At 40.7% G+C, this 144,179-nt stretch overlaps 1 pseudogene; it reads right to left on the bottom strand.

The window, feature by feature from the left end:
* Nucleotides 1–67,575: 67,575 nt before the first annotated feature.
* LOC125457212 (large ribosomal subunit protein uL10-like) lies at nucleotides 67,576–68,482 on the bottom strand (annotated as a pseudogene).
* Between the last annotated feature and the right edge of the window lie 75,697 nt (nucleotides 68,483–144,179).

Here is a 144,179-nt window from a genome sequence, read left to right as displayed (position 1 = left end):
GCTAGGTTTCGATTCCAACCTCAGGTGACTGTCTGTGTGGGGTTTGCACATTCTCTCCATGTCAGCGTGGGTTTCCTCCCACAGTTCAAAGGTGTGTGCAGGTTAGGTGCATTGACCATGCTAAATTGTCCATTGTGTTCAGGGATGTGCAGATTAGGGAGTGAGAGGGGGAATGAGTCTGGGTGGGATGCCCTGAGGTCCAGTTTGGGCTTGTTGGGCCTGGGGGTCTGAATCCGCACTGTAGGGATTTTATAAAAAAAAACTCCAACAGGTCAAATTTCTTTCAGCCTTATCCTATAACTATGAGAACAGGTGAGTTCCCACTTAAAATCCACTATCCAAATCTAACTATATTGTATTTGCGGGTATGGGGAGTGTATTAGATTGGTGTTTTACTTTGTGGCATTATATGCCAGCAGATTATAACTATTTACCTGTAGCTAGAATCTAATTACTTTCCCAATTATTATCCTTTCCAGGGATAACAATGTAATTTATGTGGGAAGCAATTTTGGGTTATGAGCAATGCAATCAAGAGCAATCAAAGTTGTAACTTTTTATGATTCACTGTTGCACACGAGAAATCATCTCACCATTCCTTGAGTTGTCACATAATTTGAAGATTTCATAAAGTAAAAAGTTCCCCAGTTTATTGAATATTCTGACCCAGGTTGATCGATGGTACTGACCAGCTTTCTGTACTGAATAAGAATCACTATTTACTAGACACACTCTAGTTACAGGTTAACTGTTGTATCACTAATTAAAATTCCAATCCCCTATAAACTCACCCTTACACATACTTAGGCAGGCAGACAAACAGAGCACGTAGGTTATGTATAGAGGTGAAAAACTGGACAAATGATTCAGTAGTCTTTGTTCCAAGGTACTGCTGTTGAGTGATTCTTTTGATTTTTCTGCTGGCCAAAGCATTTCTTTAATTCACTTTCTCCAGTTGACTGGCGACATTGGCTGATTCCGTTGAAAAAGGACTCTGACTTATCAGTTATAAAAACTGTTGCTGGAAAGATAACTTACTTCAAATCTATAATGAGTTTTGACTGCAGAGAATGGATACCACTAATAAGCAAGGGAAGAATTTAAAATTTCTCTCTTTGTATGTAAATTGTTCCCAGCTCCAAGCTGCACAGTTACCTGAGAACCAATTCTTTAGTTGCCAGGCAAAAAGGACTCTGTTATCGATAACTACTCATTAGTCCATTGACCAATCAACTTTTAGTTGTCAGCAAAAATTGTACAGCCCTGGGCTCCAAATAGCCTCCAACTCGAGCTTTAATTGCTACTTATTCAAACACTTGTTTAAATGATGCTTGCCCTGACTGTCAGGTTACTCGCTTCTTATAACTGCTGCCACCCTTTCAAGCACTGCTGTTTAAGACAGCTCTTTTTTGTAATCTCATTCTCCAGTTTTAAAAATCACAAAAATAAAAAGACATAGCCCTAGTAGCATTCAATAGCTGGATGAGTATGAACCCAGTTTGAGGTGACAGAACATAACATTTCTGCTCTCACCCAATTCATGAATTTGTATTTACAATGGCAATATTCTATATATTTTGGAATAATATGTTTAGCATACTACTCAAGGTAAATCTAGCTTAGGAAAAAGAAAATTGTTCTTGTGGGAGTGAAGCATTCACTCTAGAAAAGAATAAGACTTCGCACTGCAGCATAGAATAATTTTTTTGAAAAAATGAGGACATTAACAAAATGATACTTAGTTAACCTTTGAAGAACATGATGTCAGGGCAGTTGTGTAAGATATAGGAGGTTAATGATGGGCTGTATCCCTCCTGAGGTTCAGGCAGACCTCTAATTTATTTAAAGGTGCCTAAACATTAGCTCATGGGACACAGGCCCACTAATCAAACAAATAATATTATTTACAATATGCACTTTTTCATTGGGGAGGTGTAGTCCATAAGTCATTCTGTTCTTGTTTCTGTTCTGTAATCCACTTGGTAACTGCTGATCAAAATATAACAAACCTTTAGAAACGTCAGCAACCACCTTTATTTCTGTTCTCAAAGGAGTATTACTATTCACATTAAATGACGTTGCCACGACAAAACTTGAGAAAAGGGAAATTTTTACTTGGTCTTCTGTGACAATATTTATTCACAAGCCATCCTACTATCCTTTCTGTGAAGATTTATTGAAAAGTCTGATTACAGCAGTGAGTCACATATATTCATTTTGTTAGAGTTTGAGAACTGAGAAATTCAAAATTTTACAAAACTAAAGACAATTCCTATTCAAGCGAGTTAACTATGAAAGCTGTGAGGATTGCTGAAGTATACAAAAAATGGCACAATTTAGGTTGAATGAGCAAGCAGAACCAGTTTGAGCTGATCATTGTTTCGAGCAGGTAAAGAGTTAATATCCAGTTGAAATAAATGATGTGAAACATGTCTATCACTTTGTAATTTGAACCACACCAAAGTGCATTTTGGTGAGAGTATGTGCATGATGTGGTCTCTGTGTTAAAAGGAGAGGTATAATGTTTCACTAAGTATTATAAATTCCTAATACTCAAGATGAAAAGTAGACAAATGTTTTTGTAAAAAAAAATTATCTCTATGATTAATAGTTATATGTCTGGAGTCAATGTCATGAGCTTTAGTATTTGTTAGGAAAATTTATCAGTTTTCATTGTCCTTATTGGTTAAGTATGCACTGTCGCTGTATTTTTCTGCTTCCTAACTGGCTGTTTTCTATTTTGCTCTTTTGTCAGTTATATTGTGTTAAGTGTTTCTCTCTGTTTCCAAAAAAAACCTTCCTCCAATGTATTAAAGAGGAGAGCTTTCACACAATCACATTACAACAAAAATATTTCTCTAAGATATTCTTGCCACAAATTTCTTAAGCATCTACTGTAGCTTTGTAAAATAATTGCCTGGGGTTTTCACGGAGAGTCATGGTCAAAAAATTGGCAAAACAATGACACTCACTATCCAAGTAATCTTTGATGCGTTCCTCTAGAATTTCTGTCAATATTCCATCAAGTTCCAGCAGAAAATAGGAAACATACTGTAGAAATTTAGGACAAAGCCATATATATATAAACAATAAAAAAGAACAACTTTGAAAATAATCATTAATGCACCAAGGCTAATTTCCAATCTATCTAACTTGGTTCAGTGATCTAACTAAGTCTTCTGGGGTCATAAAAATCTCAGACCTTGGATATTTAGCGGCAGTTTCATGGGGGCAGGCACACATCAGAAAAATTGGAAGACTTATGCAAAGTGTTGCCAACTGCTAACAAAACATTGTGGCGATGAATTGCTGAAGGAATTCTTCCACTTGCCTGGAGTAACATCTTTTGAAAAGCCTTGGAAAAATCATGTAAATGGTGGATAATCTGGAGAACCAGTGTGGAAATTATTTTCTCAAAGGAATGTGAGGAAGTCTGTAACCTATTTTCCTGGTGGGCTGCAGGAATGCTCTGTGAATGGGAAGAGTTGTACAAAGTCTTTAAATTATAATCAACATGCTATACATCTGGATAGGATGAAGGAAGAAGTTTAAAGACCTGACAAAAGTATCCAAGCAGGAGAAAATGCAATTCCTTCCACTAGTGCAATAGAAAAAACGTGTATGAAGTTGTGTACATTCAATTACCTTTTGTCAGGAAGCAGGAATGTGATACTTGTGAGCTGTCTGCAAAATTTAAGATTCTTGCGAAGATTTGTAACTCAGGTTTTGAGTGAAGATGTCGATTTGCTCACTGAGCTGGCTGGTTATAGTTCAGACGTTTCATCACCCTACTAGGTAACATCATCAGTGCTGTCTCTGATGAAATGATGTTGTTCTACTCGCTTAGTCTTTATATTATCCGGTCTGTTGAGATGGTTTATAACACTTCCAGTTCTTTTCTGCAATGGTGTGTATGTGGGGTCTAATTCCATGTTTATTGATTGCATTATGCATAGAGAACCAGGCCTCTACAAATTCCCAAGTGTATCTATAGTTGGTTTGGGCTAGGATGTGAAATACACCCCTCCATTCAACAACCCACAGGCATATAAAACAGCTGAACAAAACAGAATGGGTAATGATTAATCAGGCCTGTAACCGGCTCCACAAGTAAGGGTGAGAAATGTCGTGTCAAAAACCATCATACTAAAACACCAGCAACCAGTAATGGACTACAATCCTAGAACAGGAGATACTGACCAAACTGATTGGCCACAAAGACAAGGACAACAACAAACCAGACCCATGGTTAAGAAACCTATCCAACAGATCACTTACAAAAATTGAGAAAGCTGTCCTAATACGTGGACTAAGCTATATACATAGATGTGAACAGAACAGATTCCATGGCCACACTGGAAGCTATGCTAAAAACAATAGACTCACAGACAAAACTCAACAGGCCATTTGATAGACTAAAGTTCCCGCATTGAACTGGACGAATGATTGCGACACTCGAAACATATCAGAGAGTAAAGTACTCAAAGGACTCAAGAAGGACCAGAACATTATAAGCCTGCCAGTGGACAAAAGGTACATGACAGTCATTATGAACAAACTGGACTACATTGAGAAAGCACAGGCACTGCTAACAGATATAGATACTTACCAATAGGTGGAGATAGACCCAATGCAGCAGCTTGGAAATAGGATCACGCAAACACTGAAGAAACTAAAGAATGCAGGACAAATAGCCAATACAGACTACATAAAAATGAAACCAGAAGGCTCGAACATCCCTTGCTTCTATGGGCTCCCCAAAGTACACAAGTCAGATATCTCTCCCAGACCATTTGTCTCCCTACCAGGCACACCTACATACCAGCAGGCTAAGGACCTGCAACACAGACTGAAACACCTGGTCAACAGATTATCCCCTCCATCCACTCAGCCCAGGAATTCCTTAATAACCTCAAGAACATCAAAATCAATAACAACGAGATGATGGTATCCTTTGACATTACAGCACTATTCACATCCATTGACATCCTACTAGTCAAAGAAACACTGGTCACATTATCAGAAGGAGCAGGAACACCGACTCCATCAGCAAGGACAACATACTCAGACTGCTGGACCTATGTCTCATCACACACTTCACCGTTAACAGTCAAGTACACAAACACATTAATGGCACACCTATGGAGCTACCCATCTCAGGGCGTATTACAGAGGCAGTCATGCAGAGATTGGAACACATGACCTTCCCCCACATACAGCCAATCCTCAATTTCCACAGCCATCACCCCAGTTTTGACAAACAAAGCTGTGTAAGGACACTATTAAAACCACTGAGCCACAAACCACTGCAACACACCTGAACTTCACAAGAAGGAGGAAGAGCACCTATAAGACCATAAGACATAGGAGTGTAAGTAAGGCCATTCGGCCCATCAAGCCCACTCCGCCATTTAAATCACGGCTGATGGGCATTGCAACTCCACTTCCCTGCACTCTCCCTGTAGCCCTTGATTCCTTGTGAGATCAAGAATTTGTCGATCTCTGCCTTGAAGGCATCTAACGTCCTGGCCTCCACTGCATTCCATGGCAATGAATTCCACAAGCCCACCACTCTTTGGCTGAAGAAATGTCGCCTCATTTCCGTTTTAAATTTACCCCCTCTAATTTTAAAGCTGTGCCCATGGGTCCTAGTCTCTCCGCCTAACGGAAACAACTTCCCAGCATCCACCCCTTCTCAGCCTATACAAGGCCTTCATGATCAAGGGACAAAGAAAGTGATAAATGCTGATAGGCCAGAGGCCTGAGATCTGCTTAACAGTCACTTTCTAAGTAAATGTAAAGACAGACTAAAGGAATTAGGAGAAAGTGAAAGTGAAGCTTTACTGAGAGGAAAAGCCACAGGTAAGGCAGAAGCTCACCATCTACCCAATGGAGGAATGCTCCAGGGAAAGAGGAAGAGATTAGAACAAAACTCATTTCCTAAACAATGGGAAAAGGGAAGGGAATATATTCATAGTGGGCATCATTAGTGAAAATCACAACTGAGTTAAATACTCAGTTGCCCATCACAGAATCCAAAGAGCAGAACAAAGACTCCAACCTCAACCAGTTAAATCAGGCTGATGTAAATTTTAACAAGAGTAAGTCACGAAATGCAAGTCCAGACACTTCACAGAAAACAAACCTCAAATTATCACCTTACAACCATGTAGCGATCAAAGTGATAAAATGTTTAAACCCAGTACACAGTTTACATAAGTGGGCAGAGAAGAGTTAAATCTTGGAAAGATGGCACAGTCTGTTTGACAAATGTGGCTACTTACCCCAAAGAAGGTTTTGAACTGAGGTTAGGGCAAAGAGAATTAATCTGGAATACAAGATAATAAAATGTGAGTCTGGATGAACACAGCAGGCCAAGCGGCATTATCTCCCATATCCCATTATCTCTAATCTAGAATACATGCATGTTGTCATCCCAGTGCTCATGCTATTACTTCAGATGGACCTTAGAAAATGTTTGCATTCATTTTTCATGGTGGGGAGCTGTTATCATAGTGCTAACTATGAACTATGGAATTTTAACTTCCATCATCTGATTGTTATAACTGGGCTGAAAAATTCTACGAGGCACTTAGTGACTCAAGGACAGATACAATATCACACAAAGGAAGATACACGACAAAGTGAGTCATGAAGTTTCAAATAACGTGCTGCTTCACCTTGTGCAAGTGAAAAGAATTAATGCTAAAGCTGATATTTTGATTTATTTCAACTGATGCTCCCAACCTGGAAAGTCAGGTCTGCAATAGTAAGTCCTCATTTAGTGGAAAATAATTGAGAACGAGTGACTGCAGGAAATGGATTTCAGACAGAATTAGGCCTGGATTCTTGTGACTCTGCGTGAGTCAGGATGGAGGCCAAAGGGTTTTAGAAATAAAGGCTGGAGCAGATTCAGGACTTGAATATATGAACATATCAACAAAAAACAAGAATAGGCCATACTGTCCTTGAAACCTTCTCTGCCATCCAATAAGATCATGGCTGACCTGATGTCATCCTCAGCTCTATATTCATGCATTCCCTTGATACTCTTTCATTTCCTTGGAAATCAAAAATCTGTCTGCTTGTGTCCTGTGTTCCTGCCCATATTTCTTCCAGATTGGGATAAGGCGGTATGTGATGAGCTTCCTTAAAGCAGTCCCAATCTTGCCAGCTCCATTGTGTGGGTTACAAATATATTTTCCTTGCTACTTTCAAGGACTTGGGCTCTATTTCATTATTAATGGTGCCTCAGAGGATCATTAACCATGGGGCATACTTGGACTCAAGTCAAGAACCAAAAATTGAAATAGAGTGCCTCTCCTTCCTTCTTTCAGGGCTGTCAATAAAATAATTTAAAGGTTTTTTTTAATCATGAACACTTTGAATGGCTGTGTGTTCATGATTAAAAAAAACTTTAAATTATTTTAAACCTCTTAATCTCATGAAATGTGTAGCCATGTACTTAAAAGAAATCTCTTCAAACAAAGATTGGGTTATGACAAGATGATAAAGGTGTTGATGAAACCAAATTTGTACTCCCATCCAAACAATGTAAACTGCCTACTGCTAAGTTGAGTCAATTAACCATGCTTAAAAATCAGCCAAGCAATTGTGTCGAAGGCCATCTGGGAAAACAGGTTCCCAGACATCTTCTGCACAGCTTCTGTTGATAAAGTTGCCAGATGGCCTCATTATGAATAGTTGGCTGAGCTCCAAAAAAGAAGAATGGACAGAGCCCTGTAGGCAACATTGATATAGCCATTTTCGGTATTAAGCACGTCAATGATGCTTTCCAATTTTATTCTATGCCCAAGCAGGACTTGAACTTCTAGCAAGAGTTTGGGTGCACAATATATTCAAAAAATTTGTTATATTCATTTTTCTCTCAGTTCTCTGAATTTTCCACTTTAAGGTTTTGAAAGCAGTCTTGTATCAGAAAACGATACTTTTCATAGTATTAGCGCTACATTTATCTACGAACATGTATATTGTGCATTATCAGCCCATGTTTTGTTTTTATGACAAGTTTGTAACTCAAGAATTAAGCATGGTGGCAAAAGTATACAGAGTCACAAGAACATTAGTATATTACAAGTATCTATACTTGGTTACAATATATTATAACTCAAGAGATTGAAAATGCTGAACTCAATAGAATGCCGGTGAACTGATCTGTAAACTCCTTAGGGGCTAATAAAGTCAGAATAGCATCATGACTGCTATCTATCATGTGTTCCCAAAGACAGTTGTTATCCATCATGGCAGACCAATTGTCTTTCAGTCATGTGCTCATACAATTTCTGGGAGAGAGACATGTTAAATGAGATAAGCATCATACAATCAGAAGAGTATAATAAATTGCATTTGGAATTTAAGAAAATAGCAAAGGATATTGATCTTTAAAAGCAAGAAAATGCAATCCTAATCTCAGTCAAATCCAGGAAACAGATTAATGTAGTTTACTTTTTATATTATTGATCCAGGGAAACTTAATATCTTTTTTCCCTTATTACAACATAGGCTGTTACAAAGAAATCGCTATCTGGGAGAACGGAAAATCAATGCAAAGTTTACCAGACATCAGAAACAGTTTCCAGGATCTAAACAGCGCAGCAAGCATATGGAACTAGTATCCTGGAAAGAAAGACATCCACAGGGAATTTTCCAAAAGAATTTTTATTTTCATGAAATCTTTTCTTTGTACCCTAGTTTTGGAATTGCCATGAGTAAATAGTTGGGATGAGCTGCCGCTTTATTTTCTTTAAATGCTTTGATCCAAGATGTTTGATCTGAAAATACTCTTTTCCAAAATAGCTAACCCTTTGAGAGAATGTTAGTGGAAGCTGATGCCTGCTGTGGATTGTGGCAATCATTCAGGTATTGCCTCCTGCTGCTCTACTCAAGCACAATTTTATATTTATGGCAGGGATGGAAAACAGCTTAGAGAAAAGTCCTGTGGTAACTCCATACAGGCTGGTATCCTGCCACCAAGTCACACTTTATTTATAGGTGGAGAGTCCTCCACACTGATCCAGCTCCCTTAGAGCCAGCAGTCAGGGAGAACAGAACCTCTGACACTGCTGTTTATATCTGTCAGCCAGGCTTTCCTGATTGGGCCAGATTAATAGCCCCAGTCAGGGAACTCATATTCTATGAGGTCCACCTGGCTGACCTTGTTACAATCACTACAGCCAAACAGAAATGATACAACTCCTTTGATTCCAGGATGGATTAATAGTATGAGCTGGCATCCTCGATTTCCTCACTAAACTTTACTTCAGTACATTGACATAGTCGATTACTTCATACAGTATGAAACTGCTATATGTTGTTCTTCACACAAACCTACTGTTAATTAGCCTGATTATTAGTACAATATGTTCAGATAATTACAGGGCTATATTAAATTGGAATTGACACATATCAAAAGAACAATGCTTTCTTTCTGTCCCTTTCAATATTTATCTTGACTCAGTTTAAATGGGTAGTCACTTGCACCTCTTGTATAAACAGTATGTCTTGAGTTAATAGAGTGTTACTTAATGCCTTGAAAGAGACAGATAAAAATACGATTTTAAATGAAACTAAATTGACCGTTATGCAGACCAATGCAGAAAATTCGTGATGGTTTCTGTACTGTTGCAACACATTCAACGGAGGAAAGTGGAAAATCAGAGATTGGGTGAAATCACTACACATGGGCCAGTATCCCATCATCAAGACAAGCTTTATTTATACATGAACGGTCTTTCACTCTAGCACTGCCTCTTCAGAATCAGATCTCAGAGTGTCAGCATCTCTGGCACTCCCGCTTTTTTATCTATTGACCAGTGCTCCCTGATGAGACCAGATTAAAAGCCCCAATCAGGGAACTCATAATCTATGAGGTCCAGCTGGCTGACCTCCTTACAATCACAACATCAGATGGCCACTATTTCAGGCCTAGGGCCTCTCAGGATGACTCTTTCTGACTGAAATATCAACTGACTGGCTTCTGTTTCTCCACTGACACTGCCTTGCCCTCTATTTACAGCTTTTCTTATGGTTATTTTAAGATTGTTAGAAACTCTAGTATACTAGTCTTTGCAGTTTAAAATAAATGCACTCAGCAGCAGTGATGTGGTGAATGAGTCAGTGCACGATACCTGTCACAGGCAGGGAAATAATGTAATAAGGTTGTTCAACTGTCTCTCAAAAGATTAACTGTATTTAAAAAAAATTTGAATTCACATCGCACATTATTACATCAGTCAGCCACATCTCAAAATGCTGGGAAGTTTGTTTAATTTTACAATAGAATAATATTATATTGGGATGTTTATGTTCAAGTACACTCCATATGGTCAGTGAAAGAAAGGAGTATGATGGTCTGACTGACGTTTCCTTCCTTCTTCATTATGTTCGGTAACAGAGAAACCTCATGAAAATAAATCAGGCATTATTAGATATTATAGTTAGTTTTGTACAAGAGATGAGAGGAACACTTTTCAGTCACTGGAGTGATTATGTTATTATTAATTTGTATTTATAGACGCATGCTATTCTCAAATGATTCTTTCCAGCAGGATTTTGTAATGAATGTTGTTGCATAGGTTAATGAGTGAGGTTAGGCATTTTAATAAATGTGTTTGTAGTTGGAATTTTCTCATTAGCAGGTGCCTCTTTAAATACCTGTTAGAAACTACCTGCTGCCTGTTCTGTTTCTGCACCTTCGAGCGACAGTGGTATTGTTGCTCGGTTCGCAATCAGACACCCAGATAGTGTTTTAGGTAACCTGACTTTAAATCCCACCATGAGTGAGGGCAGAATTTGAATTTTAAAAGTTTGGAGTTAAAAGTCTAATGATGACAATGAAACTATGATTGATTGTCACAAAAACTCATCTAGTTTACCATGCCCTTCAGGAAAGGAAACCTGCCATCCTTACCTGGTTTTGCCTACATATTAATGCAGACAGACAATGATGTGGTTTTGGCCTTTGAAATAGTCTAGTTGTGTCAAGTTGCAAATGAACTCTTTGTAAATGCTAATACATCTCAAAGGAATGCAGCTGGACAGGCCAGGTGGCATCAGCCTGGGTTGCAGAAATGACAATGGCACAGTCACCCGATTAACTCCGCAATGTCCTCCTTACTAACACCTGCAGTTTAGAGTCAAAATTGGGAGAACCATCTCACCAATTAATCAAGTACAGCCCTGATGTAGTCATATTCACAGAACCCTACCTTGGAGATAATGTCCTAGACACCGTCATCGGAATTATTAGGTGTGTCAGGTCCCACTAGCCGACATGGAGTTTCCCTGCAAGACCTCAATGTTGATTTTGGAGACTGACAAAGCCTTCATGGCATAAGCCTTCATGATCAAATATAGACAAGAAAGCCTATTTATATAACGTCCATCTCCAGACCTCAACTAACGAATTAGCACTCTTCCATGTGAAGCGTCATGAAGATGTATGGATCCCCAAAGTACTTTTGGACATATTGAACTGTTAATTCCAACAGATGATTTACATTAAAGAGGACTGCGACTGTCAAAAAAATGACTGGATGTAAATTCAATGACATTCTAGTAGAGTCCTGTGTGGATACATGGAATATGGAAAATTCAAATTGAAAATCTAACCAGGAGGAAATATTGTTAAAAATATGTTGAATCTTTTTAATCTTGCATGTTGTTATGCAGGAATACAAACTTGAAGGAGAACCAACATTTGCATGAGAAGAGGGTGCTAATTGACAAGTGCACTTGGATTGTCAATGGATGTCCTGTTGAATTTAGGTTTGATAGAAGTGACATGTGTTACTACTCTCTCAGATCAAATTTCATGGTTGAAGAAGAGAGCTTACAGATCAGCTATGAGCCTGCATGCAGAGGAGGAGCAGCTTCTACTTTTTAAGAAGGCAGTTGGTTATTGCTGGGACTCACATCAGGAGCAAACTTTCCAAAAAGCCAAGGTAATGCTGATGTCCATAAATGCCCTGGCCCACTCAATCCATACTTTTCAACTTTCATAACTACAGATACCTCAGTCACCTGATTAGCAGTAGTGGTGTCTCAGGAGAACCAAATGGATGATGCAATACACTTTCAAGGCATCGTGACACCAAGTTCTAGGGAAGGAGACTCTCTTCTACAGATTTTCAATCTGTATCTCTCAGTACTTGTACAGATGGACTATAAACTCCTGGTCCCCCCAATTAGATGATAAGGAGTTGGCAATGATATTTGCACAGATACCGTGGAGGTTTGCCCAAGAATAAAAATATGTGTGGAAAATGTTGCAACCAATGGTGGATATGCCCACCAAAGTGAGAGTAGATAGTCTTCCAATGGATGACAAGTAATTTGTTGGTGAAATTGAATATTATACTCAGACTAGCATAGCCAGCAACCTAAAATAGACTCATCCAAATAAGACAGGAGTAAAAGAAAGACTGAGAATGTGTTCCCTTGTATTGTGTCAACAATTTGCCAGAACAAAGACCCACTGGATTGGTCATGAAGAACAATTTTGGCCATTTCACCATTGCAGATGACTTTTAAAAATTAATTTATGGGACGTGAGCATTGATGGCTGGCCTAACATTTATTGCCCATCCCTAGCTGACTTTGAGAATGTGATGGTGTCGCTGGAGCTGGATGAATTCCAGCATCACTACAACTGGACGACTAGGGATACCTATGGATTTCTAAGTGTAGAGTCAGGACCCAGTTATCACTGCAGTGACCAGAGATCATAAAGGAGATAGAGGACTTAATTGCTTCCTGTAAAAATTGTGCTATTCCCAAGCCTAAACAATGTCAGCTACTGGTCCCAACTATTTTTATCTACAGACCATTGGAACAGGCCTATTTATGTTTGATGGGTGCTCTAATATTATTGCTGCTGACTATTTTTCCTTGTGGATAGAGGTGGAAAAGTTGATACCATCACCACAGAGATAATTGGCAGTGCCTTGCATGAAATGTTCACTGCGCATGAGGACATAAATGGTCACATGGGAGTGTGATGTCATAGTTATGACAAAACTTGGCTGGATGGTGAACAGGATTGGTGGATGTACATTTCTGGTTATAGGTGAGATAAGGGGGTGAGATATAAGAGGAGGAGTATTGCAATGATGACCAAGGAACCAATCATAGCAGTGAGGAGAGATGACATCTTGGAAGCATCATCAAATAAGGCCCCAAGGACAGAAGTATCTAACACAAACAGGGCAAACTTGCTGTTGGGCATGTAGTACAGGAGTCAGTGATATATAATCAAATTTAAGAGAAGTGTAAGAATAATAAAGTGGTGTTAGGAAGGGACTTTAACTAACTAAGTATTAACTTGGGGACCTTTAGTGTGCAAAATAAGGATGGAACAAAATTCTTAAATTGCATCCAGAACTTTTTTTTAGCCAGTATGTAGAAAGTCCACAGGGAGGGTGTGGTTCTAGACCTAATATTCAGGAAGGTGATAACTTAGTGGCATTGTTGCTGGGCTTTTAGTCCAGAAATCCAGGTAATGTTCTGGGGAGCAGGGTTCAAATCCTGCCATAGCAAATAGTGGAGTTTGACTACAATAAAATGAGGCTGCTATTAGGAATCTACTGAAACCAGTGTTTACAGAGATGTGATTACAGAAAAATGGAATCTGGCTCACTAATGCCCTTTAGAGAAGGAAACTGCAGTTCATACCTGATCTAGCCTACATGTGACTCCAGTCCCACAGCATGTGGTTGACTCTTAACTGTCCCCTGGGCAATTTGGGATGGGGAATAGCCATCAAAATCCACATTCTGTGAATGAATAGATAAAGATGATCTTGCACAGATGGAAGGTGTATCAGAAGAGGAGTTTTTATTTGGAAATAGTAACTATAACTCAGTATATTTGGAACAGTTATGGAAAAGGATAAGGTTGGACCAGAAATGCAAGCTCTAAATTGGGGAAAGGCTATCGTTAATAACTGAGATAGGATTTGACCTAAGTGGACTGAGAACAGCAACTTACAGATTGAACTATACCAGAAAAGTGGGAGATATTCAAGGAGGAAATAGCAAAAGTACAAGCAGAAATATGTTCCTGTAACAGCAAAGGGTTGGACCATACCTGGAGAACCTTAGATGACAAGGTACATAAAAGTTAAGATTAAGAAAATGAGAGAACTCATTTCTAACTCATTTCCGGTACTTCTGCTCTCAATCCTTTTCAGAAAAATGATAGGGTTCCCCTTGCCTTGACTTTCCATCTCACCAATCTTTGCATTCAAACTATCACCTGACAGTATTTTGGCACCTCCAGCAGGATGCCACCAGGAACTGGATGTTCCCCTCCTCCCCACCCTCAAAATTCCGTTGTGACCATTACCTCTACGATACCCTCGTCCACTTCTCCAGCACTCCTATCACTTCCTCACCCTCCATGGCATCTTCCTGCAATTACAGGTTTAACAATTGCGCATTCACCTCCTCCACTGTCCAATTCCCCAAACACAACTTCCAGGTGAAGCAGAGTTTTTCCTGGGTTCCTTTTGAACCAGCCTACTGCTTACAATGTAGTCTTTTACATTTTGGAAGATTGGGTGAGCACTTTGAGGAACTGAAGGCAGGACGCTCTGCATGGACCATTAATGATCTCCTAAATGTACTACAGTCGCATATCATCCACCTCATCCCCCTCCACAGTTCTAGGAGATCACCATCAGTCATCCAGGTTTTACCCAGTAGTCACACAGCAGCTGGTAAAATGCCAAATGAAGTGGAAAAGGCCTTCATTTGACTATACAAGTGGCTTAATTGGATTCCTAGCAGACAGGCCACCTGCCATTTTAACCACTATTGACAACCTGGCATTGGGCTTTCTTTATTTGTTCATGGGTTTCAGGTATTGCTATTTAGGCCAGGATTTAATACCCATTTCTAATTTCCCAGTCAGGATTCAACTGCAATGCTCTGGAACCACATGTAGGGCAGAGCAGGTAAGGATGGAAGATTTTCTTTTCTAAAGGACGTTACTAAATCAAGTGGAAGTTTACAACAGTTGGCAGTAAGTACATGGCTGCCAATAGTCTATTTTTTTATTCTAGGGTACCCAACCTTTGACACCAACCCGTTCCATTTTGCTGGGCTCTGAGCCTGTCCCAGAGCCCCTTACAATTCAGCTCGTGATTTGTAATAGATACCAGTTTAATGGTTACAGTACTGAACTGACAAACAGGTGTTGTGAGATAAAATCTCATTACTAACAAATATTCAATAAATCTAGCCATTTGTGGACCAGTGTCAGGAAAAATTCCACTGAGTTGGTAAAGGTTCAACTGGTTCACCGATGCACTTGCTGTCGGCAGCTTGGCCTGAGCTGTTTGATTCATTAGGATCAATTTGGAAATGAAAGCAAATAAAAATTGGAAGAGATGTACAATAGTTGGCTGATTTGCTATCACCTGTTTTAATCTACTAACAGGTATGCCCATGCCTCTGAAATAACCTGCAATTCATTCATTTGCCACTATAGTACATGGAAACAGAGTTTTTTTTTAAAAAAATCATCTTTGCACAGCTATTCTCTTTCAGAACGTAGATAAATACCCATAGTATTACAGAATACGATGAAGTTTACTTGGTGTGTAATTTTTTGATAATGCTCTGTTCGCCATCAATCATGCAGTCAATAGATTGCTTGCCTTCTGCATTCTATGGATCTGCCATTCTTGCCTGACATTTCACATAAACCGTAAGCCTCTGCGGCTTTGGACTCCAGTGGTTTCCAAACCGTAAGTGGGTGGCAGAGCTTCGGATGCTTGACAGTGATCAATACTGATTGGATCCCGTCAATGTTGGGGCTTATTTTGCCATCAATCATGGCCCTGCCGGTGGCAGCCAGTCTGCTTTCTGCTGGTCAGCTGATTCTGCGGCCTCTCCCCTTCCCCCCCCCGCAAACCCCCCCCAAGCCCTCCCCCAAGCTCTCCAGCATGATCACCACTGCCAGTGATAACCTGATTTTCCCGAGATCAATAGGAGCGGTCAGTAAGCAAAGCTAGACAATCTGCACACAGCCACTGACCACAAACAAACAAATAGCATGGATGAGACTTTGAAACCAAATCCTTTGACCGCAGCAGTAGGCAGTCTGGTGAACTGACTTAGCTGAGATTTGCTTGTACTGTTTTTCTTCTGAATACTTGTTTTTCATTTATAAAATATGCATTTTTTTTCATAATCAAAGAAATTACAGAACTGTGCAGATAATTTATTCCTTTGACTTGTTCAATATGCTTGTAAAGAAATTAATTAAATCATGTCATTGCAGTGACAGAAATTGATGGCTTTTTAATCATCTTGTGATGACTGAATATGCAAGCATTTTCTCTGCTTCCAAAAACTCAAAGGAGGAGCATTGATTTCCGCATTTATTACTGAATGTACATTTTAAATCTTTGCTACTTTTTTTTTAGCTTCAGAGAATCAAAGCTGTCGGGCTGAATTTGCAACTTGATTACAACTGTCATGATTGCATTGAATGCAGACGCTATAAAATAGAACCATGTTCCAAGGTTCTGTATACAGAAGTGATCACACAAAAATAGAATCGAAGATGAGATATCAGGAGGGGAGTTTTCAAAAGGGTCTCAAAGCCTGAGATAGAAATAAAGGTTTGAGAAGAGAATTCTAGAGAAAAAGGCCTTAAGTGTTGGAGACAAAACTGTCAAAGAGAGATGAAGATGTGCAAGAGACTGGAGTCAATCGAATTAAAAGCTCTGCAAGCGTGTATTAAGAGTGATGTGCTAGGTTGCAGTGATAGCGTAGGTCAACCTGAGCTAGTATAAACACAAGACTGGGGGAATTGTGGGCCATTGTAGATTGGTGTGGTTCATGGACACAATGGCAGAGAGATCAGCTGATAACAGCAACTGGGAAGGTATTGTATAGGTTTGACATGGAGGTAGCAGAGTCATGATGGGAAATCCATCAGCACCTGTGAGCTAGGATAGGGCTGAGATGGATGCCATTACGAATGTGGAAGTCAGTGGTCTTTGTGATCACAAGGTTGTGAGGTCAGAAGGTTAACTAGGACGTAAATAATTTACTGAGATTATGAGCAGTCTCAGTAGACCTGAGACATTGGCAAACATGCGACTGAAACTGATAGTTGGATGGCATTGTGGTCCCTAGTCTTTAACCAGACATAATTTCAGCTCATGCAACTTGATAGGTGTGCAAGGTGATGTGCTGCACAGCTAATAAAGGGCCTGTGAGGTTTTGTGGCAATGTAAAACTTGGTATATGAGCTGACCGGTGTATACGAGCTGACCTGTGTGCAAGGGTTGAACTGAGTACAAGAGCTGACCTGTGCACAGGAGTTGACCTGGTTGTCTTTGGATGTTTCCTGTCGTAGACAGAGTGCAGGATAGTATAGAAACAGAATGTCCTGTAGAAAGTCAGCACATCGGTGGAGAGAGAAACAGAGGTAATATTTCAAGTGTGACATGACTATTCAAAGGATAAGGAGCCAAGGATAAATCCTTATGACAAAGAGTAAAATACCATATATGCTGGACATTTGAAATATAAAGAAAAATGCTCAAAATGTTTGACTTAATTCATGGAGAAAGAAGCAGAGTTAATCACAGTATCATTGTGGTGCAGTAGAAGCCAATCGGCCCATCATTTTTTTTGGCTAATGGGTGGAATTTTCTGCCTACCTCATGTTGAGCTTGCTATTGGGTCTTCTGGCCTTCAGCTCAATTAAGTCTGTAACAGAATGTCTGGCCTTTTGTCCTGTGGCCAATTATGACCCTTAAGTAGATAGTTAACAGCAGATCTGCTCCTGCTGCTGGGCATGTTAACTGAGCAGTGACAGAGTGCTTTCCATGTGAGAGCATGACCAGCAAACACGGGCAGGATTATTGTAGTCTCCTGGTGAGAGGGGACCCCCTCATTGGAAGGTATTCAGTGCCTGATCGAGGGACCCAACATCAGGAGGAAGGAAGGCTAGATGCACTCCATTGCACTTGCTGCTGAGTTCTACCCACTTTGAGGACTCTCCCTCCAGCCATCATTCATCACCGGCCAGGGAACTAGTGATATTCTGAGCATCAGGTTGGGTGTTGAACCAGCAGAAGCCACTTCCTTCCCAGCACCGCTGCTATTGAATAGAGCTGACAACCTCAGATTGTGAGGCAACTCTTGGCAGACAGAGCCTTTGCGTCCCTTATAACCTCCTCCCCCCTGGCATTCTTTATCCTGAGGGGAAGGCCTGCCACTAGCCTGTTAAATGCCTGAGTGGAAGAGGATGCAGTGGGCCAACTCTAAAAGAGGCAATACAGGGAGGTCCAGCCACTGATTGAAGGCTCAGTTACCTCTGCAAGATTCCGCTCAACGTTTTGGATTGACAACATTTTACCAAATTCTCTTTTTTTGTTTATGTTCAGGTCCTTAGGGAATGTAAGGAGAGAACTGTGTAGGGGCAGGACAAGAAGATGATGCTGGATTTGCTTTGGCCATGATGAGATATTTAAGAATGCAACGAATTGAGGGCAGTTCCACGAGGCTGGATAATAGAGATGAATTGGAGGAGGATGATATGATTTACTGTCCTGTTCTGGGTCAGGAGTCACATGTAGGGCAGACCAGGTAAGAGTTGATTTCTTAGTTAAATTTTTCCAGTGAACCAGATGGGCTTTTACCAATAAGCAATGATAGTTTCATGGCCACCTTTCTTGAGATGAGCTTTCAATTTCAGATCTTATTAAGTGAATTTAAACTCCTCCAGCTGCTGTTGTGTGATTTGAATGAAATCTCAAGAGCATTCATCTGGGCCTCTGGAATATCAGTCCAGTGATACTGTTAATGAGCCACTATCTCTCCACTAGGTTAAAATATACTTGTTAGTTTTAGGCTTTCAATAAGAAAAGCAGAATTCTTGACTGCTTGAAACAAATTGGTGAGGCCGCTCCTGGATTTCTGTGTTGAGTTCTGTTCGCCCTGTTATAGGAAGGATATTATCAAGCTAGAAAGTGTTTGGAAGAGATTAACCAGGATGTTGCTGGGTATGGAAGGTTTGAGTTAGAAAGAAAGGTTGCATAGGCTGGTACTCACCAGAGTGTAGGAGGTTGAGAGGCGACTTTATAGAGGTTTATAAAATTATGAGAGGTACAGATTGGGTTAATGGGAAGTGTCTTTTCCCTATGATGGGGGATTTCAAGATTAGGGGGCATATTTTTAAGTTGAGAAGAGAGAGATTTAAAAAAGACATGATGAGCACATTTTTTACACAGAGGATGGTTTGCATGGGTAGTGAACTTCCTGAGGAAGTGGTAGATGTGTAAACAGTTACAACATTTAAAATACACTTAGGTAAGTACATGGATAGGAAAAAAAATGGGGGAATATGAGCCAGGAGCAGGCAGGTGGGACTAGATTAATTTGGGATTATGTTTGGCATGGACTGGGTGGACCAAAAGTCTGTTTCTGTGCAGTATGACTCTATGCCTCAATAAGTGGCTGCAACATGACATATGCACCATTAATCTTACATAACCAGCTACTACACTGTTGATAACAAAGTGTGAAGCTGGATGAACACAGCAGGCCAAGCAGAATCTCAGGAGTGCAAAAGCTGACGTTTCGGGCCTAGACCCTTCGCCCATTTCCCACCTACTAACCTCATCCCGCCTCCTTGACCTGCCCGTCCTCCCCAGACTGACCTATCCCCTCCCCACCTCCCCACCTATACTCTCCTCTCCACCTATCTTCTCCTCTATACATCTTCGGTCCGCCTCCCCCTCTCTCCCTATTTATTCCAGAACCCTCTCCCCACCCCCTCTTTGACGAAGGGTCTAGGCCCGAAACATCAGCTTTTGTGCTCCTGAGATGCTGCTTGGCCTGCTGTGTTCATCCAGCTTCACACTTTTTTATCTTGGATTCTCCAGCATCTGCAGTTCCCATTATCTCTGACCACACTGTTGATATGTTACTGGTCAATTTCTCATTGGTGTGGCAATCTAAAACAAGTGTGGTAATCCTGTGCAGAAATATTAACAGGAGAGTGATAACTAGATCCTGATCAAAAATTCGATACCAGACCGATCTTATTTTGCAACAGTATGAAACAGGTAATAGTGATTCAATTACCCATTTATGTCTCTCCCGATTCTCAAAATAAGTGGAAATAAAATGTCTGGAGGGATATATAATGAGCTGCTGACTTATTATCAAATCAAAATCCAAGTATCTAGCTTTCCTTTCCGATAAATATTATAAAATTCTATGTTTGTATTTATGTTATAATTTTTTAATTTCAACCTCCCACAGATGGGGGCAGTGGTGATGGGTGTAATTGCAACATAACAGGCTTAAAGAGGTCAATAGAAATTAGAAAAAATTGGGAGGAAATGTACACAATCGTGTGGTTTTTAGCCTGTTTATAGTTGGATCTTACAAGGGAAACATCTTAGTGTTTTATGAAGTGACTGTTGTTAGTTTGCATGTGAGTTGAGTGGAGTGACTTGGATGCACATGGTCTGATGTCTAGTTCAGTTATTTTGGCCCAACTGTGCTGTTTCATAGGAGAGTGACAGGAATTAAACTTTATGAAGTGATTCTTAATAATACCCTGGTAGTGAAAATGGCCTAGGAATGAACCTTTTGCATGGATGAATGAGCCAAAAATCCCAAAACTCCTTCCCAGAAATTTTTTTCTTCACTCACGGGATGTGGATGTTTGTGGCTTGGTCAGCATTTATTGCCCATCCCTAGTTGCCTTCAAAAAGATAGTGGTGAGCTGTCTCCATGAATTCTGCTGTCCAGTCAGTGTAGGTAGACCCACAACTGAGTGACTTGATGGATCATTTCAGAGGGCGGCTAAGAGCCAACCACAATGCTGTGAATCTGAAGTCATATGGAGTCCAGACCAGGGAAGGACACTGACTTCCCTCCTTGAAGGATATTAGTGAATTAAATGAAGTTTTACAGCAATTGACAATTACATGGTTACATGAACATAAGTTAGACCAGAGTTTTATTGGATTCAAATTTCACCAAATGCCATGCTCTAGGTGTAAGTCTTTATCTGGATGATGGACCAAATACCTATCATGTGAAAGACTTTCATACTATGAGGAAGATACTTTCCTCTGAATGTTAGGCTTATATTGTGTCAGTACTCTTTCCTCTCAGTTTGAAGTTATGAATTCAAGTCCTCCTCGAGGTACCTTCATTCGCATGAAACATTACAGAATCACAGAATTGCTATGGAGCAGAAGGAGACCATTCAGCCCATCTTGTGTACCATTTCTATTACCTAATGCCAATCCTCTACGTTATCCCTGCACACAGTTTTATCAAAGTAATCACCTAGTGTCTAATTAAACCAAAATTCTGTCTGCCCTTTCATGTGGATACATGCTCCAAGGTATGATTTGGAAAAATAGCTATCTGCAGTGGCCGGGCCAATATCTAGCTCTCAAACAAGAGCACAAAATTGAATAATATGAGTATTATCACGTTACAATTTGCGGGAGCTTGCTGTGTGAAAATTTGCTTTCATTTTTCCTTAGTTGCTATAATGACTGTACTTGAAAAGTACTCAGTAGCTGTAGAGTGCTGTGAAATGTCCAGAAGTTGTGCAGGTCAAAGGCACTATATAAATGTAAGTCTTTTTTTTCTTTCATAATGGAGGTCACCAGCAAGGTTGCAAAGTGTAGGTGAGAAAATGAGAAAAATCAGATTGTGGCTAGTTGATATCAAGCTTGGGTTATCGAAAGCTGTAGATTGTAGGATTATGTCGAGCACCACAACTTTTATTAACAAAGCCATGAGATTAAAAGAACAGGACATTGTCAAAAGCAATTTCTTTTCTCTAAAATCAAAAGTTACTAGTCTCCACAGATTTATAAATGGTACTGGATGGTTGTCAGTGAAGGACAAGATAGTAATCAAATCTTTAGCATCATCTGACAGGCACAAACATGGGTTTTGCTCTTGTGGTTTCTGTCATCTGCGCACCTTGCATTCCCTGCATTGGTTTACTGTCGCGTAAAGCTCTGAAGGGCTTCTAATGCCCTCTGTAACACTCTGTTTTGGAAAAAATGGAAAGGCAGTTGATAAGGGGAATTTTCACTGACGAGCCAACAGATTTGCTGTGATCTTTTAGTAATTTACTGAACTCCCTGTAGACGATAGATGATAAATATTGGTTGGACAAGCACTGTACCATGGTTGTGATGGCATGATAAGAGACAGATGTGTCAGAGCAATTAACAAGAATCATTTCAAGTGTGACACTCACCATATTAGTTCTCCCAAAGAATCCAGCCTGTGGGTTGTATCAGTCACTCAACAAATGATAAATCTTGCTCCTCTTACTAAAACCACCCAAGAATTGAATAGTCACATAAATCTAAATGTGCAAATAAGACTCAAATTGCTTCCCTGTAGCTGAAGCAAAAATGTCATCATCACGGATTGGTCTTTGGTTGGAGTTTGCTCAATATTATTTTGATAACTGAAATCTTTCTCCACCAATATCTCTAACTATGAAAACTGCCAACCTTTGTTTGCTAGTAGATATTTGTTGAAGTCATTCATAATAATAGTACCCCTATTGATGCATTAATGTATCACAAATAGATAATAACTGATTTTCTTGTTGGTGTTACCCACTGCAGACAAAGTAGTACCTGCAATCAACAAGAGTGCTCTTCCTGATTCCACTGTAAATGCAAGGAATCTAGTCAATTTTGTGCCCCCAATCTATTATCCTCACCATTGCTGTCTGGAACTGCATGGGGCTTCTGACGGGAAGGAAGGTGGTCTATAAGCTGGTACTGACAATAGGCAGATCAAACAGCGTGACCATTTCAGATTGTTCCCGAATTTGCAATAATGTCCCACATCTCAAACATGGTCTTTCTGGAGTGCCAGTTGTCCCTGGATCCTCTGGTTGGTGACTGAAGAGACTGCTAAAGGTCTCTTCTCACTGCTATCCAAGCATCTTTGGTGGCTGGGCAGATGCATTGTGTTGTTGGGCATGTGTATTCCAGTGACAGCACAATGTTCGTGCTCTGACACTCATTAGTGATCAGACACTCTGTGTTGTGAGTGGAGGTGGTAGATAGAAGCCAAAAGTGGCACTAGGTCACAGTTTTTAAGTGGTGTGGGTGGGCCCTTGGCAAACACATGCTTGTAGATGGGTTTTCCCAGCAAGGCCATAGGATGGGTGAAGGCATGTGGTACCCAGTAGGACAGCGGGGGAAAGGTTTGTGCTTTAGCATGTTCAGAGGGTGGAACTCAAGGGAAAGGGACTTTTGAGTATGTCTGTCTGCGGAGAGTGTCAATCAGAGATGTGTTTGTGTGTCAGGGACCAACATGGTGAATTTGGGAGCTGATCATCTCTTTGAGGGAGCAGTATGCAAGGTGTTGACAGGACTAAGAAGATGAATAAATATTTTTCATATTTGGTATGTTGTGATTGACTATGTCTATTATTTGAGTGGCTCATTTGTGCCTGTCAATTCTGTGCATGTTGTCCCTTGAAGTATCTATCCTCCACTGCATTGTTTGATCTCCTCTATTGATCTGGCTCATGTGTTCCATCCTGTACCCCCCAAACCCTTACCCCAAAAAGATTTTCCTTTTCTTTTCTCCCTAGGTTTGGTTGCTCTGATGACAAACACCAAAAGTTGGTCCATTGTCATGAAGACTAAAGTCCAAATTTGGGTTGGTTTTATGATTTCCATTTCCTGCATGCCATCAATCATGTTCCAAAAACAGGACAAAATCATATTTTACATGAAGAACTATTACTACTAGCTATCTTAATTTGCTTTGTTGTATCAGGGTATTCAACTAATAAGTAGAAAGTTGGACAAAGGGAGCATGTTTAGTAATATCTGTACTCTCATTAAATACCTGCCATGATCATATTCATTAGTACTTTTTAGTGATAGGTGTCATGTTGACTGATCAGAACCCCAGGTACTTATGGACCTGTTAAACTTTCAATTCCAATGTGTGTATTTTAAGAGTCCAAAAGGTGACCATGATGCATGTTTAGTGATGATCTGGCAGAGCTCTATATGGATCCATGGAATATCACAGCTGTATTGAGCCAGGGAAACTTCAGATGGAAAGTCACAAACTGAAGAGATAATGAGAGGCTAACTATCCATCCCATTTCATCAGGAAGCCATCTCTAGTAAACATGTTTTTGTTTTACCCTTCTAAACAAAAAAAGGGTTAAGAACTAATTTAAACCCTGATCTGTGTATGCTGGTTGCCTCATGTGCTAGCCTATCAAATAGTGTGCTGTGAAGATCACAGAATGAGGACAGAAATTAAATACCCCTGCACTGCAGGTAAGAAAAAGAGCAAAACTATTGTTTTGAGTGCCGCCAGCAAGCCACTGTTGACAGAGACTAGGGCAAAGGAATTTCAATCTACTTATAAATAAGTCAAGGATTCTGCAATCACCTGCTCAAATACCAACATCAATGCTACGGGCAGTAACCGATGCAACAGCTGTAATGTTCTACTATATTTCACAAATGACTCAGAGTTTCATCCGTACATTATCAAACCTTTTACTTTTTTTATTTGTAATCTGTGGAGTCTGTGAAGTGTTATTATTTCTTTTTGCATTTAGTAAATAATAAACTCACCCTATTAAGCTTAAGAAAACCTTAGTTTTAATTGGCTCCTTTAAAGCATAAATCTGTTTGGTCTGGCATTCACAAAGGAATGAATTTTTCTTTAAAAATTAATCTTATTGTAACCAATCAATAAGGATAGTTCATAGAGAAGAGAATCCTACCCGGTTTTCAGGCCAAGAATATATCAGCAGGGATAAGGTGTGCTTATTTTACCAGTATATTCCCTTGTCAAATTGATAAAGCAAGTATGGTCTTTCCAGACAATGCAATATCATTAAGGAAAAAAAGGAGTAAGTCTGCCAATTTAACTGTATGCTTATTCAATGATAATCCTGACAACTCCATTCTACACTACGCATATGAAAGTTGGACTGTGTACAAAAATCCTTGCAAGCTGCTCCATTTCGCTTTCGCTTGAGTTGCCTTCAGATTGTAGAAAGGAGATAAATTCAACATCCAAGGGTATCCTGGATCAGCATTTACATTCTCTTGAGAGTGGTCATTCACAATGTTAAATATAAATACTACTGGCAAGATCTGCAATCATTGGCAGTATACTGCAAAGCTTAAAAATGGGAGAACGAGTTTCCATTTCATCCAACAATCTTCCTATGCAGATAAAAAATGTGTTTTAAATTAGATTCACTTTAAGTTCTTTTTCAAGATCTTCATTAATCTATGCTCTTCAAATCTTCAACTAATTACTTTCGCTTTAAATGAGCAACTCATAGGCCTTCCTTTGAGCTATTAATATTCATTAAATGCATAACAGGTTAAAAGGCTGTTTTGAACAGATTTTTCATGTCTTTGCAAATCAATAGAATACTAGAACTATGCCCTCATATGTTAACTTTATGAATATATTAACAACATTTCTCTTAAACTATCACAGGTTTGTTCAACCTTCCAAGAGCACAGAATCTTCAGTGGCATTGTATAAACTGCTCATATTTCTCTCTAGTATACAGCAGAATAGATCTGTCCAGACTCATTGCCTTTTCAGTTCACACATTCTTGACAGTATTTGATAGATTTCATTTTTAATTCCCTCTCCCCCTTGGAAATTACATCTTTTCTCTTCACCTTTACTGCACTACAGTTCTGCAGGCATGTGTAGCCTTTCAAAATCTTTCTGAGCAACTATTCTTCGTCTGTATATCCCAATTTAACATTCCCTTGTAAGTGGTGTGACCATTTTTATTTGGTTTTCTATTTGGCATGCTGATAAAAGTTATTCTTGTCTCGTAAGTGGCTTTGCAGTAGTCTAGGTACGTTTAACAACAAGATTTTTATTCACGTATGATTACTACATACAGATATTGATGTATACAAGCTCCTCCAGGCAATTAATCTCCCAGCTCTCTCTTAATCATGTGATATGATATCATCGTTTCATCATGATGCTTTAGGTTCATACTGTTAAACTATTACTCTACATTGTACGTATTTACTAAGGTGTTCATTCCACCAGACTGCCAACCAGACAGTGAAATTAAAAATGTCCCTCAAGGCCTCAGGCTCACAGGTCCAATCCTACAAGCTCAATCTCTGGATATAAACTTGGAAGGGGAAATTTTATGATTTTGGAGAAAACAGCAAAGGCAAATTGCACAGCTCTTGCAAGGAACCAACCAGGCTCAAAGTGTCAAATGGCCTCCTCTTATGCTGTATATTTCTGATTCCATTGTCACTGAGCCACCATGCTCTGATGCTATGGACATTTTGGCCATGCAGCCATGAACTATAGCGCTGTACTTCCTTTAGAGGAATATTTCCCATCGATAAATAGCATAGTATTTATGAATGCTATCTGTGTATCATAAAGCTAGAATCCACAGCTGAATTCTCAAAACTGTCAAACTCCTGTTGTTCAAATGCTACTTGTCTTTTCAAACCTGTACCACCATTTGATATGATCATGGCTGATACCCTGTGTCATCACCATAATTGTGCTTTGTTTCCATATCCCTTGTTGCTTTTATTGTCAAAACATATATCAGTCATTATCTTTGCAGCCTTCTGTGATCGCCAACAACATGTCTTTCCAAACAGGACAGCCAAGTTGAGAAGAGGGAACCCTGTTTGGTAACAGTGGGTTCAAACTCATACTTCTAAAGAGACCAGTATCTTAATCTGGCACCGTAGACCACACTACCACATTGGTTGCAAAGAGTCAATATTTTTTGTTTGAGGATGGCCAGCTCTTTACCAGCTTCAGGAGAAGTGGACTGGGCAGATGGTAAAATTGAAGAGAAGTTTGTTGGAAAGGCTTAATGATGCAATCCAACTGCGGGGACATTTTACCAACAGTGAAGAGTCTGTGCACCTACAAGTTGGTTAGTTGTCCACTTTCACAATTAAAGGTCCAATCAATGATTATTACCAAAGAACATGGTAGATGAATGATTGTAGTACAACATTGGTGAGGCCACATTTGGAGTACTGTGTACAATTCTGATTGCCCTGTTATAGGAAAGATGTTATTAAACTGCAAAGGGTGCAAAATTAATTTACAGGGATATTATCAAGACTGGAAGGTTTAGGTATAAGGAGAGGTGGGATAGGGGTGTACTTTATTCCTGAAACATAGGAGGCTGAGCACTGACATTATGGGAGTTTATAAAATCATGAGAGGCATAGTTAGAGTGAATAGCCAAAGTCTTTTCCCTCGGGAAGTGAGTCAAAACATGAGGGCATAGATTTAAGATGAGAAGGGAAAGATTTAAAAGGGACCTGAGGGGCATCACAAAGGGTGGTGAGTAAATGGAATGAGCTGCTGGAGAAAGTGGTAGAGGAGGGTATAATTATAACGTTTTAGAAGACATTTTAACAGGTACATGGATAGGAAAGGTTTAGAGAGATATGGGCCAAGTGCAGGAAAGTTGTATTAATTCATTTAGGAAACCTGGTTGGCATGGATGAGTTGGACTGAAGGGCCTGTTTCCAAGCTGTATAACTCCATGACACTAAATATACAGCAAAAGAGGATGCCATTTGGTTCTCCATGCTTGTCTCTGCAAGAGCTCTGGCTGGGAAATTAAGCTGGGTTGATGACATTTTCATTTTGTGCTATATCTCTAAAATCTGTTGTGACTTTTATTCTTCCCTTCTTTTAACATTAGAGTGTACAATTTTACAATACTTGATAGCAGCGTGTTGTTTGGATTCCGCTGTTAATTTGAGGTAAATGTGGCTACAAAGTACGGAGGCCCCGATGATTTAAGAAGACAACTTTCTCGTGTGTGCTGTCTCACCACTGAGAGAATGGTTGGTAACTGTGAAAATGACCTGCCACTGCCCTGCGGCCCAGAGTGCATATGCAAACATATCAGCATTTAGAGATGTGTACCTGAGTGACACACTTACTACAAATACAGCCAGAGAAAGGTGCGAAGAAGAACCAGCTCATAGCAGATGTTATCAGCGTAGCAAGTGGCTTTGTGACACTCCGGGGAACTCCAATAGGAAAACAGGCAGAGATATACCAGTTTGTCAGTTAATTGCTTCTGATCGACTTTGCCCCTTGTTTACAAGTGTACAATGGAGGTTCTGGACACTCAGGTTTGCCTTGTTGGATATGAAACCAGAATCATTTTTATTAACACTTTTCCACAATAAGAAGAGGTAATGTAATTCTATACCAATTGCACTGAAAGCTGGAATCATTCAGTATACATTACAATAGATTAAAACAATTGGGCCCACTCTGTAGGAGTCTATAAATCAATATTAAGCATTTTAGTTCAAGGAGGATACTTGGTGCCTATTTTCTGACTATATGACCCACATGCTCTGGCAGAGCTTGGAGAATGTGGAGAGATACATACATTCTCCAGACTGTGGCCTATAAGCTGATTGAATGTACCTTCTGCAGCCAGGGTTTCACAAGGCAAAGAGGGAAGGATGCTAAGTATGATTGAGAATAGGGTTATCAGAAGCTACTAAGGCAGATAACAGAATATTAATTCTGAATAAGGTATCTCATCTTCCAGTGCTAGGACAATTACCAGTAGTAATTTGCTAAATTAATTTGCAAAATTTGTTCTAAGACATTAATGCAAGGTTGTCAAATTTGCAAATGATGCAAAATTGAACCAGACTGTAAACTAAAGAAACAGCCAATAAATTAAAGACGTTTTCACAAAATATTTGAGGTGCAAATAAAGATAGTAATCAAAATTCAAGGTAGCCTAGTGTTGGTGCTACAGATAGCGTAAATGCGTCATGAAGATTTTCCAGCACAGAAAGCGAGCCTTTGGCCCATTGTGTCTGTGCTGGTCATCAAGCATCTATCTATTCTAAACCTATTTTCTAACACTGGTCTGTAGCCTTGAATACTATGGTGTTTCAAATGTTCATGTGAAAAGGTGAAAAAACATGGCACTTGTACTCTGTCAGCTGTGTTGAAATACTTAGGAAGATGAAAGGGACCTGGAAATCTCAATAGAATCAATGTTGATCCTGTCTAACCAATACACAATAATAACTTACTACAATACTAATAGACTCTGAAACTGGCACAGTAAAATGTCAGCTGGGAATGAAATGGTTAAATTTTATCATACTGTCCTGATGCTACACCAGAAATACTATGCCCATTTCAGACTATCAAGAAATGAGACACTTTCAGACATTGAAGACAGTACAGAACAGAGTTGTGAGGCAGATCACCAGTGTCAGAATTTGACAAAGAAACATAAACATAAAAACATGAGAACTAGGAGCAGGAGTAGGCATTCTGGCCCCTCGAGCCTGCCCCACCATTTAATAAGATCATGGCTGATCTTTGAGATCCAGCTCCAGGTACCCACCCACTCACCATAATCCTACTAGGCAAAAAATTATCTCGCCTTGCCTTAAAGACATTCAGTGAGGTAGCTTTAACCACTTCACTGGGCAGGGAATTCCACAGATTCACAACCCTTTGGGTGAAGAAGTTCCTCCTAACCTCAGTCCGACATCTGCTTCCATTTATTTTGAGGCAATGCCCTCTAGTCCGAGTTGCTCCTGCTAGCGGAAACAACCTCCTTGCCTCCACTTTATCTATTCCCTTCATAATCTTATATGTTTCTGTAAGATCTCCCCTCAGTCTTCTGGATTCCAATGAGTATAAGCAGGGTCTACTGAGGTCCTCCTCATAATCCAACCCTCTCAACTCTGGAATCAACCGAGTGAATCTCCTTTGCACCCCCTCCAGTGCTAGTATATCTCTTCTCAAGTAAGGAGACCAAAACTGCACACAGTACTCCAGGTGTGGCCTCACCAGGATCCCATACAGCTGCAGCATAGTTTCCCTGTTTATAAACTCCATCCCGCTAGCAATGGCAGACAAAATTCCATTTGCCATTTTAATTACCTGCTGCGCCTGCAATCCTACTTTTAGCGATTCATGCACAAGGACACCTAAGTGCCTCTGAACAGCAGCGTACTGCAATTTTTTTTACCATTTAAAACATAGCTCATAAACTACCTTACTTAGAAAGATGCAAACTGAAAAGTGATCATAAACATCGATAAAAGTACCAAAGAATTAGTCTGGACTACTCCTTTATATTTAAAATGTGAAAAAGGAGCTAGTAGATTACGGGTTAAAATTTGATCTGGCTTCAGATGAGTACGTGGTCACTGCAAGGCTGATATCGGGAAATTCTCTGCTGTATGGGCAGTAGTCAATTTTCTGTAAAAAATATTTGGAACTATTTCAGGAGCGCTCGGATATTAACATGTGGCAGGTGTTAAGATGTCCATGGATAGATGTGTGAAGATAAGATGCATGGCGTTCTCATCCATAACTATTCTGTGAATAGTCATTAAAACAACAACAAGCATCATTTGGGCTTTCAACAGCAGCACCATCTGAAGCATCAAGTTTTACCGCAAAAAGAGTCTTTGCTCAATACCAACTCTGTGTTTAACAGCTACAGTTTCAGAATTTCATGCTAAATCAATATTGAGTAATAGGCATTTGTTCTCAGATTTAAATCTCAGATATATGTGAAACTGTCATTCTTGCACCACCTAGATCAGTAAAGGTACTGGCCAGTGCAGATTTAGATTATGCAAAAGGAAAATTCATGATGCCTCATGTTAAATTAACAGATCCTAGATAGATAGTAGTGATGATTCTTAAAATTATTCTCAGTTCCATTGAATCAACTTAGATATCCTCTCGAGACTGGTACTGCTGATGGAAAGGGAGCCTAAGTGGGGATTGACTGCAGTGTGAAAGGACACTGGGCTGGGGCTAATTGTGGGAAGTGACTCTTCTGAAAAGCTGGCTTGGGCTTGGTGGGCTGAACGACCTCATTCTCCACTGTGGAATTCATCAAGGATTATGAAATTAGCAATGCAAGGCCTGTCATGTAGCTGTCCAATTTCATAAGCACCAGCTGGGTGCATGTATGTACTTTTAATGTGCACATCATTTATTTTTTGTCTTGAATGTCATTGCTGTGAGTTGTTCCAGGTTATATTATTTTATTCCAGATGTTTCCTCACCCAATCTGCTGGAGTTTTTGAATCTTGCTTATTTGAATAAATCACATGCTCAAACTTTCCATGTTTTCATAGAAGGTGTGCAAATATTTTAATCAACCTATTCAGGCATGTTGCGACACATCTCTGGAGCTGGTAGGATTGGAAACCAGGACTTCTAGTCCATACCAATGGAAATTACTACTGGACCAAAAGAATTCTGATGCCAGGCATCTATATTGTGACCCCCAGACTGGTGGACTGTGTGAAACAATATATCCCTTTGGCTGTTCACAAGTTCACTCCACAACGTCTGACGTCAGATGTGATTCTACAGTTTTCTGAATAAGCCTGAATGTGTGAAGAACTCTACTGAGAATCAATGTCAGTCATATTTGTTGTGTAGCTCACTTGCGAGTCGTGGAAGCTGAATATATTAGAACACAGGTACTTAACTCTTTGCACTCAGAAAGAACATGTACGCACTGTGCCTGTTTCAGATCAACACAAAAAGGTTTCTCAGGGCAATGCCTTGACTATCAGAGTAAATCTGACTGCTTTAAGTTGAAACAAGTTTGTTTGTTGACTGTCATTCAGCAAGAATGGGTGCATTCTCCAATGAAACACCTTGATTGATTGGAGTTCACTTACCAAGCTGCCAGCATTCTACTCTCATGCACTAGAAATATTTGTTTTCCACTTAGATTTGTATTCTTGCAAAATTTCTTGGTGCATGCAGGATAAAAAGCTTTGACAAAGTCTTTTTTTCAGCAATACTTCAGTTCTGTTGGACAAAGCAGTATTTCCATACAAGTATATGAGGTAGAAATAGCAGTAAGCCACACAGCCTGTTTAGCCTACTCTGCCATTTATGAAGATTTTGACTGATTAGATTGTAACATCGGACCTACTCCAATACTTTTCGCCCTCTTTGTTTACAAAGTAATATATCCATCATTGCCTTAAGAAATAGGAATTATTTGCTTCCACAAAGAGATTCCCAAAGACTTATGACCCCCTGAGATGAACAATTTTGTCTTTCTCTGTCTTAAGTGAAAGCCTTCTTATTTTTAAACCATGACCTTTAGTTCTAGATATCCTCACGATTTGAAAGATTGTCACCATATCTACTTCACCAAGACCCCTCAAGATCTTACCAGTTTCAATCAAATTGACATAGAAAGATACAAAATAGGAGCATGAGTCAGCCATTTGGACTTTCATACCTGCTACACCATTCAATATAAGTATGGCTGGTTAATCAACTCAGGACTCTATTCTTGCTTTCTCCCCATTCCTAACCTCCTTCTTGAAAACATCTAATCTTTTGGCCTTGATTAGCTTCTATGACAGAGAATTCCATAGACTCACCACTCTCTGGGAGAAGAAATTTCTCCTCATCTCAGTCCTAAGTAGCCTACTCTGTATCCTTCGACTGCGACCTCTGCCAGATCATTGGGAATATCCTTCCTGAGTTTACCCAGCCAAATTCTATGGGAATTTTAGAGGTTTCTATGAAACTCACCACCACCCCCCTCATTTTTCAAAACTGCAGTGAATATAGTCCTAACTGACCTAATCCATATTTGTGGTTCAGATCTGCTGTTACAGGAATCAGTCTGTGAGCCTTTGTCATGCACCCCCAACAGCCAGAATATCCCCAGGTAAAGACACATTGTTCATTATTTAAATATTCCAATGTATAAAAGCGTTGGAACGAATATGCAGCTTAGTAACGGGGTAGCTAAGACTAACATTAAAACAATGTTGTGTTTTAGCAGATAGTGTCCATAATATCACATCTAGTTCATTTCTGAAGAAGATTGAACCATGTCCCTTACACAAATTTGACAAGTCAAGTGTCTGGGAGCCCTGATCTTGGCTCTTAGTTGCCTGCATTTGATATAACTCTTCTACTCTCTCTATTTCATCTGTACTTACAGCTCAGCTCATCCCCACCTCCCTAACCTGTCCTTCCTCCCACCTATCCCCTCCTCCCACCTCAAGCCCCACGCCCATCTCCTACCTACTAACCTCATCCCACCCCCTTGACCTGTCCTTCCTCCCTAGATTGACCTATCTTGTCCCTAACTCCCCACCTAACTCACCTTTAAAGGATCCATCCCTGCCTCTTTGACTTGTCTGCCTCCTCTCCAGCTATCTTCTCCTTTATCCATCTTCTTTCCACCTCCCCATCTCTCCCTATTTATTTTGGAAGCCCCTTCCCCTGCCCCATTTCTGAAGAAGGTTCTAGGCCTGAAACATCAGCCTTCCTGCTCCCCTGATGCTGCTTGGTCAGCTGTGTTCATCCAGCTCTACATCTTCTTATCTTAGACCATGAGTGGGTACCAATGACCACAGAATCCTTGGTTCCCTTCTCTTTTCAGCCATACTGCAGGCATGTATCTGATCAGCCAAACACCACTGATGTAAACCAAATAGCAGCTAATGTCAGTGGAAAAAACACAGAAAATCTGTCATGGCTTGAAACTGTCTTTGCACAGAATCTGGAAAAGAGTCCACAACATAGCCTAAAATCAGCCAAGCAGTAAGCTGCATCATGCATGTGATTGACTTTCTTTTGGCCACTTGTTTACAATATAACCTACCCTCTACATTGTAATATATCTCTTCTATGTGCCTGTGCAAGTCTCCCAGATGCAAGTGTGAGTGCATGTTGGAGTAGTATTATTATTTTTAATCTATGGGACCATGAACATTATTTCCTCCTCTTTTAAAACTTACAAGTAAACCTGTCTGTGTCTTTTATGTTCATTGTCCATTCACAGTCAAATATTCACTAAATCGTCAACAAAGTTCTTTTAAACTACTTGCTGCAGTGAACTAAGACGTAGAAAGAGATGAGAATCCTTCTACAATCACTTGCCTAGCTGTAACACTAGAACGCAGTGAGATAAAATAAAGAAGTGGGTGCTATGTGATGTAGTTTCTTGGGTAAAAGACCATTCCTAGTAATACATGGTCTGAGTGACTCCCAAACTGTTAGCCCATGTGGTTCTTGTTGAGACAGATATCCTGATCTATATTAATAACATTAACTATTTACACTGTTACAAATCCCAGACTTATAATTTGGGCTCTATGCTTAGTACATGAAGCAACCATGCAGTAACCACAACAATAATAATTATTGAATATAGGTGGGTATCTCTCTAGCTGAATATTATGTCTTAATGATCTCCAACTATCTTAATGGTAGACTGCCTGTTTGGCCCGGAATATTCACAATAACAAAACTCCATTGTTCAGTTCTTTGCGGCCTCAACTCTTCCTCCAGCATTCCATGCAGGTCTTTTTTTTTGAAATTCATTCACGGGATGAGGGTGTTTCTGGCTAGGCTGCAATTATTGCCCATCCCTAATTGCCCAGAGGGTAGTTAAGAGTCAACCACATTGCTGTGGGTCTGGAGTATCATTTAAGCCAGAACAGGTAAGGATGGCAGTTTCCTTCCCTAAAGGACATTAATCAACCAGATGGGCTTTTCCCAACTATCAACAATGGATTTGTGGTCATTATTGGACTCCTAATTCTGGATATTTAATGCAAATTCCACCATCTGCCATGGCTGGATTCAAAGCCAGGTCCCTAGAACGTTATTTCAGAGATAGTAGGAACTGCAAATGCTGGAGAATTTGAGATAACAAGGTGTAGAGCTGGATGAACACAACAAGCCAAGCAGCATCAGAAGAGCAGGAAGGCTGACGTTTTGGGTCTAGACCCTTCCTCAGAAAAAAAAATTCTGAAGAATGGTCTAGGCCTGAAAAGTCAGCCTTCCTCCTCCTCTGATGCTACTTGACCTGCTGTGTTCATTCAGCTCCACACCTTTTTATCTGAGATTCTCCAGCATCTGCAGTTCCTACTATCTCTGAAACAATTTTAACCCCACTCGTGGTCTGTCTGAATGTCTGGGAAAGCTGTGCTTTCATAAAACATTAGCTCACCTTGTAACACATGACCTTCATTCAGGAAATAATCCAGTCATATGCTCATGTCTCCAAAATTATTCAACCTGTGAACAGACTTGATTAGCAGGACTCCTAACTGTTTCCCATCTGAATCTGAAATCAGGTCTGAAGATCTTCCATAAATCTATGCTGTGTGTTGAGTGGCTCTTCGTCAGAATATTCTGAGGAAGTGTCACTCGATCTGAAGCATTAACTCTGATTTCTCTCCACAGAGGCTAACAAACCTGTTGAGCTTTTCCAGAAATTTCTATTTTTGTTTCTGATTTACAGCACCTGCAGGTCTTTTAGCTTTTATTCCATAATTCTACGATCATCCCAAATGAGATCCTATCAACATGAATCAAAGGAACTGTGCTAGGTCAACCCACTCAGTCTAATGCACTTAAAACCATGACCCACAGTGTGTTTCCTTTTTTGCTTATTTTTCCAATCTACTATATCACTGCAGAGCTATGTTGTCTTGTCTTCTTTAGGCATAGGTTTGGCATTGGGGGATATTGTTAAATTCTGCATAACAATTTAATTAATAGCCTATTTTGCCACATGTTTAAATAATATGTTTGTTCATAACAAACTTCCCATTCGGGTCTCATCAACGGAACAAATATTCACTGAATTAGTCATACTTCCAAGAGTAGTAACTGAAAGCACAAACAAAACAAACATATATAATGTTGACGATACAGTGTGACTTGCAGAATTAAAAGAGGTACCTCGAGATATCATGAATCAAGTAAAATCTGGAAACAGGAAGGAAGGTTGACCTATGAGTAATTCGATGATAAATGTCACAGAGCAATTACAGACGGGGAACAGTAGATATATAAGGATGATAGAAGAAAAACAAATGTGTCATACCATGACAGCAGGTCTCCTGGCAGGAGTTATTATTTGCAGCAACAAACTGGGGGACCCTCAATCTAGATCCATTGTTTAAAGTGATTAAATTGAATAGTTGGTGGGGCCTCTTTTCAGCTGGGTTCCATTGTCCAAAATAAATAGGTTTAATGGCTTGGCCATTATAATACCCACCAGAATAAACAGATTAAGTCTGAATATTTGTGAGGAGCTCAGGGAGCTTAAACACTTGTTAAAGCTGTCTTTATTGCACTACTTCCAGGAAGCCGAATCCCTTTCTGAAAGCTTTGCAAAGTGAAGTTATGTAAACTTGTGGCCTAACCAATGTCTGTACAGCTGCAACGTAACTTCCCAACTCCTTTAGTCAGTGCAGTGACCAATGAAGACAAGCAAAGCAAACATCTTCTTCACTATCCTATTGACCTGTGACTCCACTTTCAAGAAACTATGACCCTGCACTTCAAGGTGACTTTGTACAACAACACGCTTCGGGACCTTACCATTAAGTGTACAAGTCCAGCCCTGATTTGTCTTTGCAAAATGCAGCACCTTACATTTATCTAAATTAAACGCTATCTGCCACTCCTCAGGCCATTGGCCCTTTTGATCAAGATCCTGTTGTACTCTGAGGTAACCCTCTTCGCTGTCTGCTACACCCCCCCCAATTTTGGTGTCATCTGCAATCTTACTGAGCACCCCTCCTATGTTCACATTCAAATCATTTATATAAATTATGAAAAACAGTGGACCCAGTATCGATCCTTGTGGCACATTGTTGGCCACAAACCTTCAGTCTGAAAAGTAACACTCTACCACCAGACTCTGTCTTCTATCTTTAAGCCCGTTCCATATCCAAATGGCAAGTTCTCCCTGTATTCCATGTGATCTAACCTTGCTAACCAATTTACCATGAGGAATCTTGTTGAATGACTAAAATACACTGATATCAGTTTTTTTTTAAATGTTTATTTTATGGTATCAGCCCATAGAGGAAATTAAAACAGTTTTTTTTATTTTAATCAAAAATTAGTTATTGACACCATGCTTCATCTCAAAACAAATCTGAGATTTGTTGGTCAGTAGCTCATCGCTGCTTCAAGGCAGTGACTGATGCAATGGACCAGAGTGTGGAGCAATTAATCAGATATCGCTACAACCAATCAAGCTGAGGGTGCAATTGGATTCTAGAGCATGGCTGGGTTCACGTGATAACTGACGTCGCTCATGTGGGCAGCAAAACTTCCTCTGAGTGTCCAGGTGCATTGTGAAGCGGTTCCACTTGCTTCAGTGAGTATGTGACTACCACAAATGGGCCCCCCATCAGTGCTTAAGGTTCCCAGGAAGCTGTCAGAACTCCTACAAGATGAAAGTATTCCAGATGTTCCAGATATTCAGACCACCTGTAAGTCTTTATGAATAGATTCTGAGTGATCCATTGAGGCATAGCCACTAAAAATATGGTTTCTTACAACTTTGTAGAACCCCATCACAGTGACACAGTGCCCACATGTTTACAAGTATGATGGTTGAACAATCCATTCGCCTTTAACAAATGAGGTTCAGATGCGTCATGAAGGGCCTGTGGAACCATGCTGGTGTGCTCCACCCTGGCATTCCAGAGGATGAAGGTGCTTCCAGACCAGGCTGCCAATGGAAACACGTCCATCCATCTGAAGTCAATGGTAAATAGTATGTGTTTATGGGAACTTTGTAACTTCCTTCTAAACACATGATAAACTCCATTAAATGCCTCTTGAAATAATCAGCCTTCTTCTCAACACAGCTTTCATAACCCTTCTTTAAATGTCTTACCATTCAACCGTTCAATTATTGTACCATTTCAAGGGCTACATTCACCACTCATTTAGCGGTCACTTTTTCACACCTTACATCAAGTGTTTGCTAACTGGTAAGAGTTTGCTGCTACAGAAATGAAGAAACTATTTTTTTTTACTCACTCATGGGATGTGAACATTGCTGGCGGTGCCAGGATTTATTACCTGTCCCTGGTTACCCTTGAGAAAGTGGTAGTGAGCTATTTCTTTAAAGGATGCATTTCCAGAATCTTAATGTGATACAAAATTCCAATGCTGTGCCATTCAGCACATAATTCTCACCTAATATTGCACCCAAACCTGGGGCTGGGTTCACCAATTTTAACAGTTCCACAAGGAGTACCCTAAGTTATTAGACTCCTGGGTGAGGAGGGCTTAACTGACTCCCCTTCTTTATTCACCCAACCCTTGGTTAATGTATAAACCATCACCTCCCTTGTGGACATCTTTCCCCCCAATCAAATGAACGGAACCAATTTCACCAGGCCTTTTGTTAAGGAGTGACCCCAGAACTTTATACAGTCATGAGGGTCAAGGATAGGGGTAGAGGTTACATAGACCTTAGGCTTAGGTTAAAAGTTCAGCATAACATCATGGGCTGAAGGGCCTGTACTGTGCTGTACTGTTCAATGTTCTATGATAAGGTGAATAGGGAAGTCTTTTTCCCAGGGTTGGGGAGTCAAAAACTAGAGGCCACAAGTTTAGGGAGAGAGGGGAAAAATTTTAAAAGGACTTGAGGGGCAACGTTATCACACTGAGGGTGGTGCGTGCATTGAATAAGTTGCCAGAGGAAGCAGTGGAGGCTGGTACAAATACAACATTTAAAAGGCACCTGGATATGTACATGAATAGGAAGGGTTTAGAGGGATATGTTCTAAATGCTGACTAGTGGGACTAGGTCAGATTGGGATGCCTGGTCGGTGTGGAGGCGTTGGATTGAAAGGTCTGTTCTGTGTTGTATGACTCTTTGTTACTATAAGTGCTTAGTAATTACTACAGGTGAGAATAAGTAAGAACACACACAGTCAGATTAAAAATGAGATGAGAGTCCCAAATAAGACAACAGTTTAACAAAAAGACATGCAGCTCAGTTTCTGAATCATTTATAAACTGTAGAAAGTCGACATTACGGCCATTTACAGTGAATGTTACCAGTAAGTCGACATTGATTGTTGAACAATCAATTTTGAGATTCTCGACTTTGCAGGTTATGAAATTACTTTGTTCTAGTTTCTTTTGATTGTAGTAGACTGACAATCTTAGGATTGATTTGACACAGAACCAATCCTTTCAGTGTGGAAGCAGGCCATTCAGCCTATTGAGTTTGCACTGACCCTCTGAAAAGCATCCCACTCTATCCTCATAATCTTGCATTTCCCATGGATAATGCATCTAACTTGCATATCCATGGATGCTATGGGCAATTTAGCATGGTCATGCCACCTAACCTGCACATCTTTGGACTGTGGGAGAAAACTGGAGCACCCAGAGGAAACCCATGCAGACAGAAGGAGAATGTGCAAACTCCACACAGACAGTTGCCTGGGAATGGAATCAAACCTGGGTCCCTGGTGCTGTGAGCAGCAATGCTAACCACTGAGCCACCGTGCCACCCAACATGGAATTGAAAGGTCAGCACAGGGTTGAACAGAGCACGTGATTGTGAATTGTCTGATTCACCCGAAGAAAGGGAGAGGGGAATTCTTAAAGTGCTTTCCCTTTCAAGTTTCTGAACAGTGAACTGTTACTCACACCTATGTGCTTACTCTTCATTTTCTCATGTTTACATTCTCATGTAATCGCTCACAATCTTCATCAGTTTGGCATCCTTCTCCCAACTTGGTGTCATCAGCAAATTTTGGTTTTGTACTTTCAGCTTCGTTATGCATCCAGTGAATAGGAGCACTGACCTCCCTGAAACATCATTCATCACATCTTTTTCATCCCAGGAACATCCTTTAAGCCTCAGACTTCGCATTTTTACTGTAAAACCAGCTGTCAACGCATTTGGCCCTCAATCCCCTTAATTCCATGTGTCATTACCATTGCCATAAGTCTCTTTGAATGCTTTTTGAAAATCAATATAAACAGCATTCAGTGCATTTTTAAAAAAATCTATTCTTTTTGCTACTTCTTCAATGACCTCTCTAAGGTTGTTCAAATACGAGCTGCTTTTTCGAAATCTGTGCTGACTTGCCATATTAAGCATTTTTCCTCCAAACATTTATTAATTTAATTCCCTATTATAGACTCTAGAGGGCTGATATGCCTGAGGCGAACTTTTAAGAGCATGTGTGGGTCAAGGGGTTACTTCTGTCTGCTTTTGCATGTAACACTGACAGCAATGCAAAATTCAGGATCATGTTTATTTGCATGCTACTGATAGGGAACCTTACAATTCACGAAGCTGACAAGGTGTTTAACTCAGATGAAAGTGGTATTTACTGTGCTATTGAGTCCCATCATAAAAAGATCATTTGAGCTGTTTGAAGTTTCTTAAACAATTTAAATTGCTTTCAAGATTTCAATTCAGCAGAGAATTCTTGAAAGCGAAGCATGTTTTATACAAAAAAACATGTTTTGTAACAAAAATGACTTTACTTATTGAGAGGGCTAAAACCAAAGGAAAGCGTTTTTCAAAAACCTGACAGCATTATTTTTCATGCCATCTAAACAGCACTTCTCAAAATGGCTGAATATTTATATCGCTACCAGAAGGAGATTCTTGCTGTATTGAAGTAACACAAAGGAACAATCAGTTCAAACAAATGTGAATGGCACATTCCTTGAACTCCTCATAGACATTTAGACATAATGAATTTGGTTTTCCAATGTTACTCCATTAAAAATTTTTGGCGGGGTATTTTCATCATGGCTCCTTCCTAAATGCAGAGCATGTACAGAGTACATCTAATACATTCCCTGTAATGTAAAATAGTTAGAGGAAGACATGGCAACATGTCTTTTGCATGGCAACAATTGCGGTAATTTAGACATTTAAATATCCAACAGCAGGTTCTTTGACAGCTCCTGTGAAAAGGTAAGCACTAGGTGTGAGGTTAGAGCACCTAAGTGATGGAGTGTGTTATGGGTATCATGTCCGGCTGGAATGGAAGGGGTGTTGTGTCTAGCAAGCCATGGTTCGGGGTGATGTTGTGTCTGAGGTGGGAGGTGGTTGTTGGATCTGGATAGTAGAATATACTGTGTCCCAGGATATTGGGTCTGGTGGTAGGCAGTTGTGTTGTTCAGTAATTCCCTCGGAATCTGTTACATCAGCAGGATTGTGACACAAACACATATCTATGCTGCAAAAATAGCAATTGGAAACCCATGCAAATCTGTTTATTTGGGCAAGAGTGAACCAAGATGCTAAGTTCAATCACTTTGGACGATGGATCCTGATCAAGGAGAGAACTCTGCTAACCAGTTAATCTAATCAATTGATTTGGAATGTAAGTGCCCCAAGTTAATATGACCACATTTAATAAGTGGCTAGTTTGTGAATAGATGTCACAGAGGAATGGAAACAAACTTTACCTCTTTGTGTTAAAAAAACAGACTGCCACTCCAGAGTCAGATTCAGACACTCCATGAATAGGTAATAACAAGAACTCACAGGGACTCTCTCTCTCTCGCATTCTGGCTAAATTCACAGACAATACAAAGATAAGTAGAGGGACAGGTAGTATTGAGGATGCATGGAGGCTGCAGAAGGATTTGGACAGGTTAGGAGAGTGGGCAAAGAAGTGGCAGATGGAATACAACGTGGGAAAGTGTGAGGTCATGAACTTTAGTAAGAAAAATAGAAACATGGACTATTTTCTAAATTGGGAGAAAATTCAGAAGTCTGGAGTGCAAAGAGTTGTACTTCTGAGGCTTTATAAGGCTCTGGTCAGGCCACATTTGGAGTATTGTGCGCAGTTTTTGGCCCCATAACTCTGGAAAGATATATTGGCCCTGGAGTGGGTTCAGAAGATGTTCAGCAGAATGAGGCCAGGACTGAAAAGCTTAACATACAAGGAATGTTTGAGGACTCTGGCCCTATACTCACTGGAGTTTAGAAGGGTGAGGGGGGAGTCCAATTGAAACTTACAGAATACTGAATGGCCTGGACAGATTGGATGTTGGTAAGATGTTTTCATTGGTAGGAGAGACTAGGACCTGTGGGCACAGCCTTAGAGTATAGAGAAAACTTTTAGAACAGGGATAAGGAGAAACTTCTTCAGCCAGAGTGGTGAATATATGGAATTCACTGCCACAGAAGGCTGTGGAGGACAGGTCATTAAGTATAGTTAAGACAGAGATAGATAGGTTCTTGATTGTCAAGGAGATCAATGGCTATGGGGAGAAAGTGGGAGAATGGGGTTGAGAAACTTATTAGCCATGATTGAATGGCGGGGCAGACTCAATGGGCTGAATGGTCTAATTTCTTCTCCTTTGTTTTATGGTCTTATGGTAATTTGCACATAAAATTTCTCATTGTAAACAAAACTCCAAGAGTTCTTGGAAGCTATTTCTCTCTTGCTGTTTTAAAATACATTGCACGTCTACAGAATTACTGGCAAGTTAAAAGTTAAACCCTTTCAGACCGACAGAAAACCTCATATGCTGTTCGTTCAAGTGTTAAAAATTCAACTCAAAAATAAACAATCTTTCTTTCATTCCCTCTTCCTTTCCCTTTTAGCTTTTTCTTTCTTTCTTTCTCAGTGTTCCTTCCTCTCTCTCTCTATCCATACAAAATAATAAATCACATAACCTGCTTCACAGTCTGTAAAGGCTTAAGCTGTATTTCCACATAAGCTGGATGGCCTAAAAGCATCCCATCTATAAAACTATGGGAACTTACATGATTGACTTTCTTAATAACCTGCTAAATAACTTAGACTAACCTCCCTCCTTATAATGTATATCTGTGTGCATGTGAGTATCTTCGGTGCATGTGAGTGAGAATTGGAATGTTTTGCCTATCAGGTGTTCAGGTCAATACACGCTACAGATCAGGTAATGTTTATCTGCATATCCAAAAGCTGAACGTCTTTTTGTAAGCAAATCTGAATGGATCTCAATAGACTTGTAGACATGCTGAATTTGGGCCCTTGGGAACAAAACTTCATTTGGACTGAATGGACATAAAAACAATTTTTTTCCAAAGGCACAAACTCAGTATCGACAGATCCATTCAGATCTGCAAGGGCCAAGTGGAGAATGTTTCTAAAGGCCTTGAAGTGACCTGAACAAATCTAAATGCATCCGTATCCAAAAACTGAAAACATCCTTTACCTGAAAAAGAGATGGTCTCAAGGCTTTCGGATAAAAGAATCTTGATGTATTTCCTTTTCTGTTAAAACTCACAAGAAAACCTGTCCATGCATGTCTTTTTCAGTTACAGCTAAATGATTCAATACTCATTGGCTTGACGAGCAAACTCTTTAAAAACTTTTTGTACTTTTTCTAACCTGTCCTTAACACTTGTTTTTTACACATTGTGACAACCATAGGTTTAGTAATCTGGAGGTCTTGCTAATGGTCTGTGAGCATGAATTCATATACCAATATGTCAGCAAGTATAATTTAAACTGAGTTAATAAAATCTGAAACATAAAACTGGTAATTCAATGCATTGGTAACCATTGCACATGCCGAATTTCTAAAAGCCCATTCTGTCCACTAATGTTCTTTTGGGAAGGAAATCTGCCTACAGGACTGGCCTATATGTGACTCCAGATCAAGGTCGATGTGGCTGTTGTCTTAACTGCTCTCTGTCATTGCCGAACAGTCAAGAAGAGTTAGGGGTGGGCAATGCTCAAATCACATTAAAAAAAGGAACTAAAAAAGCTACAGGACTTTGCAAATGCTTTACAGCCAATAAAATAGGTCTTAAGCAACGTCACTATTGTAATGTAGGAAATGAAACGCTCAATTTGCACACTGCAATTTCCCATAAACAGCACCATGATAATGAGCAGACAACCTGTGGTACTGATGTTTTTTGAGAGCACTGGGGAAAATACCCCACTTCTGAAATTGTGCCATAAGTTTTTTTTATCCACCTGAACAGATAGGTGGAGCCTCACTTAAATGTTTCATTGAAATGCTGCATTCCTGACAGTGCAATATTCCCATAGTGCTGCATTGATGTGTTCCCTAGATTTCATCAATGAATTGCAACTTCAGGCTGTTGGCTCCTATTAGAGGGAATGGCCGTGGATGTTCCTTTGAATGACAAAAGGCCCAATGGCAAATCATACTGTAATGGCTGAAAATTAAACACAGGTTTAAGTGCTCCTCTCATATCTGCATGTGGTGGCCATATGGTTTGTTCTGAACAGTGCTAGTTAGCAGTAAATAGGCATCTTTAAGCCAATATGGATGTAAGTCATTCAGAATGTCAGAAGCATGTAGTCTCAGTGTACTCAGAAGTCAATCCAAGGGCTTTAAATAGAAACCAGTGGATATCAGATATTTTTGCTCGGTCTTTGTAAACAGCACCTTGCAGTTTCAGTAAAGCCAGGCTTATCATTTGGAAAAGAATATTGTCATTTAATGGATCCTTTTCAGTTGGCATGTTTCCATGGACAAGGGTTGAATTGAGTTGAATGAACATCTGTTTTGGCTACAGACCACTTAAAAAAAAACTACAAACACATAGACTCAAGATTGAAGCTGGAAAAGCAATTTTTCTTTATTTTCTCCAAACAAAACAAGCATGCTATTTGTTAATGACTACCAGGAAATCTGAGGGTTTGTTTTTGTCAATGACAAAAGATTTTTATTTGAAGAAGAAATATGTTCTTCATTATAAGAACAGTTTCAGAGACGTCTTCAGCTCTCTGAATCTCCTGGGTGATGCGAGTGCGTGCTGTGTAGCAGATGCAGGATTTTGGGTGGTCAATAGTTTCAGATTGAAAGTTGTGCTGTGCATAGATGCACAAAGGTTGTGAGACTTGTGTCTATTATACAGATCTTATTACTCCACCTGCAGCTTCTGTCTTGGCCCAAGCCCCACATTCAATGCAATTGCCCTCATTGTTTATTTCCAGCCCGTTAGCTGCCTGTTCCATTTCAAGGCTGTATTTATGAAGCTCATAATGGGACATTCTTATGAATGACAGAACTTGAATATCACTACGGCATAATCCCTCTCAAGGATGGTGAGAAGAGCCAGATATTGGAGATAAGATCTTTAGATGTTTAGAAAGATAAAAACCGTAGAATTGATTAAAAAGAGAGAAAATAAAAGAAATCTGAAGATTGCTTAGAAAGTACAGAAAAAGGGAATATTTTAGATCTCAGAAATTCATGTTGTACGATAAAACATAGAAAGTGGGTGCTCAGGACACTAAATTAATATGTGCAAACTTTACATGTGCATTACTATGGTAATGACAGAAATAAGGTCGATTGCGCATGGAGTTATATAAAGGGTATGCAGCACAGGGGTCCTGCAATAATATGCAGAGATGTTAGCGGTACAAATAATCCTTCATGTATAAGAAAGAAAATAACAGGCACTTTGTATAATTCTCAATTTGTTAAGAGTTATTAATTACTTGGAAAGTGTATGAAACTGACAAGCCCAATTTTAACATATATTGTGATTATAGTAAATCAGTCAGCTGCTATTTTAATTGAAACATTAAGCTCTTCATTTGATTGCTTCTTATATGTTATGAAACTTTATACATTAAATGGTTGAAAATTAATATTAATTGTTAAGTGTATAAAATCCCAATTTCTTCTTTCTGCCTTCCTTACTCTAGCTTTATTGTTTTATGCAAGTTGGATTATACGCATAGGGGTAAATCCCATATTCTTGGCATCTTGTGAAAATTTTCCTTAATTCTGATATTTTTAGGAGTGTTTCGCAAGGTACCCACAGCTGTACCTTTAGGCTACCCACATTAATACGGAATTAACACATTTTTCCAACAGGATCCTCTTTCAGCAATCAACAGGGAATCACAGTAAGCAGATTAGTCTTCTGTTTGATGTCTTAACTTGTAGCTAGCACTTTCAGCACAGCTCGGTACTTTACTGAAGGGTTACATTGTGGAATAGAATTAGGTCTGTGGTGGGACCAATGGGCAGCCAATAGCCACAGGTTCTACAATCTTTTTTTCAGGTTACTTTCCAGGTGGCAAAGTTGAACACTATCCCATGACATCTCAACAGCATGACCTGCTTTATCAAACTCATTGTTGAAATGAGTCACTGCTTTCATATTGGCAAATCCAGTACCAATTTGCACCCAAGACTCTAATAATGGCAATAAGAAAAATGATCACATTAATCTCTTCTGATTATATTGATTGAGAGATTAGATTTTGGCCAGTGTATCTTCTGTGCTCTTCTCCAAATTGTGCCTTAGGATCTTCTACCTCCAAACAATTGAGAATGCAGTCGAACTGAAAAACAACACCTCTGACACTCCCACAATACAGCCCTGAAGTATTAATGTATAATTGTCTGGCTCTAGAGAAGGTGCTACCACTAGGTCAAACTGACACTGAAATGGCCAGGATTAATCTAGGCTGATGCAATCATATTATTAACTGTTCCAAAGTGGCCATTTGGACTTAGCTACATATTTTTCCTTGCTGTTCACAAATGTTTGCTGGGTATATGTTAACTGCTGCATTTATAAGTGCAATAATAGTTACTACACTTCAGAAATAATCTATTGCCTGTGAAGCAGTTTGGACATTCTGGCAATGTGAAAGATGATAAATAAATATAACTTCACAAAAATATTCAAATACTATCAAAAGTACATCATTGGAGAATCAATGTGCCAACATAAATATGACATTGGTGCTGAATCAGCAATCTGTTTAATGTAATTTAGGAAACTAGAAAATGCTGGGGTTCAATTTAATATATTATTAACAGAATAGAGTAACCACAGGTCTTATGATATCTACTAGGAACTTTTTCGAGGAATCTGTTGAAACAAATCTGATACAATAACTCTAGACTGTTAACAAAGGTTCAAGACTTCAATATTACAATTTTTTCAAGATGGCAAAGGAGAACTGCAATCAATACATAGACTTGGACACAAACTGAAGGCAGAAGAAAGAAATAGAAAGAAGAGGACAGAATTCCTATGAGTAAAAGCCAACAAAATTCTCTACAAATGATCAGGTACTTTTGGCGTTAAGAAGAACAATGAAGTATTTCTGAGCGAAGAGCTATGCTGTTGAAACATATAATTCTGCTGTTATACTAACACATAATTTAAGATTATCAGTTGGACTTGTGCGGCTCACTTAATCAGAGGCCATATATATTCACATATAAGGGCCTGTCCTTTGCCAATAGGAAGAACATGTCCATGCATTACACCTCATTCAACAGAACTAAGGCTTAGGGAAATCGGCATTCCCTGATTCATTTTCCAAGGCAATGCCTTAATAACAGAATAAACAAGCATGGTTTGCATTTAAACAGAAGCTAGGTAGCTAGCTATTCCTTAGTACATCTTCGATTACAATACCTTGAACAATCAAAGTTCATTTGCCAACCACTTGGCACGATTTTTCATGCAGTATATATTTTTGTACTCAATAAGATTTGATATTCTTGCAGTCCTGTCCTGACAAGTGCAAGATGAAAGCCTCAGCAAGATATCTCTTTCTTTTGGGAAAGGGCTGAGGGTTTGTAACAGGGGAACACATTGTCAAAGGGGTATCACAGTTTGAATTGTTGAAAAACAGCTCTGGAAAGTGACCCATCAAGTTTGATAGGATCTGAGTGGAAGAGGGTTCATGGCATTTAGTTTACCAGTGTTGACTGCATTCTGGGACTTTATATGGAATACCCCTTCTGATTAATGCTATTTATTGTTTGAAAGTACAAGAGGTGCCACATTTGAGTGGAGATAATAGGGTTCTAGCCGTTGTGTAACATGTACCTTTATTGTATTGACCATTTAAAATGTAATTTATCTTTTTTATTTTAAGCATCATTTATTTTTCAATTTATGTTTAACTTACATTGTTTCTAATTTATGAAAAGTCATTAAAGGTGAACACTAGTTGATAATTCTTTTCATTTATAGATTATTCAGTTAATTTGGTATTTTAGACCATATCTTTGCTGTGAGGTTCAGAACAATGCAAACACTATGATGCTAGAAGATGAGTTAGATACACCTTGCCAGTTTTACTGTAATATCTAATTTAATAATTCCTATATTTCCATTTTCATATGGAGGATTGATCATTTGGATGAGATACAGAAGATAATCACTCACTGGATCAAAACCTCCAGTTTTCAGGATATGGAGATGCCAGTGTTGGACTGGAGAGGACAAAGTCAGAATGTAATAGTCCAACAGATTTATTTAAAATCACAAGCTTTTGGAGTGTTGCTCCTTCACCTGACAAGGGAGCAGCACTTTGAAAGCTTGTGGTTTTTAAATAAATCCATTGGGCTACAACCTAGTGTCATGTGACTTCTGACTTTGCCAGTTTTCATGAAAGATGGGGGATGAAGTGGATGAAAGAATGGACATGGAAGTAGGGGTGAGAAGGTTGTTCAGCCTGCTCTGTTTAGGTTCCAGTCTTATCTCCATCCTGCCTTGATTCTATCTTGGTAAAATCAAGCCATAATGTAGCAATTATTATTGAAGTTTGTTGATTATGGTCCAAGTGAAATGGTATTACATTATTTTTGAAAGAACAGATGTTTACCTCAGTTCTGTCAACAAGGAAGGAACATGACCAAACTGATCATAACCAATATGAATTGTCGTAGCAGAAAAAAGCCTGGAGGGATAGAATATGGATTAAGGCTTGTGATTCCTTACACATTGATTTCCTATTCCAAAGCATGGTAAATGGAAGGCAGTAACTGGACACAGTTAAGTAGAGAGGAGAGAACAATCAGCAGGGTCATTTTAAATGTCCTTGGTGTTTTTCTTTAATAACAACTACAATTTATTTTTAACGTTTCAATGAAGAAATTAAATTCAGATGATAAGCAGAAAAGAAAATTGAATGTAAAAGTTGGAGAGCACATTGAAGTTTTGCCATAATTGTGCAGAGTTGAACATATTGTTTAAGCAGTATGCCAAACAAAGAAAAGTTAACAATTTATTGTTGGTCAAACAGTGAGAGGAACTGAAAAGTTCATCAATACAACTTTTTGATTAGAAATGAATATGATGTTAATTGTACAAATTGTAACATAACAAATGTTTAGAAATGTTGATGATATAATAATGTATTTTGCATGTATGTGCCCAGCTTTTCCTTGATTTGCAACAAACTCTCAAGCAGCTTACTTCAAGCCTATTAATTTTTCTTCATTGCATTTATCACAAGTTAATGGTTTACATAAGGGATGTATTGTTTTAAATCACTAGGGCTGACAGGTGCAGGTGGAAGAAAAACACAGACCTAAACATGGACGATGGGCAAGACAACCCATAGAAATGCATGCAGACACACAAATGTATATACACACATGTGTGTACACCTTCACATAGACAAGTTAGCCACACAAATAATCTGTGGAATGTGTGGTTGAGCATGCATCAATACTAGCATGATCCAACAGGAGGTATACTGAGTTTTAAGGAATGCAAGAGAGAAAGCACAGGCAATGGAGAGAACTGCGCCATGCCAGAATTACTCCCACGTGTGAATTGACAAGGGGCTGGCAATCTTAAAATCAAACTAGTTGGTACACATAACAGAGATAACAAAGTGTGGAGCTGGATGAACACAGCAGGCCAAGCAGCATCTTAGGAGCACAAAAGCTGATGTTTCGGGCCTACTAAGATGCTGCTTAGCCTGCTGTGTTCATCCAGCTCCACACTTTGTTGTCTCGGATTCTCCAGCATCTGCAGCTCCCATTATCTCTGATGCACATAACAGTTTATTTCTGGTGTAAATGGTGGATCAGAGCATGGTGTACTGATAATGTCACTGCACTAGTGGTCGAGAAGCTCTGTTAATGTGAGTGCAGATCCCCCCACAACGGGACGATTTAAATTCAATTAATTAAAGTCAGGAATTGAAAACTGCTTTAACGATGATAACCATGAAGCTATTGTTGATTGTTTTAAAAAAATGTGGTTCACTAATGTCCTTTAGGGAAGTAAATCTGCCATCCTTACCTGGCCTGGCCTCTCGACCCACGTCTGTGTGCTTTACTCTTAACTGCCCTTTGAAATGGCTGAGTCACCCATTCAGTTTAAGGGTATTTAGGGATGGGCAACAAATGTTGGCCCTGCCTGTGATACCTGTGCCGCATGAAAGAATAGATTAATTGACAAAATAACATATTTTAAGAATAATTTAAAAATCCATGGATAAGTTTGCAACTTTTGTACCTGGAGTATCAGAGTGAATAGCCACTGAGTTGAACTGGATTGGCTTCAATTTCACTTGCTGTTTGTTCTTATGGTATCAGATGAAAGGATTAACATCTTTCCAGTGAGTATCTGCTATTCTAGCCTTTGGCCTGTTGGTGTCATGTAGCGAGAGGAAAGCCCTCACTACACATGTGGAAGTAAGATATTAAAGTGTGAAGCTGGATGAACACAGCAGGCCAAGCAGCATCTCAGGAGCACAAAAGCTGACGTTTCGGGCTTAGACCCTTCATCAGAGAGGGGGATGGGGTGAGGGTTCTGGAATAAATAGGGAGGGGGGGGCGGATCGAAGATGGAGAGAAAAGAAGATAGGTGGAGAGGAGAGTATAGGTGGGGAGGTAGGGAGGGGATAGGTCAGTCCAGGGAAGACGGACAGGTCAAGGAGGTGGGATGAGGTTAGTAGATAGGAAATAGAGGTGCGGCTTAGGGTGGGAGGAAGGGATGGGTGAGAGGAAGAACAGGTTAGGGAGGCAGAGACAGGCTGGGCTGGTTTTGGGATGCAGTGGGGGGAGGGGAAGAGCTGGGCTGGTTGTGTGGTGCAGTGGGGGGACGGGACGAACTGGGCTGGTTTTGGGATGCGGTGGGGGAAGGGGAGATTTTGAAGCTGGTGAAGTCCACATTGATACCATTGGGCTGCAGGGTTCCCAAGCAGAATATGAGCTGCTGTTCCAGCAACCTTCAGGTGGCATCATTGTGGCACTGCAGGAGGCCCACGATGGACATGTCATCTAAAGAATGGGAGGGGGAGTTGAAATGGTTCGTGACTGGGAGGTGCAGTTGTTTATTGCGAATCGAGTGGAGGTGTTCTGCAAAGCCGTCCCCAAGCCTCCGCTTGGTTTCTCCAATGTAGAGGAAGCCACACCGGGTACAATGGATACAGTATACCACATTGGCAGATGTGCAGGTGAACCTCTGCTTAATATGGAAAGTCATCTTGGGGCCTGGGATAGGGGTGAGGGAGGAGGTGTGGGGGCAAGTGTAGCACTTCCTGCGGTTGCAGGGGAAGGTGCCGGGTGTGGTGGGGTTGGAGGGCAGTGTGGAGCGAACAAGGGAGTCACGGAGAGAGTGGTCTCTCCGGAAAGCAGACAAGGGTGGGGATGGAAAAATGTCTTGGGTGGTGGGGTCGGATTGTAGATGGTGGAAGTATCGGAGGATGATGCGTTGTATCCGGAGGTTGGTGGGGTGGTGTGTGAGAACGAGGGGGATCCTCTTGGGGTGGTTGTGGCACGGGCGGGGTGTGAGGGATGTGTTGCGGGAAATGCGGGAGACGCGGTCAAGGGCGTTCTCGACAACTGTGGGGGGAAAGTTGTGGTCCTTGAAGAACTTGGACATCTCCAGCATCTGCAGATCCCATTATCACCAAACCACAGTAACACTTGGCAATTTCAAGCATAGAACGTGAGGCAGATCCTGCCTCTCAAGGACTGGGCTCCTCAATCATCAGCAATGGGCTGCCATTTGAAGACACTTCTGCTGAAATGGCTTGTTTGCTGCATGCCTATAGCCTTTTATAGATGTACGGTTGTTAGAAATGCTGTTTACATTGATTAAGTCACATAGTCTGAATGCTTATGTCGGAGGACATTTTCAGCATGACAAGAGAGCATGCACTTTATCCCCCTTATATGTTCCTTAAAGAACCCTGCAAAAACCACACAGTGTGATAGTATTTCTCGGACATTGTGTGTTTTGTGCTATACATCTACTTGGGCCTTTATTAATTTTGGAACAGTACATTTCTTTGAATTGTTTATTGTTTAGATCACAAACCTCATAATTCGCTTATCAAATGCATTTCACACCTATGCACCACAACCAAGTGCAATCTTGTTACCTTCAGCCGAGGTGATTACAAGTCAATGTGGGTTAAATTGCTGGATGGCATATAAAAGTCAGACTTTTAATGCTGTGGAGAGATGGCACAGAAGAAGTCCTCAGAGCTGTTTCACAAATCCTATTACAGCATTTAACACAACTCATGATCTTCATTCGCAAAGATATTTTGTTATCACTTCATAGACTTCTACATCAGGGACTATGCAAAAAACATAGCAGATAAAGAGGGCTGGAATTTTCTGAGATCAAAACAAAGCCAAATACATGATAAATAAGATACCTATAGAATGTCACTAGACTTGGGACAGTTTTATATCTAAGAACCATAAGAACTTATAAATAAAGGGAATGGATAGAAAGTCATAAAGTCATCCCTAATTTAGTAATATGTTCATCTGATTTGATTCAACAGGCTTCTTACTGTGAACAGTGTGCCCTCAAATTCAAATACTGAATGCTCTACAAGGTGAAATTTTCTATTGTCAGCAGAATAATGTTTGTACTTGTAGCAAATTTGACTTTTATTAACAGAACATGTAGTAAATGGCTGACATTGACAAAGTTAGCTTTTGACGTATCTTACCAAATAGCGACATTGGTGGATATGTCAGAACATGACTCGAGAGAAAATAGAATGATTAACTGCCAGGTGTCTGCTGGAGTAACTAAGCTGAAGCTGAGAAAACCAGGGGCCCTAGTGAAGGCAGTTGGAACATCCTGCTTCTAATGCTTAGGCTAACAGTGGGCACAGAATACAGTAACTGCAAGAGAAGGGATAACTCACTTGTCCGAAGAGAGTACATGGAGAAACATGCCGAACTAAACTGACTTATTCTGGTATATATATACATATATATATAAATGACAACAAAGCGGAGCTTTTACAGTGAAAGGCACTATATAAATGTAAGCCATTTTGTTCTTTCCTGCTCCCTCGTGTACCCATGAAAATCTAATACTAAAAGATTTTACATCCTGCTTGTGTTTGTCATTTCCAGTATCTGCAGCACTTTATATTTCAGCAGCTTGAGTTGTTTCATGAAACAAAAAGGGCTAAGGAGGATCCAAGATAATAAAGTGTGAGGCTGGATGAACACAGCAGGCCCAGCAGCATCTCAGGATCATAAAAGCTGACGTTTCGGGCCTAGACCCTTCATCAGAGAGGGGGATGGGGTGAGGGTTCTGGAATAAATAGGGAGAGAGGGTGAGGCGGACCGAAGATGGAGAGAAAAGAAGATGGGTGGAGAGGAGAGTATAGGTGGGGAGGTAGGGAGGGGATAGATCAGCCCAGGGAAGACGGACAGGTCAAGGAGGTGGTATGAGGTTAATAGGTAGGAGATGGAGGTGCGGCTTGGGGTGGGAGGAAGGGATGGGTGAGAGGAAGAACAGGTTAGGGAGGCAGAGACAGGTTGGACTGGTTTTGGGATGCAATGGGTGGAGGGGAAGAGCTGGGCTGGTTGTGTGGTGCAGTGGGGGGAGGGGACAAACTGGGCTGGTTTTGGGATGCGGTGGGGGAAGGGGAGATTTTGAAGCTGGTGAAGTCCACATTGATACCATATGGCTGCAGGGTTCCCAGGCGGAATATAGTTGCTGTTCCTGCAACCTTCGGGTGGCATCATTGTGGCAGTGCAGGAGGCCCATGATGGACATGTCATCAAGAGAATGGGAGGGGGAGTGGAAATGGTTTGCGACTGGGAGGTGCAGTTGTTTGTTGCGAACCGAGCGGAGGTGTTCTGCAAAGCGGTCCCCAAGCCTCCGCTTGGTTTCTCCTGTGGTTTGATGTTTTCTGCGATAGGTGCCTGTTCTGAAGCCATTGTAGACTCTGGTTATTGTGGTGGGGCACACCATTCTGCAAGAGGTGATACTATGTTTGTCTGTTGTCAACTCGTGCTTCCCAGGTGTGATAATCGATGTTTGGAACCTTCATGTCACACCTGCAAACATCGTTATTGTGGTGATTTGCACATTCTATTGATTATCTGGCTCTGGCAATTCCAACAAAAGGCTTTCGCTATGAGACAGTCTTCCATTCTGTGCCTGGGCCATCTCTGCTGGGTGAATGCTCACAAACTGAAAGATAGACAAAAATATTGCGTATTAATTAGAGAACTCCTCTCCGCTGATGATGCTATACTTATCACCCATACAGAAACTCAATTACAAAGACTCAAGGATATCCTTGTTCATGCCTGTAACTTGTTTTCCTTAATTATAAGAGTGAAGATGTCACTATCATGGAACAAGGGCATATCTATTACTGAAAACCTCATTATCAGAATTAAATAAACTGTTTGACGGACATGATTTTGGCAACAATTGAGTTTCTAAGCCTCTTTCTTTCTATGTCCTGCCAGATCATAAATGCTGAAGGAATAAAATGCACAAACCTCTATCTCCACAGGTACAGAATTCCATACTCTGGAACCTTCGAGGCCAAATGTGGAGTTTGTCCATCTTCCCATTATTTTGAACAAATGTCAAGTTTCTGATTTGAAAAGTCTTTGGTGCTTTGTTTCGCGATTCGATTATCAGTGAGGCAACACCATTTAAAATTTACAGTTACATTGGATCTGCAGGCCTTTACAATACAAAGATGAGAGTCTGACAACAAGATTATGATTATGTTGCCAGAGTTGTAGGTCATAGGTGATAGTTTCTTGTCTAAGTATAACTATTGTCACATCTAGTCTTTGACAATAGTTGACCTAGAATAATCCATAGTGAAGGTCCATATTTGAATAGCCCCCTATTCCACAAAGAAGGCAGTTGACTGGTTAAATGTAATGAAATCAAAGCACTAAGGGTTAAAATGTAAGGGTTCAGTCTGGAGCACAGCTCTCCAAATCCTTCCAGTACTGAATATCCTCAGGATTTCTTGAAATAGCACAAAGTTTCCATTGTATCTCATCATGAGAAGCACTTTCTCTGCATTCCTCATCCTGAGCAGTTTTGAAAAAGGGTTGCATGTGAGAAGATAACTAATTTGTTTTGCTTAAAACTAAATAAAAACTGCATATTGTAACTAACCCTACGAATACATCAATCTTCCAAATATGAATATTTAACTTCGCTAGACATTTGTTCAAGCTTCTACATTTTATTATAAGTTTCATCTTTTAGCCAAAGTCTGAAGACTGATATGCTACAAATACTCATGTGTCAACAAAGAGAAAACAATTGTTTTCTCCTTCTGGCTATTTTTAGAACTATGAAATGGTTTCATTACATTTTCCACATCTTGTAAGGTTTCTGGGGCAGGGGCAAAACGATTTTCTTTTCAAATGCTGGTATCTCTCAATTTAGAGTCAAGCCAAGCCTGACCCATTGCTCAAGTGTGAAATAGGCTGCAGCTGACTTTCAGACTTGGCCACATAGAGGTGCAGACTTAGCTATGTTGTCTGTGTTGGATATTTACCAGTTCTTGGCTAGGCTGCTAGATGGAGCACTTTGCTACTGTGTACAGCTATCAGGAAGGAAAACTGGCAGCCACAGTCCTACAATGAGGAAATACACTTCTCCTTGACTTTTTTTTTCCTTTCATGGAATGTGGGCATTCCTGGAAAGGTCAGCATTTGTTTCCCATATAACAGCCTTTGGGAAAGTGGTTGTCAGCTAGCTTTTTGAAGCAGTGCAGACCATGTGTTGTAGAAGCATTCATTGCAGGACGGTTCAGAAGGGAGCTCTCATTACAGTTGAGTAACAGTGAGATAGTCTCAAGTCAAGATGGTGTGGGATTTTGAGGTTAGAGAACATCATATCACCTGAAAACATCATACTTTCAGGTGGGGATGTTCTCATGTGTCTGCTGTCCATTTTTTTCTGGATGATGGAACTTGCAAGTTTGGAAAGTACAGTTGAAGGAGGCTTAGTGAGTTGCTTCAGTACATCTTATGTATGGCGCACACCACCGTTACTATGGATATATTTGGGTCAATACTTGTCCAACTCAGAGCAAACACACATTGTGGTCATTCGTAATTAGGACTAACAATATGTGCTAAATCCACACTTTCATAGAGGCCTAATCTCACATTCTGCCTGATTTTGCCCTTTGGTCAAACTAACCCTGATGCATCCTACCATCATTACTGAATCTTTTAAGAAAAAGGGCTCTGGGCTAAACTATAAAGTCCAGAGATTGTATAGGGAAATGCATAAAATAAAACTGATTCTGACTTTTAACTGTATCCAAAACCTTACTATTCAATTTAACATTTTGCATCAGGAAGGAATGAAGAAGCCTTTCAAATTTAAGGTTGCCTCCACATTGCTGCAGCAACGTATTGAACAAAAGCACACTGCATTAAAGGTTTACTTCTGAATTCTGCAAACCAGACCATTTGCTTTGGAGGTGCACATCTGTATAACTTCAGGGCTGGCCTAAGCTTAATTTTATTTCCATGAACTGATTTGATTTTCTATGTTCTTAAGCAAGCTTTCTTCTGTGAAATGCTGAATGTATACTAACAAATCCTCAGGGTCAGGTCTAATAAGAATAGGAGAGTGAACAGAGGAAATGATAGAGCAAAAGTAAATTTGAAAGTTTACACCATCGCTGACAGTGACTGAAAATAAAAGGGGGAATAGTGAAAGGGTATCTTGGAAGCTGAGAAAGGAGTTTGCACTTTTTCATTCAAACACAAGAGGTAACAATGGATAGGGACGGGGTTTTGGGGCTGTTTGAGGAGTGGAGCCAGAGTATCACACAAGGAAAGAATCAGTTGTAATGCTGAGTCAGAAGGGTGTATGTGATGGTAACATCAAATCAATGGTTGCTGAAATAGCAGAAAATATTTTTTTGAATACGAAGGCTGGTTAGGTGCACGGCAAGGGCAAAGGAAACAGCAAATGCTGGAGATCAAGGCAAGTCCAGCAGCACCCATGGAGAGAGAGCATGCTAATGTTTTGAGTCCAGATGATTCTTCATCAGAGCTGAAGTGAAATATGGAGGGGACAACATTATGTAATAGTGGGGGGTTTGAGTGCTGGGGGAGAACGGGTGCTGATAGTGCAGATTAAGTGGTTGGATTGTGAGAATGGCAAAATAATGGAGTATCCAACTGACAAAATGGAAAGAACAGATGGTCCAAATAGAGTGCAGGTAGGGGAGAGAGGACATGGTGACAGAGAATTAACAAGCAAAGTTAAAAGAAAAGGAAGAAATGGGAGTGAGTTCATAATCTGAAGGTGTTGGACTCTATATTAAGTCCAGAAGGTTGTAAAGTGCCTAGTCTGAAGATGAGGTGTTGTACTTCCAGTTTACATAGAACTCCAGTTCCTGCAGTCTTACATAGAAATATAAAAACTCAGAACAAGTGTTTGGCTCTTCAAATCTGCTCAGTCATTCAGTGTGATCATGGGCTGATCCTTTATCTCAATGCCATATTCCCACTTTCTCCCCATACCCTTTATGTCTCTATTATGTTACTGAAAGGAAAGGAAAGGGGTAAGAGGTGGTCGACATGGTCAAGTGTTCTGGCTACAATGGCGTTGAAGATTCCTCAGTTGAAGCAAAAAGTAAACATTTCAGAAATACTATAGTGTTTATGAATTTTTTTTTCTTTGCAGTGAGAGCAAATACAGGTTGAATGACTGATTCTACAACACTCCCAATCAGTCCACATGACCCCGAGTTTCCAAGTTGCCTGTTGTTTTAATTTTCCAGTTGGATCTCATGCTAACGTCTATGTCCTTTACCTGTTGCACTGTTCAGTGAAGCTCAATGTAAACTTGACGACCAGTACCTTATTTGCAGCCTTCCAAACTCTAAATTGTGTTCAACAACCCCCACCCTCCGATTCCCTGTGGTCCTGTGCCTCTAACTTGACTGTCATCCATTCTTTGATGAATTCCACCCAGCAACAGACCTTCCTTTGACATTGCCCCAACAATTCCTTCCTCAAAATCTATTACATCATTCTAGTTCCGAGGTAAGGTCATCAACCGACAATGTTAACTCTATTTCTCTTTCCACAGGCACTGCCTCAACTCATCCAAGTATTTCAAGCATTTTCTGCCTTGATTTCAGATTTCCAGCATCTGCTCCATTTGCCTTCTTGTTTATGCAGAGTTCTGGTGGGCACTTGGGTTATGCTCAAGTACATTGATATAGAATGTGGGTAAAGAGATGGGTGAGATGAAATCTTTACAAAATGGCCAACTCTGGGACATTGCTGTTGGCAGTCTGAGGCTGCAGCCAGTAACTAAAATCCTTCCTTTTTGTCTTTTGGAGTGTGGAAGTTTTATTAGCAGTCACCACAGTGTCAGGTCACAGAGGAATGATAATGTTGTTATCCATGCACATGGATATACAAGGTACTAATAAATTTCTTAACAATCTCTGAACTTGCAGATTACTAAAATGTACATTTGTGGTTTCAGAAGAAAATTATTTAGTCTAGTGAAGTTTGACTCACTGCCATATCGCTCTATCATGTCTTTGCTAATAAAAGCATTTTTATATAAAATTGTTATATATTCCTTTGTGTAGACAAATCAGAATAGATATGGGACATGCTAACTTCCTGCTGTTTGGTTCACTGCTGATGAATCACACATCATGGTAAACACATCTAGATTCAACTGAGCTGATATGAGTTACTACAATTTGACTGTTTCCCTTAAAGGGCTGAAGGTTTGGCACAGCTTCACAATTTAAGAGCATCACCTCTTCCAAACGACTGTTTGGAAAACCACACAGGGCCAGAGTTAAGCACTTTTAGGTTCAACATGATCTTTGATGCCAAAACTACTTACTGCTTGGATCCAAAGTAGCTCACACTTCCACTGAGTGATCAAAGGTGAGGAGTTCATAAATATCTAAGCATAGGGTTTGTTATTTATGATGGTGAAAGCTTCACTTAATGAGGCCACACAGCCAAATGCTGGATTTATGAAAGAGCTCTCCATTTAGTCCCACTTCCCTCTTTCCATAACCTTGTAAATATTTTCTTTCCTAAACCCTTTCTGACGTTTACTATTGAATCGGTTTATACCACTCTTTCTGGCAGTGTGTTGCAGCTCAATGAATTGGCACCACATCCACAAACATTCACTCTTTCCACCACTGAAGCACAGTAGTAAGTGTGTGTACCATCTATAAGATGCATAGAAATTCACCAAGGCACCTCAGACAGCATCTTCTAAGTCCATGATAACAACATCTCAAAGAAGAAAGCAGGAAATACACAGGGAGACCACCAAATGTAAGTTCCCCTCCAAGCCATTAACCATCCTGAGTTAGAAATATTCCTTCAGTGTTATTCGGTCAAAATCCTGGAAATCTCTTCCTGCCGGCAATGTGGGTATCCCTACATCCTAAAGTTCAAGAAGGCAGCTTATCTCTCCCTTCTCTCAGATAATTAGGGACTGGCAATAAATTTTAGCCTAGCCTTGTCCCACAGAAGAATTAAAAACAAATCTTATATCTAAGCCATCTGATGACATTTGCCTATTCTTTTCCACTGTAATAGATATTGGTCTATTAGACATACGTGGTTTAAGGCCTATTTAGGGAAGAGGAAGTAAGCTGCATGCAGTTAAATGACCGTGGATCAATGCAAAAATTCTCTGTGGATACTGGTCCAATAAAAATATTCATGATAACAACACTGACTCCTTGGTTTTAAGTTCCTCCTTCAGGCTTTTGCTGACATTACTACAAAGTGAAGATGATAAAGCTGCAGACATGATGGGTGTGAAACCAAAGTAAACAACAAAGCTTAGGCAATCAGGTTTTTGCTTGTTAACCTTATCTGATAAAGAGAATATAAAAAAATGCTTCTAAGTGAAAGCAAAGAAATCAAATTGGCCTCTCTTTTTAATCTGTTGTCATTTTGTAAAGATATCTTCTATACTGAGGACTCTGCATGTTATGCACAGGGGAAGTGGATCATTCACGTTTTGCATTTAGAAAAGATTTTATCAAGCACAGAGATGAAATGTAGACATCTCCATTTGCTGCAGGGAACAAAGAAACTTTCAACCAGAGAAATCATAATATCATGTGGCAAAGAAAGCAGTAAGTGGCAGATAATTATGATGAGTGATTGATTTGGGAGGCTGCTGCTTTCATTGTGATTAAGGGTTCTAATCATCTCAAACTCATTTCAGTTGCCACGCAATGACAACCTCTCTCATGACCAGGCCATACTCTATGAAACGAGACAAGTTTGAGGCATATTATGATGGAGCCGTGCCCTAGTTGTGTAGGAGGCTCTGAGTAATGATAAGTATTTGCAGATGATACGTGAATTAAAATTGCCCTTAAGGTAAAATGCTTTGTTTTTAAAGAAAACAGCTTGGTGTTAAAGCACAGACATTTGTAATTTTTTTGCATTGAGAGTAGTTTTGATCCCTGAGTCCCAGAGATTTTCAATATTGAGAAAGGTACAGCAGTGCTCATGAATGGGTCAAGCCAAAATGCCTCACCAAAGTCATTTTATGCACTTGTTGGGACCCTCCACTAGCACGTGTACACAAGCCCAGTGTTCTTTGCGGACTAGTGACATGGTATTATTATCTTGGTAATTCTGTTTGTGATGGAGGCAGATGAGTCTTCCCCTTTCTCTGCCAACAGCAGTCAAAAAGAGAAAACTGGCATGGGTGACTTTAACTGCACAAAACTTCACCATTCTTGTCTGTATTAGTCCCAACATAATGCATGCCTGGTTGAAGCATAATTCACTGCAGTACCAAGAAGTGGATGTGGAAGAAGTGGGGATCCGTTTTTTTTTAAAAATAAAGCACTTTTACCAAAACCAAGCACTCAATTGGCGTGAACAAACTGCAGCATTCGAAATGAAGATACAGTTTTTAAATTGTTATCCCAAAAACTAGCCTTTTGGTTTGCATGGCCATTTTCTTATTCAGCAGCAGTGTGCCTTAAGGGCTGTTGGAAAGATGTGTATACCCTAGAGGGAGCGCAACAATGGTTCCTGGGATGAGGGGATTGGCCTATCCATGGAGTTTGTGCAGACTAGGTCAGTATTCACTAGAATTTAAAACGATGAGATGTGAATACACTGAAATTATGGACTTCACAGAGTATAAGATGGTACGACATTTTCTCTGCAGCTACTAATCTCAGGAAAATGGAGCATTTAGAACTGAGTCAACAGAAATTCCTTTCTGCTGAGTGTTGGGGACCTTTGAAATTCCCAATCCCAGAGAGTTTTGGATGTTTAGTCTTTGAGTATATTTAACTCAGAGACTCATAGACTTGTGGTGACTAAGGAAATGAAAAGATAGTGTGAGAGGGTGTTGTGAGATAGATCATCAGTTGTGATCTTGTTTAATGGTGGAACTAGCTTGAGAGGCCAAATGGCCTACTCCTGCTCCTTCTATCTTTTGTGTCCTGCCCCATCAAAAATTGTACTTGAGCAGGAATTTGTTTCCTACCACATCAGTGTTTTGCACAAGACAGTAAACCACAAACATTATCTCAAATGACATTAACTACTGTGTTGAAAAACAAAATGTGCTTGAAATCACAGTGGGTCAGGCAGCATGAGTAGGGGCAGCAAGCTAAAGTTTAGAATCTAGATGACTCTTCAAGAGAGCTGCTTCATCAAACTACAGTGTTGGATGCTTTAGGGTAAAGGTTTGTCTTGGGTGCTGGAGCAAAATTAGTGATTACAAGTTAGGCGCCATTGGACACACTATGTCTGATTCTTATTTCTATTGATTGCATTGGATACTCTTGATTTCAAAGTTCATTCAGGTTTCCAAATTCCAAATTCTGTAATCTACTCCAGTTTCGCAAACGTTCAAGACATCTATCCTCCAATACTGACCTTTTGAGTATCTCCAGTTTTAATTGCTCTGTCACTGGTGGGGATGTCTACTGTTATCCAGGTATTAAGCTGTATAAGACACTACTGTTATCTCTCTGCCTCTCTACCTCTTTTTCCTCCTTCAAGACATTACTTCAAACCTACCTTTTTGATCAAGCTCTTGGTCATTTTGTCCCTAATAACTCCTTATGTGGCTGCCTGTCACATTTTATTTTAAAATGCGACTTCGAAATGCCTTGGGATATTTTACTACAGGAACTATAGTTTGTAAATAAAAGTTCTTGTTGTTATGTACACTATACAAACTCATGCATCATCAGAATTGGATTATTAATAAATAAATAAAGAATAAATGAAAAGTCAGAAAGTCCATGTCATTGATATTATTGATTGCTTATGCTTTAACAACCTTGGAGCTTCATGAGATTAAGAGCTTGCTTCAACACTGCACACAAGCAAAGGTCTGTATGGTAGCAATTAATGCAGATAAGTCATAGTCATAAAGCCATATAGCATGTTATCAGACCCCTCACCCAGCCCATCCATGCTGACAAAGTTTCCCAAACTAGACTAGTCCCATTTGTCTGCATTTGTCCCATATCCAACTAAACCTTTCTGATTCATGTACTTGTTCAAATGTCTTTTCAATGTTGTAACTGTATCTGCATCCAGTGATTCCTCTGGCAGCTCATTCCATGTATGAAACACCTTCTGTGTAAAAAAGTTGCCCCTCAAGTCCTTTTTAAATCATTCTTCTTGTTACACAGTTACCTTGTACTGGGCTTTTTGGATTTATTTTAATAATACGTAAAGAATGAAGCAATCCAAACTCCGGTTGTGGTGTTCACATTTAGTTCTGTTTGTACATCAGTTGTTATTGTTTGAATTCTATCCAAAACCCTTTTCCCGTGATCTCATGTTTTTCAATGAGTCTTTACAACATGTGAATTATCTCAACATGTGTGAGACTTGAAAAAAAATGTCTGTAATATGTATCTTCTATCTAGAAAGACAGTTCTCAGAAATTCAATAATCAAATGACCATAAGACCACCACAGCTATAAAAGCCAACAGATAAGAGATGAACCACCAAGTTATATATGTGTAAGCTTCATTTCCATTGTTGGGAAAGTGTTTTGAATGAATTGTAATGGACATTATGAGTTTATGACATGAACTTGTCTGTGACAGTTGGACATGCTTTTGAAATGATACCTGCCTAATTTATTAGATTTTTTTGCAGGGATAACAGATAATACAGCAGAGATAGTGAATGGTGTGTATGGGATAGCAAGAACTGCAGAGGCTGGTGATTTCTATGTTTTGGCCATTGGGCTGTAAGCTCCTGAGGTGGAATATAAGGAGTTATTTCTTTAATTTTTGTGTGGTCTCATTGTGACATTAGAGGAGGACAGACATGTCCATAAGGGAGTGGGAAGGGGAATTGAAATGCCTGGTAACCAGAAGGTGGATGTTGATTGGAAAGTACAGAGCATAGATGCTCCATGAATTTGTCACTGAGTCTGCGCTTCGTCTTTCTGATGTGGAGGAGACAATATCGGGAACAATGGATGCAATCTACACTCCAATGTGGTCTCCTCTATATTGGAGAGACCAAATGCAGACTTGGTGACAAATTCGCAGAGCATCTGCACTCTGTACACTCCAATCAGCACCATCTTCCTGTTGTCTGCCATTTCCTCTCCCCTTCCCATTCCCTTGGGGACATGTCCATCCTGGGCCTCCTCCACTATCACAATGAGGCCACGTATAAACTGGAGGAACAACACGTTATACCCCACCTCAATGGCCTCAACATGGAATTCACCAACTTCAAAATCTCCCCACCCCTGACCTCATCCTATGATCAATCCTCCCTTGGCCTGACACAACCTGTCCATCTTCCTTCTCACCGATCTGCCCCACCCTTCGCACTGAACAATCTCCATGACCTCCTGCGTGCATTCACTTGTCACCAACCCACCTATCTTCGCCCAGCCCCACCTCTGCTCTATTGACTTCTGAGCTCCCTTCCCCCTCCCCAGTCCTAATAAAGGGTCCTGACTGGAAATGTTGACTTTCCTGCTCCTCTGGTGCTGCCTGGCCTGTTGTGTTCCTCCAGCTCCACACAGTTTTGACAGTGAATGGTGTGTACCTGGGTTTTGACATGGCATTTCTTTGATGATCCCTTAAGGCCTGAGCTCCTGAAATGCATAGGAATGCATTAAAACAGACTGAGAAGTGAAGAACAATGGAGTTATTTACCCATTTAATGCGCTATTAAATGTTTACACCATTTTATATATTAACCAGCAGAATCTCACAAGTGGATGAGCCAATTTTAAGCAAGTGGAGTCCTGAGGGGAAGTCATTGTGATTTGCATACTAACCTGAAACAGGCCTGAAGGCATTCCCCAGGGTGAGGGTAAAGCTTTCAATTATAGTTCCGTAAGAAACAAGTAAAGTATTGCTCCTTCCCAGAGATCGAACCTCCTCTCTCCAAGACCAACCCAAAACCCCGTTCCCTTGGCCCCTCCTTCTGTTCTGCTGAACCCAATCCCTTAGCTTCCTTCCTGTCTGCTTCGACAGGCAGCTGACCAGAGGAATGTAGATTGATTGAATCATTTATTGTCACGTGTATTCAATGTAAAAATAAAGAAGATGGAGTGTTAAAATGCCCTAGGAAGACATATATCAATGAGCGTCAGCTGTCTATGTCTCCAAAATTTGTTCTGGTTTGTGTTTTTACTTAAATGTTAACATCTCTGCAGACAATGGCACCATCACCTAAAGTTAGCATTACCACTCTTGAAATCTGACCACTGCTGCTGTATATTGTAACTGTACCAGGCAGGATCTCTCTCTTCACTTTGACTCAGTATGAAGACAGTTTTGAATTTACTTGAAACCACAAGTGAGTATCTTTTCAGCTTCAGCATGAATGCAACCAGTCACTCCTAAAGTTTATCGGTTCCAGGCCGGAAAGTTCTTCAAAATCTGCCTGTGGCATTTCATGGTTAATCACCCTACCGATGTGCTGAGGTGTCTATCATTACCTCCTGCTCATGTGGGTGGGATGCGAAGAGGAGACAAACAGATGGTTGCAGACTCTGGTATTGGGAAGAGAACTGCCTGGAAGCAAATTCTTACAACAAAGACATTGCGGTCCTGATATTGTCTGCAACCGGAGTAATCAAGGCTCAATGGTCCTGACCAGTTACTTCTGTGTTTAGCTTCTACCGTTAACTGTAAGCATGAAAGCAAAGAATCTTTGTAACTGTGGTTTTATTATGGTAAAGGATAAATAAATATATCCAATTAGACAGCTAATATTCATGATGAACACGAATTGAAAAAGACAACCCTTCCAGATCATTGCAGTCCTTTTTGGTTGGACCATTCATGTTGCAAAAGTGACCTGTGACTCGACTAGTCTTAGTGCAGAGGAGGAATTGTTGCTGTGCAGAGCCAATTTCAGTGAGCTCTGGCAGCTGAGAAAGTGATAAAACTGTTCTATCTTAGAGACTTCCCTCCTATTTTAGTTCTTTCCTTAACTTAAAGTATGAAACTTTCTTGGTGTGAGCGTATGATTAGAATGTGGAACCTCTGTAGTGCATTGGAAACCTAAGTGCTTCTTTAGCCTGACCACTGTTTTTGTATTGTAATTTGTTGTTTCCCAGTCAATTAGCATGAAAACGACCCTGCTGAGTCTATTTCAGCAGAAATACTTTCTGCAACACAATGCTGTGCTGACAAATGCCTCCACAGACCAATTGTTGCAATGTCGGAATTTCTCTTTCTTGCCAATTAGAACAGTGTTACCTCAGTGAGCAAGAAGGAAAGGCTAAAGATTAGCAGCAGAAATGATGTCAAATATGGTATAATTACCTGAATATTGTTCATTCATTGGTTCATCTCATGTTCTCACTATAGCCTTCTTATCTTGAAAGTTGAATCCATTTCTTTGATCATCCACAGACTTATCAATTGTCCCACAGGAAATGGAGCATGCACCATCATAGACCTTGCACAATCTCAGGCACTCACACTTTGGTGCAACTGATAAGATAGAGAGCTTTCACCTTGCGCCTCACAAATCTCAAGTCAGCAAGAAGGGTTGATGGAGACAGGGATGACAGTAGCCAATTTGCATAAGAGTGCACAGGATGCTTCAATTCTGCACATGCTGTGTCCTTTGGGGATAGTTCATTAATAAGGTAATTCCAAAGTAGCAACAATGAACCTATAATGTCAACAATGAACATACAATGTGCTGGTGGAATTTCTAGCTGTGTTGTAACTGTTTGCAGAAACATTGAAGAATTTTGTCTCTACCATGAGTGTCATGATACTGCAGTCCTTCATGATAATGTCATCCATACAAAGGCAGCATCAAATTCAGCAAATAAACAAGTGTATGCTGACACTTACCAAGTGATTGCACACCTTGACTATCACCTCATATAGGATTGAAACCTTCGCCTTGATTACTCAGCATGTGTTAGATCTGCAGCAAAAATGCCACTAGCTTATTGCCAGCACGGAAGAATGCATAAGCGAGAAGAGGGGTAATTGTGAAAACATGAGTTGAAGTGGAAATATTATTTGAAGAGCTTCCATTTCTCATTTGTGGTCAATTCTTTAGTCAGCTCCCAACTTACTTATATCTTAACAGTCAAATATAGTCATGCAGAGAGGCAAGTGAAATGTGTGCTCTAAAACTCAGGTAAGCCTGAAGCAAAGACATTCAGGGAGGTGGTCACTTTTCCAAGCTGTGGTTAAACATGGTCGCAGGGTCCATTTTGCAGCAAGTCTCCTTCCATGCAATTGCCTGTATCTCACAACGCAATAGCGTGGCCCTCCTGAAGTATTAGTGTTCCTACAAGTCCAGGGATCTGACGTACATTCCCTATTCTGTGAGTATTGCCTCTTGTGAGCTGAATTTCTGTACTTAGTTGCAGAGTGCTAGCTTTTTGAGGACAAAGTAGTGAAAGGGGTCTTCAACAAAGAGAAATCACACTTGCAATAGTGAAAGCACACTTAGATGAGCTAGTACTGTGTGAAAAAATACCTTCCTATTAGGCAAGGAAGCAGGTGTGAGGTTCTCATACTCATGGGATATTTCTGTTTGTTTAACCTTCCCAGTTGGTGACATGCACTTACCTTGTTTTCACTGGCATTTTCTAAGAAGGCTGGAAAATCTGTGCATACAGATGAAATGGAAAAACCCGATTGAAATAGCTTTGAATGATGCCTAACATTTTAGAGCTCCAAGCCAGACTCTCCCAAGGGTGTTTCTTGCATGCTGAACATGCAGCAATTACTGAAAAATTACTCAAGCAAGTGTCAATGGAGTCTTCACATTATTTTCAGTTCCAGACAGTCACAACATGTGCCTGTGGCAACTGACTTCAATTGGAGAATCTCAGCCTTAGGTTTGAGTCTCCCCATATGATACAGCAATGTAGAGAAATGACCACCTAAAATACCCCATGGGTTGATTTTTTTTCAATCAAACTGCCTACGAGGCTGGAAATCACATGTCCCACGGTGATATTACACTGGGGGCAGCCTTATTTGCTTTAGGGCGGGATGCAAAGGTTTAACAGTGCCTTTGGAATGTACAGAAGATAGTAGAGAATTAGAGCCATTTAGGGAGGGAATTACAGAGGCAGGATTATGGGAGTCAAGTTTAATCCTTTTCTTTTCTATAGATACATGTTTTTGTTTTGGCTTGATTTATCATTTAGCTATGACTAGCTGAGATTTAATCCAACACCTCAAAGCCTAAATCATTATCCTATTCCTCAGACTCTTCAATCTTTACTTCCTCTTTGGTAGCAGCTGGGCGATACTCAAACACCGAGGCCACAAAAGCTGATAGCTCAGCCAGGTAAACTTAAACCTTTTTGGCAAGTGGGAAGATACAGTTTATCTCCACAGCAACAGCCAGCACTCTTTTGTAGCTGCTGCTGTTGGATTATGACTGGAAAGGAATGGTTAGATAACCAACCTGCTGGTACACACTCGCTACATTGCCAGCGATCTTCAGGAAACACATTAGTAGAGTTTCCTTATTGATAATCAGAACCTCAGGATTGTACACACTACCGTTACCATAACATTGCATGTCCACCAAGGCACAGGAGAAGGTAGGGGTGTTCACAATGCTCAGCAGAGTGACTTCATCGGTTCTCTCCTTATCATTGCTCTCTGTCACTTAAAAAGTCAACGGCTCCTCTGGAAATCTCAGTTGTCATTCCCAAAGAGTAAAAGCATGAAGTCTTCTCAGGATCTAATTCTGTGTTTTGACTTAGCACAGCAACCTCATAGGGGTAATTGCAACAGTGTCAGCAGCAGCTAGGACCTTGTTAGTTATCCACAGTAAGTCACAGACTTCGCACAAATTCTTCTCGGTGAATACAAAGCCAATGTTTCCATGGAGCTGACATAGAAACTTTTTCAGAACAGGATTGTTTTCCAGATGGTCTTGGCTGGTTTTATCCATCATGGTATTCTTGAACATCAGCATAACGCTGATATCTGGATATGCAGCATTTGATGGGATACAACATTATCTGCCCAAAAATGAAACATTTTGGACAGTTAGTCAATGGTTGAGTAATTTTCAAAAAGCAGTTGGATTTCCATGTAGTTCTGTCTTCCCTGGACATGTTTATATAATTCGAGGGAGTACACATATTGACTTGGTGGAAGCTAGGCAGGAGTCCAATTAAAGATCAGTAGACAACTTTCGTGATTTTTACTTGATCCTTTTCAGTCTTCTCTTAGATTGCTTGAAGTAGACAAGGACCTCATTAATTTTTACAGATTGGAGTCTTGTGCAGCAGTAAGAGTGCCAGGGCAATTGCCCTGGACCTGAGTGGAAATGTCATGCCTTCAGAGAATCCTCTACCCGCTTAAAAGTGATTATGATGATTTTTTTAGTGCCTTTAGGGCAACCAAAGTAGCACAGTGATGTCCCAATGGTAAATTAGAAAAGAATTCTACACCTTGTTATCTCAATTGGTGTTAGTAGTTTGTGCACAAGAAGATCCTGGTATCAGGGACGAAATAACTGACTGGTTGATTTAGTGTGAGGTGGTTGAGAAAAACTAATGCCAGAAGATCATATTGAATGGCACTACACAATCTAAGACAAGTAAGTTGAACCCAACTATCTGACAATACATTCTCGCAACCTGCAACATCTAGAGGGATAAGGATGATAGAAACATGGAAACGTCAATGTGAGTAAGTCGTCCTGACTTGGAAGTATATTGCTGCTGTTTTCATTATCGCTGATATACAAACCTGCAACTCTCTCCATAACAGCACGAGTGCACCTATGCCATATGGGTGACAGTGGTTCCAGAAGATGCCTTGGCACCTTCCCAGGGTAATTTGAGACGGAACAAAAACAAAATTGCTGGAAAAGTTCAGCAGGTTTGAAGTTAAAAAAACAGAGTTAACATTTCGAGACCGGCGACCATCCCTCAGAACTGCCCAGAAATTTAGTTCCTGATTTACAGATTTCGCACTTCTTTCGGTTTTTATTTGGTAATTTGAGACGGAATTGTTGGCGATGGTCAAATGCCATGAATGAAATGAAAATTCCACCTGAAGAGTCAGTTTAATGTTTAAACTGTTTATATTACAAACTGGCATGCTGCTTGAACACATATTCTTTTCAGGCAGAGGCAAAGGTAGTACTAATTCAACCAAGCTGGGACAGTTTATTTAACCACCATGATTTCTCCACTCTGCGCAGTGTCATTGTGCGCAGCTTTGTGTGTGAACATGTTGATGAACATGAGAGTTTACTAGATTATTTAGCTTGAATGGAAAAATTCCTAATCAGGCATAAAATGTTTGCCTTTTATTCAAAATCCATAGTTACTTCATTACCAGGTTTCAATTCGAAATAACAAGTTTCAGAAATGGGATCTGCTTTGTGTAAATAAATTTTTCTTCAGTGCTTCTGTTTGTTTTGTTTAGCTTGCATGGCTAGCTGTATGAATTAGTGGCTGTGGTATATAGATCAGCTCATAGGCTAGTTTATTTGCCCTTTTCAGAAATCATGATCCAAGCACAAAGATTTAAAACATGAAACTCGATGTTATTCCAAGGATGACTTAACTGTTTAGATGCAAGTACCGATAGAGATAACTGACGCATGGATAGTTACCTTCCATAGAATGGGTGGCTGGATTTCTCACCTAATTATTTAATAAGAGAACTAAAGGTAAACCAGGTAACTACAAAAGGATGAGAATATAGAAGGCATGGTTAGTTGGTGGCATAGTAGACAGTGAAGAAGGCTTTCTAAGATTACAAAGGGATCTTGATCAAATGGGTCAATGGGCTGAAAAATAGCAGATGCAGTTCAATCTGAACAAATGCAAAGTATTATATTTTGGTGCAACAAACTGTATAAGTCATAGTACACAGAAACAGACCCTTCAGTCCAACCAATCTATGCTGAACATAATACCAAACTAAGCTAGTCCCACCTGCTTGCTCTTGGCCAATGTCCCTCCAAAACTTCCCTATTTATTTATTATTATTCATTAACAGGATGAGGGCATCGCTGGCTAGGCAGCATTTATTGCTCATCCCTCATTGCCCCGAGATCAGTTCAGAATTAACCACATTGTTATGGCTCTGGAGTCACATGTATGCCAGACCATGTAAGAATGGCAGTTTCCTTCCCTAATGGACAATAGTAAACCAGATGGGTATTTCCTCATTAAGCAGCAATGGGTTTATGGTCATCAACAGATTCTTAATTCCTGACATTTTAAAAAAAGGAATTCAAATTCCACCATCTGTTGTGGCAGGATTCAAACCTGGGTCCCCAGAACATTATCTGGGTCTCTGAATTAACAGTCCAGCAATAATACCACTAACCCATCACCTCGCCCACACAAATGTCTTTTAAACTTTAGAATTGCACTTGCATCTACCACTTCTTCAGGAAGTCCATTCCACATGTGAACCACCCTCTGTGTAAACCCTTGCTTCTTATGTCATTTTTAAACTTTAAAAATGTTGAAATTCCCTATCTTAGGGAAAAGACAACCATCACCAACTCTATCTATACCTCTCATTATTTTATAAACTTCTGTCAGGTTACCTCTCAACCTTCCATGCTCCAGTGAAAAAAGCCCTGCCCATTCAACCTTTCTTTATAACTCAAACCTTCCACACCTGGCAACGTCCTGGTAGATCTCTCCTGAACACTCTCCAGCTTGATAACATTCTTCCTATAACTATGTGACCAAAACTGGACACAGTATTTCAGTATAGCCCTCACCAATGCGCTGTACAACCTCAACATAACATCCCAAAACCTATACTCAAAGAAACTGAGCAATGAAGGCAAGCACCCCAGACATCTTTTCAACCATCTTGTCTATATGTGATGCAAACTTCAAAGAATGATGTACCTTAGGCCCATTTGTTCTACAATACGAACCAAGACCCTACAATTAATTAGACAAGTCCTACCTTTGTTTTTTTGTACCAAAATGCAATGCCTCGCATTCATCCAGTTTGAACTCCATCTGCCATTTTTCAGCCCATATCAATATTAGGGAAAATATTAGAATCTATTATATTAATTATTACTATCTATTTATTTGATAAATAGACATTTGGATGTTAATGATCTGATTGAGCGTAGTCCGTGTGTGGTGATGGAAGGATCATGGAATGTAATTCTTTATTTCAAGAGATTTTAATACAGGCGTAAAGAAGTGTTGCTCAGTTGTATAGGTGCTTGTTTACACTGCAGTACAGTGTGCAGTTTTGCTGTCAGGCAAGTAATTTGGCTGAATCTTACATCTTTTTGGCCGAGTCTGAATTGCGTTGAATTGTTTTGGAGGGTTATTTGCCATGTGGCCCCAGCAGATTTTCTATCCTATCTTTCAAACTGACTTCATTAATGTTGTACCCCATCCAGTGCCATTTTGCATATCCCAATTTTGCCTCATCTTATCACATTCGCAGAACAATTGGCCAATTAGCCGATGTCCACCAAAACACTAGCATTCTTGTGGCCATAGAAATAATGGGAACTGCAGGTGCTGGAGAATCCAAGATAACAAAGTGTGAAGCTGGATGAACACAGCAGGCCAAGCAGCATTTTAGGAGCACAAAAGCTGACGTTTCGGGCCTAGACCCTTCTAGCCCCGAAACGTCAGCTTTTGTGCTCCTAAGATGCTGCTTGGACTGCTGTTGTTCATCCAGCTTCACACTTTGTTATTCTTGTGGCCATGCTATCTTTAAAAGTCTGCTGTTGTACCGGCCTGAGCTCTGGCATTTTGGAGCTGCCCTGTTCATTCATTCATTAGTGCTGTTATTCTTTGACAGTGATCTGGAAGTTCTGGTGGGTGAGAGAGTCCAGAGGAAAGGTGTCCTCTTCACATAAGACCAGCAGAGGAGGTCATGCCATGAAACACTACCAGCCTGGTCTGAGATCACCGCCCAGGTCAGTGGCATCTCTAGGGAGTGGAGATATGACCAGCAATACAGAAAGAAGGTAAATGACTTTCTCTGCTTCGCTAGGGTAAGTGCCATAGTCTTCACTCTGTCACTCACACTCACTGTTGGCTACTGCACGCATCTCCCACCAAGGCACACACTCTGCCACTCTCACTGCTTTCCTTCCATCCACTAACATCCCACACTACTAACCCTGCATGTCCTCTGTGCTGCTTCCTCAGTCTTTCAATATGCCTCACCACCTTTCAGCTCTCACTGTAACCCTGCCATCATCCTCAGTTGTTGAACAACACTTCTAGCCACTGGCCATGATGTCTCCTCTTTGTTTTCACTTTCATGTTCCGTTAACTTCCTGCTGATGCCTACAGAGAAATGGATGGCTGCCAAGAAACTGTCTCCTGGGCGTCTGAGGATGAGGATGCTGAGGCTTTAGAGGATGCAATGGCAAGGCTGCTCCTGTACCTCTCCCAGCCCAGATCCTGACACCTTGAGGGTAACTGTAGACATAGAGGGTGTGGATACATACCCCGGTGACAACCTCACAGTGACAACTCTGCGGCTCACTGAGGAAGGAAGAGCCGAGATCACATGCATTCAGAGGACCGTCAGAAACCAGGCACCAACTCAGCTCCAGGCAGGAAAGGACCCTGCGGTGACCCCAGTCAGGAGTTTCATCCACCTGCACATAGAGGAACAGCAGCAGCAGACAGCCTTCTGGGAAACAATGGTCTTCATTGCCCAGAGGCTGCAGCAAAGCAGTGAATCCTGTGACAGTCAGACTGCCTCCATGGACAGTCTAGTGGCTGCCATGGAGATCCAGACCCAGTTCCCTAAGGGGTTCCTGGAGAGGAGCACACACTGGCACCTGTATTAGCCCAGCCACTGGTCCTCAGGAATAAAAGCCTGGGATTAGGGTCATGGGAAACCATGACTCCAATCCCAGGTTCTCTCTCTTCATAAGGAGAGAGGGCAGTGCCAGGATGCACCCAGCCAGAGGGTGGAGCCATACCCACAGGTCTTTCTGCACTTTCTACTCAGAATACTGCAGATGTGGCTGAGCCCTCCACCTCCACTGAATCTGTGCCCACTGCCCATCCTTATAAACTCAATCCGAGCAGGGTTGACTTGTCTAGACAGAAGACACTCTGCTACATCTAGAGTCGAGCGCCCTCAGGGCCACCCTACCCAATGTCCATGGCAAACAGGCTCCACATTAGAGCAGGTTCTTTCCATCCACAGCTGAAGAACCAGGGAGTACACAGAGATTAAAGGGAGGGTGAGAAAGAGGAAAATTTATTGAGGGCATTATTGTGGCATGGCTAAAAGAGGCTTGAATATTGCTCCTATTTTCCACAGTAATGCGCCTGATGGTTCACCATTTCATGTGGTTATAAGTCTTTCTGAGCAGACGCTAAATACATCCTCACACCATCCAGTGATACATCACGGTCACGTGGCATTGGAAATGGTAGCATCTATGTTTCTGTTCATTCACTATCACCGATTCTTGGCTCCCTTTGTGCGCTAAGGTGCAGCTGTCTAAGAGTTGTTTACCAGTTGCTTTCATGGAGGAGGGATATGGGCAGCTGCTGCCCTTTGATCATGCCACAGGGTGTAGTTTGGCTATAGGCAACACCCAAACACTGTGGGGCATATCAGATTGAGTGGAACTAATGCAACTTCAACATTAACTCATTCAGAAACAATATCTCCTACAACAATTTTACCCATTTTTTTATCAACAATTACACAAATATATATGTGTGTGTGTATTATATAACCTTCTGACTTTCCAAATGTAGGCAGTCTGGACATTTCACAATTCTTCCAGGCTGTATGTTCTGTGGAGATGGTAGATTGGTAAGTCTTGAGTTTCTGAGGACCTTTGGCTTTGATTCTGATTGTCTGTAAATCAGTTCTCCACTAGAAGAACTTTTATCTCTTGGATATCCTCTGTAGAGACTATTGTTCATGCTGAACCTAATAGTTGGTCTATTACCTTAACTTGATGGGGGTTTATTTGGTGAATTGGATTTTTTTCTGCATTGTGACTGTTTTATGAATAAGCATTGAAGAGCATTAGCTTCCTTTGAGTTAGAAGAATCAGGGATTGATTTTTTGATTTGCTTAGGGCAAAAACCCATGACTTGGAAAACTTTTGATGTTCAGGTCGCAAAAGTCCTGAATTTAGATGTATGAAAAAGTTTTCCCTTGAGAAAGGAATTTGTTCAGAAAAGTTAGAAACTTGGTTACTTCAGTGTAACCGTTTTAGTTTGAAAGTTCCAGATTAGAATTGTTTAGGTGGAAAGTGGAAGGGATTATTCAAATCTGAGAAAGTCTAATTATATTACTAATCATGGGAGAGGCCATCAAACTCTGAGAACCAGAATTTCAAAGGCACAGTGAAGTCAAACCTATAGATGTGATACAGAAGGGTATTCCTGTTATTTGACAACTGTAATACAATTGCATTGAGATAAATAGATGTATTTTAACTTGTGTTTCAAAAAAGTTTTGACTTGTGTTATATGTAAATTGTTAGTTTATTCTATTTTATCATCAATTATTTTGCCTGTCACAATAAAAAGAAGCAGCATTCTGTGCTCTGTTTCTGTGAAAGACAACCTCATTAAATAATAACAAACGTGTTTCCATGCTGTACAGCTCTATGTCTCTCTGACTCTTAGTCAAAATATAATCTATCAAGTCAGATTTCAGTCAAGGATCTAACATGTCTGGTAATAACATCAGCTGAAGTTATAACAACTGTGTGTTTTTGGCCAACTCACTGGACCTTTAGTCTGGCTAATTTTTAACAAACAACTTGCAAATGGTAGCACATTCTTGGCTCCCAATGGTCAAATTATGTGAAGATATTTCCCCTATAAGTACCCAATATCATTCTGTAAATTCACTTAATGAGGTGACAAATCAGAGAAACATGCCTGTTAGAAAGTGAATGCAGAGAAATGGGGAGGAGCTACTCCTCCAAACATAGGCCAGTTCTCTCCTATGCTTGCTAGTGTTAGATTCACTGGTGAACTTTTCAGCAACAACAAAGGAGAGAAGAAATCTATGAATGATGAACATCGAGCAACTGGGCAGATAAGTGATAACAGTGTGGGAGGTATTGGAGGCCATCTTTAGTTGAGATTGGGATCAGGTGCTGCATTCAGCCAAAACAAGAATGGGGGCCACCATCAGCTTTGGTTACGAGCTCCATTGCTTGGTGGGTCATGGGGGAGGTTACTGTAAGACGGTTTTCAGGGTTGAAAGGAGTTGCAAGTATGTTGTGGTGATACAAGGAGGTTGTGGGGGTTGCGGATAGAGAAGAAGGCTGCAAGAGGTTTGTGAGGGGAGAAGGTAACTGTAGCAAGATTGTGGGGATAAGGAGGGGATTTTGTAAGAGTAGGGAGGTTAAAAGGAGTGAGAGAGACTGAAATAGAGACAGAATTGTTTCAAGCTTGTCAACAAAGGAATACTCAGCTAATCAGAATCCAAATAACTTTAAATTACTGTAATAATGAATTTCTTGCAGATAAATGTGGAATCTTGAGTTTAAGTCTGCATATGTTCAGGAACTAATATACTTTGCAAAACGTAGTTGACCTACCACAGTGACCACTGTTTATTCACAAATTTAAGTAAGAAGTCTGAAGTTCTGTAAAAAGGATAGGAACCGAATGGTTAAAATAGTTGCAACTCTAGTGTATAAATGACACAAATGTTTTAGCTATCATCTCACCAATGGGTGGAAGGTATGCTTCAGATGATGGCGTTTTGTTTGTAGATGTGTGGGTCACTTATTTTCAAAAGAGAAATTTGTTTCTAACACTTTACTGAGGTGATCTTGGAAATTTGTGCTTTCCATGTGTATTTCAGTTTGTTTTATTTGCACTTGTGTGATTTAACTTTAATGGAGAGTTGATTGTTATTGATATTTAATGTAACTTTGCTTCTGAGTCACTCTGGATAATCAATTTGTCTACACATATGCAAAAGGTCTTGTTACCACATGACTGTAATAACTAATAACTGAGTTAGTGAAAATAAAAATATAGCCACCAAAAAATAATATGTAACCCTGGAAAATCAAAAGATAGGCCTTTTACAAGATGGGCTCTTGAAAAAGAAATAAGAAACTCCTGTTGGTCACTCCCACGTTTTCTATCAAATTTGCTTGAGCTTCTTTTTGCTTGTTGCTGTTGTTCCCCCTTGGACAGATGTCATACATATTTTATGCCATCATAGACACTATCAAATATTTTTCTTGATGCCTAGGAATTCCAGTTAAATCTTATACTGGTTTTGCCGTGACTAAATGTTCAACAATGGCTTGTTTCTGAAACATTTGTTCTGTTGGAAGTAATGGGACTCCTTCCCCACCTTGGTTCACTGTTTCTCCATTCAAGACTGTTTGACATCATCAGATTGGGTGGTAACTATTGCAACTTCCAGAACTATTACATTGTAAAACATACTTTTAAACCGAGGTCTCGTCTATTTTCTGAGATGGATGTCAAAAGTTCCCATTGTACTTTTTGCAGAAGAGAAGGTGAGTTTATCATGGTCTCTTGGGCAATATTTCCTCTTCCATTGGATTAGAAACTGGCTTTCTGTAAGAAGGCAACGAATGGTGGTTGATGGAAAATATTTAGCCTGGAGTCAGGTCACTAGTGGCGTGCCTCAAGGATCTGTTTTGGGACCACTGCTGTTTGTCATTTTTATAAATGACTTGGACGCAGGCAAAGGTGGATGGGTTAGTAAGTTTGCAGATGACACTAAAGTCGGTGGAGTGGTGGACAGTGTGGAAGAATGTTGCAGGTTGCAGGGAGACTTGGATAAACTGTAGAATTGGGCTGAAAGGTGGCAAATGGAGTTCCATGCAGATAAATGTGAGGTGATTCACTTTGGGAAGAGTAATAGGAAGGCAGAATTCTGGGTCAATGGAAAGATTCTTGGTCGTGGGGATGTGCAGAGGGATCTTGATGTCCATGTACGTAGATCCCTGAAAGTTGCCACCCAGGTTGATAGTGCTGTTAAGAAGGCTTACGGTGTGTTAGGTTTTATTGGTAGAGAGATTGAGTTCCGGAGCCGTGATGTCATGCTGCAACTATACAAAACGCTAGTGCGGCCTCATTTGGAATATTGCTTGCAGTTCTGGTCGCCCCATTACAGGAAGGATGTGGAAACATTGGAGAAGGTGCAGAGGAGATTTACCAGGATGTTGCCTGGTCTGGAGCACAGGCCCTATGAAGAAAGGCTGAGGGACTTGGGTCTGTTCTCATTGGAGAGAAGGAGGATAAGAGGAGATTTAATAGAGACATACAAGATGATCAGAGGATTAGACAGGGTGGACAGTGAGAATCTTTTTCCGAGGATGATGATGTTGGCTTGTACAAGGGGCCATAGCTACAAATTGAGGGGTGATAGATTTAAGACAGATGTCAGAGGCAGGTTCTTTACTAGAGAGTGGTAAGGGCATGGAACGCCCTGCCTGCCAATGTAGTTAACTCAGCCACATTAGGGGCATTTAACGAGTCCTTGGAGAAGCATATGGATGACGATGGGATAGTGTAGGGGGAGGGACTTAGGTTAGTTCACAGGTCGGCACAACATTGAGCGCCGAAGGGCCTGTTCTACGCTGTCTTGTTCTATGTTCTATGTTCTTCAGTGCTACATTGGGATCTTGCTGAGAGTGAATTAGCTGTAGCGTTTCACTGCATTGAAACAGTAACTAGACTTCAAAAGGCATTTCATTGGATGTGAAGCAATTTGGGACATCTTGAAGCCCTCAAAGCTGTTATATAAATATGTAGGTAGGGTCTTCAATAATGATCACCTTGGCTGACAATCACCTCTAATCACAATGTAAACACAACATTAACCCAAGACTGGGTTAGGGTGGCATGGCGGCTCAGTGGTGAACACTGCTGCCTCACCAGAGCAAGGACCCAGTTTTGATTCCATCCCTGCATGATGTCCATGTGGATTTTTCAAGTTCTTCCAGAGTCTGTATGGGTTTCCTTTGGGTGCTCTGGTTTCCTCCCACGGCGCAAAAGATAAGCAGGTTTGGTAGATTGGCCGTGGGAAATTGCCCCATAGTGTCAAGAGATGTGCAGGCTAGGTGGATTAGCCATGGTAGATGAGGGGTTACAGGAATAGGGTCGCTGTGGAGGGATCTGGGTCTCGGTAGAATGCTCTTCAAAGAGTTGGTGCAGAGTTGATGGGCTGAATGGCCTCTTTCTGCACTTCAGAAATTCTATGACAATGGATCTTCTCTTCTATTACTCTAATGAAAGTCTGGTTCATCCATTTACAAATAAGTGAATATTTATCAGACCTGTTTCAGTGAACTGTACTTTGATTATTTTAAAACAAGTAGTTTCTACTCTACAAAAGAGTCACCCATTTTCATAATAACTCTCAGCCAGGAGCCTGGAGCCACACTACAAGTTGACAAAGATGAAAGCAATAAACCTTGTACTGACTGCTTGGCTGAGGTTGAAACTGAAGTTTCAACTGCATATGATTTTATTCATCAAGGCGTCCTGTGGGCTGTCCGTAAAACTAAGAGTGCAATTTAGGGGCAGCACGGTGGCTCAGCGGTTGTCACTCATTGGATGCCTCACATCACCAGGGGCCCAGGTTCAATTCCACACAAGGATAAGCATCAGTGGTGAGTCTGCACATTTTCCCTGTGTCTGTGTGTGTTTCCTCCGCATGTTCTGGTTTCCACCTACAGTCCCAAACATGTGCAGTTTAGGTGGATTGGCCAAGATCAATTGCCCAGAGTTACAGGGTTAGGGTAGGAGTGGGATGGACTTTGGTTCCGAATTAATATGGCCTGTTTCAACACTGTAGGGATTCTATAATCTTTCTGGTCTCATTTTCTTTTTCCCACCCAACCCCTCACACGACCTCTTCCCATACTCGACCCCTAAGTTTGTTTGCGTGACCATAGAAGAGCAGCTCAGAGTATAAAACAATTCTCAGACTTTTGTGCACTGGAACAATATAATGTGATATCGCTAATGTAGCACCAGCTAACCAGCTAACCTAAAGTGCCTACCCAGCTGAGATTATTATTGTGAAAAGTTCGTATGTTTTGCATTCAATACCATAATCTTTTCAATTTTTTTGCAAAACTCAGGTTTTAAGTTTCACATATTGTATGTGCCTCCTCGCTCCAAACTGCTACCTTTACAGCCATTTTTGGGCATATATTATTGTCACAGCACATGTTTTAAATTTGAAGCTCGTAGACTAACAAAAGAGATATTGGAAAAAAGAAAATACAGTTTGAAAAGTTATTAGTATACTTTTGTCTGGAAAGTCTCTCACCTAAAAGAGCAGCTAAGTGGAAGAATAGAATTTTTAAAAAATGTCTAGTTCAGACTTCCTGTCATGTCCAGACACCTACGTTTGTGCCAGAAGATTTTGATCATCATAGGATGAATGTTCCAGACTACACTGCAACAAGAAGTCAGCAGTCTATGCCAGTGGTATAGACACTCCAAGGTAGAGTTATTTGATCTCCTATTGCAATGCTTAGGTCAGAGGAAATAGATGCTGAAAATTGCAGGGCGAACACTGCAACATGTTGAGCCGACCAGAGATGGTGACATTAATCACTTACATGGAACTAGAAGGCATCCATGCATTGACTTGAAAATTGACCATGCCTCCCTGCCCCATGCAGCTAGGGAACCCAGTGCCTGCCATGATTGGGCTTTGCATTGTCCAGCAGTAACCCTGACATACAACCTTCTCTGCTTACATTCAGTTTCCACGATTACAGTCAGTGACTTGTTTTGTTTTCTTAAAAGGGTTTTCCTTTATTTAAGTTTTCAACACCAATTCTTTGGCTGGCCTCTGTCCCAAAGGGAGACTTGCCTTATTTTTATTTATTAATTACCATGAAGAAGGTGATGGTGAATTACCATCTTGAGCCACTGCAGTCCATATGCTGAAGGTAGACTCATGGTGCTGTTATGGAAGAAATTCCAGGACTTTGTCCGAGGAAAGGTCAGTCTGGCCTATTGTAGGAAATTCTAAAATATATGAACATAAGAATTAACAGCAGAATAAGCAATTCTGACCTACTCTGTCATTCAATTCAGCCATGACTAATCTCATTTCAGCCTCAACTCCACTTTCTGCACTGCCCTTCATAATCTTAGCATGCATTGCTAATTAAAAATCTGTCCACCTCCTCTTAAAATTACTCAGTTGTCCTGACATTCACCACAATCTGCTCAGAAATCACACAACACCAGGCTGTAGTCCAACAGATTTATTTGAAATTGCAAGTTTTCAGAGTGCTGCTCCTTTATCAGGTGCACTAATTTCACATTGTCCACCCCAATCCAACACTGGCACCTCTACATCATCACCAGACACTGGGATAGCGAATTTCACAATTTCATGGCCCTTTGAAAGAAATAATTTCTTCTCAACTCTTTTAAATTTGCTACTCCTTATTCCTGAAACTATGACTTTTTGTTCTAGATTTACCCTCAAGAAAATGTATCCTCTCTACATCTACTTTGTCAGTCCAGCTTGTCCCCATCAAGTAAATTTCCTCTCATTCTTCTAAACTCTTGAGAATACAGACTTGTTCAGCCTAACTTCATCTCATCTGTGGAATCAATCTAGTGAATCGCCTCTGTACTACCTCCAATGCAACTATGTCCTTCCTCAGGTTAGGGGTCAAAAACTGTACACAGTACTCCAGGTATAGTCTCACTGATGTCATGTACAGTTACAGCAACACTCCCCTACTTTTAAGCTCTATTCCTTTAGCAATGAATGCCAAAATTCCATTCACCCTCCTTATTACCTGCTATACATACAAACTAGTTTCTGCAATTTATGCAGAAGTATGCTTAGATCCCTCTATATTGAAGTACTGTGCAGCTTCTCTCCATTTAGTCAATGAGGTGCCTTTCTATTCTTCTTATAAAAATGTATGACCTCAAATGTTAAACTCCATTTGCAAAATTTTGATCCATTCACTTAACCTATTCATATCCATTTTGTAAAATTTTATTATAACTTGCTGTTCAACCTATTTTAGTGTCAACTGCATCTCTGGCTATGGGATTTTTTACACCTACATCCAAATCTTTAATTTAGATTCTAGATTGGTGGGGCCTAAGAAGGGATCCCAATGCACCCTACCAGTTACATCTCACCAGCTGGATAGTCTTGGGATGTAAAACCTATTTATTGGCCGAAACTGTTTCATTTAGCAGTGATAACACTCTTCCCTGCATCAGAATAAAGCTTCAAACATTTACTAAGTAGCATAGAATATATTTACTTCAATCATTGTAACTGCAACATAACAGAATTTATTTTGTTAATTCAATGTTGCCATTATCTTACTATTATCAGAAATGGCTCAATTGGTAACACTGTCACTGCTACATCACAAGATCATGAATTCAGAGAGCTTTTGTTGCTTTGAGGCATTGTTAAGGGAACACTGCTCTGTTACAGGAGTCGGCTTTCAGCTGAGATGTCAGATGAAGTGCATTCTGCCCTCTTAGGTAGATGGAAAAGATCCCATGGCACATCAAAGAAGAACAAGTCAGCACTCCCAACATTCCAGGTCTGTGACATTTCGGCAGGACTGGTAAGAGATTACCAACATGAAACAATAGCTTTCAGAGCAAATTCCTGCAGATAATGGAATCTGTACTGAAAACAACAAATACCGGAGATCACAGCAGGTCAGACAGCATCCATGGAGGAAGACCACTGTGATCTCCAACATTTGTTGTTTTCAGGTGAAACATTAATTTTATTTCTCTCTCCACAGATGTTGCCTGACTGGTTATAGAACATAGAACATAGAAAAGTACAGCACAGTACAGGCCCTTCGGCCCACAATGCTGTGCCGTGGAATAATCCTAATCCAAAACTAAAATAACCTAACCTACATTCCCCTCAATTCACTGCTGTCCATGTGCATGTCCAGCAGTCACTTAAATGTCACTAATGACTCTGCTTCCACGACTACCACTAGTAAACTATTCCATGTGCTCACAACTCTCTGGATGAAGAACCTCCCTCTGACGTCTCCTCTATACCTTCCTCCTAACACATTAAAACTATGACCCCTCGTGGCAGTCAATCCTGCCCTGGGGAAAAGTCTCTGGCTATCGACTCTATCCATGCCTCTCATTGCCTTGTACACCTCGATCAGGTCCCCTCTCTTCCTCCTTCTCTCCAGAGAGAAAAGTCTGAGCTCAGTCAACCTCTCCTCATAAGACAAGCCCTCCAGTCCAGGCAGCATCCTGGTAAACCTCCTTTGCACCCTCTCCAAAGCCTCCACATCTTTCCTATAATAGGGTGACCAGAACTGGACACAGTATTCCAAGTGTGGTCTCACCAGGGTTTTGTAGAGCTGCAACATAACCTCCCGGCTCTTAAACTCGATCCCCCTGTTAATGAAAGCCAAAACACCATATGCTTTCTTAACAACCTTATCCACTTGGGTGGCAACTTTGAGGGAGCTGTGCACTTGAACACCAAGATCCCGCTGTTCCTCCACACTGCCGAGAATCCTGCCTTTAATCCTATATTCAGCATTTAAGTTCGACCTTCCAAAATGCATCACCTCACATTTATCCAGGTTGAACTCCATCTGCCATTTCTCAGCCCTGTTATTTACAGTATTTTCTGTTTTAGTTATGTTTTCCCAAGTCTTGACACAACTTTATTGCTTAACATTCATGTGAAAGGGCAGATAAGCTGTTTGTTGCCATGTTGGTGCTTGTTGAATTTGCTGTGCGCAAGTTATTTGCCACTTTTCCCTACATTACAGCAATGACTACACTTCAAGCATACTTCATTTGCTGTAAAACATATTGGGACTCTTTTGAGTTTGCATTATGAACTAAAGATGTGTAAATCCTCTCCTTGTGTAAAAGTTATATGCACTTAGGTTAGGTTAGTTTTGTAACTAGCCGAATACTCATTGGTCATCATCCCAATAAAAATAAAGTAATCCTGTATTCCATTATTGCAAAACAACTGAATTGAGATTAAATGTCACAGCGGGCTCTGTCTTGACTCAGTTGTCACACATAGTGTGCGTGTTCAGAATAAAATGCCACAAATCATTCATTATTACATGTACAATGTATATGGCTTAATCGATATTATCCAGCCCACTGTGACTTGAATATTTGAGGAGTGTGTTCCAGTTGGTTTATGAGTTTTTCACGATCCTATGAATTGCAGATATCAAAATTGGAATTTCTCCAAATGGCAAATAGCAGCAACAAGACTGATTTATATGATGTTATTGGAACACTGGCTGACATTGTTTTGAAAAGTTCCCAGAATTTTACAAAAGGAATTTTCCTTAAACTTCACGTTCTGGAGTATGGAATCTACAGCTGATTTATTTTGATTATCAAGAATGTGCATTCAGATAAACTTGGGCTTCAAAATTCAATACATTTAAATAAATAAGGTCAGCACTAGAAAAGAGAAAACATCTCTGACATATTCCAGCACTTCAGACCCTGAAAGTAAATTGATTATTGAGCCTCCAAGAAAACGGAGCATACTCTGGCTATGTTTGTATCCACAGCCAGATCTACTGGGAGCAGGATGGATGTATAGCTACTCTGCTACCATGGAACATAGACATATACCAACCACAGTTGGAAAGTAAAACATAAGGCTTAGGTTTTTACCCAAATCGTGTAAACTACTAAGGCAGCTTTGAATGTGACAACATAGCCAGGAGTACCACAGAAACAGATGCCGTGGGCAAGAACTGCACACAGTAACAAGTATTTAATCCACATTCCACCTTCTGTGCACAAGAGTTTGACAACATTATCAAAAATGGAGACAGGACCTATTTTGAAGGGGGCTAACCTAGGCATATATTCTTCTCTGGAGCCAAGAAATTCTGTTCCCTTAATCAAACAACTCCCATTCATAGTATTGTTAAATGTACAGAAGGAGGTCATTGGCTGTCTGAAAGTCTGTACTGACTGTTTCAAAGAGCAACCAGGTTAATCAAAGTCCATTCTCTTTAACCTGCAATAGGTCTGAGTCAAGTACTTTTCCAATTCCTTTCTGAAGGCTACTATTGAATCTGAATCTACCGAGAATTTATATCCCCTGCATTTGAGTGTCTGTCAATTTGATTTTGGATTTTAAGCAGACAACTCATCTTTCCGCATGAGCACTGGGACTTAATATGAGATTAAAAAAAAACTTTTGGTTTACCAAGAATAGTAGAAACTGAAGATTGGTAGCATTTTAGAGGCCAGAATGGCCAGGATTTTCTTAAGAAGGGAAACATAGATTTTGAGGAAAAAGTAGATTAGAATAAAAATATAATAGCCTCTAGAAATGCATAAAATGGTGGGGAGTACCTGAGGTAAATGTTGATCTGTACAGTCGGAACAACAACAAAAATATTACAATAGAGCATGAGGAGATGGGAGAGACATTGAACAAATACTTTGCAGTTGTCCTCACAGCAGGAGCACCAGAACTCAAAAGTTAACCACATAGGTAATATGACTGAGAAATTTAAAATAATTAATATCAGTGGAGAAAATATATGGGAGAAACTTTGCAGAGAAAAGGTTAATAAATTTCCAAGGCTTGATGGCCTATATCTGGAAGTAATAGAGGGGGCAACAGGGATAATCAATGATAATGGGAACTGCAGATGCTGGAGAATTCCAAGATGATAAAATGTGAGGCTGGATGAACACAGCAGGCCCAGCAGCATCTCAGGAGCACAAAAGCTGACGTTTCGGGCCTAGACCCTTCATCAGGCACAAAAGCTGATGTTTCAGGCCTAGACCCTTCATCAGGGATAATCAATGTACTGGTTATGATTTTCCAGAATTTCTTTAGATTTTAGAATGATACCGTAGGATGAAAGTTAGAAGATATTGCACTGCTGTTGAAGAAGGAAGCAGAGAGAAACAGGGAATTACACACCAGCTAGCTTGACAGTAATCATTGGGAAATGTTGGAATCTATTATTATGAAAGTTTTAACAATGTACTTAGGAAATTATGACATAATCAGGAAAAATCAATTTGGTTTTTCGAAAGGGCAATCATGTTTAGTGGAATTATTAATGTTTTTTTAAAAGGATATTACTAGTAGCTTAGAAAAACAAGATCCAATAGAGAAAGATCTTCACTCCAGATAGATTTTTGATCACTCAGGGAAGGAATTGATATTGGAATAGGCAGAAAAGTTGAGTGAAGATAGAAGAGCAGCCTTAGTTGCATTGACTGGTGGACAGGCTGTATGGGTCAGATATTCTCTCTAACTCTGCGTCTTATGTCTTAATGGTTCAAGGCACCAAACCATGGAATGGACGTGTGTGGAGTACACCTTGAATATTTTCCAGTAGAAAGCACCCTCTTGTATTCCAGTATTAATCATAGTCGGAGTCATTGTCAGATTATAAATCTTACTCATAAGGCTCACAGCTAACATTAGCGCTCTTGTACCGCTGGCTTGATAGCAGTGTGTGAGTAATGATTTGGCCAAATATTGAGTGAGTGTTGAGATGGAAAACTTGTATAGCCTGCTTGATACAATTGGCTGGGTGCCCTCTCAATATTGGGGATTAGGTCTCATCATCATGGCATTGCGGGCGGCACTGTGGCTCTGTGGTTAGCGTTGCAGCCTCACAGTACCAGGGACCCAGGTTCGATTCCAACCTTGGGCGACTGTCTGTGTGGAGTTTGCACATTCTCCCTGTGTCTGCGTGGGTTTCCTCCGGGTGCTCCGGTTTCCTCCCACAGTCCAAAGATGTGCAGGCTAGGTGGATTGGCCATGCTAAATTGCCGTGGCGTTCAGGGGTGTGTGAGTGGTAGGAGGATGGGTCTGGGTGGGATACATCAGGGGACAGTGTGGACCTGTTGGGCTGAAGGGCCTTTTTCCACACTGTTGGTAATCTAATCTAATCTAAAACCTGCTGGTGCTTGTTTAGAACTGGCAGCTCACCCAATGTGGGGCTTGGGGAATGCAGCTTCTCTTGTATGAAACTGAACTGGAATGGTCACCTTGAAAGAAGGAGGGAAATGACTGCAGAGGGGGAAATATATGAATGAGATGTAGGTCTGGGGAAGCAGGGACAGTGCAGCAGGTAAAATCCCATTTGTTTGGAACGAGATAAACATTCATGCCCTCAGTCCCTACAAGAAAATTAACGCACCTTGAATATATTTGAAGTAATTTCAATGGGCCCCTGAAGGATCATTGTTTATGTGTTTGACATTCAGTTCCACTGCACAGAGCCTCCATCCCACTTATTGGAAGTCTTAAATTAGATTAGTTTCTCAGTTGTTTCATTGGACCTCAATTAAGGAGGAATCCACAATTTCAGGCAGGAGTGCAGGCTGAGGATTTTTAAAACACCTCCAGGATGATACTGGGGGAGAAGACAGCAGGAACTTGGTGATAATGTATTTGAGTGGATTTTCATCCTGCCATTACCCAAAGCCTGACTGAAAATTGAGGCAGTAGTGAGACTCGGTCCAGTTGTTAATAATGTGCAGGTCAATGTAATGTAAGACTTATGCTTATTGCGTGACTGGTGTATGCTAAATTTGTTAGAGGGTCATGCAGCTTTGTTCATTCGCCCCCTAACCCCACATCACAAGGTAGTTTTTCCAATATGGAAGCCATTGGTCACACTCTTGCTAAGCCTGCAAGATCAAATACACATCTGTTGTATGAGATTCACCAAAGAATAAATTGAAAAAATGCAGCACTGCTTTACCTTCAATACCATGGGTAAAGTTACAGGAACTCAAAAACCCTTCCATTTCAATCCACTATTGTATAGAAGGTAAAATAGCTCCAAGATGCTTGGAGGCTCATTCTGACATTACCCTGCAACAAGTAGGTATTTTTACATTAGATTATTCTGCTCAGTTAGGTAACTGTATTAACTAGTTATATTTTTACAATATTTCTTAAGGAAACAACTAGCAACTAGACAAAAGAGTGGCACTCATCCGTCATGTTAGAAAAGTCTCATATTTCCATTTTTTTATTTACTCATAGGTATGAGCATTGCCTATTCCTAGCTCTCCTGAGAAGGTGGTGGTGAGCTGTCTTCTTCACTGCTTCAGCCCATTTGGTGTAAGTATACCCATAGTGCCACTAAGGATTGAATTCCAGGATTTTGACCCAGCATTGCTGAAGGGATGGTGGTCTATTTCCCAGCCTGGATAGTGTTATGGCTTGGAATGGAACTTGTAGATTGTTCCAATGTATATGCTGTCCTTACCCATTTAGATGGTAATGATTGTGAGTTTGTAAGGTGCTGTCTTCGGAGTCTTGGTGAATTTCTGCAGCGTACCTTGTAGATATTGCATGCCGCTGTTACGGATCATTGGTAGTGGACGGAATGAGTGTTTGTGGCTTGTGTGCCAGTCAAGCTGGCTGTTTTGTTTTGGATGGTGTCAAGCTTCTTGACTGTTGTTGGAGTAGCACCCATCCAGGCAAGTGGGGATTATTCCACCACGCTCCTCACTTGTGCCATGCAGTTAGTCATCAGGCTTTGGACAGTTAGAAAATAAATTATTCACTGCGGGGTTCCCAGCCTCTGACATGCTTCGTAGCCACTGAACAGACATGACTCATCCAAGGTTGCAACATGACACTTTACACTTGCCTCATTATCATGGCTTTGAACATTTTGTTGCACAAAACTGAAGGTTCTTCACAGAGGGAGATGGAGTGCCATAAAGACTGATATTAAGATCAACAATAGACCCTTCTGATGTTGAGTGCAGTAGAAGTATCAGAATTATCTGAAATCAGTGATTTGCTAACTGAAGGGACTGTCCAGCAAAATACTCACATTTAATAGACTAGAAAGTCTCTAGTTCTATTCCTATGAACGTCATTAAATAGTTGACCTTCATTGGGACAGCAACAGGGGAGCTGAGGTGAATTTTAAAGAGACACTAGAACGTTGCTAATATCCTACCGTTGACTTTGAAAGGAGGTGAAACACTGGCTGAAAAAGAAGCAAAATTAGCATGGAGTACGTTGGCGGCTGACTTCCATACTACAGAATTGCAAAAAAAGCAGAAGCTTCTACAATTAAGTCATATGTATCCTCCTCCTGGTAGATTGAAAATCAAATTCCCTTTATTGTATTTTATCTTGTCATTAGATTTGCCTCTTTTTATTACACACTCATGGGCAGTGAAGAACAGCATGTCCTCTTTGTGACTAACTTTGTAAAAAGTGAAATGAAATGAACAAATTTCAAGAAACTTCCTTCCCCTTGTGACTCAAATGGCATCAGACTTCCATTCTGCACTAATGCACAGTGACCCTGTTATGGAGCTGTTGCTTGTCCGAGGGTTTTAATAATCATCTCTTTGGTGACTTTGCACCATGTGGTCAAGTAAATGGCTGCTCTTATTTGCTCTGACCATAAGTTGGAATTAAAAACTCCCACCTCTTGACCACATGCTTGGCTTGCTCTGCGAAGTAGGAGATTTACATTAGTCTGCTATGTAAACCTTCAATGCAGATCTACTTGATTTCTGAAGGGAAAAGGAAACACTGCCTGTGCCATGATTTTTAACCTAATACTGCCCATTGGAACTGACTTGTGTCTGCATTAACAAAGTGCTTTTCGTGAAGTCTCTTAGCTCTGGGAATGAAACAAGGAATATATTCAAAACCTGATCTGATTTTAAACAGTTTGAGATGAAATTCAATATAAATGTTTTAGTAATGCAGTTTTCCCTGGATGCCCACTCTATGTCTAAATGCAGTAACCCTCTCCTAGAATTTCTTCAACAATGCACCCTGATCCATCTCTGAAACCTCATTGTATATGCGGCAAAACAATTCTGAATGCTTTTGCCAGTCATTATAAATGAGTTTTCTTTACTAGAGGTGCTCGTGATATTGTGATGTAAACTATGGGATTTATATGTATATCTTTTAACGTTATATGCTGTGAGTTTTGGTTTTCTGGTTTTTGAGTTAATAACCAGTAAGTTTTCCATATGTATGACATTAATTATTACCATGTATGTGTTCCTGTAGCCCCAGTGATTTATTTTAAAATCTTTTTTGAGGCCTGATTTTAGAATGAATGTGTTTTGTACACTGCTAATGGAACTTTGTTTATATAGATTGTTTTGTCACCCAGAATGGTTAATAACGGGTTCTCAAGAGTTCTAGAACTCGATGTTTTTAAACTAACGGTAAATGCCACAGCTCAGAGAGGAAAAGTCTAATTTCACTTTTAACTTTAAGTGAAGTCCTTAGCATAAGGTGGGTTTGTTAAAGGGTATTTCTGAGAAATATTGTAAATTGGGTCATCATGGAGAAAAGAGTTGGTGTTAGTCCCAAGCCAATGTATTGTGATAAAACCCTGAAGAGATGACTTAAAGCTGAGTACATTTAAGCCGGTATACAATAGCTCCAAGAAGGAGCTATTTGCAGTAGTAGTCAAAAAGTTGAAGCCACAAGTGACTTAAACTTACTGAGATGTTAAATGCAGAGATGTTGCTGTGGCTATTGTGTGAGTAGTGTTTTAGAATTGAATCCCTATAGTGTGGACATAGGTCATTCAGCCCATTAAGTCCACACCAACTCCCTGAAGAGCATTCCACCCAGACCCAACCCCCTACTCTATCCCTGTATCCCTGCATTCCCACAAACCTGCACACTATGGGCAATTTAGCATGGCCAATCCACCTAACTTGTACAGCTTTGGACTGTGGGACAAAACCAAAGCCAACCCACACAGACACAGGGAGATTGTGAAAACTCCATACAGCTAGTCGCCCGACAGTGAAATTAAGCCGGGTTCCTGATGCTGTGAGGCAGCAGTGCTAACCACCGAGTCTCCACGTCATTTTGGGTACTGTAGAAGTGCTGTGTTGTGGGTATATTTATATACAAAAATTATTTTGTTACTTTTCAATTTATAAAGAAGTATTTTTGGATTAGTGAGATTTACTTTCACTGTGCATTTAAAAATCTTAAAATTAATGTAGTAAGTCAATAGTTTTGCTTTAATCATTTCTTTGGTAAAATCTACACATTGCATGTGTATTATTCAGCAAGGGGCTACTTCATTAACACCAAAACAAATAACAATATGATCTATCAGGCCTGGTTCCAGTCAGCAATCTGGCTTGTCCGACAACAAGATTAGCTCTCATCATAACCACATCTATTGACAGAGACTGAGCACTGTAGAAGCCTTTATGTTTATTTTTCTGTTCATTTTGGGCACGTTTATTATCACTTGTCCTGTGAGGACCTAAATAATATCTTATTCATTCAGGGATGCAAACATCACTGGCTAGGCCAGCAGTTATTGTCCATCCTAAGTGCTCTTACCAATGTGGAAGTAAACTGCTTTCTTGAACTGCTGCAGTCTACGTGGTGTGGGTATATCCATAGTGCTGTTAGAAAGGGAGTTCCAAGATTTTGATCCTCAATGTGAAGATGGGACATTGTTTCCTTTAGCATTGTGAATTGGGCATTCCTACTGAGACTATCATGGGCTGACACAACGGCTACAATTAGATGCGTGGGGCCAAGTTCAAGTACATTTTCCCTCCTGTTGATGTCTTCACCAGTTGCCACAGCCCCGGTATAGCAGCTATGCCCTTGAATACATCTTGGACGGCAGTGGTGCTACTGAGTCAGTTTGGTGATGGATGTAGAAATTTCACACCGAGTACATTCTGTGCCTTTGCCAACCTCTGTAAATTCTCCAAGTGCTGTTCAACAAGTAGGCAAAGTCACCACAGCCCCATATGGCTGCTCAGTTATTAGAGAGAGACAGCTGGTGGTAGTTGAACTTGATGGCAAATGGAGAAGTTGAGAATGAGAGTCATTCATGGTAACCTCAGCTGATACAGGACTTTAGCCCACACTGGGAGCATCATCCCATACTGCAGATCAGCCATCTAATGAACTGAGCTAACTAGCCCCTAATATAAAGGAGACTTGGTTCATCGGTTTGAAAGTAGGTGGCAATCAGCAGGCAATTTACTTGTTCACGTTGGGCCTGGTACCATGAGATGTCATGGGGTTCAGAGTAAAAATTGAGAATTCTCAAGGGAGCCCAGAATATCACTGTATCACCATCTCTCAGGGATGGTGATGGTGGTGTTTGACACATTGTCAGTAAAGTATGATTCCATGAGAATAATTCTACGATCAGGACATTGCTTGACGAGTGTGCGGGACAATTCTCAATTTTAGCAAAAGCTCTCCGTAAAGAAGGCTTTGCAAAGTCAGTTGGAGAGTGTCTTGTGCTTGCTTGACCGTTTTGGAGGCCAGTTAAAAGAAAAAAAACACACACCTGTGGATCTGTAGTCGCACACAGGCCAGAGCAGGTGTAAATGCCAGATTTTCTTTTCCTAAGCGAGCAAGTATTTTTTGGATGATTGGCAATGGTTTCATGAATACCATTAGAGAAACTATTACAAACAGCTTTATTAATTAAATTGACAGTTCACCATGTTGTAGTGGGATTAGAACAAAGAAGAAAGACAAAAGAACAGTACAGGGCAGAAACAGGCCCTTTGGCCCTCCAAGCCTGCGCTGACACATTTTGTCCTTCCATACTAAAACTGTCTTCACTTACAGGATCTATATCCCTCTATTTTCTTCCCGTTGATGTATTTGTCCAGCTATGTCCTTTAATACATCTTGGAAAGTAGTGGTGCTACTGAATCAGTTTTGGTGATGGGTGTAGAAATTTCACACTGAGTGCATTCTGTCCCTTTGCCACCCTCTGAGAATTCTCTAAGCGTTGATCAACAAAAAGGCAAAGTCACACGATAGTTGCATTCTTGAATGCTATTCTTGTGTCTGCTTCCTCCACCACCATCTCTGGTGGTACATTCCAGGCACTCATCACCCTTTGTGTGAGAAATGTGCCTCACACATGCCTTTTAAATTTCCCCCCTTGCACCTCGAACCCGTGTCACTTAGTAAATGGAACCTCCGCCCTGAGAAAAAGCCTCATACTTTCCACTTTATCCATCCCATTCACAATCTGATAAGTTTCTATCAGATTGCCTCTCAATCTCCTGCATTCCAATGAAAACAAACCTAGACCAGCCAACCTTTCTTCATATTTAACATCCCCCATACCAGGCAACACCCTGGTAATCCTTTTCTGTACCCTCTCCAAAGCATCCATATCCTTCTGGTCATGTGCTGACCAGATCTGTCAAACTCCTGTCTCTGAAACATTATCTTGGGGCTCCAGGTTGCAAACCTAGTGATAGAAACATTTGTTATGACCTCCCTTAATTATGTTTTGGGCCGGCAGAGCAAAATTATCTGTTTCTATGTGTTCCTGGAATGTAGGCATTGATGTGCAGGCCTGAATTTGTTATTCACCTCTAATTATCCTGGACAGGCAAGTGCAGAGCCACTTCCCTGAACCACAGCAGTCAGTGCTATGCAATTCCACCCACAGTGCCGTCAGGGAACGAGTTCCGGGATTATGACCCAGCATCAATGAAGGAATATATTTTAAATTCAGGAGGGTTTGTGGAGGGACCTACTTATTTCCATGTGCCTCATGGCTTTGTTCTACATATAGGCATCACAGGTCTGGAAGATGCTTTTGAAAGCGCCTTGACAAGTTCCTGCAGCTTAATCTGCAGACAGGACACCATTGTTCTTACTGTTTGCTGCCAATGAAGGCAGTGAATGTTTAAAATATGGAATGGGATGTTAACTGCTTTGACCTGGATAACATTGATCTACTAGAGCTTTCTAGCCATACAGATGATGGATAGGCTGCCTTCAATTGTATGTCAACTCTTTATCATTACTACCTTTAATGATACTGTGAGTAAAAGTCCTGTGTAGTAATATGGTCGTACACCCTTTAAAGAACTTTTCCGATTTTCATTATCCCATTGCTGTCCCGACCAATAGTTAGTTAGAACAAAGAACAAAGGAAATTACAGCACAGGAACAGACCTTTCGGCCCTCCAAGCCTGCACCGATCGAGATCCTTTGTCTAAACCTGTCACCTATTTTCTAAGGGTTGTATCCCTTTGCCCCCTGCCCATCCAGGTACCTGTCCAGATACATCTTAAAAGACACTATCGTGTCTGCATCTACCACCTCCACTGGCAACGCATTCCAGGCATCCACCGCCCTCTGCGTAAAGAACTTTCCATGCATATCTCCTTTAAACTTTCCTCCTCTTACTTTGAACTCATGACCCCTAGTATTTGAGTCCCCCACTCTGGGAAAAAGCTTCTTGCTATCCACCTTGTCTATACCCCTCATGATTTTGTAGACCTCAATCAAGCCCCCCCTCAATTGCCGTCTTTCTAATGAAAATAATCCGAATCTCCTCAACCTTTCTTCATAGCTGGCACCCTCCACACGAGGCAACATCCTGGTGAACCTCCTCTGCACCCTCCCAAAGCATCCACATCCTTTTGGTAATGTGGCAACCAGAACTGTACACAGTACTCTAAATGTGGCTGAACCAAAGTCTTATAAAACTGTAACATGACCTGCCAACTCTTGTACTCAATACCCCGTCCGATGAAGGAAAGCATGCCATATGCCTTCTTTATCACTCTATTGACCTACGTTGCCACCTTCACGGAACAATGGACCTGAACACCCAGATCTCTCTGTAGATCAATTTTCCCCAAGGCTTTTCCATTTACTGTATAGTTCGTTCTTGAATTAGATCGTCCAAAACGCGTCATCTCGCATTTGCCCAGATTGAACTCCATCTGCCATTTATCTGCCCAACTCTCCAATGTATCTATATTCTGCTGAAATCTCTGACAGTCCCCTTCACTATCTGCTACTCCAGCAATCTTCGTGTCATCTGGAAACTTGCTAATCAGACCACCTATACCTTCCTCCACATCATTTACATATATCACAAACAACAGTGGCCCCAGCACAGATCCCTATGGAACACCACTGGTCACAGGTCTCCATTTTGAGAAACCCCCTTCCATTACAATCCTCTGCCGCCTGTTGCCTAGCCAGTGTTTTATCCATCGAGCTAGAACACCCTGGACACCATGTGACTTTACTTTCTCCATCAGCCTGCCATGGGGAGCCTTATCAAACACCTTACTGAAGTCCATCTACAGCCTTTCCCTCGTCAATCAACTTTGTCACATCCTCAAAGAATTCTATTAAGTTGGTAAGACATGACCTTCCATGCACAAAACCATGTTGTGATTCCCTGATGAGCCCATTTTCTTCCAAATGGAAATAGGTCCTATCTCTCAGTATCCTCTCCAGTAGCTTCCATACCACTGGTGTCAGGCTCACCGGTTGATAATTACATGGATTATCCTTACCACCCTTCTTAAACAAGGGGACAACATTAGCAATTCTCCAGTCCTCCGGGACCTCACTCGTGTTTAAGGATGCTGCAAAGATATCTGTTAAGGCCCTGGCTATTTCCTCTCTCGCTTCCCTCAAAACCTGGGGTAGATCCCATCTGGATGTGGGGACTTGTCCACCGTAATGCCTTTTAGCATACCCAACACTTCCTCCCTCCTTATGCCAATTTGACCTATCTATCCTGAACCTTAACATTCGTCATGTCCTTCTCCTTGGTGAATACCGATGCAAAGTACTCATTAAGAATATCACCCATTTTCTCTGAACCAACACATAACTCTCCTTCTTTGTCCTTAAGTGGGCCAATCCTTTCTCTAGTTACCCTCTTGCTCTTTATATATGAATAGAAGCCTTTGGGATTTTCCTTAACCATGTTTGCTAAAGATATCTCATGTCCCCTTTTAGCCCTCTTAATTCCTCGTTTCAGATTCGCCCCACATTCCCACTATTCTTCCAAAGCTTCGCCTGTCTTCAGTTGCCTAGACCTTATGTATGCTTCCTTTTTCCTCTTAGCTAGTCTCACAATTTCACCTGTCACCCATGATTCCCTAACCTTGCCATTTCTATCCCTCATTTTCACAGCAACATGTCTCTCCTGCGCGCTAATCAACCTCTCTTTGAAAGCCTCCCCATATCAAATGTGGATTTACCTTCAAACAGTTTCTCCCAATCTACATTCCCCAGACCTTGCCGAATTTTGGTATAGTTGGCCTACCACCAGTTTAGAACTCTTCCTTTAGGACCACTCTCATCTTTATCCATGAGTATTGTAAAACTTACGGAATTATGGTCACTATTTCCAAAGTAGTCCCCGACTGTAATATCAACAGTATTACAGTACTGTAACTGGGCTGGGCTCATTCCCCAACACCAGGTCCAGTATGGCCCCTTCCCGAGTTGGACTGCATACATACTGCTCTAGAAAATCCTCCTGGATGCTCCTTACGAATTCTGCTCCATCTTGACTCCTAACACTAAGTAAATCCCAGTAAATGTTGGGAAAATTAAAATCTCCCATCACCACCACCCTGTTCCTCCTACACCTTTCCATAATCTGTTTACATATTTGTACCTCTATCTCGCACTTGCTGTTGGGAGGCCTGTAGTACAGCCCCAACATTGTTACTGCTCCCTTCCTATTTCTGAGTTCTTCCCAAATTGCCTCACTGCTCGAGTCCTCCATTGTGCCTTCCTTCAGTCCAGCTGTGATATTGTCTTTGACCAGTAGTTCTCAAACAACATTATTAAAACAAGATAACAAAGTGTGTAGCTGGATGAACACAGCAGGCCAAGTAGCATCTCAGGAGCACAAAAGCTGACGTTTCGGGCCTCGGCCCTTCATCAGAGAGGGGGATGGGGAGAGGGCTCTGAAATAAATAATCTGTTTTAATGATGTGTCTCACCTATCCCCTCCTCCCACCTCAAGCCGCACCTCCATTTCCCACCTACTAACCTCATCCCGCCTCCTTGACCTGTCCGTCCTCCCCGGACTGACATATCCCCTCCCTACCTCCCCACCTATACTCTCCTCTTCACCTATCTTCTCCTCTATCCATCTTTGGTCCGCCTCTCCCTCTCTCCTTATTTATTTCAGAACCCGCTCCCCATCCCCCTTTTCTGATGAATGCTCTAGGCCCGAAACATCAGCTTTTGTGCTCCTGAGATGCTGCTTGGCCTACTGTGTTCATCCAGCTTCATACTTGGTTGTCTTGGATTCTCCAGCATCTGCAGTTCTCATTATCTCTGACATCATTAAAACAGATTATTTAGCCATTGCTATTTGTGGGACCATTATATATGCTGTTTGGCCACTAAGCTTCTTATATTATGTCAGCAATTACACAAAAGTAACAAAATAAAATCATAGATTATGTAGAGAGCAAGCGGAGGCCATTCAGCCCATCACGTCCAGACTGACTCTATGAACAGTGTTCCATCCTATCCCATAACCCCACATTTACCATAGTTAACCCACTTAGCCTACACACTATGAGGCAATTTAACGTGGTTAATCCAACTTTAGGAGGATACCAGAGCACACAGAGGAAACCTATGCAGTCATGGAGAAAATGGATAAACTCCACACAGGCAATCATCCAAAGATGGAATCAAATCCGGGTCCATGGAGCTATGAGGTGGCAATGTGAACCACTGTGCCACCTGTACTTGAAGAATTTATAACATTGAGAGTTTATGAAATCCACTTTTCTTTTATTTTCTTTATTGTCAAAGTTACCTTAATGGATATGTAGAAAACCTTTGCTCAGACACAATTCCTTCTTTATTGTCAGCTTTCTTCATTTTATCAAAACAATCTCCCCAGTGTAATGGACATGTTTTACAGGATAGGCAGAAAACTTTTCAACTCAATCAGTTGAAATCCAAGAAGAAAACAATACCAACTCTGCTGGGGAACTTCAATCCATAGATGACAGTGCAATTTCTGCTCTCTTGGAAGAGAGCCTTCAAGCTTCATATGGAAGCATACTGAAGAACTGGTCTCAGCCTCAACCTCAAGAAAACTCAAATTCTTTAGCAACCCTTCCTAGTACTAGTTCTAGGCCATCTCTCCATTAAGGAAATAGACATCCAGGTTGGGTTCTGCCAGGTCCACTCAACTCCTGACCTCATTACAGTCTTGCTTCAAATATGGACAAAAGAGTTGAATTCTAGAGGTGAAGTGACAGTGACAGCCCAGGCCTCACTTGAACAAGTGTAGAATCAAGGAACACTGGAAAATCTGGGATCTATGAATGTCAGGAGTAGATCTTTCCCACTGTTTGAGTCATATCTGGCAAATAGAAAGATGCTTGTGGTTGTTGGAGGTCAATCATCTCTGCTCCAGGTCATATCTGTTGGAATTCCTCAGGCTAGTGTCCTAGGCCCAACCATTTTCATCTGCTTCATCAATGACCTTCCCTACCATCGCAAAGACAGAAATAGGGATGTTTGCCAATGATTAACAATGTTCAGCATCATTCACAACCCCATACAGACTAAAGTAGTCCTTGTCCAAATGCAACAAGATCTGAAGAATATCCAGGCATGAACTGACAAGTGGCAAGTCATATTTGCACCGCACAAATGCCATGCAATGACCATCACCAAGCGACACTCTAATCACCATCTCTTAACTTTCAATAATATTACCATCACTAAGTTTCCCACTGTCAACATCCTCGGGGTTACTATTGACTAGAAACTCAACTGGAAACATTATATAAACACAGGGTTACAAGATCAGGCCAGAGGCTAGGAAGACTGCAGTGAGTAACTCAATTTCTGACTCCCCAAAGCCTGTCCACCATCTACAAGACACGATTCACGAATCTGATTGTATATTCCTCACTTGCCTGGAACTGTGCACCGCCAGCAACACTCAAAAAGCTTGACATCATCCAAGACAAAGCAGCCCGCTTGATTGGCACCATATCCACAAGCATTCACTCCCTCCATCACCAATGGCTTGTATTAGCAATGAGTACTATCTACACAATGCACTGCAGAAATTCACCACAGATCCTCAGACAGCACTTTCTAAACACACGATCTCTTCCATGTAGAAGGACAAGGGCAACAGATACACAGGAATACCACCACCTTTAATTTCCCCTCCAAGCTACTCACTATCCTGACTTTGAAATAGTTCACCACTACTTCACTATCACTGGGTCAAAATCCTGTAATTTCCTTCCTAAGGGTATTGTGCGTTTGCCTATTATATGTGGACCTACAGCAGTTCAAGAAGGCAGCTCACCAACATCTTGTCATTGGGCAATAAAACACATATCCCATGAGTTAATAAAAAATGATGTGGAATTCAACAATACATCCAATCAATGATTGCCCTCTTCAGATGCCTAAGGATGGAAGTCATCGAAGACTGCAACACCCGTGTTGATATCAAGATGTATATAAGGCAATCACCCTCCTAACTCTTTTCTATATGGCTCCAAAACCTGGACTATGTAAAGCCATCACCACAAGATTCTTGGGAAGTGATAGCATCTGAGATGGGTGCTCTGCAGCAGCTGGGAGGATAGGTGTACAAACATCCGTGCCCTCGAAACAATTAATAGCACCAACCTCACAGCCATGGTCACCCGAAACCAACTCTGCTGGGCTAGTGTCAATAAATGTGGAGCTGGAAAAGCACAGCAGGTCAGACAGTATCTGAGGAGCAGTGAAGTCATTTTGGGCTGAAACCCTTCAGGCTGGCCATGTGTTTAGGATTCTTGAGTTTCAAACTGCCAAAGCAAATCATCTTCAGCAACTCAAGGAAGGCAAGCGAATGAGAGGAGGACAAAGGACCTGTTTCAAAGAATCACTGAAGGCTCCCCTCTAGAAATATAGAATAGATGTCACTGCATGGGAAATACTCATTCAGAAGAATCTGACTTGGAGGGACTCATTCTTCGTGAATACCCAGCAGCAAGAGAAAGTTTGGTAAAGGATCCTGAGAAAGGAATGCAAGTAATCTCAAGGTCAAGGATCACTTCCATTTCCAAATCCTAGCATGCCAAATGTGTAGTCGAACATGCAGCTCTATGATTGGGTTCACCAACCACACTAGGACCTGCAGAACCCATGACCATTGACATGGAATTGCTGAAAGGACAATGATACTCACTAGTGAGTGATTGCCAATGATGACCACTACAATCACGGGATTGAGCCAAGATCAATTAGGGCCCGTTCAGCAAACCACGTTTAATCAGTTTGGAGGCTTATACATTATTAATCAGGAATATTTTCATTCATTAGTCAGGGCTATAGCTATTAACCTAAAATTTGCTGGGCTAAACTATGAACTAATGTATTTCTGGTCTGTCATAAGCTCAGCACTATAAGCATTTGCAAACACAAGCAGAAATGGCTGGAAAACTTCAGCAGGTCTAACAGCATCTGCGGAGAGAAATTTAATGTTTTGCCCAACTTCAGAAGTGTGAATATTCCATCCATAAACACTCCAGGTCTCCTGCAATACAGTTCAATGCAATCACATGCTTTCGTGAAATTGATGCACTTTGGTCACTTTTTCAACTGAGTTTCTAGTCTTTCACAGAACAAATCACATCCATCTACCTCTGTTTTAAAATCCGAATTCCAAAATGTAATATGAATTGCACACTTTTGTATCACACTATATCTCCCTTAAAAATAAGCAAACTACTTTATCACAAATTGTCCTTCATATTCCCCTTGTATATTTTTACAGCCCTTTAGGTAAGCATGCTTCCTCTGAATTTACCTGTATTTTAATTTACTAATTTTATTTTGTAGTTATGCTGTCTAGTTTTGGAGTTACTTAAAACTGAAAACAGCTCCTCTGCATTAGCTTGAAAGACTTCTATCTGGTTATCTTTCAATTTGCCCTTTTCTAGTGAAACAGCCTACACTGTTTAGCTTTTACTAAGAAGTTTGGACATTGCTTGAATTGATACTGGTCCGGTAAATATTTTTTGCAATTTTCGATTTACAAGGATGTTGCTGGAGTTGGAAGGTGTGAGTGAGAGGGAGAGGCTCAATAAGCTGGGGCTTTCCTCCTGACAGTGTCAAAGTGATGGCCTTATAGATGTTTATAAAATCATGAGGGGCAATGGATAGGGTGAATAGGCACAGTAAAAACCAAAAGAACTGTGGATGATGTAAATCAGGAACAAAAACAAAGTCGCTGGAAAAGCTCAGCAGGTCTGGCAGTATCTGTGAAGGAAAAAGGAGTTAAACTTTCGGGTCCGGTGACCCTTCCTCAGACCGGACCTGAAACGTTATCTGTTTTTTCCTTCACACATGTTGTGAACATAGAACATAGAACATAGAACAGTACAGCACAGAACAGGCCCTTCAGCCCACAATGTTGTGCCGACCATTGATCCTCATGTATGCACCCTCAAATTTCTGTGACCATATACATGCCCAGCAGTCTCTTAAATGACCCCAATGACCTTGCTTCCACAACTGCTGCTGGCAACGCATTCCATGCTCTCACAACTCTCTGCGTAAAGAACCTGCCTCTGACATCCCCTCTATACTTTCCACCAACCAGCTTAAAACTATGACCCCTCGTGCTAGCCATTTCTGCCCTGGGAAAGAGTCTCTGGCTATCAACTCTATCTATGCCTCTCATTATCTTGTATACCTCAATTAGGTCCCCTCTCCTCCTCCTTTTCTCCAATGAAAAGAGACCGAGCTCAGTCAACCTCTCTTCATAAGATAAGCCCTCCAGTCCAGGCAGCATCCTGGTAAACCTCCTCTGAACCCTCTCCAAAGCATCCACATCTTTCCTATAATAGGGCACCCAGAACTGGACGCAGTATTCCAAGTGCGGTCTAACCAAAGTTTTATAGAGCTGCAACAAGATCTCACGACTCTTAAACTCAATCCCCCTGTTAATGAAAGCCAAAACACCATATGCTTTCTTAACAACCCTGTCCACTTGGGTGGCCATTTTAAGGGATCTATGTATCTGCACACCAAGATCCCTCTGTTCCTCCACGCTGCCAAGAATCCTATCCTTAATCCTGTACTCAGCTTTCAAATTCGACCTTCCAAAATGCATCACCTCGCATTTATCCAGGTTGAACTCCATCTGCCACCTCTCGGCCCATCTCTGCATCCTGTCAATGTCCCGCTGCAGCCTACAACAGCCCTCTACACTGTCAACGACACCTCCGACCTTTGTGTCGTCTGCAAACTTGCTGACCCATCCTTCAATTCCCTCGCCCAAGTCATTAATAAAAATTACAAACAGTAGAGGCCCAAGGACAGAGCCCTGTGGAACTCCACTCACCACTGACTTCCAGGCAGAATATTTTCCTTCTACTACCACTCGCTGTCTTCTGTTGGCCAGCCAATTCTGTATTCTGTGCTGCTGAGTTTTTCCGCCAACTTTGTTTTTGTTCCTGAATAGGCAAGGTCTTTTCCTCAGCTTAGAGGAGTCCAAAAGTAGGGACATAGATTTAAGGTGAGAGGGAAAATATTTAAAAAGGATCTGAGAGGAAATTTTTTCATGCAGAAGGTGGTGCATATGTGAAGCGAGCTGCCAGGGGACATGGTGCAGTTGGGTACAATTACAACACTTAAAAAACACCTGGATGGGTAAATGGAAAAGTTTAGAGGGATATAAGCCAAATGCTGGCAAATGGTCGTGGATTAGTTTAGGTTTCTGGTTGGTTGGAGGAGTTGGACCGAACGGTCTGTCTCAGTGTTGTATAACTCTATGACTCTATTAACAATTTGATTTCAAGTGACTAATGTTTATTCTCCTGCCCTGCTCCAAATTTTAGATCCTTCACTTATATCTATTATCTTTTATAAGTAACAGTGAATGAGCCAAATTTTATTGCAATAGGTTTTCAATTAAACTTGAGGACAGGGGCGGCACGGTGGCTCAGTGGTTAGCACTGCTGCCTCACAGTGCCAGGGACCCAGGTTCAATTTCACCCTTGGGTGACTGTCTGTGTGGATTTTGCATGTCCTCCCCGTGTTTGCATGTGTTTCCGCCGGGTGCTCCGGTTTCCTCCCACAGTCCAAAGATGTGCAGGCTAGGTGGATTGGCCTTGCTAAATTGCCCATAGTGCTCAGTAATGGGTAGATTAGGTGAGTTTGCAGGGGAATGGGTCTGGGTAGGATGCTCTGTGGGTCAGTGTGGATTTGTTGGGCCGAAGGACCTATTTCCACGCCATAGGGATTCAATGATTCTATTCTACGATAATTTCAATAAATTTTGCAATAGATTTTAAAAATAAAATCAATTGTATTCAAAGATATGGTGGGCATATCTAGCAGATATTCCTGCAACATACCCACCTCTCAGTATACATATTAACCCATCATACATTGTGAAATATGTGCCTTGTTATAACTGCATTGTTTTATCACCAATACCTCATGCTCTCATGATGCATATTTAGTCAATAACATCTTACTGTTTAATATATAATTTAATTTGGCCTTTAATAACTATTGAGCACTTGAGTCCGTGTCCATGGTTCTAAATCTACTTTTCAATTACATTTTTTTGATTGTGGTTTCTGGTAGCAGAGGAACAGGCAGGCAGTAATCAGTGAAAATAAAGCTCCCAGTCGTGCGATTCTGTAACATCATAAAACCACAGCTTACCCATTCTGTAATGAAGTGTCTCGATCAATGACAGGTTCCTCTGTACTGAGCAATATTTTCGCTGCTTGTTTTTCCACTTTATGCCTCACACATTGATATCTGGGTCAAAAGGTTTGGCCAGATGTTCATGTTTTTTGGTTAATGTCTTAATGAGCAAAATTTTACAATCTACATGAGACTTATACCAATGAGAGTGCTGTCCATCAAATCTATAACATGTAAAATGACTTGCGTTTTAAGTGCTTTATATGAGAAACGGGATGTCGAAAGTCAGCTGACTGCCAAAGAAGTTTCTTTATGGAGTGCATTTACTGTAAAATGCTGCAACTATGAAAGGTAATTCTGTGCTAATGGATAATTCAGATCCCCTCTTTTAAATGTCCCCTTGGCTGCTCACAACAGATTTTTAAAACTTCTTTTTGCTCTCTCAAATGTCAGCTAAAAATGTAGCTAACAAGAACAAAATGAAAGAGTCAATGACAAAGTTTTCTTGAGCGAAAGAAAGTTGAAACTATTACTTACTAACAAAAAGAAACTAATAATAAAAACACAACATTCATCAAACACACATGCACAGGTAATAAATTTGAAAAGGAGAACATTTCTCATGTAAGGAAAAGGTTATGCTTTTTACAAAAATCTTAGAATCCTTGAGGACTTTGATTTTTAATCTGTGACCATAATTTTTTAATTGTTGACTCATAACCACAACAATGGAGAGATTTGTAGAAACCTCCATGCTGTATGGCTCTATCACTCTTTGAGTTCGCAAGGAATGGTTGCTTTAATCAGGCTGTGTCTTCAGAGATATTGAGCATTAGAGAGAGAGAGAGAGATTTTCTGTGCTTATAAATTCGTTTTTCCATCACTATAATCGGCTGTTCAAATGCAACTACAGAAACACGGTTCACTTCTATATTCCCAAGTCTAGCTTCAATTTCTTTCCAAGTTCATAACTGGCAAGCAAGATTTTAATCTCCCAATATTTGGAGTTATAATCCAAGAATGAATTGAATTAGGATTTGATTACATTAACATCTCAACTGGCAGTAACATAATATTTTTGGCTGCTGTCAAAAGTTCCAAGTCCCACTCTAAGACTATGGCAATATTGAACTGTACTTGTTCTTTTGTCAGGACTGGAAGATGGTAATGGTTGATTAGGGAGGTGGGAAATAATTTGGTGTCCCTTAACTCAGTACCCACACATCTGCTGTCATTTAAATGCTGTTGGTTTGTCAGGGACTGGGTAATCTATCTCCTGCTTATGTGGGGTAGTATGGGGAAGTTTTCAGTGTAGGATTTCGGGATACAATCTATAATCCTACCTGTTCCGTCTTCCTGTTTCCTCAATGATATATTTACCTGCGAAAGAAAATCCAGTTCAAACACTTGATGAGGAGAAATCAGGTTAGTACTCTCATTGAAATAGTTTTTGAACACTTAAAATAATCTGAGAACCTACTCTCTTTAATAGTCACATGTATTTTCCTGAGCAATGATCTATGCTAAGTGAACTATTTCCTTAGCAGAAAGTAATTCCGATTATTCGTTAATAACCTTGATTCACAAGGTTAGGTGATAACACAATTTTAAAATTTATTTATATTCTATTGATTTTCATTTTTCTGGATACCAGCTTCACTGACATGGTATCTATTGTAGTCACAGTCACTAGAAACTGTTTGGTTTCTAATTGGCTTTGGAATGTAATGCACTGTTGGAATGGGATCAATGACAGGTGCAGATATATGCCCAGGTAAAGTAAACAATCCTGGGGTCTGCTCGATTTGCTGAATGGATCAAATATCAAGATTATAGGATGTGTCCAAAAAGGAATCTACCTAATTTTCTGATTAGCATTGGATCTTAATAATCTGGAGTTCTGAGTCTCTGGCCCATGAAATTCTACCCTCAAGTCAACAACGCAAGGAAGAACAATTGCATTATTGCATTTTCTGAAGAAAGGTCTAGACTCAAAATGACAGCCTTCCTGCTCCTCTGATGCTGCTTGGCCTGCTGTGTTCATCCAGCACTACACCTTGTTACCTCAGATTCTCTAACATCAGCAGTTCCCACTGTCTCTGCATTATTGCAGAAAGTATTTTGATTCATTGATAATATATATATTGTCTATGAGAGAAAAATATTAAAAACTTATAGAGGACAAATTAAATTTAACATACCTGGTGACAGGTAGATAGGTTGCAATTCCTAGTTTGAAACTCTATGTTTCTAAATTTCCTGACTACTTCCTGGTACACCAGCCTGACTTTGCTTGAAGATCAGAGAAGCATGCCTCTGCATGTAAAGTGGTTCTCCACTGAAGACTTGCTGACACATACAGACAAACTTTAAGGAGCATTACTCTAGACGTGCTAAAATAAACATGTGCAAGCTCTGCCACTTTACCATTGACAAATCCTTGGACTTTTACACAGTTGCAATGGGAACAAATACTTTTGCTCTCCATGTAAAGATTATAAATCCTTTTCCAGTATTTATAATCTTTTACCTTCTCTTCCAACTGTGGGAAAATGTGAATTTCTGACTTGACAACATTGGTGGAAGTAGCCACCTCCACAAATTTTTTTCATCGTTACATAACATTTATTTCAGAATCTGTTTAATGGAATTGAATTCAGCACTGATGATCGATGTAGCGCTGGATTCCATTTGTCTACATATTTCATCAAGTATGATTTGCTACATCTATTGTCATAAATCTGTGGAGGTTATCTGTCAGATAATCTCTCTCTCACTCTGTCTCTCTGTCTCTCTCTCTCTCTCTCTTTCTCTCTCTCTCTCTGTCTCTCTTGAAATTGTAGGCTGTACCTCCTTCCATGCTGGAGGGAAACTCCTTCTCAACAGCAGGTATCTATGTATTGGCCAATTCAGGGAAAATTGCTGCTAAATTTTTCTTTCTGATGCAGTGCAAAGTTGTAATTAGAGTCTGTGTACTGGCCCAGAACCCAAAATTCTGTCAGTAATCTCCATGCTTGTGAAAAGCTACAGTCAGGAGGAGAGTCAGGAGTCGCACGGTGGCTCAGTGGTAAGCACTGCTGCCTCCCAGTGCCAGGGACCTGGGCTCAATTCCACTCTTGGGTGACTGTCTGAGTGCAGTTTGCACGTTCGCCCTGTGTTTGCATGAGTTTCCTCCAGGTGCTCTGATTTCCTCCCACAGTCTAGAGATGTGCAGGCGAGGTGGACTGGCCATGCTAAATTGTCTGTAGTGTTCAGGGATGTGTAGATTAGGTGGGTTTATAGGGGAATGGGTCTGGTTGGGATGCTCTGAGGTCCAGTGTGGACTTGTTGGGCTGAAGGGCCCATTTCCACACTGTAGGAATTCTATGAGATCTCTCCATTCTTGGAAAAACCATGTTTCACCTGGATCTGTCTATATTGTCAAAACTGTAAGTCGACTGTGAATAAGGGATCTTACAGTAATTGCTTATAATGCTCATTGGGATCAAGATAGATGCCCAACTCTCATGTGTTCCCGAATTTTGCAAGTGATAAAACAATATTAACTGCACAAGGCAATATGAGAAATGATTGAAGAAAGGTATATATGTGTTGTCGGCTGTCAAAGCTTTGACAGGGTCAATGGTTTAAAGAATAAGAGTCCATTTCTCATAGTGCCCATTTTGATATACAAATATCAAAGATAAAGTATGAGATTTGATGGTGAATATCTTAAGTCCTTCAGAAATTGTGCTGGTCAGAAAGTGAAGTTCACTGGAATAATAGGAATAAAATTATCCGGAAATTAGCATTTGGACTAGTTCATTAATTCTACTATGAGATGGAGTTTAGTGCAGACAAGTGTGAGGTGATGCACTTTAGTAGGAGTAACCGGAAGGCAAAGTACTGGGTTAATGGTAAGATTCTTGGTAGTGTAGATGAGCAGAGAGATCTCGGTGTCCATGTACACAGATCCTTGAAAGTTGCCACCCAGGTTGACAGGGCTGTTAAGAAGGCATACAGTGTTTTAGCTTTTATTAATAGAGGGATCGAGCTCCAGAACCAAGAGGTTATGCTGCAGCTGTACAAAATTCTGGTGCGGCCACACTTGGAGTATTGCGTACAGTTCTGGTCACTGCATTATAAGAAGGATGTGGAAGCTTTGGAAAGGGTGCAGAAGAGATTTACTAGGATGTTGCCTGGTATGGAGGGAAGGTCTTACGAGGAAAGGCTGAGGGACTTGAGGCTGTTTTTGTTAGGGAGAAGAAGGTTGAGAGGTGACTTAATTGAAACATATAAAATAATCAGAGGGTTAGATAGGGTGGATAGGGAGAGCCTTTTTCCTAGGATGGTGATGGCGAGCATGAGGGGGCATAGCTTTAAATTGAGGGGTGAAAGATATAGGACAGATGTCAGAGGTAGTTTCTTTACTCAGAGAGCAGTAAGGGAATGGAACGCTTTGCCTGCAACGGTAGTAGATTCGCCAACTTTAGGTACATTTAAGTCGTCATTGGATAAGCATATGGGCGTACATGGAATAGTGTAGGTTAGATGGGCTTGAGATCGGTATGACAGGGCGGCACAACATCGAGGGCGGAAGGGCCTGTACTGTGCTGTAATGTTCTATGTTCTATGTTCTATTGTTAGGTATAGAGGTTTACAGCATGGAAACAGGCCCTTCAGTCCACATTGTTCATGCCACCCAGTTTTACCAATTAATCTAGTCCCATTTGACTGTGTTTGGTCCATATCTCTCCATACCTATCCCATCCATGTACCTGTCCAAATGTTTCTTAAATGATTGTTGATGAAGCATTTCTGGATTTACGGAAATAGAAGAGCACTGAGGGATCTGATTGAGAAGGAAGTCTCCTGACATGCAAACGCAGTTGAATCAATCTACTCCAAGTAGCCACAATAGTTAACCAAGAAAAATAACTTCGCTGCTCCCCTATTTTTTATCACATGCTCAGCTTGAGGCAGGTTAACCATTCCTAAATTTGAATAATTTCCAACCATCCAGACATGGTTAACCAAACTCCACTTGAGTAAATAGTTTACCAACGCTTAAAAATTCTGTTCATTTGTGTGTCAGTTTTCTGACAGTAGCTTTAGTCTCTGGATCAAAAATAATCAGGCTTTGCAGACATTTGACAGAATCTAGATTTTGACTGTCTTTACCTTACAATGGGGGACTCCATAACCAAGATCTGATTTCCAGAATCATTTTTGAACTTATTTTTAATATTAATGACTGTACTTTGAATTTTGAGAAAAGGATATCTGATTTTGTAGAGTTGAGCTATGGATGTGGTATTGGATGTAGGCATCAGTCAACATTTCATGGTGCAGTCACTATAATATACACATAAAATTGTGTCTGATGTAAATGAGATGGAGATAGGACCAGGCCACAGTTTGATTGACCAGTTTGAAAGGCATTGTTTTTGAACACTGCAGCTGAATAATATTAGTTTTCACCAGTGAACAATGAGGAAGCCTTGCAGAAGAAAATAATTCAAGTTGCTACTAGGCAGACGTCATATTTCCAAACAGAAACAAAGTTGGCATTACCAATCACTTTCTGCAGTTTGGAGATTATTTTACATCTAAAGACATTTTTTCTTTATAAATGTACTAAGTGTAGCATTTATATCAATTTACTAGTTTGGATGGTGACCTGCTGATATTTATCCCCCTTCAAACTGGAAAAAAAACCCTCCAAATCATCATGGGAGAATCACTTACCCTTTGGAATAAAGTTATGCATGCTTGCTTTGGTCCTGAAGTTTTGATGAAGTGAAATTTCTATTGCATATGACTTTTTCCATCTTGATTTGCCTGCAGGGAAATAAGACATGTTTTAGGAATAGAGTTAAGGCCAGTTTTTGTGTCAGGGAGATCAGTTTATTCTCTAAGGAGACACTTATAGATATTAAAAATAGTACTCGTTTGGATGCAAGACAGTATCATTTTATGATAATGATAATGTCTGATTAAAATTCTTGCCTTACTTAGTAATATGCTGAGCTTTCTTTGTGTCTTTTGCTTTTTGTATATTCTAGACTGTGGGCCTAGCTTTCTGTGGATGTCCACTGAATATCTGTTATCATATCATTAGCAGGTTTTTAGAAAATAGTGTAAATAACCTTATTTTAATGCATATGCTATTTCTCCAGGACTCTGTTGATCACCTAGCTAAGTTCAACAGAAAGCAGGAGACTATCTACAAAAATTTATGGTCCTTTGGTCTAATGCTACTTGCTGGCCTTTCATCTGCCACTTTCCATTAACTTTGATTCAAAATGCCATTAAACCAGATTTGGCTTATTTAACATCACCATCCCTACTGGCATACACTTGGAATATAAGAACATAAGGAGTCTTTCAGCCTGGGAGCCTGCCTCACCATTTAATGTAATCATGGTTGATTGAACACTTCAGTGCCTTTTACCCACATAACCCCCATAACTCTTTGTACCATTGATAATCAAAAATCTGCTTATTTCAGTTGTCACAATGTTTTAAATCTTTTATCCCACCCCTAATAGCCAGAGGGATTCTGTAAAGGCTAAGGGTCAATGATAACTAGATAAGAAACATAATAGCTGTGGTCTAATCAAACAGTAGGAAATATGAGATAATTCGAAACCCAACTCTGCTGCTATGTTTCTCACCTTGTTTTTATAACACTTGCATATGAGGGGATTGCTAATTATTAATACAAGATAAATTATATTATTAAAATTAAAGATACACATGAGAAGGATACACATTTTATTTACTAATGCCCTTTAGGGAAGAAATCTGCTGTCCTGACACAGTGAATCTAATCCCACAGCGACGTGGTTGACTCTTAGCTGTCCTTCGGGCAAACTATGGATGGGTAATAAATGGTTGCCCAGCCATCGATTTCCACATCCCACAAACAATTAAACAAAAACCATGCGGCATTGCAACCTTTGGTCAGCCGTGGTAAAGACTGAAGATGAGGACCACAAAACCAGCACCAAGCTCATGGTCTGCAGAGTAGCAGTGATAGCCACCCTTCTATGTGGCTCAAAAAGCTGGACTGTGTGACGCAGGTACAGCTGAAAGATACCGTCAGTACCACTTCCGTAACCCCCGGAAATCCATTCACTCAACCCAACATCCCTAGCACTGATGATGCTCAATCTAGTGCCCTGGATGGGTCACATCGTCCACATGCCTGGCAAGAGTCCTCTGACATGATCTTCGAACGTGAACATGGCAAGTTAGCCCCAAGAGGGAAGAGGAAACCTCAGTTCCTCCTTGAAAAAGGGCAATATCCCCTTGTTCACATGGGAAACCCAGATTCAAGATCGCCGCCAGTGGAGGGGCAGCATTCAGGAAGGATCTGTGCACCTTGGGTCTCATCATCAATGGCAAGCTGAATTCGGGTGACAACAGAAAAAGGAACATGTGGCAACTTGGGCATCCCACTCTCCTGTTCGTCCAACCACAGTCTTTCCTTCCTGTGACAGAGACTGAAGCTTGTCCTTTGGAAGCACTTGAGAAGTCATTTTTAGTTTGTAAGCAAATCTTCCTCACCAACATTGGATAGACTAAGATAGAGAAATAGCCAACGTAAAGCATTCTTTCTGTTCATGAATTGAGTGGCATTGAGAATAGAAAGTTATCAGGATATTGTTAATGATACCCTGCACATTGAGGAATCCAGTCAGAGTTTTAGAATGCAGAGCTTGTTCATGCTGCTTTGCTAATTGAAATTTTTTGATATTCAGAGGCCTGAGCAAAAAAGGCAGCATTAAGCTGATGAATTATTGATCGCTTGAGAAGCTTGATTGGGGATGGTCCTTCCTCACCACCCTCATTATGAGCATTGTTTTGCTGAAAAGGACCCAATAGGTCTTCTCAGATTGGGGTACAAGGATCATCACCTGGGGAAACAGGCAGAGTAATTGCTGTGCTGTCAGTTTTGATGAATTACAAATGCAGTACAGCTCTAGAGGGGTTGCTGGTCAGGCTTCTCAGAGGTCTATGTTTGCATGACTTCCCTTCACTAACAATAGAATTTGTACCGATTGACAAATATTTACATGGAAGTCAGGAAAATGCCAATCCAACCTGACAAGCAAGGATGGGAAGGGGGTTTCAGAGAGTATCCTTTCAGGATATCAAGCATTTGCTGTGCTTTTCTGTTACTTGAAGTTCATTGTAATAAGATCACTAATCATTAAAGAGAAAGAAGGCAATGCGGTCTATTTAATTCATCAATCTACTGATTCTTTGTGCTATGCAATATCAGTTCTTCCTTTAGGTTCTTATTGAAAATCAAAATCCTAGTTTGTTAGTACATGTATTTTGTGCACACTGCTCTTGCTCATCTAGAAAGCCTTAGCATCTGTGAGGAAAAGGTTTGATTTGATTTGATTTATTGTCATGTTTACCAAAGTACAGTGAAAAGCTTTGTGAGCAGTACAGACAGATCATAGTAAGCAAGAACATACAGATCATCGGGTGAGAAAATTGGGGTAGAGTATGTCATTCAGGTTATACTGCACAGAACAAACACAAGGCAAGATCAACATTAACAAGATCAGCATTATAAGGAAATCCATTCATCACTCTAATAATGGTTGGGAAGAAGCTGGAGCATGTTTTCAATTTCTGTATCTTCTGCCTGATGGAAGAGGTGGTAGGAGAGTATTTCGGGGGTGAGATGGGTCTTTGATGATGTTGGCAGCCTTTCTGTGGCAATAAGATGTGTAAACGGAGTCCATGGATGGGAGGTTGGCTTCTGTGATGGTCTGGGCTACGCACATAACCCTCTGTATTTTCTTACAATCCTGGGCAGAGCATTTGCTCTGCCAGGCCGGTATGTACCCAGACAGCGTTCTTTCAATGGTGCATCTGTAAAAGTTGATGAGGGACCTCGTGGACATGCCCAATTTTCTGAACTGTCTGAGGAGGAATAGACATTGCTGCACCCCAACACATGCAACAAAAGATCATATTGTTAACTGAAATGCTTCTATATAATTTAGACAGCAATCTAGATCAGTGATGCCTGATATGTGTTGGAACTTCAGGTGTGGCCATCTGCATTGCTGAATCATAAGAAATGAGTCACGAACATCAACTTTGTGCATGCAGTCACAATACTTATATTTTCATGGAGTGTGCATGAGCACCTAAATATTTTTGTAGGTTTGCTGATGAAACGATATGGCAAAAATCAGCGTTTAAATGATTTTTGAGCATTGTAAATATTTTCTTGGTCACTGAGTGGATATTTATGAAGTACATTTTGCTGTACTGTGTGAGTTAATAAGAAATTTATCACTTATACTGAAGGTGGTGAAAGTGTTAAGGCAGACCAATGGCTTGCGGAATTAACAATAAATACAGTTTGTGTGCACTTTGATTCTGTTCCCTTGACGATAGAAAATTAAGTCATGATCTGACTTGAGCAATGCAAATCCTAGAAGGCTTAAATGGGGCAGACACATAGAAGTTATTTCCTCTCATAGAATTCAAGAATAAGGGTCACCAACCCTGAAAGTAGACCTCATGCAGAAGAACGGGAAGCTAGAGATCAGTTTTTCACAGAAAAAGGAATTTAAATCTGGAACTCAATATGAATATTGCAGAGAAAAGGAGCTTTAAACAGTGGGTTTATTAGATAGTTATTAAGTGAAGGTTAAAGCAATACAGAACTAAGGTGAGTAAATGGCAATGAAGTACAAACCAACCTTGATCTAACTGAATGGTAAAATACCTGATGATGCCAAATCGCCTCTACCTATATGATGCTAGTCAGCATTCTGTTGGTCTGGATGATGGAGAATTATCATTTCAGAATAAAATTAGTGTTAAACAATTAGAACAAAAATGTTTTTGAAGAAAGAAACATCTCTTTTTGCAGGGAAATTATGAATGACTGTGTGCCAAAAAGATTAATTTAAAATATCTCTAGAGTTCAGTCAAACAAAACAGGATTCTTATTTTTAAAAGAAAAGTAAAATTAGAAACGATATGGGGTTAAGCAAAAGGGGCAGAAATCATCTTGTTAAATTGTAGCGGAGGAGTAAGAGAAAGCCTTGGCTGCTGATTGGACAACGATCAAGGCTAATACTAATGGATTTATCTCTTTATGGCAAAGTATATTTATCTTTATTACATTTGTGGTTAGCAACAACAGAGAGAGATCAATGTGATTTCATTTCAGGCCAGTGAACAGAGCTCAGTACGTTACACTGTGCTGGGTTTTGTTCTTACATCACACATCATCTGAAAGTTACAGATGTAGCCGGATGAACCACAGCAATAACAGGGAAACATGAATTGGGCATTGGTTTCCACAACAATATGCTAGAGAAGCAGACAGTTTGTGTGCCCACTTGTCAAAAACTCTAGGAATGTGGAATTATTTCTGTGCATGTTTGAATACGCTGCTATTCTTAGCTACGTGATTGAGCAAATATTGTCCAGTGAATGAAGAGAAAATATCCAAGTACAAATGCTTAATTACATTTTCAGAAGTGCCCCCATGCATTTTTCAGATACCTTGAACATAATTATGAATGTATGGGAAGAGAGTTGAGAAAAGTCTCACTGGCCCATCAAACTGGTTTCAGGCTGATATTGCAGTAGCATAGAAACCATTCAGAAAAAAAGCTGAGAAAATCCTCTCCAACTGCCTAGTACTAGGAATATCTAAGAGAGCTTCCATTTCCCAATTAACATACTATTTTCAAAGCAGTCCTTTGAGTGTCTTTTCCTGTTTATCCATCCACTAGGATTTTTCTGCAGCTGTCAATATGCTTAACCAAACCCTCACGTTTGCCTTAGATACCCTGGTTCCAATTAAAACCATTCATTTCACTCCTCCTGTCCCTTTATCAGATCTCCATCCCTTAAGAGTAACATATGCAGATCGAATGGATACAGGAGAGAACAGGTTTAGCCATTCAGCCAGATAAAGTAAAATAGGAGCATACACTTCCCTGCCAAAATTGCTTAGAACTTCAGGCTTATCTTTGCATACGCGCATAATCCCAGATTCTTTCCTCCACTGCGAAACATCTTCTCAAAACCTTATCACTGCCCCCTCCATATTCACTTCCAAATAGCCTGAGGAACTCTTGACTTTCAGATTGAAACCGTCTAATCATCTCTCTCTGCTACTATCCTTCCTTCCCTTAGCCCAACCTCGACTTGTTCTAATAACTTACCCTACTCCAGAGCTTGAAATATTTTCTGGTTTCTCTTCTGTTTACCCTCATGCCCTCTCTGAGATCATCATGTTTGTGAAACCCAGTTCCAATGCACCCGATCTTATCTCCCATAAAATGTTGAGCATTCAAATTCAATTTCTACTTCCCATGTGAGCTAATGTTGTTACGTGCTGTCACCCTTCAGATATTTTCCCTATCTCTTTCAAATCTGACATTATTATCTTTCTCCTCAAAAAAATTCTTAACTCTTCTATCCTCACAAACTAACATTTCACCTTCAATGTTCCTTTCCTCTTTAATGGTCTGGAAAGTGTTGTCAGTTCATAACTGCATGACCATCCTTCCTGGATCTTCATTTTTGAATCTTTCTCATCAGATTTTGCCTGTCCCAAGTCACAAAGAGAATCCAGGTTGGGCTTTACTAGCTTCAAAATCTCCCCACCACCAGCCTCATCGCATGACCATCCCTTCCTCTCATTCCCACCTCCTTGATTTGTCCATCTTTTCTCCCACTTAACTGCTCCTCCCACCTCACTGACCAATCCCCACCACTGCCTACCTGCACTCACCTATTATCATCACACCTACTGTCCCCAGCCCTGCTTCTCCTCTCTCTGTTTATTTCTGAGACCCCTCCCCCATTTCTGTAGAAGAGCCCTGATCCGAAACTTCAGCTTTTTTGCTCCCCTGATGCTGCTTGGCCTGCTGTGTTTCTCCAGCTCCACGCTGCGTTATCTCTGACTCCAGCATCGGCAGTTCATTAGAATCCATACAATGTGGAAACAGGCCCTTCATCCCAAAAAATCCATACTGACACTCAGAGCATCCCACCCAGACCCATCCACCTATAACCCACCTAAGCGACACACCTGTGAACACTATGGGCAATTTAGCATGGCCAATCCGCCTAATCTGCACAACTTTGGACTGTGGGAGGAAACCAGAGCACCCGGAGGAAACCCACAGTGATGAGGTTTTGGGGAGAATGTGCAAACTCCACACAGACATTTACCTGAGGCTGGAATTGAACCTGGGTCCCTGGTGCTGTGAGGCAGCGGTGCTAGCCACTGCACTAGACAGCTCCTACTAGCTCTGAGCTTTGCAGAGTAAATAGTTTGACAAGGTCTCAGGCATTTATCATTTTGATAGTCACCCACATAAAGTTAAATCGCTGCATTATTGGAAGTCATAACTTTGTTGGATAAAATCTGAAGTTCGGATAGATCTGATGATGATTTGTGTTAAGCATGCTTTTGCTCATTGCTGATTCACAGGAGCAGGTCCCGAGGTCAACATCTGTGGTGAATAACTGCCCCTTCTGATTCCCAAAAGCTGTCCACTATCTACAAGGTATATGTAAACAGTATGCTGGAATACCCACTACTTGTTTGGCTGAGTGTAGCTCCAACTCTCTAGAAGCGCAACACCTTCCAGGACAAATTGATCTACTACTTCTACCACCTTAAATACTTGAGTACCAGCACACAGCAACAGCACTGTTTACCTGCAAAATGTCCTGAAGAAAATTATTAAGCCTCCTCTGGCAGCACCTTCCAAATCCACTGCCACCTAGAAATATAAGAACTACCAAATGCATGGACAGACTACAACCTGTAAACCTGTAAACAAGCCATGTGCTGTCAACTATGTCTCCAGTCTTCCACTGTTGCCAAGTCAAAAACTTGAAGCTTCTTTGCCAACAACCTCTTGGGTGTACACCTCATGTTCAGTAGTGGTTAATGAAGCTGCCACATCACCACCTTCTCAAAGACAATAAATGGAGAAGAACAATGCTGATGACACATTAATGAAAGAGTTATTAAAAAAACTTGTCAATAAATATAAACAAACTATGAGGAAGAAGTGTGAAGCTCTGGCAGCATCTGTGGAGAAAGAAATAGAGTTAATGCTTTGAGTCCAATTTGAGTCTTCTTCAGAACTGCCAATAAATATAATTCTTTTCAGCCTTGGCTCAGTGGTAACGCTCTTAATTCTGGAACAAAAAGCTGTGGGTTTAAATCGCATTCCAGAGACTTGACCACATGGCCTTGGCTAACACTTCGGTGGAATATTGCTTGAGTACTCCAATACCTGATATTTTCAGATTATATACTAAATTGATCTATGTTTGCTATTCTAGGTAGACATAAACATTTCCATGTAATTTGGCAAAACAAGATTTTAAGCTTCTTGTTAAGGCAAATGAATTTCTCAATCAGCAGTGAGCCCTGCAGGAGTACAATTAATTTTTAACCAATGCCATTGTCACAACAGACAGATTATCTGGTGAAAAATCTTATTTGTATTTGTGTAGTCTTGCTACTTGCAAAATTGTCGGCTGAAGAACTTGCAACATTTCAATTCTGTGGCTTTGAAATGCTTTAAGACGTCCTGAGGTTGAGATGGATGCTTTATAATGCCGTGTTTCTTTTTGTATAACGTAGTTATGCAAAATAGGCTCAAACAGTTCAATATTGTCCAACCTTTCTTCCTACAGTTTTTTTTCCTGGTGGCGACCTCTCAAAGTGAAATAGCTGAGATGTGCTAACAGAGTCTGATATCTGTATATACTCCTGGTGAGTCAATAAAGATGTGGACACAAGCCATAATGTCATAGCGTTATACAGCACTGAAACAGATCGTTCGGCCCAACTCCATATCTTTATTTAATCTAGTCCCATTTGCCAGCATTTTCCCAATATCCCTCTAAACCCTTTCAATTCATGTGCCATCCAGATGCCTTTTAACAGTTCTAATTGCACCAGCCTCCATCACTTTCTCTGGTAGCTTATTTCATGATTGCACCACCCTCTTTGTGAAAAAGTTGCACCTTGGGTTCCTTTTAAATCTTTTCTCTCACCTTAAACCAACAGCCTCTAGATTTGGATTCCCCTACCCTGAGAAAATGCCCTTGGCTATTCGCCCTATCCATGCCCCTCATGTTAAACCTCACTAAGGTCACCCCTTGGATTCCAATTGACAGTCCTTTCAGAGATCAGCAAGGGTGGAAACTCCCAAATTACATGCTACTGCCTGGTATTCCAATCCCAAGTGAGTTGTAATGGATGAAACTAAACACATATGTTTTTTGGTAATAGGCTGATTTGCATCACATATTTCAACTTCTTATCTACTAATACAATGTCACTTGTTTTTCCTTATAAAAACTCTTCAGTTATTTTATTCAACCTGCTCAGATATGCTGTAAAGCACACTCAGGGCAGGTGGAATTTGAACATAGATCTTCTGGCTTAGGGGTATGGACACTGCTACTGTATCACAAGATACCCATAAAAGCTCTACATACTTGATTAAACAATACCCTTGACCAGTGTATCTCAAAGATGTCATACCATTCGCATTGTTAATTGATTAACATACAGATAGAGAGTTCCCCTTCAGACACGAAACCTTCTCACTGTTACAAAATTATCACAGTTATTTTGACAATTATAGTTGCATTAAGAGCCTAATGATGACCATGAAACCACTGTTGATTGTTGGCAAGATCCATCTGGTTCACTAATGTTGGGGAAGGAAATCTGTATGCCTTACCTGGTCTGGCCTACATGTTACTCTAGAGCCACAGCAATGTGGTTGGCTGTCATCTGTCCTCTGAAATAGCCCAGAAAACCACTCAGTGGTATCAGTCACGAGAATGACTACCTATAGCACATGGACTGGAATGCTCAAGAAGGTAGCTCACCACGACTTTCTCGAGGGCAAGTCAGGATGAGCGATAAGTGCTGGCCCAGTCGGCAATGCACATGTCCAATGAGTGTATTAGGAGCAGGAGTGGGCCATTTGGCTCCATCAGCCTGTTTCAACATTTGTCAATACAATTGCTGATTTGATTTTACCCCAATTCCCCTTTGCATCTCATAACCCTTGACTCCCTTTTCTGTCAAAAATCTGTTGAACACAACCCTGAATAGATTCAATAGCTCATCCTCCACTACTTTGTGGGAAGATAATTCCACACAATATCACCCTGTGAGAGATTTCTTTTCCACACCTTCGTCTTAAAGGGAATCTTTAAACTGTGTCCCTTAGTTCTAGCTTCCTCTGCAGAAGAAAGCCAAGTCTTGCATCCACCCAAATAAGTCTCCTCAGATTCCTACATGTTTCAGTAAGATCACTCATTATTCTAAACTCCAGTAGTTACCTCCCCAACATACTCAATCCTAATGCATAGCGTAACCGCTTCATGCCATGAATGAGTTGAGTGGGCTTCTCTGTGCTGCTTCTGAAGTAATCCAAGAAGACCAAAAATGTACCAAGTACTCGGGATATAGCCCTACCAAGACCCTGTACAACTACAGTCCATCTTTCCTACTTTTATATTTCATTCCCCTTGAAAGAGCATTCCAACAGCATTCCATTTACCTTCTTAGTCATTTATTATACCTGCTAGCACACGATGATTCATGTGCCAGGACCCTCAGATCCTTCCTGAACACTGAGTTCTGTTATTTCTGTCAGTTTAAATACTAAACTGTTTTTTGATTCTTCTTGTCAAAGTGAACAAGTACACATTTACCCACATTATCTAGTCTATTGGCCAATTTCCTGCTTTCTTACTTAACCTGTATATACATCTTTGCAGAATCTCTACTTCCATTTGACATCTTACTTTTCTCTCTATCTTGGTGTCATCAATAAATTAAGCTACTACTTGTCAGGGACCTCATGGTACTCCACTAGTCGCAGTTTTGAAATCAGAAAATGAGATGTCCATTCCACCTATACCTCCATTCTCCTCCAGGGTGGTCTGTGATCTCTTGGCTTCTTCCTCAACCAAAGGCCTGAACAATCCTCATTCACCACAACTATCCTCTGCTTGACTGAACTTGTTCTCTCACTCAACAATCTCTCCTTTGATGTATCTCATTTCTGCCAAGTGGTTATGGGCACCCGCACGGGTCCCTGTTATCACTGCCTCTTTATGGGGTAAGTGAAACAATCCTTGCCCTAGTCCTACATTGGCTCCTTCCTACAACTCTTTTTTTGGTACAATGACTGCTGCTTCATGGTCCCACCTGGACCTTGAAATGTTCGTTCACTTTGCCTCAAATTTCCATCCATCTATAACTTTCAAATCATCCATTTCCTGCACTTCCCTTCCTTTGTTTGGCCTCTCTGCTTCCATTTTGGGGAATAAACTGCCCACTGCCATCTATTACAAAGCCACCAAATGCCACAGCTACCTTCAATATAGGCCTTCCCACCCCACAATCCGCAAAGACTCCATCCCATTCTTCTAGCTCCTTCAACTATGTCATATCTGTTCGGACAATGTAGAGCTGCTGTCATGGCTTCCTTCTTTCTTAACAGTGGGTTCCTGCTCACTGTAGTTGACAGCGCCCTCAACCACATCCAACCTATCACCCGGGCTTCCACCATTGTCCTTTTGATCATTCACAGCAGCATGATGAGGGATATCCCTTGTCCTCACTTTTCACCCCACCAGCCACTGCTTTCACATCATTTTCTGCCATTTCAGACAACAGCAGCAGAATGTCACCACCAAACTCATCTTCCCCTCACTATCCCCACCACCCGCCACCCCACCGCATTTGCATTTTGCAGGATCATTCCATCCGGGATACTCTAGTCCATTCCTCGAGCACCAACACCAACCCCCTGCCCAAAGCACCTTCCCATGTAACAGTAGAAGGTGCCCCATCACCAATCCCTGCTTACCAAACAAGGGCCTAAACAGTCTTTCTGGGTGAAGCAGCATTTCACATATACCTCCTCCAATCTTGTGTATTGTATTCGCTGCACCCAATGTGCTGACTTTATATTGGAGAAACCAAACGCAGACTGGGTGACCGCTTTGCAACGCACCTCTGGTCTCTGCAAGCATGGCCCCTTCCTGAAGCCAGTTATTTTAACACAGCATCTTGCCTCGGCATGCTGCAATGCTTCTGTGAATCACAATGCAAACTGGAGGAAGCAACATGTCGTCTCCAAACTAGGCAATTTACAATCTGCTGGACTCAGCATTGAGTTCTAAAACTTCAAATTGTGAACCCATTCCTTCTATTTCTTTTAGCTTTACTTGTTATATTCGCTGTCACCATGTCCTTTCTCCCCTGCTCCCACCCCAGCAAGACTGCCTGTTCTTTGCAGTTTGACAGTTGGACTCAGTGTTGTTCTGTCATTCCCACATTCCAATCACTTAATCTGAACTAACAGCATCCTTTCTCCCCTAGCACTCCAACTATTCTCCCCTCCCACTATTGCATAAATGAAGCTCCCTCTACACTTCACTTCACCTCTGATGAAGAATCATCTAGACTTGAAACGTTTGTTTGCTTTCTCTCTGTTGCCTGACCTTCTGTGATCTCCAGCTTTTTTTGTTTTCAGATATTTATCCATCTTCTCCATTTCCTGTTAGTTAATCAATTCTTTACCGATGCAAATACATTAAATACCTGTGCAGCATGAGATCATATTTTGTGCAGCACCTTTATGTCTTACCAAACTTACCAAGTTTGGAAATTGCCCTTGGATTTTTTCCATTGGGAAATTGGAAGATTTCTTTCTGTTAAATTTGTTTTCTTTTCCAATATTCTTGTTTATACTTTTAGTTTTCACGCCATCATTGGAGAACAGATCAGCCTTATGTCTCCTTTAAGCAGCACTTCATCTGATCAGAGCTGAATGTGAAAGTCACTCATTGAACACTTTTCAACTGAATATATGCTTACAGCTATTTAAATGTTGCAGCCTTAAAGTTCTGGAATAGAAGTTTTAAAACACAACTCTTCTTATTCTTTTAATTTATCTTATATTCCCAAACCTACATTTTTTTTGCTTGTTTCTCTGGATACATTACTCCTTGAAAGTGTTAACAGGCTGTGGAAGTGCACAATTCACTGAAATTCCTTGTTCTTTTAAACAAGTCTCTGTTAAAGTAGCAGATGATGGGACTTAACATTAGTTAGTTAAGCACTCTTCCTTGGCATGTTACATAATATCCAACGTTAGAGGTTCGTCTTTTAAGCTTGTTATTTGACCTTGTGATCTGCTTGGCGTGAACTAGGAGCGTTGTTACTATTGCTACTGTTTCTATTCGGTCCAACTTGTCCAAGCCATTGAGATATCCTGAATAAAACTTGTCCCATTTGCCAGCATTTGGCCAATATTCCTCTGAACCATTCCAATTCGTATACCCATCCAGGTGCCTTTTAAATGTTGAAATTGTATCAGCCTCTGCCACTTCCTCTGGCAGCTCATTCCATACACCCCCGTCTGTGTGAAAAAATTTCCCCTTAGGTCCCCTTTAAATTTTTCCCCTCTCACCTTAAACCTGTGCCCTCTAGTTTTGGACTCCCCCACCCAAAGAATAGGCTTTGTCTATTTATACTGTCCATGTCCCTTATGATTCATATAAAAATATCTAAAGGTACTAGATATTGCAAAGGCTATGGCCTTGACATAATCCTGGCAACTCAAGACTTGTGCTCCAGAACCAGCTGCATCCCAAGCCAAATTATTCCAGTACAGTTACAAAACTGACATCCACTCGACAATATGATGAATTATCCAGGTATGTCCCATCCACAAAATATCGGAGAAATTCAACCCAGCAGATTATCACTCTGTCAGTCCATTTCTGATCATCAATAAAGTGATGGAAGAGGACACACACAGTGCTATGAAGCTGTATTTCCAAAGAAATAGTGGCTTGCCAATGCTCATTTTCTGTTCTGCTCATCTCTTAACCTCATTATAGCCTTGATTCAAACACAAACAAAAGAACTGAGCTCCCGAGGTAAGGTGAGAGGGACTGGAAAAGTGGAATCAGGGGAAACTCTCCTTTGGTTGACTCTGTAGGATCCAAGCAATGATTCCTGTGGTACTCATTACTCATTGGCTGTCACTCAAAAAATGACATATTTATTCCTAAACTTTGTTTCCTGTTACCAATCAGTTCTTTATCCATGTCAGTGCACAATGCTCAATCCTATGCACTTTAACATTACATGCTATTCCTTTATGTGGGAAAATTTCAAAAGCCTTGTGAAAGTCCAAGTGAGCCACAGTGACTTCAGCCCACTGTCAGTCTCTAAGATTCCAGCTGTGAACCAGGAGGCTCTTTTTCTTCATTGAAGTTCCTTTTCTTTGCCTTTATTTTCATCCCACTATATTCCAGGCAGTCAACAGGAGCTTCCTTTTAATGAATGCAACTCCCATTTCAGAAAGGCAATGTGCCCTTAGGAGCAGAAGGCCAGTTAACATTTAGGCTAGCTTCACTGTGTGTTCAGCATAGTCATACCCAGCCAAAAGCAAAATTTAAGCAAATAGGAAGGTGACATACAGTTTGTGTTCAACCTGCCACAATGGGAACAAACATGGGCAGATCACAAATTATGAACACCAGGCCCAAAAACAGCATCAGATGAATTTTTAGCCTGTTATGTTCATAGAATCCCTGCAGTGTGGAAATAGGCCCTTTGGCCCAACAAGTCCACACTGACCCTCAGAGCATCACATAGAGATCCATCCTCCTATGACACACTCATCCCTGGGCAATTTAGCATGGCCAATCCACCTAACCTATACATCTTTGGACTCTGGGAGGAAACCCACACCGACACATGTAGAATGTGAAAACTCCACACAGACAGTCACCTGAGGGTTGACTTGAACCCAGGACTCCTGATGCTGTGAGGCAGCAGTGCTAACCACTGAGCCACCATGGTCACCACATCGCCTAGTATATAAATAAACACTGAAGAGAATGCAATAAAGAGCAACAAATTGTTAAAGTGCTTTACAATTATCAATTAATTCAACCTTAAGCTTGAATTCAAAATTGATGAAGAACTTAAAACAAATTTGAGTGGCAAACTTACTGCATGAATCGTTAGTTTTATTTGTTCATGGGTCATGAGTGTCACTGAACAGACCTTCATTTGTTGCTCATTCCTAATTGTCCTTGAGAAGGAAGTGATGATCTCTCTTCTTGAATCACTGCAGTCCACATGGTGTAGGTACACCAGAAAACTTTCAGGAAGGGAACTTAAGAATGACATGAGTGACAGTGGAAGGACTGTGATAGTATCTAATTTAGGAATGGAAGGTTGCTGATTTTACATTATTTCTGTGGTAATCTTGACTAGGAGGCAGAGATCTCCATGTTCAGTCTAATTTTCAGAATCATATTCAATTTCACCATGTCAGTGTGCACATTTTTGTAAACAAACAGTATTTATATCATATATAGCTTATATAGCCTTCTCCAACAGGTTCTGCAGCATTAATGAACAGGCAAATAAATAGAACTATGATTGGTGTTTTTTTCTGACACTATTATACATCCTCTGGTTTGAACAGTAGACAATATAGAAGCTCCAGAAATGAAAACATCTTCAAACTACTTAACACAAAAGAAGATAGTCATGGCTGTTGAAGGTTCATCACAGGGCATTACTGCAGAGTTCCTCAAGCTAATGACCTAGGGCCAACCACCTCCACAAATGCTTCAACTATTAACTCCCCCTTTCATCATGAGATTAGAAGTTAGAATGCTCATCGAAGCTTGCACAATGTTCAGTTCCATTCATGTCTCCTGTGACAAGATACAGCCAGTGTCTGCTTACATAGGGACTCAGGAATAGGAGGAAGCAGATAGCCCATTGAGTCTCTTCTATCATTTAATTAAATCATGATCAATTGGTTACCTGACTTGATACCTACCTTTTAACCCATATATCTCACCATCTTAGGTTAAAAGACCATTTGGACATCATTCAAGTTTCAGTTGGCAATTGGCCAATGTAATGTTCACAGAATAACTGTGTGAGGCAATTAAGATGACCACCAAAGAGAAAATTGAGCTATCTCCCCTCGACTTTCAATGGATTTGCTATTGAAAAATCACCAGCAAAAACATTCTAGGTCACCATTAACCAAAAACTTAACTGAAACAATCACCTAAACCCTATGGTTACATGAGCAGTTTAGAGACTAGTGTGTGGCTCAGCTCCTGATTCCCTAATTAATAGTGGAATTAACTATTTTATTGTTAAATGGAGCCAGTAGAGAGGGTATCGAAGAAGGTATTTGGCACATTTGCCTTCATTAGTCAGTGCATTAAGCATAGGAGTTAAGAGGTCACGTTGCAGCTGTACAGCACATTGATCAGGCCACTTTTGGAACACTGCATTCAATTCTTGTCTCCATGCTGTAGGAAAGATGGTGTTAAACTTGAAAGGATTCAGAAAAAAATTTCAAGGATATTGCTAGGGTTGGAGGATTTGAGCTACAGGGAGAGGCAAAACAAGCTGGGGATATTTTCCCTGGAGTGCCAGTGGTGGAGGTGTGATGTTATAGAGGTTTATAAAATCATGAGGGGCATGGATAGGGTGAATAGTCAAGGCCATTTCTCCAGGGTAGAGAAGTTCAAAACTAGAGGGCATAGGTTTAAGATGAGAGGGGAAAGATTTAAAAGGGATTTAAGGGGCATTTTTTTCATACAGAGAGAGGTTAGTGTATGGTAGGTGGTGGAGGAGGTGATGGATGCAGGTACTGTCACAATGTTTAAAAAACATTTGGGTAAGTACATGACTAGGAAAGGTTTGGAGGGATATGGAGCAAATGAAAACATATGAGTCTAGATTAATTTAGGATATCTGGTCAGCATGGACGAGTTGGGCAGAACGGCCTATTTCCATGCTGTACATCTCTATGACTCTATGTTAGTCAGCTGAATAAGCATTATAAAGTGCATTTTCTAACTACTCTTGCAACTTTTTGCTAATGTGTTCAGAAAGAAAGAATGCATGTCATCACTAATCTACTGGGAATTTCTCCCTCAAGCAACACATGCTTTGACCACTTGCACTGTCAATGCTGCCTTTTGGCTTCTCAGGACTTCTGTGTTGTAGCTTGGAAGCTTGTTCATTCTCACTGACATTTGTTTGAGGTCGTTCATCTGTTTCTGATGCTCTTGTGGCATGTGTGGAATTTTGGGAAGTTGGTTCCCACTTTCCAATGCCACGGCTTGTGAACAGTCACTTTTCTGTGGTTGATAGCATGAGGAACACATTTGTCCAGTTTTAGGAGCATTTGACTGAATTGAACAATCATCTTTTCATGACCTTAGTTTTTCTTCGATTTCATTTTGTGACCTTATGCAGCCCCAGACTAATTGTCAGATTCAGCAGTGTTTAGCAGTAAATTAATTGCTATTGTTTGAATGGTAGATTTCTGTACTTCAGATGAATTTTAGAAACCATACCTTAATTATGCTGTTTGTGGGGATTTTCCATGTTCCTACTTGGGTAGTGAGTGAATACATTTCACAATGCAAAATTTGAAAATTAATTCAAAGTTTGGAAAATAAAAGCAATTCTTGAGAATCTATTTCTGTTGTCTCTGTCTGTCTGTCTGTCTGTCAGTCTATGTAAATGAGAAATAAGTTGAACATTTTGTTGGAAGGATCCCCACAGTGTCTGACTGTGCATGCTGCAATTCCAAGCCATATGGAGCAGAAAGGCCTAAATTTGCTCTGAGGACAGCTGCAGAGGAACTCTAGTTAAATTCAGTTTTCCCGTTTAAGGAAGGAGAAAAAATAATGGATGAGGATTCCTGCTTCTGATCACTCCCTTGGGCTCTGTTCTGGAATATGTATATGTATGGTGGGAAGGATCAAACCTGGCTTGATGTCCATCATCATGATCAAATCGTCTGTTCATGCTCTCTGTCTGGACAGTAACTTGGTTAAAGTTACTGATTGCTGCCAGCACTTTCCAGTAAGTATCATTGGGTAGATGTCTGGAATAGGAACACTGACCAATTGTTCTCTTCATCCTGATCCAGAGCATTGAGGCCAATTGTAGTATTTAACTGTTTCCTGAACTCCGCTCGGTTCGCAACAAACAACTGCATCTCCCAGTCGCAAACCATTTCCACTCCCCCTCCCATTCTTTAGATGACATGTCCATCATGGGCCTCCTGCAGTGCCACAGTGATGCCACCCGAAGGTTGCAGGAACAGCAACTCATATTCCGCTTGGGAACCCTGCAGCCTAATGGTATCAATGTGGACTTCTCGAGCTTCAAAATCTCCCCTTCCCCCACCGAATCCCAAAACCAGCCCAGTTCGTCCCCCCCCCCCCCCCCCCACTGCACCACACAACCAGCCCAGCTCTTCCCCTCCACCCGCTGCATCCCAAAACCAGTCCAACCTGTCTCTGCCTCCCTAACCTGTTCTTCCACCCACCCATCCCTTCCTCCCACCCCAAGCCGCTCCCTCATCTCCTACCTACTAACCTCATCCCACCTCCTTGACCTGTCCGTCTTCCCTGGGCTGACCTATCCCCTCCCTACCTCCCCACCTATACTCTCTCCACCTATCTTCTTTTCTCTCCATCTTCGGTCCGTCTCCCCCTCTCTCCCTACTTATTCCAGAACCCTCACCCCATCCCCCTCTCTGATGAAGGGTCTAGGCCCAAAACGTCAGCTTTTGTGCTCCTGAGATGCTGCTTGGCCTGCTGTGTTCATCCAGCCTCACATTTCATTATCAGAGGTAAGAGTGAGCTATCTTCTTCAACCGCCGCAGTCCATTTCACACATTTAGAGTGGTCAGAGAGGGAGTCCCAGGATTTTGACCCAGTATTAGTGAGGGAATAACAATGTAGTTTGAAGTCAGGATGATGTGTGTCATGGAAGGGATCTGACAAATGGTGCTGTCCCCTTGCATCCGCTGCTTTGGACCTTTCAGATGCTGAAGTTTAGAAAGTGCTGTTGAAGGAGACTTCGTGAATTGTTGCAAAGCACTTTATAGATGGTAAGCACAGCTGTATACTATATCTTTGGTGAGGGGAGTGAATGGTGAAGGTTGTGGATGGAGTGCCAATTAAGGAAATTATTACTTTCCTGGATGGTGTCAAGCTTCTTGAGTATAGTTGAGCAGCACTCATCCAGGCAAGTGGGGACTATTCCATCACACTCCTGTGTAGTGCCTTGTAAATGATGATCAGGCTTTGAGAGCCGGGAGTGAGTAACTTGCCACATAATTCTTAACTTCTGACTTGATCTTGTAGCCATATTGTTTTTCTGGCTTGTCCAGGTCAGTTCCTGGTCAATACTAATAATGATGTTGCTGCTAGGGGATTCAGTGATGGTAAAATTATGTTGAGGGAGCTGAAGATGATTAAATTCACTCTTGCTGGAGATGGTGATTGCCTACAGCTTGTGTAGTGTAAATATTACTTGCCACTTTTCAATAGATTTTGTTGCATTTAGACACGGACTGCTTCAGTATCTGAGGAGTTGCATATGGTGCTGAACATTGTGTAATCATTTCTACCTTTAACTTTATGACAAAGGAAAGGCCATTGATGAGACAGTTGAAGGCAATCGAACTCAGGACACATGTTGAGGATCTCCTGACATGACATCCCAAGATTGAGTGACTTCTAACAACAACACCATATTGTTTTAAACAGTGTGTGACTCCCATCAGTGGAGACTTTTCCCAAAGACTCCAGTTTTGCTGAGGCACTCGAGTCGTAATCTGACAAATGTGGTCTCGATGGTCACTTTCACCTCTTGTCTGGAGTTTAGCTCTTTTGTTCATGTTTAGAATCATATATTCCCTACCTTGTGGAAGCAGGCCATTTGGTCCATTGAGTCAACATCAACCCTCTGAAAATCATCCCACCCAGACCCATAACCCCCCTCATCCTATCCCCATAACCCTGCATTTCCCATGGCCAATCCACCTAGCCTGCACATCTTTGGACTATGAGAAGAAACGTCCAGAGGAAACCCACGTAGACACGGGGAGAATGTGCCAGCTCCACACAGGCAGTCGCCCAAGGGCAGAATCGAACCCGAATCCCTTTGGCCCACAGGTCGGCGCAACATTGAGGGCCGAAGGGCCTGTTCTGCGCTGTATTGTTCTATGTTCTATGTTCTATGTTAATAGTGCCAGTTTTCCCAGTGCTGAAAAAAATTAGTCAGTTGAAGCAATAACTTTGCTTCTCTGTGCACTGATGCTGCCAGAGTATTAGCAATATCAATGGTATTTTGCTAAGATGTGTATTTTAAAATGGTTGGTTTATTTGGAATGATGTCATTCTATATGGTGATGGACATTTAAACAATCATTGCGTAGAATACAGCTGCATGAAACAAGTATAGCTGGCACTGACGTATGTACCACTCACTTTTTTGAGGCTTTGGTTTTTACCACTGCTGTCTAAATGTCACCACAAGTACTTTCAACACTGGAATATAAAACGTATTGCAAGCGGCTTAAAGTGAAACTGTGTGGAGCTTAGTACAAAACTTACTTCAATCTGATCCTTAGCAGCAAAGGATTTTTGGCCAGTTGCTCAATGCTATTTTTCAGGAGAGATGTGAAACTCCAACCAAAATTCTTTTAGTCAGAATTTTTTTGAAATTGCTTCTCAGTTTTGTATGTTATTTGAATTTTATTGAATGTTTAACTGATTTTCTTTTCTCGGTCAGCATCTAATTCTGAGTCTGTAAATGTGCAAATTAAGTTAGGGGCCGGGATTAATGTTGAAAAGGAACTGAGTTAAAAATGAGAAGCTTACATTTTTTTACAAATCAGGTGTGATTCATTAACACAATTTGATTTTAATATACATGATACCACTTTGAACTTCAGTCTCCTACCAGCATATAAGGCATTTGTGGCTTACTAATGATTGCAATTATGCTTGAACGGTTGTGTAAAATATTCCCCTTTCTTGTTACTCATCTGTTTTACATTGTTAGTGCCAAATACATCCCATCATCCATGTGATTTCTGAACTGTTGTCAGTTTAAATTGGCATGCCAACTTGTTTACATTGAGTCTTACAGCCCAGAACAGGGTGGCAGGGGGAAATTGGATCCCAATTTATATTTTTAAATGCTATTTGTTCTGCTGTCAGTGACTGAGTGTAGAGGATGTTTGAATGCATTAATATCCACGGCTTAGCGACAGCAACAACTCAGTAAGTCATTCGTCTTCTGCTGACTTCTAGCAAGTGGGAGTCAAAATCTTAGGCTTGTTTCCAGCAAAACAACTCTTGCACAGAAGTAATTCAGTGTGTCTGTCTGTGCTAACTGATGCATTCATTGAAATACGGGATTTGGTGGTCTGATGCAAATCATTTCCAGTAAGCAAAGATGTTTCTTCAGTAGTTAAATGTTGGCAGTGACGCAGACTGCCTTGTGGGAGACACGTTTATAGGACTGCTGGGAGACAACATACATCGATATTGAAATTTCATAACAAAAAGAGCAACAGCTGCTTAACTAGACCTTTTTTTGGATGACAATAATTCATATTCTTGTTTGAGAATTTCATACTTTTGAATTTTGGATCACTGTTCCAGAAATAAACATTGTGTTTAATCTCAATTTGCTTGTTGACATGTTTAACTCTTTCAGAAGGCAGGGAATTAATTTAGCTGAGGTGAAAATTAAAAGTAGCAATGGTGGTTTTTGGCTTCGTTTGAAATATTTCACTTTCCTTCATATCATTTCATATTTGGATGCTGGTAGCCAGAAAGCCAAGCAGAAAGCACCACATCATTATAGATCACAAAGTGTGAAGCTGGCTGAACACAGCAGGCCAAGCAACATCTCAGGAGCACAAAAGCTGACGTTTCGGGCCTAGACCCTTCAATGATGAACATTGTTATGGGTTGCATAGGATTTTTGGAGCAAAGCCTGAGAACTGGGAAAGCAAAAAAATCAGAAATTGAGCATAATTCAATTAGCCATGTGTAGCATTCAAATCTCCTTTTATTGCAATTGAGGGAATTCTAATCTACTTTTGATCTCTTCCCTATTCTTGTGGTCCACATACGATCTTTCCACCCTTTATTCCCTGCTGCCAGACTATTCCAAAAAAATTCCTTATTGCTGCACTATACACTAAGAATTAGGATGTGCATGAAGGACTTAACTGTTAAGGCAGCATCTGTGAAGGAAAAAACAGAGTTAGTCTGTTTTAAAATAACACGGTGTAGAGCTGGATGAACACAGCAGGCCAAGCAGCATCAGAGGAGCAGGAAGGCTGATGTTTCAGGTCGAGGCCCTTTTCAGAAAAGGTGGAGGGGAAGCGGATTCTGAAATCCCCTTCCCCTCCCCCATTTCTGAAGAAGGGTCTCAACCCGAAACATCAGTTTTCCTGCACCTCTGATGCTGCTCGGCCTGCTGTTTTCATCCAGCTCTACACCGTGTTATCCCTGATTCTCCAGCTTCGGCGGTTCCTACTTTGTTTTAACTCTGTTTTCTCCTTCACAGATGCTGCCAGACCTGCTGAGCTCTTCCAGCAACTTTGATTTTGTTCCTGATTTACAGCATCTGCAGTTCTTTCGGTTTTTATTAAGCAATTAACTGTGCCTTTATTGTTATGTTGTTATATTTATTGTCCAGACCTTTGAGTACAGGAGTTTTGGTGTTATGTTACGGTTGTACAAGACATTGGCAAGGACTCTTCTGGATTACTGTAAGCACTTCTGGTCGCTCTATTGGAAGCATATTGTTAAGCTGGAGAGAGTTCAGAAGAGATTTACCAGGATGTTGCCGGGAACAGAGAGACTGGATTACAAGGAGAGGGTGAACAGGCAGGTGCCTGTATCTCTGGAACGTAGGGGGTTGAGGTGTGACCTTATGGAGGTTTATAACATCTTAAGGGGTGATACATGAGATGAATGGCAAGTGTTTCTCCAGAGTGAGGGATTTCAAGACTAAGGCATGTTTTTAAGGTGAGAGGAGAGAGATTTAAAAAAGACAGAAGGGCTTTTTTTTACACAGAGAACAGTTTTTGTGTAGAATGAACTTCTAGAGGAAGTAGTGGATGCAGGTATAGTTACAACATTTAAAAGGCATTTACATAAGTGCATGAATAAAAACTGTTGGGAAGGATATAGCTAGCATGAGGAGGTGGGACTGCTTTATTTTGGGGTCATGGTCACCATAGACTGGTTGAACCAAGTGTCTGTTTCCATCCTGAACGATTCTACGACTTTACTGTTAATAGTTAATGATCCGTCCATCTAATGAGACATTCAGCTAATGCTGCATCTACCTTTGTTGGCAGATAAAAGATCCTATGAGATTGTTTGAAGACAAGCTGGGGAATTCTCCTGACTGATATTTATCATGCAAGCAGATTTTCTGGCCATTATCAGACTACTGTTTGAGAGACTTTGCTGTGCACAAACTGCCTGCCACATTTCTGATATTACACTAGTGGCTGCACTTCAGAAAAGTGTATCACTATCTGTAAAGTGCTTTGGAATATCCTTAAATCATGAAATGTGTTGACTGCATACAAGTTTTCATTTTCTCTTAATAGTAAAATCTCTGAATTGGGTACACTGAATCAAAAGACGTGTTGATTTCTGTTCAAATGCGTGGAACCATTGGTGGACAAAAAACTGATCCACTTTGTCTTTCGCTTCAGTTTTAATGTAACATGAAATCTGTCTAGCTTGCTGACAGCACATACCTTTCACTCGGATATTAAACTAGGTGCTCCTCCAAAACGTAGAATATAGCATTTAATGCCCCCAACTAATGTGACAAAAACCAGATTTTGGAAACACTATCTCAGGGTTTGCTTTGTGCACATTGGCTGCCATGTTTCCTACTCAGCATTTCTGAATGAAATATTTAATTGGCGTTAGAGAGCTTTGAGCTGCTGATAGTTGTGGGAGATGCTCAAGACATAAAAATCTTCAAAATAGCATCATTTCACCAGCAGAGAGGGCTGTTTCTCCTTTACTGCAACATACATCAAATAAAATGACTGTACTGTGCAATAGCTTCAGCTTCATTGACACACAGTACATGTTTGCGCACAAACTTGGTTTGTAGAATAAAGCTAATGTACTTTCGGATCCATGCATGATATAACCTAGAATTTCAGTGGTGCCAGAACTATCCCATAGCTTGCCAATAAACCTGCAAGTTGGCAAACCTGCAATGAAGCATGAATTTGGGAAATCAAGTTACTTCAAGATATTGCACTCTGTTTGCAACCAGTTCTCCTTTAATCAATGCAGTTCAGTGTTTTAGTAGATCAACTTCAAAGGAGCATTTTTACACACTTGTTTAATAGATATCAAAGAAGAACAGTGTAGACTGTGGTGACTATAACAGTTCTTACTGTTCTATAAGTCCTGGAGGTATGTGTGGAATTCAAATAACCAGAGGCTAGTGAAAACTGGAGCTGATAGTAAGACACTACATTTTCCTCACCGCTCTACATTTTGCCCACACTCATATTTTACATGAGCTGCATTAATGTTGCATTCAATTAATGACCCCGGGTAAAATTGATGGCCAGACTGCTAACTATTTCCTGCAATACCCCCACAACAACTCCTCAAACAGCAAAGTTAATAACAGTCTGGACACATTTCTGTAAAATCGGTGTTTTATTTACAAGGAGGCATGAGTCTAACTGTGAGGACCCTGAATGAGATTCTTTCTGGCCCAACATATTTTGCTAAACTTAATGTACCTAGATTCCTAATCCCTATAATTTGCCCTGCCTGTGAGAAGATTTTTCATTTTATGATCAAATCTCACCAGAAGAGTGTACAAAAGATACTGCAAATTAAAAATTACACTTCCAGATTCCATATTCTTTCAATGCCTATGTAATACATTGATCACTGGGCCAGAGGCAATAGTGCAAAAGGCTGTCAACATTGAAAGGAGTAGAGGAAACAAGTAATGATACAGTGATTATAAAATGTGAGGCTGGATGAACACAGCAGGCCAAGCAGCACCTCAGGAGCACAAAAGCTGACGTTTCGGGCCTAGACCCTTCATCAGAGAGGCCCGAAACGTCAGCTTTTGTGCTCCTGAGGTGCTGCTTGGCCTGCTGTGTTCATCCAGCCTCACATTTTATTATCTTGGAATTCTCCAGCATCTGCAGTTCCTATTATTTATGATACAGTGATTAGTTGAAGCTAAGATCACTCTTTGAACACCCACCAATTTATGAAAGAATGAGCACCTAAATGTGCTAAGGTTTTGAAGTCAGGAGAGAGATTTCATTAGGCCGGAGTACAAATAGCATAACAGATAATGGAAGCAAGAAAAACAATTGCAATTGCTTGTACACCAAATAACAGGAATTTTAAAATGTCTTATGCAACTCATCTTCTACTTGCTTTCCATTATTAATTTGCATTTAATTTAATTTGGATAAATGTAAGGTATTGCATTTTGGCAAAACAACAAGGGTAGGACTTATACAGTTTATGGTCAGGACCTGGGTAGTGTTGTAGAACAGAGAGACCTAGGGGTTCAGGGACATAATTCTTTGAAATTTACATCACAGGTAGACAGCGTGGATAAGAAAGTATTTCGCACACTTGTCTTCTTTGCTCAGGCTTTTGAGTACAGGAGTTGGGATGTCATGCTGAGATTGTACAGAACATTAGTGAGGCCTCTTCACAAGAACTGTGTGCAGTTCTGGTCGCTCTGTATTAAGGTTTGGAAAATATTTACCAGGATGTTGCCAAGAATTGAGTTATAACAATAGGCTGGGACTTTTTTCACTGGAACGTAGAAGGTTGAAGGAGTGACCTTATAAAATCATGAAGGCCATAGATAAGGTAAACAGCAAAAGTCTTTTCCTTAAGTTGGGAGAGTTCAAAACTTGGGGCTTATTTTTAAGGTGAAAGGAGAAAGGTTGTAAACAGCTGAGGGTCAACTTTTTCACACAGAGATTGGTTAGTGTGTGGAATGAACTGCCAGAGGAAGAGGTGGATGTGGGTACAGTGACAATGTTTGAAAGACATTTGGATAAGTTCATTAACCGGAAAATTTTGGAGGGATTTGGGCCAATCTCAGGCAAATAGGGCTAGTTTGGTTTGGGAACATGGTCAGTATGGACTAGTTGGATCGAAGAATCTGTTTCCATGTTGTATGACTCTATAACTCTGTCAACCTGCTCTTTTGAACCTTCAGCTGGACATACACCAGAATGAAGTTTAGACCAGCTTTAAATATACAATTATTTTCCGACAACTCTGCATGGCCATATTCCAAGCTTGATGTTAAGTTTGAGGCAAGAGGAAAACGCTCTCTCCTTTTGGGTCAAATGGACCTGGGCCTGAGGATTGAGGACCAGCAGAAACCTCATGAAGCTAATTATTTTTACACTTTTAATTGTAATTTTATATTTCTGCTTGTTTGGATCCCAGAAAGAATCCTTAGATCTTTCCTTCCTTATCTACAAATCCTGGCTACCTTGCTGAGCCTCCCTCCACATCCAAACCTCTGACTCTAAAACCGCTCTTTGTGTCCCAAAAGCTGAGCCACCTATGCGAATCCCAAACTGTCATCGTTCTTTTTCAGCATCCATGCTTCAGCTGCTAGGTTCTGGATTTCCTTCCATAAATGTCTTCTCTTCAAACTTGCTCCTTACATTGAAACAAACTTTTTGTTACTTTTCCAAATCTCTCCTTTTGTGGTTTGATACTTAGAAACACGGAAAATAAGAGAAACAATGGGACATTTATCCTTTTGAGCCTGCTTTGTCATTCAATATATTCATAGCTGATCATCCACCTCAATAACCTGTTCCCTTTTTCTATCCATACCCTTTGATCCCTTTAGCCCTAAGAACTATATTTATATCCTTCTTGAAAACATTCAATGTTTTGGCCTCAACCACTTTCCCTGCCAGAAAATTCTATGGGTTCACCACTCTCTGAGTGAAGAAATTTCTCCTTATCTCAATCTTCAATGGCCTACCCTGTATTCTTAGGCTGTAACTCCTGGTTCTGAACTCCCCAGTTATCAGGAGCATCCTTTCTACATTTATCTTGTCTGGCCCTGTAAGACTTTATAGTTTTCTATGGGATTCCTCCCTCCTCTACACTTACTTTTCTAAACCCCTGTGATTGATGTTGAATTTTTTGGTAATGCTCCTGTGAAACACTTTGCAGATATTTGCGATGTTAACATCACCATATGAACGCAAATCATTGTTGTTATCGCTGCTACCTTAGTTTTGTCTGCTTTTCTAGGTTATTGTATGAAGAAGGGTTTCTCAGGCTGGGACTATACTCATTGGAGTATGGAAGAATCAGTGGCGATATTATTTTGATATAGAAGATCCTGATGGAAACTGAAACAGGAAGCACTGAGACGATATTACCATTTATTGGAGAGACTACAAATAGAGGATAAATTTTCAAAATAAGAGATTTCCCATTTATGATAGAGATGAGGACAGTTTTTATTGTAAAGAGGAGTGGAGACTAAGTCATTGTATATTTTTAAGAATGAAGTATTTAGGTTTTTGATTGCCAAGGGAGTCAAAGGAAATGGGTTGAGGGGTGAGGCCATTTTAGGTTTAACTGCAAGGTTAAGGATTTTAAATATACATCTATGGAGACGATGAGCTGATGAAGGTAAGTAAGAACAGGGATGAGTATGGAGCATGACACGGGATGAATTTAGGACAAAATCTTAGCTTATGAAGGTGGGGCTGAGAGAAATAACCAAGGGAAAGTCAGGACAAAAATCGAGTTTAGAATATAGATAAATCTTTGAGCAATGGAGGGGCTTGTGTGCAAGCTGAATTATTTAACTCAGTTTTGGTGCTTCTCTAATTCAATACTTGTGTTTGGGAACACCTTTAATCGAAATGCGGAGGTCAAGCAGTTGATCTACTCCAAGAACTTTGTCAGTTTAGCTCTGTAACATGCCCTGAAATTTCACACAGAAGCGAACCAGGATAATTTGCCTTCCCATTTTCCCCTCAGCTCCTGGGGAAACAGGTGTTGTCTGCTTTATGACTTCTCAGGTGGTATGACAAAATAAAGAACTGATATGGATCAAAAACAGAAACAGCTGAAGAAACTCAGCAGGTCTGGCAGCATTTGAGGAGAGAAGGCAGAGTTAATGTTTTGGGTCCTGTTACCCTCCTTCAGAACTTCTTTTAGTTTAGTGTTTAACCATTATAGATGGTGAACAACACAAAGTCATACTCAAAAATGAGGCTAGCATCTAAATTATTCAAATCCTCTGTTACAGCCTCTAAGACAGTTTCTAAAAGACCATGATATATCCAAAGTAAGTGTAAAAGTTGGAATTCTTTGTTGTGCAGAATATCATAGAGGTAGATTTTAATTTGTATCATCTGATGTTAGATAAGAATATCAAAATAGGGTCAGTAACTTGACTGCCCCAGGAATTCAGATGTTGTTTGATATTATTTCGAAAGTAAATTTCCACTGGTCACCCAAATTCCTAGCCCATTTCAGGAGACTGAAACCTTTTCAGTTTCAGCAAGCTCAATGGTAACAGAAAACTCTTTCAAATGCCAGTGTTTCATTCCATAACATGTCTCATTTTTTATCTTATCATCAACATGTTTTCACTTCATGTTTTGCTAACTGATTCAATTTAAAGAAGCCCTTTCTATATTCGTGTGAGGGCGGAATACTTGGTGATGCATTTCTTCATGGTGGGATCCCATGCATGCAACGTCGTGCTATAGGGAATAGTTTGCGCAATTTGAACTCTCTCTTGTGATCCTCTTCTGCCAGTGATGCATATTAGAAACTCAAAGATAAATTTCTGACAAATGTCTGCCACTTTTAGCATGTACTTTATATGCCAGTCACATGCCTGCCATAAAGACTGGAAGAGATTCTGCAAGGTTCCGAAAGCTGAAATATGGATCACAGTCTGTTGGTTCATCATTATTATTTTGTGTTTGTAGGTCAACACCGCTCACCAAAAAAAAGCCCAAATTCTAGAAAGATGGGCAGAGCACTTTAACCACATTCTCAATTAATGTTCATCCATCAGTGAGGGAGCAATCAATGGACTTCCATAGGTTGTCCTTAACTGTAATCTTGAAAATGACAAAATGCGAATGAGCTCTGTGAGGCAGGAGGCCAATGTCTGGTCAAGAAGCTCACTGACCTCTTTCAGCCTTTGAAGGGCCAAGTAATTGTCCCACCAGAGCACAAAGCTACCTCTATTGACCCCCTGTATAAGAGGAAAGGAACACATCAAGTATGCACCTACCATTGCAGAATCTGTCTCCTCTCCATCAAAATCTTTGCCAGAGTCATTCTGAACTATTTAGTCCAACATTGACTTGACTAGGCTCGGCTGCCAGAAACTCAATGTGCCATTGTAAAAGATTGAGGAATCCCTGGTATGGTGTTTGTAGTATAACAGTTCCAGGCAAATTGGAACCTCTACATCACTGCTGTTGACCTGATCAAAGTCTTTGATATTATCAACCAGGAAGGCCTTTAGAAAGTAATGGAGATATTCAGTTGGTTGAGAAATTCATCACAATAATTCAACAGCTCCTTACTAAATTTCAGACCAAAAGCTAAATGGATTCATCTGTATATTCTGGATGTTGGTGAGTTTTCTGGTAGAGTTAAACATGGTTCCTGCTGACGCCAACTTACTTTGGTATGTTTTCTCCACCATGATGGCAGTCCCAGTATTGAAATCGGATATTGAATGATGGGAAGCTGCTCAATCTGAAATCACAGATCAAACAAAGTCTAGAAGGACATATCATCACAATTATATTTACTGACAATTGTGTGCTAATTGTTTTTTCAGAGATATACATGCAGGGTAATGTGTACTTGTTCTCCAGTACATGTAGTAACTTATGGTCAGCACAAAGAAAACCAAGATAGTGGAAATCCCAATCTCAAACTCAAGTTTTCAAACTATGGCCAGAACCTGTCAGAAGTGAGTAATCTCACTTATCTCTACAATTTTGAACTCAAAAAGCAAGTATTATGGCTGAACCCCACATGATCTGTGTCTCTAAATTCTGGCAGCAAACTTGAACCCATAGCCTTAAGTGTAATCAAAGGAGCCAGATTAGTTACTTACAATGAAATAAATCTCAAGGAGCATACATCTAATCACACAGTAATTTTTGGTACTGCATTGGATTAGCAGAGAGATAATATATTTAAGATATTAATGAAGGTATCCAACAGATATACTCAGATGCTGGAAATCTGAAACAAAAACAGAAAGTGCTGCCAAAACTCAGCAGGTCTGGTAGCATTTGTAGATAAAAAAAAAGTTAGCATCGTAAGTCTGATATGACTCTTCTTCAGAACAGAAGAGAGTTGGATAATGATGGTTTTATACGGTTGATGAAGAGGGAGGAGGATTGAGTGGAATAGATGGTGCATCATCCAAAAGCAACAGAGGTATTGGGCCGGGGAAGGATTATAGTTGCAAATGTGACAGGTGTGAATAGTCAAAAAGTGACAGCAAAAGCTTGCAAATGACCCTGGGTTTGGGGAGGAGGATGTTGTCAAACTGGAGGACAGTGATCACACTGTGAGATTATGAGTTCAATACTGAGTCCTGAAGGTAGTAAAGTGGAAATTGAAGCGCAGTCCCTCAAGATTTGTGCTGGGCTTCGTAGGAACACTGCAACAGGCCTGTGTTGGAAATATTAATATCGGAGCAAGATATTTTATTGAAATGGCAAGCAACTGGAAGGTTGGGATCATTCTTATGGATCGAGCAGAAGTATTTCATAATATGGTCTTCCGCTGTGCATTTGACCTTGCCAGTATAGAGCAGACCATATTGTGAACAGCAAATACAGTGAATTAGATGGAAAGAAGTTCAGATAAAATGCTAAGTCACCTGGAATTTGAGCTTGGAGTCTTGGGCAGTGAGGAATGAGATGGTGAATAGACAAGTGTTGCACATATCACAATTGTATGGGTAGGTGCCATGGTGGGTGAGGACGTGCCAGAAATAATGGAGGAGTGGACCAGGATGTCAAGGAAAGATTGGTCTCTGGAATACTGCCAATGGAGGGGAGGAGAAGATGTGTTTGGAAGTGGCATCCTTCTGGAGGTGGTCGAAGTGGCAGGTGGAAGGTGCGGACAAGGGAACCCCTATCAATACCCTGAAAGGGAGGTGAAATGCGAGGAGTGAAGTGCAAGAAATGGGTTGGACACAGCTGAAGGCCCTGTCAAACATGACAAGAAACACCCTCATTTCACAAATAAGGAGGACATCTTGGAGACACCACTCTGGAAGGTGGCATCACTGGAGCAGATGACTGAGACAGAGAAACTGTGAGATGGAATGTGCTCTTTACTGGAAACATAGTTTGAGGAGGTATAGCCGAGGTTACTGTGGGATTTGCCCTTGGAGCAGGGATAGGACTCTTGTTCAAAGAAGTGGGCATGGAGGTGAAGATGGTGGAAGAAGAGTGCATACTGAATACACTACAAGAGGTGGGGTTAGAAAAATGGATGGAGTCTGTAGGGGAGAAGAGAGAAGATTTAGATAGATATTGGATTGTTGAATCCTGCATTCCTTAACATCTGAAAGGAAGAGAAAGGTTGCTTATTGAGGTATCAAATGAGAGGAAGACAGAAATGAAAGTTGGGGGCAGGGCAGCTCTGAGCCAGCATGAGGCGGTGCTGATGGAGAGACAGGTCAAGAGTATGGTGACACATGACACTGAGTGTGGCTCTCAAGATGTGGCAGGGGCAGCTACCTGTGGAGCGCTGCATATCACAGAGATATGTGTAATCCCAGGTGGATTTGAAACTTGAAGGATGTAACTTCAGTCAGAATCTGTCTGGGGAAGTCAGAGGGAGGAGGCATTTACCGAGGAAGGAGAAGAGGCTGTGAAAGTGAGTTTTGGCTAAACTTTATCAGATTCTAGGAGGGAATTAAATAGTAATGAGGCTGAACAGGCCAAAAGATTGAAACTGAGATCCTGTCAGAACTTTCTCAAGATGGGCATACCTGGAAAAGAAGTGACAGTGAATTAAACACCCACTTCAAAGCAAGTTACTCCAGATGCTGGAGATCAGAAATGAATAAAAAACAGAAACTTAGTAGAACTGACAGCACCTATGGAGACCGAAGCAAAGTTAACATTTCAACTCTGATATGATTTCTTCAGAAAAAATCTCTTCATCGAAAGAGTGGTGAGAATGAGAAACTTGGTACCACAGGAAGTATTTGAAGTGAATAACACTGATGCATTTAAAGGCTATCTGGAAATGAATGAAAAAGGAATGCAGAGCTACAATGGTGGCATTAGAAGGGAAAAGATGAGAGGATGCCAAAGTGCAGCATAGCCACAGGCAGTGTCCAGTTGGACAAATAGCTTGTTTCTCTGCTGCATTTCCGGAGAAGCCCAGTGTACTACATGTCCCTAAACTCTGCTGGTAGCCTCAAAAGTCTACGCAACTTTCTAATTTTGTTGCACAATTGCTATCAAAGGAGCCACATTGATTGCTACGAGATTTGGGCAAAGATTTAGAATAGTTTGGAAAGTGAAAACAGCAAAGCTATTCAAATTACATTGTCTCTATCACAGTGAAATCAGAGAAAGTTTAGTTGGATCAACCCTAGTGCATTGATTCCCCTGTAAAGGCCAGTGTGCCCCAGAGGTTTTGCACAGTTTTTTGACAGGGTGATCTCTTCCTTTCCTCACTGCAGTTCTTTAATCATCTGTTTGATACACTAACATGCATCAGCCTGACCTGTTTGGCATATAATACCACTGGTGACTTGGAACATTTGGTATGGAAATTCAAGTCTTCAGCTTGAGGAGGTGGCGCATTTCATCACTGTTTGAACATAGCTACCTTGTCAAGTTTAATGGTGTGAGTCATATCCGCAAACAATCTGAGTGCTTTCTCAGTGAGGAGAGGATGAACAGATCCATGACCAATTTCAAGCAAAACAAAAATGTATAATTGTTCCCAAATATGTTGATTTTCTATCATAACTTGAGTAGGTTCACCGTGGAAGTGATGATTACATTAAATCTCTGGCGTTTAAAGCTTTCAAAGAGCCTAGTAGAATGCATTTTCTAGCTACTTCTTACAAAGTAATTGATAGTATTGGATAAGGCCCGGGCTCGGTTTAATAGACTTGACAATGTAAATCCACCAATACAGCATTTGCAAACAATGAAGGTGAGATAAAAACAGTGAATGGTGAAGGAACTCAACAGGTCTGACAGTATCTGTGTTGTGAAAACAGACTTAATATTTTGATTCCAGTGACCCTTCATCAAAGTTGGATATGTGGAGATTTGTGGGTCTCAACAAATAGCAAAAACTCTAAAAGAGACAACAGGAGCAAACAGATTGTTGCAAGCAACACTAAGGTCTGGAAGTTATTTCATATTTCAATGGCCAGTTAAGTGACTGAATTTGTAGTCTCATGCTGTGAAAAAGAAAACAGTAACATCTGGAATGACCCATGCTGGTCTGACCTTTTCTCTATATTTGAGAATAGGGCTCCTGTAGGACCAGTATATTCATTTCCAAATGTTTCTGTTTTGTCCCTGTGTTTTCCCTCTGGTTCAGAGGCACACACAGTCTTTCTGACTCTGGCCAACCCCATGCAGCTGTGTTGACCTTCCACTGACTTTTTAAAACTCTGATGAGTGACATGTATGATATAGGGTGCAGAGCTGGACAAACACAACAGGAAGGCAGCATCAGAGGAGCAGGAAAGTTGATGTTTCGGGTTGGGACCGAAGGGTCCAGAATTGAAACGTCAGCTTTCCTGCTCCTCTGATGCTGCTTGGTCTGCTGTGTTCATCCAGCTCCACACCATGTTATCTCAGATCTTCCGGCATCGGCAGTTCCTTCTATCTCCTATGATGTGTACAATCCAGATCCAACTATTGGGATCACAGCCATCAAAATTCAGGGCTAAATTAGCTTTTGGACAACATTTCACAGTGAATAATCCAACATAAAGACTACCGAATCAAACAGGCCAAATCTCCTCTCTACCTATCTTCCTTTCTCTCCATCTTCGGTCCGCCTCCCCCTCTCTCCCTATTTATTCCAGAACCCTCACCCCATCCCCCTCTCTGATGAAGGGTCTAGGCCCGAAACATCAGCTTTTGTGCTCCTGAGATGCTGCTGGGCCTGCTGTGTTCATCCAGCTCCACACTTTATTATCTTGGATTCTCCAGCATCTGCAGTTCCCATTATCACACGCCAAATCATGTATGGAATCTAATTTGAATTGTGTAACTTGTGCTTTATACAGATTACATAGAATGTGCAGAACAAAAATAGATCATTCACCTCAATTTGTCCATATTATTATTACATACAAGCCTCCTCAGTTCTCTCTCCAGTTAACCCTGTCAGTACATACTTTATTGTTTTGTCCCTCATGTTTATTTAGTTCCCCCTGAACTGTGTCTATGGCTTTTGAGACAACTGCTTCATGTGGTATTGAGTTCCATATTATGGCCACTCTTTGGATAAAGTAATTTAGTTTGAATTCCCTTTTGGAATTTTGAGTGACCATCATATTTATGGCCCTTAGTTCTGCTTTCTTCCTACACTGAAAACTTCTTCTCTATGTCTGTCCTATCAAACCAAATGAATAGTTTTAAACAGGTCCTCGCTCAGTCCCATCTATCCCCGAGAAAAACCCATTGAAGTGAAATCAAAATGCTATGGATGTTGGGGTTCTGAAATAAAAGCACAAAGCGCTGGAAAATTCAGCAAGTCCGGTAGCAGAACTGTGGAAAGAGAAACTGAGTTAATGTTTTCAGACCATTAGATTCTTCGGACAGGAAAGAAGAGTCATTGGACTTAAAATGTTATCTTTGTTTTTCTCTCTCCACAGACACTGCCAAATCTGCTCATTTTTTTTAGCATTTTCTGCTTTCATCCCAGTCGGTCCCAACCTTTCCTTACAGCTACAACCTCCCAGTTCTGGAATTATCCCTGTAAAAACATTTTTTCCACCTTGTCCAGTATCTCTATATTCTTTGTACAACATGAAGATTATATTGTTCACAATACTTTCAGTGACATTTTAGTTAAGATGAGTAATAATGAAGGACTGAGGAGCAGCAGATGGGGTTTAGTGTAGATAAATGTGAGGTGTTGTATTTTGAAAACACAAATCAGGGCAGAGCTTATACAATAAGTGATAGGGCCCTGCGGATGTTGCAAAACAAAAAGATCTAGGGGTGCAGGTGCCTAATTCCTTGAAAATAGAGTTGAGGGCAGACAAAGTGAAGAGGACGTTTGGCATGCTTTCTTTTATCGGCCAGTGCATTGAGTGCAGGAGGTGGGATGTCATGTTGCAGTTGTATTGCACATTAGTAAGGCCAATTTAAAAATACTGTGTCCCATTCAATAAGAATATAAGAATAAGTGAAAAGTGTACAAAATCACCAATCTCTGGTGCCATCTTTGCAACAAAAACCAGAATTAAAACAGGTGACAGCGGAAATAAAAGAAGCAGAGCCAAAAGTAAGGATAAAAGGCCAGATCTTGAAGTCCTTTCTCAATAAAAGTATATGGAATGGTCAATCTCCAGTGCAGACACTGGGCCTAAGCGTGGCCTGGAGTCTATCAGCCTGACTTCCATCTCCAATCTCTGGGAGGAGTTTTCCTGTCGTTGGCACTGACACCCCCAATTGAGGGGGGCAATTGTGAACACGCTAACATTGATGCCACCTCAGACCACCAGGGGGGTAGCCGCCATTTGGCAAAAGGCCCGCTTTCACTGCCCTACGAATGCTGATGACCCAACTGAAAGTGGTTACAGAGTAAAGGAAAACAAGAAAAGAACAGAAAAAAGAGCAGAATTATAAAGAGAAAGAAAAAAATGGAAATCTGATGGGGCAGATGAACCCCAGGCTCAGAAGTCCAGTGCAGTGCTGATAGACTGCCACCATATTGATTTGGATGTTTTAAAACTTGAAAAGGGTGCAGAACAGATTTACAAAAATGTTGCCATATTGTAAGGAGGGGCTGAAGAAGACTGGGGTTATTTCCCTGGAATGTTGGAGAATGAGGCGTGGCCTTGTAGAGGTTTATGAAATTATAAGGGGCATGGATAAGGTGAATAGCCAAGGTCTTTTCGCCAGGGTCGAGGTGTCCAAAACTGCAGGGCATAGGCTTAAGGTGAGCAGAGAAAGATTTAAAAGGGACCTGAGGGGCAAATGTTTCACGCATAGGGTGGTGAGATTGTGGAATGAGCTGCCAGAGTAGGTGGTGGAAGCTGGTACAATTACAGCATTTAAAAGGCATCTGGATGGGTATATGAATAGGAAGGGTTTAGAGGGATATAGGCCAAATGATGGTAAATGGGGCTAGATC

This window comes from Stegostoma tigrinum, chromosome 12, assembly GCF_030684315.1.
Source record: "Stegostoma tigrinum isolate sSteTig4 chromosome 12, sSteTig4.hap1, whole genome shotgun sequence".
NCBI lineage: Eukaryota > Metazoa > Chordata > Chondrichthyes > Orectolobiformes > Stegostomatidae > Stegostoma > Stegostoma tigrinum.
Note: the sequence above shows the minus strand (reverse complement) of the source record. Positions and strands in the feature narration are given on the sequence as shown.